At 34.8% G+C, this 121,896-nt stretch overlaps 5 protein-coding genes, 1 non-coding gene and 1 pseudogene across 9 annotated transcripts; 5 read left to right on the plus strand and 2 right to left on the minus strand.

The window, feature by feature from the left end:
• Window positions 1-4,848, minus strand: part of LOC115960597 — a 9,385-nt pseudogene extending 4,537 nt beyond the window's left edge.
• Window positions 4,849-62,293: 57,445 nt separating this feature from the next.
• On the minus strand, window positions 62,294-69,319 carry LOC115974831 (phospholipid hydroperoxide glutathione peroxidase 1, chloroplastic-like). Its single transcript, XM_031095359.1, has 6 exons — window positions 68,941-69,319; window positions 68,184-68,260; window positions 68,001-68,062; window positions 67,023-67,141; window positions 66,770-66,937; window positions 62,294-62,652 (listed from the first exon to the last, which is right to left on the minus strand). The coding sequence occupies exons 1-6, from the start codon at window positions 69,196-69,198 to the stop codon at window positions 62,623-62,625; spliced, it is 714 nt and encodes a 237-aa protein (XP_030951219.1). The 5' UTR covers window positions 69,199-69,319; the 3' UTR covers window positions 62,294-62,622.
• Window positions 64,743-66,763, plus strand: LOC115974830. The gene has a single exon (XM_031095358.1). The coding sequence runs from the start codon at window positions 65,082-65,084 to the stop codon at window positions 65,907-65,909; it is 828 nt and encodes a 275-aa protein (XP_030951218.1). The 5' UTR covers window positions 64,743-65,081; the 3' UTR covers window positions 65,910-66,763.
• A 3,837-nt stretch (window positions 69,320-73,156) lies between the features above and the next one.
• Window positions 73,157-79,528, plus strand: LOC115974832 (eukaryotic translation initiation factor-like). The gene is made up of 9 exons (XM_031095361.1): window positions 73,157-73,556; window positions 75,599-75,670; window positions 75,867-75,962; window positions 76,215-76,397; window positions 76,770-76,867; window positions 77,076-77,163; window positions 77,258-77,608; window positions 77,695-77,937; window positions 78,118-79,528. Exons 1-9 carry the CDS (start codon window positions 73,410-73,412, stop codon window positions 79,129-79,131), a joined length of 2,292 nt encoding a protein of 763 aa, XP_030951221.1. The 5' UTR covers window positions 73,157-73,409; the 3' UTR covers window positions 79,132-79,528.
• Window positions 74,296-74,399, plus strand: LOC115978475. Its single transcript, XR_004088751.1, has one exon. It is a non-coding gene; the product is annotated as a small nucleolar RNA snoR103 (small nucleolar RNA).
• Window positions 79,529-79,632: 104 nt separating the features above from the next.
• On the plus strand, window positions 79,633-81,340 carry LOC115974833 (pentatricopeptide repeat-containing protein At3g29230-like). The gene has a single exon (XM_031095362.1). The coding sequence runs from the start codon at window positions 79,651-79,653 to the stop codon at window positions 81,184-81,186; it is 1,536 nt and encodes a 511-aa protein (XP_030951222.1). The 5' UTR covers window positions 79,633-79,650; the 3' UTR covers window positions 81,187-81,340.
• A 28,426-nt stretch (window positions 81,341-109,766) lies between these two features.
• Window positions 109,767-118,083, plus strand: LOC115974834 (probable protein phosphatase 2C 60). 4 transcript variants are annotated; one of them, XM_031095363.1, is made up of 13 exons: window positions 109,767-110,031; window positions 110,146-110,224; window positions 110,495-110,558; window positions 110,835-110,957; window positions 112,203-112,266; window positions 113,359-113,467; window positions 114,040-114,193; window positions 114,836-114,961; window positions 115,256-115,379; window positions 115,716-115,792; window positions 116,004-116,056; window positions 117,108-117,162; window positions 117,563-118,083. In XM_031095363.1, the coding sequence occupies exons 3-13, from the start codon at window positions 110,535-110,537 to the stop codon at window positions 117,746-117,748; spliced, it is 1,095 nt and encodes a 364-aa protein (XP_030951223.1). In that variant the 5' UTR covers window positions 109,767-110,031; window positions 110,146-110,224; window positions 110,495-110,534; the 3' UTR covers window positions 117,749-118,083. The 4 variants fall into 4 exon arrangements, with proteins under 4 accessions (XP_030951223.1, XP_030951224.1, XP_030951225.1 ...); XM_031095364.1 differs by having other exon boundaries at window positions 109,767-109,965; XM_031095365.1 differs by lacking the exon at window positions 110,495-110,558 and having other exon boundaries at window positions 109,768-110,031; window positions 117,563-118,054.
• Window positions 118,084-121,896: the final 3,813 nt, after the last annotated feature.

Consider the following 121,896-nt stretch of genomic DNA (forward strand, 5'->3'; position numbering starts at 1 on the left):
TTTACTTTAACACAATTTTGGGTTCAAATCCATAATCTACTGATACTAAACTTGTCCTATAAGACTGCTGAAGAGATTAGTGTGGTCGCAATAAGGATTGCGAACGGAACTGTGGATTCAAAGTTATTTGCGGATCAACAACAATTTGGTCCATGCATGGATTAGGGATGGTTCTCCAAGAGGTAATTGTTATGGTCATATTTTATGTAATTGACAAATCCTTTAACAAAATGCACTTTACTTATACTAAGGTAGATCTAAGTTGGGTTTAATACTTCAAGAAATATGTTGTTCAAAGCATATCAAGTGTTTGTATTGAAAGTCATGAACATTGGTCCAAGAAAAAAGTGAAGAAAAGCCATTCATTAAGTCTCGACAAATAGCTCAACAGATGTCTGCTATCGAGACTTAATGTGCAGTTCAATAGATAGTTCAATAGAAGCTTGATCAATCGAGAACTACGATTTTCAGTTTTCCAGATTTGAATTTCAACCCAGGCTTATGGATTTGTTTAGGGTTTCTTTTCTCATAACCCTAGATATATATAAGGCTTATTATAAAAGCCGTCAAACACGAATACAGAGACCAAGAGACTTATTTTCTCTGTGAAAAGCTGCTAAATTTGTACGCTATTGGGTTTTGTAACCAAGTACTTCCAGACCTTCATTATTGATGAAGTGAAGAACTCTGCAGCCAACAACATCTATTTAAGTTGCTGGAGTTAGTCATGTACTAGGATCCGTGCAAAGGGTTAGTTATAGGTTTGAGATTTGTGCATCAAGGGAAAGAAGGCTACTACAAGATCAAGTCCAATTGGGTATTGAGGTGAAGGTTCAACTGTAGGTTGGTATATCAGGATATGTCAAGGTAGTTGGTAAGATTCTTTATACTTGTAAGCACTTGATTGTTGATTAGTAGTGGATTATTGGGAGTGGTGACCTTAAAATCACCTGTTAGGGTTTTTGCCTTATCAGAGGTTTTTCCCACTTGTCAACAAATCACCGTGTCTAATTTATTTTTATACTGCACTTAGTTTATTTGGTGATTTGTCGGTGTCTTCATGATTTGCATGCAATTGAACCTAATTAATCAAATTGGGTAATTGAATTAATTATCCAGGATCAAGCTATCTAACCCAACAATAATCAAAATTCAATGGCTAATGAGTTTGAGCAACCTATGAAGGCACCAACACCAGTGGACTTATCTGTTCAGGATTTGCATATGGTAGAAACAACTGGTGGAGGAGATGGCCATGATGGATAACCGTAGTGGGTTGCTCACAGGTAAGGTAAGGGAAGTTACTACTTTTTCGGGTTTCAAATTTGGAATTTTGAGGAGGTCTTGACGATGATATTCGTAGGGGCAGGAGGCCAAGAGGTTCTCTCTTTCTCAAAGGGGAATCTTCCTAATCCAATTATAATGGTCTCTAATAATTCATCGTGAAAGTGGCAGCGGTTTCAGGAGTTGTTTACGCATCTACTGATAATTGCCCCACTATTTCTATTTCTTCTACTGTAGGCTCTTTTACTATGGGTAAGTCTTTGAGTGGTCCCAAAAAATCTGGGGATAATGGAAACAAAACCTTTCTCATGTCAAGCTAAAAAAAGGTAATTCAAATATAGATAGAGTTGTTCAATTTTTTTTTTTGAAAAACAATTCTATCTTCACCAAGCTAAATAAAAGGGAATTAAACCATAATTTTCCAACTCATTATTTTAAGGTTGTTACCAAATATTGGAAAATGAGATAATTTTCTAAAAACAATGCTTATGTGGCGTTTGGTACGTGGTAATGTATTAAGATTCTCAGGCCTGTTTAAAAATTCTCATGTTTGGTTGCAAATCACGCTAGGGAATCAGAGATGTCAGGGAAATCTGGATTCACCCTTTAAACCCTTTCAGTAGGAATGCGGTCCCTTTAAACTAGGTGGATATCCAAATTCCCAAACTTAAAGGAAATTGTATTATTTATAAATTGAAAATTTTGAACCATTTTTCCTTATCATTTATGCCATTAAGATAAAATATAAAACAAATCGTCAATATCTTTTCCCTGGTCTTTATCTTTTCCCGCCAAAATAACATAAATAGGATAAACAACTCTATTGATATATTCTTTAACAAAGTTCTATTTAGGTTTCACATGTGGAAAAAAAAAGGTTTGAAGGAGACCCTCCATTATTGCCAAGTATTCACTTTTGCTGTTGTGCGTGTGTGGCTCAACAAATTATTAATAGTTTATATTTTGTTTTTCATTATTTATTTAGAGGAAGATTTTTTTAAAGGACATGGTAGTTCATATTCAAATCGAAGGATAAAATGGGAAAAATAAATAATTAATTTAAGATTCCTAGGAATAAACTAAACATTATTATCTCACATTCCTATGAATCTTAAGAGATTCCCAATGAAACCAAACATTGGAATAGCTACATTCCTAAGCATCCAGATTGCAAGAAATTACATTCCTACGAATCTAGATGCCAGGGATAATGTGAATTCCCCCATACCAAACGCTACTTTAGGGAAATGATTCATTTTCTAGAAATTTTATTGTTGTTTATTTCGATGATTTTTTTTTTGGGTGTGTTTTCTTGTGTCTAGTAGTATTTAGAAATAATGGGTTAAAGGAAAATTATCTTTTAACTTCTCTTATTTAACTTGGCACAAAATAGAGTTGTTTTCCATGTCAACCTATCTTAGTGAAAAATAATTCTATTCATGCCAACCTTTATAGCTCTAGTGAAGGAGGTATTGTTCGATTGGCATTAGGATCACCTTCTCTCAGAAGTCCTAACAAGAAAATATAGTTAGAAGTCCCAACAAGCAAATTTAGTGTTTGACGGCTGATGCCTATGAGTCTTTGACAGTCTTAGTTACGAATTCCAATTATAGTTAGTGTCTCCATGATATAGTACTAATCCAAGATGAAATTTCAAACCCAGCTTTGCATCCCAAGGTGGTTGCAGAAGAGACAATGTCTGATGATGGTGACATTAATGTTGTGAAAAAGCAACTGGGTTCTTGCGAAGGACCTAAGAACAGTTTGTTAATTTTGATCATGAAGACCAAAATTATTTTTTTTTCTTTGGATATGTTTGGCGATGTGTTTGATAGGCCAAGAATGTATTGACCTCATATGATAAATTAACCAATTAATTAAGTTAATTAACATGCAATACGCACGGTAGCACAAATAAATCACCAACTAAGTTAAATGCAGCGGAAAATAAATTTGACACAGGTGATTTTTTTATGAATGGGGAAAACCAGTGAGGCAAAACCCCATCGGGTGAATTTAAGGTCACCACTCCTGAGAATCCACTATTATCAAAATAAGCGGTTACAAGTAAAGGAATCCTAGTACCTTATACCAACCTACAGTTGAACCCTTACCCCAATACCCAATTGGATTTGTAATGTAGCGGTAATCTCTCATTTCAATGCACGGCTCCTAGTACGTGACTAACTAATGATGCACGGATCCTAGTACGTGACTAACTCTACAACAACCCTTTGACTATTGTAGTTGATTTGCAATAGCTTCCCATAGAAACACCAATAAGATCTTCAATGTTGGTGCAAGAGATTTTGCTTGGTTACAGAACCCAAAGGCGTACAAGAGATGCAGCAAGAACTCTTTCTTCTATAGGAGGAGGCTAGGGTTTCAAAAAGAAAACCTTATGAAGCTCTCTAGGGTTAGGTGTTTCTTTTTCCACCTCCTTTTAAATAGGAGCTTAATGGGCTCTCCTATTCCAAATAGGTTTACACAAACCTTGGGCTTTCCTAGTCCAATAAGGATTATACAAACCCACAAACCTTGGGTTTTCCTAGTCCTATAAGGATTGTACAAACCCATAAACAAATAGCCTTTTAAAATAAAAACGTTGCTGGCTATAGTCTGGATCCCGTAAGCTCGATAAATTGAGACATGTGTTGAGCTTTAATGAATCTCGACAGATCAAGCTTCTGCCGAGGAGGTCTCGAGACCTATAGATTGCACTTTTCTTGAACTGTTCTTGAGTAATCTTCATGTCTTCAATTTAACCACTTGTAATGATCATCTTGAACCTTCTTAGATTTACCCAAGTAAAAGTAAAGTGCGTTGTGTCAAAGGACATGCCAATTGCATGAAATTATGTCCTTAATAGTGTTGAATAATTTGTGTCCTTGATTGTGTAGGATGGATTTTCTTTGGGAAGTCACAGACCCACCACGAGGTACTAACTCATGAGGTTGAGTCCTTGTTTTAATTGAAGCCTAATTTCATATCAAAATCGACTCTCCATTAATTCCAATAGTTGTAAGACATAGAAATTAGGGACCACACATGATATGATATTGAGTTAGCCTTGGTGTTGGGAAGTTGGATTCATTTTGGGTTGAAATTAAAGTCCATTTTCAAGAAGAAGCTGGATTCGTTTTGGGTTGCAAGCAAGCATGAAGAGAAGCAAAATCTTTCTCACGTCAAGCTAAAAAAAGTTAATTCAAATATAGATGGAGTTGTTTTCTTTTGAAAAACAATTCTATCTCCACCAAGCTAAATAAAGGGAATTAAACGATAATTTTCCAACTAATTTTAAGGTTGTTATCAAATATTGGAAAATGAGATATTTTTTTTAAAATAATTATTTTTGATAAATGATTCATTTTCTAGAAATCTTAATGTTGTTTATTTAGACAGTTTTTCGCGTTATCTTCTGTCTAGTAGTGTCTAGAAATAACGAGTTAAACGAAAATTATCTTTTAACCTCCCTTATTTAACTTGACATGAAATAGAGTTGTTTTCGATGTCAACATACGCTTTGTTTGTTTCAGCAATGATGTTTTCTAGAAAACGAGTCATCTTCTAAAAAGCATTTTCTATAAAACTATCTCATTTTCCAATGTTTGGTAGAAATAGAAACTTTAAATGAATTGAAAAATATCCTCCTAACTTCCCTTATTTAGCTTGCTGTGAGATATAGTTGTTTTCCAAAAAAATTTAATGGAAAACAATCTCTAACAATAAGTCATATTATTTATGTTGATCAAAGATAGTTTTCCTTTAACTCATCTTTTTTTATGCTACCAAACACTGGAAAACACAGAAATCTAACTGTACACATGGTTTTCTATCATGCCACCTAATATATTATAAATAGAAAACCAAAAGATACATGAACCAACAATATCAAACGAATTTTTTTCTTTCTTGTTACGTTTCCACACGTCTTTGACTCATTAAATTCTTTAAAAGCCACTTCTCAATTGAGTTGTTTTCCATACCAACAATATCATTCTTGACAAAGAACTAACAAAAGAAAAAGAAAATGGCATCTCCAATTAGTTGCCTATCAATCTTGGTTATCCCTCTACTAGTCACCTCTCTTTTCTACCATGTTTCTAATGCAGATCGAGGCCTTATTGAAAGCATTTGCAAAAGGGCCACGAACAATTCGTTTTGCTTGTCAGCTTTATTATCAGACCCACAGAGTGGTACAGCTTCTCTATATTTGCTAGGAATTATTACTGTTGATTTGAACTTGAATGTATTCGAAGAAGCTGATAGTCGAATCCTAATTCTTCTTGACTCAGTCAAAGACTCAGTGGATCATTCTCGACTTTTGAATTGCGAAACCAATTTAACTATTGCACACGAGAATTTGAAAGCTGCAAGAAATGCTGCGGGAGGACAATCTTATAAGGAAGAGGAAAATTTACTTTTGAATGTATATTCGTACATTGGACATTGTAAGGCTCGATATTACGACCCCCCAATACGTGTATCACCAATAGAAGATCTCACTTCCAAAATGATAGCCCTATTTGATATTTCCTCTCATATACTTGCAATGATAGATTCATCTTAAGATATTGTCAATATAATCTTATGTGATCTATAATAAAAATAGGTCTGCTAAGGTCCTTGTAACTCAATTGCTACCTCTTAGGGGGTACTATATAAAAAATATAATCAATAAAGACATATTTGTATTAATATTTTTTTGTAATCATCTCTCTTTCCCTCAATCAATATGGTATTATTGCATTATATTCAATACATATTTGTGTTAACATTATTTCAACCGTGGGTCACTTTCAGGTCAGTTTTGGCCTTGAAAACAACAGATTTTGAAGTTTTGATAAACTATAAAGTTTTATATCATTAAGTCCTTTTTCCGTGGCCACTAGAATCAAATCAATCCAATATCGGAGTAAAAAGATATGGCCAAAATACCAAAACTGGTCAAAATATTTCCATGCCAGGATTTTTTCTATCTTTGGCTCAAATGAATCTCTCTTTCCTTTTATGTTTCCACACATCTTTGACTCATTAAATTCTTTAAGGGTCCGTTTGGTTGGAGGGGTGGAAAAGTGGGAGGATAGAAAATTATGGGAGGATGGAAAAGTAGGAGGATAGAAAAGATTTTATTTTCTCTCATTTTTGTTTGGTTGGGAGTGGAAAAGTGGAGGGATGGAAAAAATAAGTTTGAAAATTTACTCATATACCATTGTTAAAGAATGATACCAAATTAAAAAACAAAAAAAAAAAGTGACAAATAACCACACAAAAAAGAGCAATCACCCAAAATTTTTTATAAAAATAAAAAAGTTCCAAAAAAAATCACATCTAGTAAAAATAAAAATAAACTATCATGCATAAGCCCTAAAAAATCAAAAGAAAAAAAATAGAAAAAAAAAGAGGCAATGTTAATGCCCAAGAAAAAAGAAAAAAAAGTGACAACTGGCAACATGATTGCCCAGGAAAAAGAAAAAAAAATGCAACTTAAACTGAGGGTATTTGTGTAAAGTGCATCTTTCAGCACTTTCCCCTCCTCATTTTCCTCCCAAATTGGGAGGATAAAAAAAGGAGGGCTCGGAGGGAAAATTTCCCTCCTATTTTCTGTCTCTCTTGTTTTCTCTCCTCAACCAAACTGTGGAAAATGCCATTTTCAACCCTATTTTCCTCTTCCTATTTTCTATCCTCGTTTTCATCCCAACCAAACATACTAAAAGCCACATCTCAATTGATCTTCACCCTTGGATTCTCTTGGTTTCATGTCTGCATGATTAGCTCGTTAGTTTTAATCTCCTACAAAAGAAATACATGAAATGAGATTATTTTAGAGAAACTAGAAAACTCTCATATTTATGTGTAAATGTGGGAATAAACTCAAAATAAATGTGATAATGCCTACCAAAAGTAAGATAATATTGTACTTTTAAGCTATTATCAGACGGACAAACATTTGTAAGAAATTTGAGGACTACAACTAATATCGTCTTCTCTCACTCTCAATTGCAATAACTGTTGACATAGTACAAGCTACGTATGATTGAATCCCATAAATTCTTAAAAAAACTCACAGATCCAGTGGATAAGGAACAAACTAAGGTTTACTTCTCTAATTATCACGATCCACTACAGAAATTCGAAGGTCCATTCATGGCTTCGATTGCAAGGTCTTATTGGGAAGTGATAGATTAGGTTAGGCATGGAGCGAACAAAGCTATAAATTGTGAAGATATATACCGAAGGATTCCCTTTATATGTGAATCATTGGTAACAGGAGATTAAACTAGCAAAAATTACTTTGATTATCATTGATCCTTTCATTTCAACATAATGTATCTACTTTGTTAGGTAATCCACAATAAAAATGGTTATCAGTTCATATTATTTGTGTATTAGGACTAGGTGATCCAACTGTAAAAGTCCACTGAATTAGTACTTTATAATGGGTTCAAGTTACACCTAGTGTAACTTTGCCAAGGAAATTTTTACAATAAGGGCCAAAAATGCGAGAAAGTGCCAAATCTCCCCTTGGGTTCTTCAAAATTTATTATTTTTGGTGAGTGTCAAGCCCAAAATTCACAATTGTTAGACCATATGTGATTCACTTGTTAGGAACATATGTCACTATTTTATGTAATTGGCTAATCCTTTGACAAAACGCACTTTACTTGTATTTGGGTAGATCTAGGATGTGTTCAATACTTCAAGAAACCTTGTTTCAAGTTCAAGTGTTAAAGCCATGCAAGTCTGTCCGAGAATCAAGTGAGAAAGTACTGAATTTTAAAGCTCGATAGCTGCTTGACACCTCTTCACACTTGGCTTATCTGTCGAGCTCTTCAGTTGCTTCTTATCGCAATCCCGACACCTCTCGATAGCTAGGTCGATTGATCGAGCAAATTTCTGCCCTCGACACCTGCTCGACACCTCCTCGATCGATCAAGAATTACGAAATTCAGATTTTCAGATCTGATTTTTGGCCCATGCTGACATGTATGTGTAGGGTTTCTTTTCTCACAACCCTAGACATATATAAGACTTATTTCAGAGGCCGCCACATAAGAGAATACAAGAATAACATATGCAAAAGGTGACCGGTGCCTTATTCTCTCTGAAAGAAGCTACTGCGTCTTTGCACCTTAAGGTTTTGTAACCAAGTGCTTCTTGATCTTCATTGTTGATGAAGTGAAGAGCTTTGTAGCCAACATCTTCTTCTAGTTGGTGTGTTAGTCACATACTGGGAGTCGTGCATCATTGGTTAGTCACGTACTGGGATCCGTGCAAAAAGGGTGGCGTTCATATATTGAAGAGTTCAGAGGTTTTGAAGCGGTAAAAGGTTTCTGCTGTGAGTTCATCTATGGGGAGTGTAGAGTCTAGGGACAAAGGTTTTGTACTAGATCTGAAACTTCTCTTTATTATAGTGAATTGCTTTTTGGGAAGGTTTTCCCCCAGGTTTTTTTACTGTGAAACTAGTTTGTTTCATTGGTTTTCCTGGGTCATCATATCTTGTCTTATTTATTTTTCCGCTGCATGTTTTTGACACGATATTGATGTTTGTTTGTTTTAACAAGTTTTATTCATAATAAATCTAATTAACAACTTGGGTTTAAAACTTGTTAATTCTAACAACCGCGGTCTAAATTTCCCAACAAGTGGTATCAGAGCGGGTACACTTTAATTGGATTAATTTCTTGAGTGTGATCCTCGACCCCTGTTGTCATGGATCGTGGACAATCTCTTTTGATTCCTCCTTTATTTGATGGAACTAATTATGCGTACTGGAAAGTTCGTATGAAATTTTTTTTGCAGGCTCTAGGTGAACAGGTATGGCAAGCTATTGAAGTTGGCTGGATTAAGCCAAAGGAAGCGCCCGTGGATTGGAATGATGCGAAAATCATAGTGGCAAATTTCAACAGTAGGGCCTTGAATGCTTTGTTTTATGGGGTGACCGATGAGGAATTCAAGAAAATATCATCCACAGAAGTTGCTAAGGAAGCATGGACCATTCTTGAGACCACCTATGAAAGTACCAAGGCAGTAAAGACTGTGAAGTTTCAAAGACTCACTAGTAGTTTTGAAGAAATAAAGACGGAAAAGGATGAGACATTTGATGAGTTCTATGCTAAACTCAAGGATATTGTGAATTCTACTTTCAATCTTGGAGAATCTATTGCGAAATCCAAAATTGTTAGAAAAATCCTTAGGTCCTTACTTGAAAGATTCCATGCCAAGATCACTGCCATTGAGGAAGTGAAGGACATTGATCAACTTCCTTTGATTGAGCTTGTAGGGAACCTTCAAACCTATGAGATGGGATTAGGCTCAATGGGAAAAGGTGGAAAGAGTAAAAACTTGGCTCTTAAGGGTATAGAGGAAGAGATTGAGGACTCTGAAGATGAAGATGAAGATGAAGATGAGGATGAGGATCTAACTTTCATAACTAATGAGATTATCAAGCTTCTTCAATTTAGGAAAAAGGATAAGGGTAAACATCCTAGGAAATCTAACTCCTCAAGGAAGGGTAAGAATGAGAAACCTCTCATCAAATGCCATGAGTGCAAAGGTTTTGGTCATAGGAGGATAGAGTACCCAAACTACCTTACGAAGGAAAAGACCAAGGAGTCAAAAGTTAAAGGATTGGCTGCTACCTGGAGTGATGCTAAGAATGACTCTTCTGATGAGTATGTGGGTGAATGTAGTCACGTTATGGCCTCTGTTGCCTCAACTGATAAGGTGATTGTGGAGAGTGCTACTGACAGTGAGGATTTTTCTGATGATAAAGTACCCAAGAAGATGACCCTTTAGGAAGCCTATGATAAGCTATGCACTGAATTTATAAAATTTGAGAATACTTCTCATCTTTGTAGAAAATAGCTTAATGAGGTAAAAATTGAAAAAACTGATCTGTTAGTCAAACAAGATGAGACTACAAGGTTAATTGAGACTCTTGTTATGGAGAACACCTCATTAGAAGAGAAGGTCAAGAATCTCGAGGTTGAGCTTAGTTAAGCTAGAACTCAAATAGAGAGGATGTCTAGTGCAAAGTTTGATGAGGTATTGAGTGCTCAAAGGCCTAGTTCTGATAAAATTGGCTTAGGATATGCTGTTTCCTCCAGCCCCTCCTCTTCCACGGCTTTTGGATCAAGGACTGTCTTTGTGCCACAATTTGAGATAGGTGATAAAGGTATGAAATCCAAAACTGTTTTGGCTAATTCTAAATCCTTTGTTAGACATCATGTTTGTCACCATTGTGGTGTTTCTGGGCACATTCGTCCTAATTGCTTTAAGTTGTATCCTCATAAGTAATTTTCCAAATGGTCACAAGCTTCCTCTTAAGGACCTACACCTTTGTTTGGAGAATTATTAAAAGCTGTGAGCTTTTTAACTCACTTTTAGGAGAATTTTAATTCTTCTATATCCTTTAGTAGACATACTAGGACACGTGCCTTTTCATCTTCACGGCCAAAGACTCGTGCTGTGTAGGTGAGAAAGGAGCTTCTTAATTATTTTTTTTGTTTGTCCTCTGCTTTAATTCTTTCTATCTAAAGTAGGACTCCCTTTGCTTGATTTCTTATCTGCTTTTGGAATCATGCTTTCATACATATGTACCTTTCTATCATGCCTTCATGCATATGCATATTTCTTTCATGCTTTCATGTTGTTTATCTGTTTTTATTTGGTTGTTTAGTCTTTATTTTGTTTGTTTTTCAAAATAAAAAGAGAAAAATCAGAAAAATACAAAAACAATGTGTGTTTTGTGTACATTGGTACTTGTGTACCTTGGATGGCCATTGAAACAAAGTTCTTTAAACTTTGTGTCTTTTGTAGCTTAGATGAGCATCTTTATGTACAACTAAGCAAGTGAGCTTTGTGGCTCGTGTTTGTGATGAGTAAGATTCAGTAATCTCTTGTACTTAACATTCGTATCACTCTTTTTGACGAGAAGGACTAGAAAATCCTAAGAGAAGGGCATAAATAACCATCTCACCACTGTTACCCGTCAATCATGAAATTACATCTGTATGCTTCGGCATAGCAAAAGTGAGATGTCAATGACATTTGTGTGCTTCAGCATAGTAAAATTGGAAAGTCAAATGCCTAACATAATTGGGTATTTCTTTTTTATCTCTTATATGCCCATGCATGATTTGCTTAAAAAGAAAAATATGCAAAGAAAAATAAAAAGAAAAAAGATCAAAATGTTTTATATACAATTGCAAGCGTGTATTCTAGGAGACGTGGGAGTTATAGGATGTACCTCGAAGGTGATAGTCCCTATCAAACAGTTATGATTGTGTGCGAGTTAAAGTGATTTTCTCATATCTCAAATCGTCATAATTAGTTGATACTTATGCAATCTTGCGATGTTTTTCACACACAATACGCAATATTCTTTACTACTCTTGATACATGTGCAGGTACAATGTGATTTGGCCATCACAAGGTTTTACATGTGTTAATGTATGCTCACTAAACTGTCTTGACTTGTTTTTGAAATATAAAATTGGTTAGACTTGTTTAGTGTGTGTGTGTGTTTTGGGATCTATGTGCATAACATTTTTCTTGTTGAGAGATTTTTTTTTCACATGTTTTGCATCCTTCTATTATCTTGTCATCTGTAGCATCTTGTTTCATTACATTCATGCATTTATATGGATTTCTTGTGCCCCCTTGATCATTTTTATGTCTCTCGGATGAAGTTTTCTAGCTTCTTGTACCCTTTGTCAATCATAACAAAAAGGGGGAGAAATTGTGGAGACTTTATGATTTTTTTTTCTTTTTTCTAAGATTCTACATGTTAAGAGGAGAAATACATGCCTCTGTAAGGGGGAGATGTGTTTCATCTTGATAGGGGGAGTGCTTACCCCCTTCTTCTTGTACACCGGTCTTGTGACCATATTTACATACATTGTACTTTTTCTTCTTTATATGTTGATTTATGTTTCTTTCACCTACCCTTACTTGTGTTATTTCTTTTCTATCTTTATACACATGTTTCTTATATATTGTATGCAATCTATTATTTCTGTTTCACACAAAGATGCCTTGATATGTTTTATTTAAAATGTTTCAGAAATACATGTTGTCAAAGTCTACTTGCCATAAACTCTCTTCTTGCAAAGTTTTTCAAGAGTTTGTGTTATGATAGATTTTATTGTATTCAACAAGTGAATATGAGCTGAGTGATTTATGACTTCTCTCATATATTCATTTGTTTGTTGTGATTTTGTCACGGATTGCCAAAGGGGGAGATTGTTTAGACATATGTGATTCACATTGTTTAGACATATGTGATTCACTTGTTAGGAACATATGTCACTATTTTATGTGATTGGCTAATCCTTTAACAGGACACATTTTACTTGTATTTAGGTAGATTTAGGGTGTGTTTAATACTTCAAGAAACTTTGTTTCAAGTTCAAGTGTTAGAGCCATGCAATTTAGTCCAAGAATCAAGTGAGAAAGTGCTGAATTTTAAAGCTCGATAGCTGCTCGACACCTCTTCACACTTGACTTATCTGTTGAGCTCTTCAGTTGCTTCTTATTGCAATCTTGACACCTCTCGATAGCTAGGTCAATTGATCGAGCAAATTTCTGTCCCCTCGACACCTGCTCGACACCTGCTCGATTGATCGAGAATTACGAAATTCAGATTTCCAGATCTGATTTTTAGCCCATGCTGACATGTATGTGTAGGGTTTCTTTTCTTACAACCCTTGACATATATAAGGCTTATTTTAGAGGCCGTCACATAAGAGAATACAGGGAGAACATATGCAAAAGGTGACCGATGCCTTATTCTCTCTGAAAGAAGCTACTTCGTCTTTGCACCTTAGGGTTTTGTAACCAAGTGCTTCTTGATCTTCATTGTTGATGAAGTGAAGAGCTTTGCAACCAACATCTTCTTCTAGTTGGTGTGTTAGTCACATACTGGGAGCCATGCATCATTGGTTAGTCACGTACTGGGATCCATGCAAAAAGGGTGGCGTTTATATATTGAAGAGTTCAGAGGTTCTGAAGCAGTAAAAGGCTTCTGTTGTGAGTTCATCTATGGGGATTGTAGAGTCTAGGAACAAATGTTTTGTACTAGATCTGAAACTTCTCTTTACTCTAGTGAATTGCTTTTCGGAAAGGTTTCCCCCTAGGTTTTTTAAAGGACATGGTAGTTCATATTCAAATCGAAGGATAAAATGGGAAAAATAAATAATTCATTTAAGATTCTTAGGAATAAACTAAACATTATTATCTCACATTTCTATGAATCTTAAGAGATTCCCAATGAAACCAAACATTGGAATAGCTACATTCCTAAGCATCCAGATTGCAAGAAATTACATTCCTACGAATCTAGATGCCAGGGATAATGTGAATTCCCCCATACCAAACGCTACTTTAGGGAAATGATTCATTTTCTAGAAATTTTATTGTTGTTTATTTCGATGATTTTTTTTTTGGGTGTGTTTTCTTGTGTCTAGTAGTATTTAGAAATAATGGGTTAAAGGAAAATTATCTTTTAACTTCTCTTATTTAACTTGGCACAAAATAGAGTTGTTTTCCATGTCAACCTATCTTAGTGAAAAATAATTCTATTCATGCCAACCTTTATAGCTCTAGTGAAGGAGGTATTGTTCGATTGGCATTAGGATCACCTTCTCTCAGAAGTCCTAACAAGAAAATATAGTTAGAAGTCCCAACAAGCAAATTTAGTGTCTGACGGCTGATGCCTACGAATTCCAATTATAGTTAGTGTCTCCATGATATAGTACTAATCCAAGAGGAAATTTCAAACCGAGCTTTGCATCCCAAGGTGGTTGCAGAAGAGACAATGTCTGATGATGGTGACATTAATGTTGTGAAAAAGCAACTGGGTTCTTGCGAAGGACGCAAGAACAGTTTGTTATGTTTGATCATGAAGACCAAAATTAAAATTTTTTTTTTCTTTGGATATGTTTGGCGATGTGTTTGATAGGCCAAGAATGTATTGACCTCTTATGATAAATTAACCAATTAATTAAGTTAATTAACATGCAATATGCGTAGTAGCACAAATAAATCACCAAGTAAGTTAAATGCAGTGGAGAATAAATTTGACATAGGTGATTTGTTTCAGAATGGGGAAAACCATTGAGGCAAAACCCCATCGGGTGAATTTAAGGTCACCACTCCTAAGAATCCACTATTATCAAAATAAGCGGTTACATATAAAGGAATCCTAGTACCTTATACCAACCTACAGTTGAACCCTTACCCCAATACCCAATTGGACTTGTAATGTAGCGGCAATCTCTCATTTCAATACACGGCTCCTAGTACGTGACTAACTAATGATGCACGGATCCTAGTACGTGACTAACTCCACAACAACCCTTTGATTGTTGTAGTTGATTTGCAATAACTTCACATAGAAACACCAATAAGATCTTCAATGTTGGTGCAAGAGATTTTGCTTGGTTACAGAACCCAAAGGTGTACAAGAGATGCAGCAAGAACTCTTTCTTCTATAGGAGGAGGCTAGGGTTTCAAAAAGAAAACCTTATGAAGCTCTCTAGGGTTAGGTGTTTCTTTTTCCACCTCCTTTTAAATAGGAGCTTAATGGGCTCTCCTATTCCAAATAGGTTTACACAAACCTTGGGCTTTCCTAGTCCAATAAGGATTATACAAACCCACAAACCTTGGGTTTTCCTAGTCCTATAAGGATTATACAAACCCATAAACAAATAGCCTTTTAAAATAAAAACGTTGCTGGCTGTAGTCTAGATCCCGTAAGCTCGATAAATCGAGACATGTGTCGAGCTTTAATGAATCTCGACAGATCAAGCTTCTACCGAGGAGGTCTCGAGACCTATAGATTGCACTTTTCTTGAACACTTCTTGAGTAATCTTCATGTCTTCAATTTAACCACTTGTAATGATCATCTTGAACCTTCTTAGATTTACCCAAATAAAAGTAAAGTGCGTTGTGTCAAAGGAGATGCCAATTGCATAAAATTATGTCCTTAATAGTGTTGAATAATTTGTGTCCTTGATTGTGTAGGATGGATTTTCTTTGGGAAGTCACAGACCCACCACGAGGTACTAACTCATGAGGTTGAGTCCTTGTTTTAATTGAAGCCTAATTTCATATCAAAATCGACTCTCCATTAATTCCAATAGTTGTAAGACATAGAAATTAGGGACCACACATGATATGATATTGAGTTAGCCTTGGTGTTGGGAAGTTGGATTCATTTTGGGTTGGAATTAAAGTCCATTTTCAAGAAGAAGCTGGATTCATTTTGGGTTGCAAGCAAGCATGAAGAGAAGCAAAACCTTGCTCACGTCAAGCTAAAAAAAGTTAATTCAAATATAGATGGAGTTGTTTTCTTTTGAAGAACAATTCTATCTCCACCAAGCTAAATAAAGGGAATTAAACGATAATTTTCCAACTAATTTTAAGGTTGTTATCAAATATTGGAAAATGAGATAGTTTTTTAAAAATAATTATTTTTGATAAATGATTCATTTTCTAGAAATTTTAATGTTGTTTATTTCGACAGTTTTTCGCGTTATCTTCTGTCTAGTAGTATCTAGAAATAATGAGTTAAACGAAAATTATCTTTTAACCTCCCTTATTTAACTTGACATGGAATAGAGTTGTTTTCGATGTCAACATACGCTTTGTTTGTTTCAGCAATGATGTTTTCTAGAAAACGAGTCATCTTCTAAAAAGCATTTTCTATAAAACTATCTCATTTACCAATGTTTGGTAGAAATAGAAACTTTAAATGAACTGAAAAACATCCTCCTAACTTCCCTTATTTAGCTTGCTGTGAGACATCAATCTCTAACAATAAGTCATATTTTTTATGTTGATCAAAGATTGTTTTCCTTTAACTCATCTTTTTTTATGCTACCAAACACTGGAAAACACAAAAATCTATCTGTACACATGGTTTTCTATCGTGCCACCTAATATATTATAAATAGAAAGCCAAAAGATACATGAACCAACAATATCAAACGAATTTTTTTCTTTCCTGTTACGTTTCCACACGTCTTTGACTCATTAAATTCTTTAAAAGCCACTTCTCAATTGAGTTGTTTTCCTTTCCAACAATATCATTCTTGACAAAGAACTAAAAAAAGAAAAAGAAAATGGCATCTCCAATTTGTTGCCTATCAATCTTGGTTATCCCTCTACTAGTCACCTCTCTTTTCTACCATGTTTCTAATGCAGATCGAGCCCTTATTGAAAGCATTTGCAAAAGGGCCACTTAGTTTTGCTTGTCAGCTTTATTATCAGACCCACAGAGTAGTACAGCTTCTCTATATTGGGAAGTGATAGATTAGGTTAGGCATGGAGCTAACAAAGCTATAAATTGTGAAGATATATACCGAAGGATTCCCTTTATATGTGAATCATTGGTAAAAGGAGATTAAACTAGCAAAAATTACTTTGATTATCATTGATCCTTTCATTTCAACATAATGTATCTACTTTGAAAGTTCAAATATGTGTATAAACACCCTTGAACGTTTAGACCCCCAATTTACAAATTACCAATTCAAGCTTTATATCAAACAATTAATGTGCGGAACATGAACAAAAGCTTAATACAAAATTGGTAAACAAACTATGCCAATTAAAATGACATCCACAGTAGAAAATAAAAGGCAAAGATAAAGGGAAGAGAGATGCAAACACAAGGACAACACACGATGTGTCATCGAAGAGGAAACCGAAGCCCTCGGCGTAAAACCTCTCCGCCGCCCTCCAAGCGGTCAATAATCCACTAGAAAATGTAGTTGGGATACATGAACAGCAATAGACCCTCCAAGCCTAATCTACCCGATGTACCTAAGCCCTCCAAGCTTCTTGCTCCAACGAGGTTGCGCCGAACATTTTTCTTTTCTAGCTTACCGGATTCCGCTATAATCCATAGCATCCGCCATCCTTGGCATCTTCTAATGCTTCCCAAAGCTCCAAAAAACACTCAACACTTTAAATGGGTGTGGGTAGTGTTTGGATAGAAATCTCCTCTCAATAGGTATGACAATGAGAGAGGGAATGAGAAGAGACTACAAAGATTTCTCTCTAAGAATGAGTAGCTCTCTCTATTTGGGTGGGTGTTTTGAAGAAACCTCTCTTAGGGTTTTTCTTTCTGAATGGCCACACATATTTTGTGGGAATGAGGGGTATTTATACTGGTGTGAGAATGGAATGCAATGAGTCAGATTTTCCAAAACAGGGTTGGCTGGCGACTTGACCTCGCAACTTGACTTAGTCGCGAGTTCAAGCCACGAGCTACTGAATGGCCAGTCTGGATTTTTGTCCTGTAGTACTCCAGCTGGCATGACTGTTCAGCTCCCCTGCATGCTCTGCACGTGCGCAACTTTTGGCGGCTTGCAAGCTGCGAGCCTCCCGCGAGATCCAACCGCGAGTCCCTGCTTCACTGCACAGTCTTGAGCATTTCTTCACACTCTCTCACACAATACCTTTACATGATTCCCACCTAAATACAGGATTTCTAAGTGCTGTATTACAAGCAAATTTGTCACGGAATAAAGCCGATACATGGTTGATTAAATTTAACCTTACATACTTTGTTAGGTAATCCACAATAAAAATGGTTATCAGCTTATATTATTTGTGTATTAGGACTAGGTGATCCAACTGTAAAAGTCCACTGAATTATAGTACTTTATAATGGGTTCAAGTTACACCTAGTGTAACTTTGCCAATGAAATTTTTACGATAAGGGCCAAAAATGCGAGAAAGTGCCAAATCTCCCCTTGGGTTCTTCAAAATTTATTATTTTTGGTGAGTGTCAAGCCCAAAATTCACAATTGTTAGAACATATATGATTCACTAGTTAGGAACATATGTTACTATTTTATGTAATTGGCTAATCCTTTGACAAAACGCACTTTACTTGTATTTGGTGGATCTAGGATGTGTTCAATACTTCAAGAAACCTTGTTTCAAGTTCAAGAGTTAAAGTCATGCAAGTCTGTCCGAGAATCAAGTGAGAAAGTACTGAATTTTAAAGCTCGATAGCTGCTTGACACCTCTTCACACTTGGCTTATCTGTCGAGCTCTTCAATTGCTTCTTATCGCAATCCTAACACCTTTCGATAGCTAGGTCGATTGATCGAGCAAATTTCTGTCCCCTCGACACCTGCTCGACACCACCTCGATCGATCGAGAATTACGAAATTCAGATTTTCAGATCTGATTTTCGGCCTATGCTGACATGTATGTGGAAGGTTTCTTTTCTCACAACCTTAGACATATATAAGGCTTATTTCAGAAGCTGCCACATAAGAGAATACAAGGATAACATATGCAAAAGGTGACCGGTGCCTTATTCTCTCTGAAAGAAGCTACTGCGTCTTTGCGCCTTAGGGTTTTATAACCAAGTGTTTCTTGATCTTCATTGTTGAAGAAGTGAAGAGCTTTGGAACCAACATCTTCTTCTAGTTGGTGTGTTAGTCACATACTGGGAGTCGTGCATCATTGGTTAGTTACGTACTGGGATCCGTGCAAAAAGGGTGGCGTTCATATATTGAAGAGTTCAGAGGTTCTGAAGCGGTAAAATGTTTCTGCTGTGAGTTCATCTATGGGGAGTGTAGAGTCTAGGGACAAAGGTTTTGTACTAGATCTGAAACTTCTCTTTACTATAGTGAATTGCTTTTTGGGAAGGTTTTCCCCCAGGTTTTTTTCCTGTGAAACTAGTTTGTTTCATTGGTTTTCCTGGGTCATCATATCTTGTCTTATTTATTTTTCCGCTACATGTTTTTGACATGATATTGATGTTTGTTTGTTTTAACAAATTTTATTCATAATAAATCTAATTAACAACTTGGGTTTAAAACTTGTTGATTCTATCAACCGGGGTCTAAATTTTCCAATAAGTGGTATCAGAACGGGTACACTTTAATTGGATTAATTTCTTGAGTGTGATCCTTGACCCCTGTTGTCATGGATCGTGGACAATCTCTTTTGATTCCTCCTTTATTTGATGGAACTAATTATGCGTACTGGAAAGTTCGTATGAAAGTTTTTTTGCAGGCTCTAGGTGAACAGGTATGGCAAGCTATTGAAGTTGGCTGGATTAAGCCAAAGTAAGCGCCCGTGGATTGGAATGATGCAAAAATCATAGTGGCAAATTTCAATAGTAGGGCCTTGAATGCTTTGTTTTATGGGGTGACCAATGAGGAATTCAAGAAAATATCATCCACAGAAGTTGCTAAGGAAGCATGGACCATTCTTGAGACCACCTATGAAAGTACCAAGGCAGTAAAGACTGTGAAGTTTCAAAGACTCACTAGTAGTTTTGAAGAAATAAGGATGGAAGAGGATGATACATTTGATGAGTTCTATGCTAAACTCAAGGATATTGTGAATTCTACTTTCAATCTTGGAGAATCTATTGCGAAATCCAAAATTGTTAGAAAAATCCTTAGGTCCTTACTTGAAAGATTCCATGCCAAGATCATTGCCATTGAGGAAGTGAAGGACATTTATCAACTTCTTTTGATTGAGCTTGTAGGGAACCTTCAAACCTATGAGATGGGGTTAGGCTCAATGGGAAAAGGTGGAAAGAGTCAAAACTTGGCTCTTAAGGGTATAGAGGAAGAGATTGAGGACTCTGAAGATGAAGATGAAAGTGAAGATGAAGATGAAGATGAAGATGAAGATGAGGATAAGGATCTAACTTTCATAACTGATGAGATTATCAAGCTTCTTCAATTTAGGAAAAAGGATAAGGGTAAACCTCCTAGGAAATCTAAATCCTCAAGGAAGGGCAAGAATGAGAAATCCCTCATCAAATGCCATGAGTGCAAAGGTTTTGGTCATAGGAGGATAGAGTGCCCAAACTACCTTATGAAGGAAAAGGCCAAGGAGTCAAAAGATAAAGGGTTGGTTGCTACCTGGAGTGATGCTAAGAATGACTCTTCTGATGAGTATGTGGGTGAATGTAGTCACGTTATGGCCTTTGTTGCCTCAACTGATAAGGTGATTGTGGAGAGTGCTAGTGACAGTGAGGATTTTTCTGATGATGAAGTACCCAAGAAGATGACCCTTTAGGAAGCCTATGATAAGCTATGCACTGAATTTATAAAATCTGAGAATACTTCTCATCTTTGTAGAAAATAGCTTAATGAGGTAAAAACTGAAAAAGCTGATCTGTTAGTCAAACAAGATGAGACTACAAGGTTAGTTGAGACTCTTGTTATGGAGAACACCTCATTAGAAGAGAAGGTCAAGAATCTCGAGGTTGAGCTTAGTTAAGCTAGAACTCAAATAGAGAGGATGTCCAGTGCAAAGTTTGATGAGGTATTGAGTGCTCAAAAGCCTAGTTCTGATAAAATTGGCTTAGGATATGCCGTTTCCTCCAGCCCCTCCTCTTCCACGGCTTTTGGATCAAGGACTGTCTTTGTGCCACAATTTGAGATAGGTGATAAAGGTATGAAATCCAAAACTGTTTTGGCTAATTCTAAATCCTTTGGTAGACATCATGTTTGTCACCATTGTGGTGTTTCTGGACACATTCGTCCTAATTGCTTTAAGTTGTATCCTCATAAGTAATTGTCCAAATGGTCACAGGCTTCCTCTTAAGGACCTACACTTTTGTTTGGAGAGTTATTAAAAGCTGTGAGCTTTTTAACTCACTTTTAGGAAAATTTTAATTCTTCTATATCCTTTAGTAGACATACTAGGACACGTGCCTTTTCATCTTCACGGCCAAAGACTCGTGCTGTGTAGGTGAGAAAGGAGCTTAAGACTTAATTATTTTTTTTGTTTGTCCTTTGCTTTAATTCTTTCTATCTAAAGTAGGACTCCTTTTGCTTGATTTCTTATCTGCTTTTGGAATCATGCTTTCATACATCTGCACCTTTCTATCATGCCTTCATGCATATGCATATTTCTTTCATGCTTTCATGTTGTTTGTCTGTTTTTATTTGGTTGTTTAGTCTTTATTTTGTTTGTTTTTCAAAATAAAAAGAGAAAAATCAGAAAAATACAAAAACAATGTGTGTTTTGTGTACATTGGTACTTGTGTACCTTGGATGGCCATTGAAACAAAGTTCTTTAAACTTTGTGTCTTTTGTAGCTTAGATGAGCATCTCTATGTACAACTAAGCAAGTGAGCTTTGTAGTTCATGTTTGTGATGAGTAAGATTCAGTAATCTCTTGTACTTAACATTCGTATCACTCTTTTTGACGAGAAGGACTAGAAAATCCTAAGAGAAAGGCATAAATAACCATCTCACCACTGTTACCCGCTAATCATGAAATGACATCTATATGCTTCGGCATAGCAAAAGTGAGATGTCAATGACATTTGTGTGCTTCAGCATGGCAAAATTGGAAAGTCAAATGCCTAACATAATTGGGTATTTCTTTTTTATCTCTTATATGCCCATGCATGATTTGCTTAAAAAGAAAAATATGCAAAGAAAAATAAAAAGTAAAAAGGTCAAAATGTTTTATATACGATTGCAAGCGTGTATTCTAGGAGATGTGGGAGTTATAGGATGTACCTCGAAGGTGATAGTCCCCATCAAACAGTTATGATTGTGTGTGAGTTAAAGTGATTTTCTCATATCTCAAATCGTCATAATTAGTTGATACTTATGCAATCTTGCGATGTTTTTCACACACAATACGCAATATTCTTTACTACTCTTGATAGATGTGCAGGTACAATGTGATTTGACCATCACAAGGTTTTACATGTGTTAATGTATGCTCACTAAACTGTCTTGACTTGTTTTTGAAATATAAAATTGGTTAGACTTGTTTAGTGTGTGTGTGTGTTTTGGGATCTATGTGCATAACATTTTTCTTGTTGAGAGATTTTTTTTTTTCACATGTTTTGCATCCTTCTATTATCTTGTCATCTGTAGCATCTTGTTTCATTACATTCATGCATTTATATGGATTTCTTGTGCCCCCTTGATCATTTTTATGTCTCTCGGGTGAAGCTTTCTAGCTTCTTGTACCCTTTGTCAATCATAACAAAAAGGGGCAGAAATTGTGGAGACTTTATGGTTTTTTTTTTTTCTTTTTTCTAAGATTCTACATGTTAGGGGGAGAAATACATGCCTCTGTAAGGGGGAGATGTGTTTCATCTTGATAGGGGGAGTGCTTACCCCCTTCTTCTTGTACACCGGTCTTGTAATACCCCGATTTTATCATCATTATTAATATTATTATTTTAGCTTTGACAAGTGATGTGGATAAACATGTAGTGTCATGATAGGATTATTTACATAGTTAAATTTTGGATATGCTACATGTGAGGTGTAATTTTGTGGCCAACAAAGATTACTACCAAGTAAGAGATGAAACAATAGACTGCACAATTAGGTAACGTGTAGTCCTCATTTATTTTGTTTCAGTTATAGAAAGATTAAGGAATTAAAGCATTATTCTCCTTATCAGTTAAGGAAAAGGCTGAGAGAATAAAAACCTTTTTGGATAACAAGTCTAAGAGTTATTGGAATCCCTTGGAATTCTAGCTTACCTAAATAGGCCAGTAGTTAATAATACCTTAAATTGAGGTTAATTAGGAGCTATAAAATCTTGGAAGGCTCTAGGGTTTCTTCATTATATGCATTAACCAAAAAAAAAGAAAAGAGCATGGACGGCTGGAGGCGCCATCTATAGACTATAGTTAGCGCTCAAAGATTGATCTCTCATCAGGTAATCATTTCCTAGTCTTGGCAGGGGCAAATCTATAGTTTTTTGTTAGAGCTATTGTCATATAGTATTTGGCCTATGATTCAAGATGAATAGAATATCTGTTCAAGTGTATTGCTGCCATGATTAATTCGGTTATTATACTTTAGTGCGTGAAAGATTTGGTATGAAGGACTGGACTAGACTTTGAATACTTTGATTATATTACTAGTTTAGGATTGACCCTAAAGAGAAGGTGGTGTTCAGTAATAACATGAAGTCTTGTAGTTGGTTTAATATGATATTTGATATATTGGTCGATTGTTATAGAATAACTAATAGGTATATTCCGATTAGATGTTTCTACGTATGGGAAATAATTCTGCTTATATTGTGACTCTAGGAAAAAGAGAAGGTTATGGAGGATTATAGTGTTTTTTAGGAAGTAGTTTATGATAATGAATTTTCATGCTTATTGATTAAAGTAATTTTCTGTTTAGAGCTTACGGAAGACTAAAAGTGCTCGGCTGTGTTCGGATATATTAGCAAGAGAGGTAAGTAATTATGCATAATATGCACAAGTTTTGTCCCTTACGTTCTTAGAAGTTAAAAGTTTTCAAAAGTCTTGTATTTCAAACTCGTATTTTCTAAAGTTGTTAAAAGTATTTTTGTATCATTGAAAGAGAAATTTTGACTATTAAATAAAGAGACACTTCGAATTCTAAATAAGTTTTGAATGTCCAAATCCCATTTAAAATATGATTTCTAAACTAAACTATTTTCCGAAAATAATTGAGTTTCAATGTAAATTTTCTAAAAAGGTTCTTGTTCTTTAAGTTTGTTTAAAACCAAGTGACCTCAAGTCATATTCTTGCTTTTCAAAGGGTATTTAAGACGTTTCCTTTAGCAAATTGGGTTTTCAAACTTACTCAAGAATTGTAAAAATATTTATATAAACTCTTCAGTTCATATTCATTTCCTAAGAGAGTCAAGCATCCTTTGATTTATGTTCAATTCGATATTGTGATCTTTGATATGCCTCTGTATTTGGAATAATTGTTAATATCAAGTAAATTATTATATTTTGTATAAACTTTACTTTTGTGATATGTGACTAAAAAATAAGTGTTTTTAGAATTGATCAGATATATCAGATATGTGTAAATCCGCTCACAGGATTGTATGTGAGAATATGTATTGATCCCTCACCAGCAGGGGTTAGATGTTGGTATCCGCTCACAAGATTGTATGTGAGAATATGTGATGTGTATATGTGAAACTGTGCTCTAATCAATTATATGTATGTGTTTTCTAATGATTTTAAGATGTGATTACAATTATATTAAGTGATTCATTATATGTTTTGGAAAAAAATTATTTTTGATATCATTGAATGAGTTGTGAAAAAATCAAGATACTCGTGCCTAGCTTGACTCTATTCCGTTGTGTATTTTGTATAATTACTTACTGGATGTGTGGCTCACCCCATCAATTACAATTTTCAGATTAAAGTTTAGTTGGGGAACAGAACCTTTGGATTGCTTCGTAAGGTGCAAGGTAGAGCGTGGGAGTCTTAGGCGAAGTCAATAATACTCGAAGTCTTAAAAGATTATTAGTTATTTCTTTTTATTTCGCTTTAGATTTCACTGTATTTTGGAGATTATTCTAAATTTGTGGAGTTTGGATTTTTGTAAGAGGTTTTTAAGAGTATTGTTTCTTTGGAGTTTTGATTTATTTAGGATTAATTATTTTTAGTAAATTATATAAGTTCAGCAAGTTAGTCATGTATCTAAATTCATATTCCATGGATTTGAGTTGTGACAGGTCTTGTGACCATGTTTACATACATTGTACTTTTTCTTCTTTATATGTTGATTTATGTTTCTTTCACCTACCCTTACATGTGTTATTTCTTTTCTATCTTTATACACATGTTTCTTATATATTGTATGCAATCTATTATTTCTGTTTCACACAAAGATACCTTGATGTGTTTTATTTAAAATGTTTCAGAAATACAGGTTGTCAAAGTCTACTTGCCATAAACTCTCTTCTTGCAAAGTTTTTCAAGAGTTTGTGTTAGGATAGATTTTATTGTATTCAACAAGTGAATATGAGTTGAGTGATTTATGACTTCTATCATATATTCATTTGTTCGTTGTGGTTTTGTCACGGATTGCCAAAGGGGGAGATTGTTTGGACATATGTGATTCACTTGTTAGGAACATATGTCACTATTTTATGTAATTGGCTAATCCTTTAACAAGATGCACTTTACTTGTATTTAGGTAGATCTAGGATGTGTTTAATACTTCAAGAAACCTTGTTTCAAGTTCAAGTATTAAGCCATGCAAGTCTGTCCAAGAATCAAGTGAGAAAGTGCTGAATTTTAAAGCTCGATAGCTACTCGACACCTCTTCACACTTGACATATCTATTGAGATCTTCAGTTGCTTCTTATCGCAACCTTGACACCTCTCAATAGCTAGGTCAATTGATCGAGCAAATTTCTGTCCCCTCGACACCTACTCGACACCTCCTCGATTGATCGAGAATTACGAAATTCAGATTTCCAGATCTGATTTTTGGCCCATGCTGACATGTATGTGTAGGGTTTCTTTTCTTACAACCCTAGACATATATAAGGCTTATTTCAGAGGCCGTCACATAAGAGAATACAGGGAGAACATATGCAAAAGGTGACCGATGCCTTATTCTCTTCGAAAGAAGCTACTGCGTCTTTATGCCTTAGGTTTTTGTAACCAAGTGCTTCTTGATCTTCATTGTTGATAAAGTGAAGTGCTTTGCAACCAACATCTTCTTCTAGTTGGTGTGTTAGTCACATACTGGGAGCCATGCATCATTGGTTAGTCATGTACTGGGATCCGTGCAAAAAGGGTGGCGTTTATATATTGAAGAGTTCAGAGGTTCTGAAGCAGTAAAAGGCTTCTGTTGTGAGTTCATCTACGGGGATTGTAAAGTCTAGGGACAAATGTTTTGTACTAGATCTGAAACTTCTCTTTACTCAAGTGAATTTCTTTTCGGAAAGGTTTCCCCCTAGGTTTTTTACTATGAAACTAGTTTGTTTAATTGGTTTTCCTAGGTCATCATATCTTGTCTTATTTATTTTTCCGCTGCATGTTTTTGACATGATATTGATGTTTGTTTGTTTTAACAATTTTTATTCATAATAAATCTAATTAACAACTTGGGTTTAAAACTTGTTAATTCTATCAACCGGGGTCTAAATTTCCCAACAGCAATGTATAGAAAACAAAGGCTAATGGTGTTTTAACAAGAGAGAAATCAAAATGCCAATAACAAAAATGCTGAAAAATGACTAGAAACACAGTAGGTTCAAAACTTCAACCTGGAGTTAGCGAGAAAATAAAATTGAGAGAGGTTGTGAGGAAGAGAGGGAATGTTCCCATGTACCAATATTTCCACCCCCAAGCTTCGGAATTGTGAGAAAGTTAGTTGGCATAATGTGCTTTTGCTCTAAAGTTTCAGCTCTAAGGGTAAAACATGGTTGGTTCTTTTTCCTCTAGTTTTGTATCTAAATAGGGGTTCATATATTGAGTTTTAAGGTACTCTAAGTGATTGGTTTTTGGTCAATAGAAGAGGTTTTGAACCCCAAAGTGCTAAGTTGATTTTTGGTTCAGATTTGCTTTAGTTAGGTAAAAGAGTAGCTTACTTTATGCATGTTAGGATATATGTGAATCATGTTAGGAATATATGTCATTTAGAATTGGCTAATCCTATGACAAAACACACTTTACTTGTAATTGGGTAGATCTAGGATGTGTTTAATATTTTAAGGAACAAGAGTTTAAGTCCAAGTGTTAAAGCCATGCAAACCTATCCAAGAAGAAAGTGAAGAAGTGCTGGATTTTAAAGCTTGACAGCTAGCTCAACAGATAGCATCTATCGAGGTTTAAAGGCTTGTTTAGCCCGATGCTCGATAGCTACTCGATAGATAACCTATCTATCGAGATTTACGAAAATCAGTTTTTCAGATTTGATTTCACACTAATCCGTATATACATGTTTAGGCTTTCTTTTCTCAGAACCCTAAACATATATAAGGATTATTTTAAGGGCTGTCACAGCTGATGCAAGTGAGTCTAACTTGATGCAAATGTTTTTCACAAGCATATTGTGACCGAAGACATATGCCCTAGTTCATCTTTCTCTTGAAGAAGCTGTTGCATTTATAAGTTGTAGGGTTTTATAACCAAGAAGTTTCGTGATCTTTATTGTGTTGATGAACTAAAGAACTTTGCAGCCAACAACCTTCTCAAGTTGGTAGTTAGTCACGTATTTGGATCCGTGCATCAATAGATTAGTCACGTACTGGGAGCCATGCATTGAAAAGGAGAGATTGTCTACAAAACAAGTCCAATTGGGTATTGGGGTAAGGGTTCAACTGTAGATTGGTATAAGGTACTGAGATTCCTTTACTTGTAACCACTTGTTGTGATAATAGTGGATTCTCGGGAGTGGTGACCTTAAAATAACCTGGTGGGGTTTTGCCTTAGAGGTTTTCCCCATTCGTAAACAAATCACCGTGTCAACTTTATTTTCTACTGCATATTAACTTAGTTGGTGATTTGTTCGTGCTATCACGCATATTGCATGTTAATTGAATTAATTAATTAACTTGGCTAATTAATTGGTTAATTTATCACAAGGTGTCAATATATTCTTGGCCTATCAATGCATAATTTAGGAAAGATTTGACAAAGCCCCCATTGGCTCCTAATTTTTAGTTGTTTCAGACTCTTGGGAGGCTCACCTAAGTGAGGGCTAGCAGTTGGAGTTGGCCTATGAGAGCCATATATTTTTAAAGGGAAAAATGGGTTCGAGCAAAAACTTTGGGTCCCAGTCACCCAAAGTATAAAAACTCTTTTGGGTTGGAAATTTTAGATACAAGACCTCCTCCATGAGCCCAAGGTGCTACCAGTGTCCCTTACCCACTTGGTAGCACGCATGGTCTGGTCTAATACAAAAGGTCCAAAAGAAACCGACCCAAACCCTCCAAACCATATTTTATCAATTTCTCCCAATATGTCACATGGGATTGGACCATGCTTAAAAGATTAAAATATAATATAATACATGAATTAGGCCCTTAAAGAAGTTGAGCTTGGTTGAATCAGCCTCGTAAAGAATGTGAGGCGAAAATGAGTATTAGCATCAACCCCAATGGTGAAGCCATAAATTTATTTTTTTGGGGGGGCCATGTATAATTTTTTTTTTTTTAGTAATGTACAATACTTCATAACTCAATATGTACTATAAGCAACAACTAAATGCATGTTAATATAGTAGCATATATGGTATATTTTAATCAAACTAATCAAGTACATTTGTAAATTATAATGCCATACGGTATATAATATATTGATGATTATAATAACAAATAATATATTATAAGGAAATCAAAACAAAGCAAATGAAAAATAAAGGAACACAGGAGCACAACATAGGGGTAAGGGGCCTACAGAAGCTTTAAGCTTGTCTTTCACTATTTTTTGTCTAGTCTAGTCACACAGAACTTTTACTTTTTATATTGTAAACACAAAATTGTAGCAGTGGGAAAAGGAAAAGAACTAAAAGGACAAAAGAAGAAGAAGGCAAATGCCAATGTAGACAAAGAGAGAAAGTCACCTATGAGAGCACTAAGAGCAAAATGTTCTGCAAAATGTGTGGGGTACTTGGTGGTGTGGCAAATCAACAAAACTTCTGACCTTTCAATTTTTCTATTGTTGTGGCACAAGTAAGCCCTAGATGTGTTGGGATGAAAATTAGAATTTTTTTCCCTTTTATTTGCTAAGGTAATTGTTAAAATACATACGTGTTCATTTTAAAGATGTTAAATGTTTAATTATTGTAATTTTTTGACATATATATATTTATGAACCGTATTCTATTTAAATGAAGGTTATGTTATATATATATATATATATATATATATATATGTATATTATTGGGTATAAGGGGCCAAAATGATAAGGTTCATTTACAAATTTTCAAATTATTTAGGATAATTCCAAAAAAAATTAATTTTTTTCAAAATTTTTTTTGGGGGGGGGGGGGGGGGGGGGCGCCAAGACCCCCCTCAGTCCTGTTGATCATCCGCCACTGATCAACCCCTCAAGCACGCGTGATGCTTGCAGCATGCGTGTGAGTAGATGTTTCCCATTACCTGAAAATGTTGCAAGTTTGAGAATTAGTCTACCCAAATGCACCATTTTTTTTTTTTTTGGTTGAGAAGATATGGGTCGAGGAAGCCCATTTGTAGAAGTATCATGGCTCATGGAGTCCACTTGTAGAAAGGTCACCGATTGAAGAAACCCAAGAAGAGTTGTGTAGTAACCTACTGAAGTTGTGTTTTGCCAACTTCAAGCTTCATGTCCACGTATCAATTTGGCCGATAGGCTTTCACATATAAGAATTATATTATCTATACTATTATTTAAGGGGCTTCTTGTTTGGACCAGATTTTTTTTGTTCTAAAACACCCCTACATCCTTATGTTTAAGTAGAAACAAAACTAAAGGACAATCCAGTAAAAATATAACCCTAACTTCCACTAAAACATTGCCTAAAAAATAGGGCCACTCCCTTGTTGATTTCAAATTTATTTATCTCAAAATAAAAATTATATATATAAAATAAAAAAAGTTTTTTTTTTTTTTGCTATGACCACTAAAAAAAAAAAAAAAAAAAAAAAACCTCATTGCACGCGCGAAGCGGGTGTGATGAAGCTAGTTCTTATATTACTTTTCTTTAGATAACCTATAGCCTCCACGCCATTTTCCCTTCGTTTTTTATTTTTCTTTAGCTTTGCGTTTGTAATGTTGTATTGCTTTTTCTTTGTCAATGCAGCTTGTTAAAAACTGGGCTGGCTCATTTGTTAACAACTAGGCTGGCTCATTAGAGGCCCAAAGTATAATGTGGACCTAATGGTTCTTGGTCGCATAGGAGTCTGAGTAATACCAAAACAAATGGGTGGCTCGCTCATTCATTAACACTAGTGAGTGGTGGGCCCACTTATGTTCCTCTATTTTAATGCTCTGGTGAAGGAGGTATTGTTCGTTTGGCATTAGGATCACCTTCTCTCAGAAGTCCCAACAAGCAAATATAGTCAGAAGTCCCAACAAGCAAATTTAGTGTCTAACAGCTGATGCCTACGAGTCTTTGACAGTCTCAATTATGAATTCCAATTATAGTTTAGTGTCTCCATGATATATTACAAATCCAAGCTTTGCATCCTAAGGTGGTTGCAGAAGAGACACTGTCTGATGATGGTGACACTAATGTTGTGAAATAGCAACCGGGTTCTTGTGAAGGACCCAAGAACAGTTTGTTATGTTTGATCATGAAGACCAAAATTAAAATTTTTTTTTCTTTGGATATGTTTGGTGATGTGTTGAATAATTTGTGTCCTTGATTGTGTAGGATGGATTTTCTTTGGGAAGTCACAGACCCAGAGCGAGGTACCAACTCATGAGGTTGAGTCCTTGTTTTAATTAAAGCCTAATTTCATGTCAAAATTGACTCCCCATTGATTCCAATAGTTGCAAGACATAGAAATCAGCGTCCACACTTGATATGATATTGAGTTAGCCTTGGAGTTGGGAATAGAATAAGTAATATGCTTGGCTAACAATTCGAGGAAGCACAGTGAAAGCTCGGCTTGGGTCCATATGAGAAGATTATGATGAACGTGAGGCTATCTTGCATCTCTATGTAAATTGGACTGCATCGAGCATGTGCCAATTTATGAGCTGCTTGCTTATTGGCCAATTTGATGATATTGTGTTCGCTAGAAAATATTTCTAATGAAGCCGTAACCATGAGCTAAGCGATATTTCTAGCCGCCTTAGGATAGTGCATTTGAGATGGAATGAAGCGAAGATATCACTTGTCAATGTAGTACAGAGATAAGGCGTAGCCATTATGTGGTTGTCAGCCCCTTATATCGTGTTTTTGAGACAAACATAAATGGAAGTTACAGTCACAAGTAGTTGCTTTGTACTTGTTGTAATGATGAAGAAATAGTTGGTTGAGACACCATTGGGATGGATGTTAACATTAAGACACTTGAAGGTGTTATTGATTGTCCGGCTTTGAAAATAGGGTTCTTGGTTACTATGAAAGGGCAAGAGGGGCGCCCTCAGTGGCTATCCCTCTCTTCGCTCCAAGCATTATGCATTAAAACGTGATGTTTTTAAAGCTGAAGAAGGTAGTCGAGTGTTGAAATGCTTAGGAACTTACACATATGCAAGAAATATCATGTTTAGAGTATTATCATTGCTAGTTTGGCCTTTTTACCATTGTAAAGCATCAAGTGTTGAGACTATTGCATAAGGCATGTTTTCCATAGCTTTGTTACTAGAGAGTGTTGGCGAAATCGAGATTGGTGATTCCATAAATTATCTATTCTTTGATCATGCTTAGAGTACTTGTCGTTTAGTACAAAGATGCTTATGTTTGTGGCAATGCTTAGGCTGCTTGTGGCAATGTTACAAGCATTATTCCTTCTATATAGTTGTCAATGAACTCGATGCTTTGCACGAGCATCAGCTCCGTTTGTTTGAGTGCCAACATTGTTGCCAACCCCTTTTCATGCTAATAGGTATTGTTGAGTGTGTTGCATTATTGTATTACGTAGAATAAGTGTACTTTGGGAGAAACGCCATTGTTGAGCACGTATAATAGTAACTCACTTAGTAAGTCACATATTTTCTTCATTTTTTATAGAGTATAATAGTATATTGAGTGCGTTATACTATGGTTTCTTGTAGGATGACTTCAGTATAGACAATCGTGGTGCCACCATTGGGATTTTCATTCAAAAGTCCAATATGCCAAAGTATCACCTTCTAGGGAGTACAGTACCCACTTAATCTAATCCATTAATTTATTGGTGTTCTAATCTTGACCATTCATTTAATTTCAGTAGATACCAGTTATTAGTAGAACAGGTTACATATATAAACAAAAAAGAAAAAAGAAAAAAAAGAAGAAGAAGCAGAATTTTCTTTTGCACTTGCACGCTTCTTTCTCGTCTTCTAACTCTTCTTCCACACCCTCCTCCCTTCCAAAACAGCTGCTAGAAACCTAAATGGTGACTAAACAAAACCCTTTCTTTCTACGCTTCTTCTCGTCCAAATCAGTCACAATAAACCTAGACGACTACTAAGGAAGACTCACAAAAGAAGAAATTGAGCCTTTCAATTTCGGTCGCTCTCTGGCATTGAATCCGTCAAACAGGTTTCTCTTTCTCTATTTCTCCTAGGGGTGGCAAAGTAAGTACAAACCCATTTGCCTACCCACTCCAATTAACCCAAACCCACCCAATTATTAGTTGGGTTAAATGAGCATCAACCCAATTAGACCCAATAATTATTGGGTTTTAACTAAAAAGCCATTGAACCCCATTGAACCCAAATACAATATACCCAAATTCAACCCAACCCTTTCCAAAAAAAAAAAAAACTAGCCCTCAAACATTTTAGTGTTCCACAGGGTTTTCATTTTCCCTCATTTTCTTGGCCTCCAATCATGTTTTAGTTGGAGAACCAGTAATCTTTTTTCTTTCTTTCTATTGACCATTTGCACTGTTTGGTCTCTGAGAAATGATCTGGTCACCGTTTAGTCGATCGATCATGCTTCAGAGCTTGGTTCCACAATCTCTAGTATCTAACATGAATCCGAAGCACGCAAATCGCGACGACAGCACCAGCGACGAAACCACCACAGCAACGAAGTGTAGAAATCTCTCCGACGAAGCCTTTGTTTCTGGCGAGAAAGCGCTCATCAAAGAACTACACCGCGACTAGAACGAGTCAAGTGCGTCTCCATGGAAAATCTCGACGACGCCACCGATCTCCTCCTCGAAATCGCCAAGCTCTCCTCTCCCTACGCTTCTTCGCCACAGAGAGTAGGCGCGTTCTTCTCTCACGCACTCCTCTGTTTGGTTGCTGAGAAAGTGGAGGTAATGGAAGGAAAATGATGTTTACTTAATTTTAATTTTGGTGTTTTACTGGCATTTGAATAATGAGAGATCTGGATTTCTCATTTTTTTTTTATTTCTCTTCCTATTTTCTCTATCATTTTATCGGCAACCAAAAGCGGAATAGAGGATTTTTTTTTTTTTTTTCTTTTTTTCTTGGCAACCAAACAGTGGACCATTTTCCTACTGCTGAGCTATTAATGTGTTTATAGGCATTTTGGTAATTTTGATAATTGGGTAATTGGGTGGATTGGGGTTTACTCATTATAATTGGGTTGGGTTGAGTTTGAGTTAGAAGCAATTAGTTAAATGGGTTTTAATGGGTGAATGAGTTTTATATACCCAACCCAATTATGCCCACCCCAAATCTACCCATTTGACACCTTAATTTCTCCTATTATAATTCTCGATTTTAGTCTACTTGATAAAAGTCTGATTTTGGGCGAAGAAAGTAACGAGCGAATTTGTGGTTACCTGAATATTTATTTTTTTCTATACCCAATATTGAAGAAATCTGATATTTGCTTTACTCTGCTTGATAAAGAATTTGTGGTTACTTGGTCTATTCACAAGATATTTGCTTTACTTTATTTAATTAATTGAACTAGGTAGGTGTGTATCTTAAGTTATATGGCCTCAATTGTATAGTTTGTGGCTATATGGATAATGTGCTACTGGTTTCATACCTTTTAATTAATATACATATAAATTATCTAGATCTACTGTAATCAGTATAACTAAGCTGCCTGAATTTTGTTTAACAATTAGTAGTTTAAACCCTACGCAGAGGTTAGGTTGAGACTAAGTCAAAGTAAGAAGGAAAGACAATAGAGGTTTACAATTCTCTGCATATTTTATATGCAATTAACTAGTTGTTCACTTTCAGTAAGTGCCTACATTCAATGTCTGTTGTATTTCAAATATATTAGATTGTGCAGTTTATTACTCTTACAGATCCTTATTTACTACTGTTTATGATCCACATTTTCCAAACTTGGTTCCTCTAAAATATCCATTTCTTTTACACTACGTTCCGGTTTTGTTTCACCTTTTAATTGTAGTTCCTCCATATCTTAATTTTTTAGAATCCAATTCTTCAAGTATATTTCTACAATTTCTGTCATCTTATATTGAGATTTAACATGTTTCCCACTTTTAGTTCCTACCCCATCTCCATTTTTTCTAGTGAATTTATATACGTGTAGATTTGGACAACTTTACTACCATAAAGAGGAACCAAAAATATAACACCTTTAATTCCTTTGTCTTTTTGTGATCCTTTTTCTTTCGTTTAGCCTTGGATTTTCCCTGTCCTTGTCTTGCCCCACCTCCTCCTTTGTGAGTACCCTTCTTGTCACTAAGATCAAGTGCTAACAACAACACTTCTGTTGCAGCCTTAGACCTCTCTTCAACATCTTTGTAAGCCAAATCCTCTAGGCGTGCCTATAAAAAAATAATACTACTCTAAAAACATTAAATCATAGAAAGGAAAGAAGGTAACTATATAGAATTTTCATCAAAACTGCGAGGAGAATCCAACACAAACCTACATTAATGACTTCAGCAGGGGCACCATAATTGATCGGTAGTCATAAGCAGTTACTGAATCAATTTTCTTCCCTGTCTGCTGCATAGCAATAGAAGTTGTCCTGATTATAGCATCAAATTTGTAAAGCTGCCACAACAAACATACTAAGATTCAATCATCCTATAGAATATAACATTTCATCAAGCAACATATTTAATATATTACAACAAAAAACTTGGAAAATTTCACATGATCAAAAATTTGGCTATAAAAATTTGCTGAAGTTGGTTTGTGAACTACCCTCATCTAGCTTGAAGAAGTTCTACATATTATTCGATTTCACACAAATTTTTTTTCAAATTCTACAAGACTTGTGAGTGAATTCAGTGTGATTTTTTGAATGATTGAGGAACAATATGCTTGTGAAGCCTTGTACTCTCAAATTTTGTTTTTATAGTTCTTATATCATAAGTAATGAGAAGAGAAAATTAGTTTCTTGATGTTGAATTTGTAATTCTGAAGGGTGAGGAAAGGGATCCAGCAAAAACATTTCTTGTTTGCATGCTTCACTCTTGCTAGAATTGCTTGTAATTGTTATATTTCTTCCATGCCTAAGTGGGAAAAGGGAAAATGTCTTTGCAAACATAATAGGTGAATGGCACAGCTACCTTTATAGGATTGGTTGCAACATGGTTATCAATGTGTGGTTCTCTATGTGATCTAATACCTTTGCATCTGGTTTAGTTCTAGCCACCAAAAATTAGTTCTAATCTATTGCTATTGGTTGTTGTCATTTTAATTTAATTTCTTTTAACAGTTTTCATATTTCAGTCATGATTGCGGCATGTATGTTATTAAACACATGTATACACATATTTTCAACAACAATTTACATTTTTTGGTAATATATTTCTTGAAAGTAAATTTTCTAGTTGTCACATAATTTGTTTAAACCACTTCTTTATCAATAGTGTCTAATTTTTGTAGGAGAATTGGTCGAAACGTTTGCGATACAAGTTGGCATCAAATTTAGTGCTTTCAACGGAGAAGGAACAATGTTCCAAAATTATAGAAAATGCTTCAACAGAAACGGAACAACAATCCAAAATTATAGAAAATGCTAAAAAAAATTCCACCACATGATTATTTTTGATCACCCAAATGACAGTGATTTGTATAAAATGATGAATGAGAGATTTTTTATGCTTTAGTGAATTTTTTTTTTTTCAATGGATAAATGAGAGGTTTTTTATGATTTAGTGAATTCTCTTATACGTAGAAAAAATGACTTCTCATGTAAGATAATCTTTTTGCATGAATGTGCATGATTGTCCATAATATCTAGATCAATTATGAATGTCCTCTCCATTGATAATAATTATGATGGAACAATAAAATTTATTTTTAGTTATATGATAAATTCATAATTTGCAAGTCCAAGTTGTTACCAATAGCAAATTATTAGTTTTTTATGATGACAAATTTTTAGTCATTATCTTGTCAATTGGGTTACCAATGGCTTTTTCATTATCTCAAGTAATTATTTGTGGTACTAAATATATTAGTTAAGACAAACCTCCCACACACATGCATAAATACATGCATGTGTGTGTATACTAGATAGTTTTTTTTTACAAATAACTTGTCATCTTTTATATTACAATAAGTATACAACAAAATACAACAATTAAATGACAAAAGAAAATTTTAAAAGTTCCACCGAGACTTTTAGGGGCGGAAAGCAAGTACAGTGGCTATATAAAATTTTTATTGTTATTTTGGTCTTACAAATAAAGGTTTCAAGGTCATTTTAGTCTTTTTTTTTTTTTGGTTTCGATGGCATCAAGGTTATTTTGTTTCTAAGGGTATTTTGGTAAATTTTGAGGGTTTTGGGGGGTATTTTGGTCATTTTTTTAGGTTTCAAGGACATTTCGGTCAGTTTTTTAGTTTCAAGTACATTATAGACATTTTTTTAGATCCTAAAGGTATTTTAGTCACTTTTTAGGTTACAAGGTCATTTTAGTCATTTTTTAGATTTCAAGGTCATTTTAGTCATTTTTAGGTTCTAAGAGTATTTCGGTCACTTTCTAGGTTTGATAGGCCAAAATCGAATTGACCCATTGTGATAAATTAACCAATTAATTTAACCAAGTGAATAAATTAAGTTAATTAACATGCAAATGTGTGGTAGCACAAACAAATCACCAATAAACTAATTATGCAGCGGAAAATAAATAACACGATGATTTGTTTATGAATGAGGAAAATCTAACGGTAAAAACCCCATCGGGTGATTTTCAGGTCATCATTCCCGAAACTCCACTATTATCACAAAAAGCGGTTACAAGAAAAGGAATCCAAAGTACCTTACTAACCTACAATTGAACCCTTACTCCAATACCCAATTGGACTAGTTCTATAGTGACAGTTTCCCCTTTTGATGCACGGCTCCCAAGTACGTGACTAACCAATTGCGCGGATCCCAGTATGCGACTTCAATCACCAACTAAGAAGGTTGTTGGCTGCAAAGTTTTTTAATTCATCCACACGATGAAGATCAAGAAGATACTTGGTCACAAAACCCTACGGTGCACATATATAGCAACTTCTTCAAGAGAAAGAGGTGAACTAGGGTAAGAACTTCGTCTTCGGTCACAACTTGCTTGAACAGAGTTTGCCAAATGCTTGTGCAACTTGTGAACTCTTTGACGACCCTTAAAACAATCATTTTATATGTCTAAAGTTAGAATAAAAGAAGGCCCAAAGACACATTCACGGATTCCAAGAAAAACAGATCAGAAATTTTGTTTTTGTAAACCTCGACAGATCGAAGCTGTCGAGCATCTGTCGAGCTAGCTGTCGAGCCACGGGGCTGAAATAGCTTCTTAAACCTTGACACATGCTAGCTGTCGAGCTTTAGTAACTCTGCACTTTCAGCTTGTTTTCTTGGACAGACTTGAAGGTTTCAACACTTGATCTTGAAACATGGTTTCTTGAAGTATTTAAACACATCATAAATCTACCCAAATACAAGTAAAGTGTGTTTTGTCAAAGGATAAGCCAATTGTTAGGATTAGTGCCCTTAAATCCTATTGTTTGATGCTATATGTAATATTATGTATGACATTATGTATGACATGATGTATGACTTAATATTGTAATTAATAAAACTGTTTTATTATTATTTGAAATAATGGTAACATGAATATTCGGACATTACCATATAGTCCATGAGATGCATAGTATGTGGTTTATGTGAAAAGTCACAAAAGATATAAATCACAAGTTCTTTGTAAACTCAAAATATAGTTCGTAGTCGGTGATGAAATTAGGCGTTTCATCTGCAAAGACTATAACATATCAACTAAGATGATTTATCTTGATCATGGAAGTGGTGAATTCTAGTTGATATGTTGATATGTTTTAAGAGTTAAGACATATTGAACTGGACCGTTATGAGATTTATTATTCTCGTAATGACTGTCAATTGAATAATAAATCTCACGAATTATATTAACATGAACTCTTAATCCTGAGAGAATAATGGACCTGATGATGAGATGTAGGTTGCTTTGATATATCAGGAGTGAGATCTAAAGTTACGATCAAAACCTCAGTATGTTGAACAGCCACATTTAGTGTTGATGGAACATATATTCTCAAGATAGAATTCATAGTCTCTTAATGGAGATATAAAATATTCACTTGAGATAAGTTTAATGGGTTTAGTTATTCAAAGAGTTAGGCTTAACCACTTTAGTAAGAAATTACTAAAGTATATATTTATGAAATTGGATTTCATAAATATATGGTGAATAACTTAAAAGGATTAAACTGGGTACTCAAGGATTGAGATGTAGTAATTTACAAAATGGCAGTCTACATTTATGATTTTGTATTACTACAAATATTTTATGAAGGGGTTGCATGTACAATAAAGTCTTGGGATATGATTTATAGATAAGACCTATAGTGCAACTATATTTATATAGTGGTATTAAATATAGTTAATGATAACTTTGGACTTGTCAAGAGTTGACAGAAAAGTCCAAGGCCCAATGGAGCTAGTGTCTTATTGGTCCCTTTTAGTCCCACTCCAAGCCACATACTAGAGCTCAATTGGAAAGGCCTAAAAGGCTAGTCCAATTAGATAATCAGTTATAAAGAGAGAAACATACAGATTTTTAAGAATGAACAACTTGTATGAAATGGTGTATGTGAGTGTTGGACACTCTCTAATTCTCTCTTGAACAAATTCATATTACTGATTGAGAGACCACACATCTTGGGCGTTAGTGGAATTGGAGTGAAGATTAAAAGTATTTCCAAGTATTTACAATCTTTGTTTTGAAATTCAACAGACCAAGGTACACTCTCTTGTTCTCATATTATGAAATTTACATAGCACATGTTATCAATTTCGAATGAAGTAGATCCGTTAATTTTCCGCTGCGCATATGCATATTTCCATCACCAATTACATAAAATAGTGACATATGTTCCTAACAAGTGAATCTCATATGTCCTAACAAGGTTTAGGGTCATTTCCGTCATTTCAGTCATTTTATAGGTTCTAAGTATATTTTGGTCGTTTTTTATGTTCTAAAGATATCCTAGTATTTTTTGAGAGTTTTGGGGGTATTTTGGTCACATGTGATGTTAGTACTACCCAATGTGAACAATAAACAGTCAAATGTGAGAAAACAAATAAGGGAACCATTGAATGTGATAAAAGTATGGTCACATGTGATGTCAGTACTATCCATTTTGATGTCGATACTGCCCAATGTGATGATGGTACTATGCATTGTGAGACTGGTACCATCAAATATGAGAAAAAAAAAAAGGAATCACCTAATGTGATAAAATAACTGTCAAATGTGATGTTGGAATTGCACAATATGAGAATAGAACCGTCAAATGTAAGAAAAAAGTAAGGGAACCACCAAATGTGAGAAAGAACTGTCACATGTGATGTTGGAACTGCACAATGTGAGGATGTAATCGTCAAATGTGAGAAAAAAAAGTAGGGGAACCACCAAATGTGAGAAAAAAACAGTCACATGTGATGTTGGAACTGCACAATGTGAGGATGAAACCGTCAAATGTGAGAAAAAAGTAAGAGAACCACCAAATGTGAGAAAAGAACTGTCACATGTGATGTTGGAACTACATAATGTGAGGATGGAACTGTCAAATATGAAAAAAAAAGTAAGGGAACCACCAAATGTGACAAAAGAACTGTCACACGTGATGTTGGAACTGTACAATGTGAGGATGGAACAGTCAAATGTGAGAAAAAAAGTAATGGAACCACCAAATGTGACAAAAGAATTGTCACATGTGATGTTGGAACTGCACAATGTGAGGATAGAACTTTCAAATGTGAGAAAAAAGTAACCTGGTATAGCAGGTTACTTACTAGTGGGTACCGTACCCCCCTTTTTTTTAGGGGGGGTACCATAGAATTACCCTTGGTACGTGTTAATGTGTTAAGATTCTCAAGAATATTTAAAGATTCCCATGTTTGGTTACAAATCACGCCAGGGAATCAGATGTTAGGGGAAACTGGATTCACCCTTTAAACCCCTCTCAGTAAGAATACAGATTCCCTTTAAACCAGGTGGATATCTAGATTCCCAAGCTTAAAGGAAAATGTATTTTTTATAAACTGACAATTTTGACCATTTTTCCTTATCATTTAAGCAATTAAGATAAAATATAAAACAAATCATCACTATTTTTTCCCTTGTCTTTATCTTTTCTCACCAAAACAACATAAATAGGATAGACAACTCTATTGATATATTCTTTAACAAAGTTCTATTTAGGTTTCACGTGTGGGAAAAAAAAAGTTTGAAGAGGACCCTCCATTATTACCAGGTATTCACTTTTGCTGTTATGTGTGTATTGCTCAACAAATTATTAATAGTTTATATTTTGTTTTTCATTATTTATTTAGAGGAATTTTTTTTTTAAAGGACTTGGTAGTTCATACTCAAATTGAAGGATAAAATGGGAAAAATAAATAATTCATTTAAGATTCCTGGAAATAAACCAAATATTATTATCTCACATTCCTATGAATCTTAAGATATTCCCAATGAAACCAAACATAGGAATAGCTACATTCTTAGGCATCCAGATTACAAGGAATTACATTCCTATAAATTTAGATGTCAGGGGTAATGTGGATCCCCTCGTACCAAACGCCACATTAGAGAAATGATTCATTTTCCAAAAGTTTTATTGTAGTTTATTTCGATGATTTTTTTTTTTTTCTTGTGTCTAGTAGTATTTAGAAATAATGGATCGAAGGAAAATTATCTTTTAACTTCTCTTATTTAACTTGGCACGAAATAGAGTTGTTTTCCATGTCAACCTATCTTAGTGAAAAATAATTCTATTCATGTCAACCTTTATAGCTCTAGTGAAGGAGGTATTGTTCGTTTGGCATTAAGATCACCTTCTCTCAAATGTCCTAACAAGCAGATATAGTCAGAAGTCCCAACAAGCAAATTTAGTGTCTAATGGTTGATGCCTATGAGTCTCTGACAGTCTCAATTATGAATTCCAATTATAGTTAGTGTCACCTTGATATATTACTAATCCAAGAGGAAATTTCAAACCAAGCTTTGCATCCCAAGGTGGTTGTAGAAGAGACAATGTTTGATGATGGTGACACCAATGTTGTGAAAGAGCAATTGGGTTCTTGCAAAGGACCCAAGAACAATTTGTTATGTTTTATCATGAAGACCAAATTTTTTTTTTTTTGCTTTGGATATGTTCGGCGATGTATTGAATAATTTGTGCCCTTGATTGTGTAGGATGGATTTTCTTTGGGAAGTCATAGACCCACCACGAGGTACTAACTCATGAGGTTGAGTCCTTGTTTTATTGAAGCCTAATTTCATATCAAAATCGACTCCCCATTAATTCCAATAGTTGTAAGACATAGAAATTAGGGACCACACATGATATGATATTGAGTTAGCCTTGGTGTTGGTAAGTTGGATTGTTAGGACATATGTGATTTAATGTTAGGAACATATGTTAATATAGAATTGGCTAATCATTTGACAAAACGCACTTTACTTATAATTGGGTAGATCTAGGATGTGTTTAATGCTTTAAGGAACAAAGTTTCAAGATTAAGTGTTAAAGCCATGCAAGTCTATTCAAGAAACAAGTGAAGAAGTGCTGGATTTTAAAACTCAACAGTTAGCTCGACAGATAAGCTATCTATCGAGGTTTATGAAATTCAGTTTTTCAGAGCTGATTTCAATCCAATCCGTAAATACATGTTTGGGCTTTCTTTTCTTACAACCTTAAACATATATAAGGATTATTTTAAGGGCCGTCAAAGGTGGCACAAGTGTGAAGCAAAGTTGTGTTCATGCAAATTGTGACCGGAGACAGAATTTGTCCTAGTTCATCTTTCTCTTAAAGAAGCTGTTGTGTTTGTACATCGTAGGGTTTTGTAACCAAGGAGCTTTGTGATTTTCATCGTATGATGAACTGAAGAACTTCATAGCCAACATCTTTCTCAAGTTGGTGAGTAAACTGTGTACTGGGATCCGCACATCGAATTGGTTAGTCATGTACTAGGAGTCGTGCATTACAAGGAGAGATTGTTACTACAGAACAAGTCCAATTGGGTATTGGGGTAAGGATTCAACTGTAGGTTGGTATAAGGTACTGAGATTCCTTTACTTGTAACCATTTGTTATAATAATAGTGAATTCTTGAGAGTGGTAACCTTAAAATCACCCGGTGGGGTTTTTACCATGTAGGTTTTCCCTATTCGTAAACAAATCACCATGTTAATTTAATTTCCGCTGCATTTAGTTATTTGGTGATTTGTTTGTGCTACCACGCTTATTGCATGCAAATTGAATTAATTAATTAACATCGCTAATTAATTGGTTAATTCATCACAAGAGGTCAATACTTTCTTGGCCTATCAAGTGGTATCAGAACAGGCACACTCTGATTAGGTTTTAATCTTTGCTGTGTAATCCATTGACCCCTGTTTTCATGGCTGCAACCGGCTTGAAGAGATCTTTGTTTTCAAATACATCTTGTTTTTCTAATCTCTACTTGTTTGAGTGTATAAGAAAATGCAAGTCTGAAAGTTATTTGAATGCTATTATGATGACTATTGGAAAAGATCTTAGCTTGACAAAGAAGAAACTAGATTGTCTCAGAATGAAAATGTGCAAAGGAGTTCGTCTAAAAAGAGTGAAAGTTAAAGGCTTTGTTAAAAAAAGGCAGATGAGAGAAAACGCCATTTCCATTGATCTGTTGTCTAAGCACGAAGTGTGCTTCATGATGAAGTCCGCATTTAAGGTTATGAACATGTGTGTGTGGTACCTTGACAGTGGCTGCTCAAGACACATGACTAGAAATTGATCTCTCTTCAAGGTTTTCAAGTCTAAGAAAGGTGGTAATATCACTTTTGGTGGTGGGAGCAAATCACAAATTAAAGGAAAGGGAATCATCTCTCTACTTGGACTGCCAAACATTGCAAATGTGCTATATGTAGAAGGTCTGAAAGTGAACTTGCTAAGCATAAGTCAGATATGTGATCAAGACTTCATGGTACTATTCTCAAAAGGAAAATGTCTTGTCATGGATGAGCCTAGGAAGAAACTCATAAGTGGTGTTCGCATACTAGACAATTGTTATAGTTTGGTTCCTGATGCCAATATTGTGTGCAATAGCATTCGTTTACCAAATGAAGATCTATGGCACCAAAGGATGGGACATGCTAGTTACAAACATCTTTCAATAGTATCTAAGCATGAGTTAGTCTTAGGGATACTAAAACTCAGTAGAGTGAACAATGTGATGTGTGGACCATGTCAGCTTGGAAAACAGACGAAAGTTAAACATCTGGGCACTCAAACATCTACTTCATCCAGACCATTGGAGCTACTGCATCTGGATCTCATTGGTCCAACCAGAACCGAGTCTCTTAGTGGGAAGAGATACATCATGTTTGTGGTAGATGACTGTAAGGTTGAATTTAATCAACCATTTTATTGGCTTTATTCCGTGCCAATTTGCTTGTAATTCAACACTTAGAAACCCTGTATTTAGGTGGGAATCATGTAAGGGTAGTGTGTGAGAGAGTGTGAAGAAATGCTCAAGACTGTGCATTGAAGTAGGGACTCGCGACTGGATCTCGCAGGTGGCTCGCGATTGGCAAGCCGCCAAATGATGCACACGAGTGAATCATGCAGAGAAGCTGAACCGTCATGCAGCTGTAGCACTATAGGACAAAAAGTCTAAACTGGCCATTCAATTAGCTTGCAGCTTGAACTCGCGACTCAGTCAAGTCGCGAGGCCAAGTTGCTAGCTAGCTCTGTTTTGAAAAACTGACTCTTCGCATTCCATTCTCACACAAGTATAAATACCCCTTATACCCACGAAATGTAGAGAGCTTCTAGAGAGAATTTTGAGAGAGAAACCCTAGAGAAAAACAAGATTAACTCATCCACAATCTTTATATAGTGACTCTTCAAATTTCTCAACTCTCACCCTCTCCATTGTTACATCCTTGAGAGGTACATTAGCCAAAACCTTTTCTCACCATACCCATATCTGTGAGAAGGCTTTTTGGTGCTTGGAAAGCAGTTAGAAAGGGACCAATTGATATTGGTTGATGCTATGGGCTATAGTGGAATCCGATAAGCTAGAGAAGACAAAGGTTCGGCGTAATCTCGTTGGAGTAAGAGCTTAGAGGGCTTAGATACACTGCGTAGATTAGGCTTGTAAGGTCTTCTGCTGTTCATGTATATCCCAACTTGATTCTCTAGTGGATTATTTACTGCTTGGAGGGCGGCGGAGAGGTTTTACACCTAGAATTTCGGTTTCCTCTTCAATAACACATCGCTATATTGTCTTTGTGTTTGCATCTCTCTTCCCTTAATCTTTGCCATTTAATTTATGCTGTGGTTATGATTTTATTTGGTTTAGATTATTTTATCAATTGTGTGTTTAGCTTATGTTCATATTCCACACATACATTGTTTGATAATAAGCTTGAATTGGTAATTTGTAAATTGGGGGTCTAAATGTTCAAGATATTTTACACACTATTTGAACATTCAATGACTTCACTAGGTACACTTGGGTCATCCTTCTACGATCCAAGTCTGAAGCTCCTGAGCACATTGAAGCCTTGTGCACAAAATTGCAGAATGAGAAGAGCCTGAAGATTGATTGAATTCAAAGTGATCATGGTAAAGAATTTGAGAACTCATACATGGAGTCCTTTTGCACGAGATCAGGTATATCTCAAGAATTCTCTGCTCCTATTACTCCTCAGCAGAATGGTATAATAGAAAGAAAGAACAGGGTTATTCAAGAGATGGCTAGAGCCATGTTGCATAACAATGGTGTGGCTAGAAACTTGTAGGGAGAAGCTGTTAACACTGCTTGTCATACGGTTAATAGGGTATATTTTAGACCCGGTACCAAAAAGACTCCATATGAGTTATAGAAGGGAAGGAAGCCAAATGTTAAGTATTTCAAAATTTTTGAAAGTACTTGTTTCATTCTCAAGGATAGAGAGAATGTGAGAAAATTTTACTCCCGAAGCGATGAAGGAATATTTCTGGGATACTCCTCTACAAGCAAGGCTTACCAGGTATACAACAAAAGAACCAATAAGGTAATGGAAACTATGAATGTTGTTATCGATGAATCTTCAAAATTTGGTTCTGAGAAATTTAGTGAGGAAATCCCTAAAGAAATTCTTCCTTCCGAGCCCAAGGAAGTTCAAGAAATTATTAAACAAGAGCCCGCAACTCTAAGTACTCCCGGTACTCCAAGTGTTGTAGAAGATTCAGTAGACATATCTACTTCATCTGATTCTAAATCCCATAAAGAGAAATGACCTTCCTCAAGGATCAAATTGAATCATCCTCCTGAAATTATTGTGGGAAACATGAATGAACTTACACTAATGAAGCGTACAATTGATAAATGTATTGCTAACTTTGTGTCTTATTCTTGTTATTTTTCACAAATTGAACCCACTAAAGTTGAGAAAGCTCTTTAGGATGAAAGCTAGGTTGAAGCAATACACAATGAACTGCTTCAGTTTCAAAGGAATGATGTCTGGATACTAGTACCTAAATCGGAGGGTGAGCACATCATTGGCACAAAGTGGATATTTCGCAATAAGACTGATGATGAGGGTAATGTGATCCGCAACAAGGCTCGTTTTGTAGCTCAAGGATACTTTCAGATGGAAGGAGTAGACTATGATGAGACATTTGCTCCAATAGCCCGTATGGAGTCCATTAGAATTCTCCTAGCCCTAGCATGCCACTTGAAGTTCAAGTTTTACCAAATGGACGTAAAGATTGCCTTCTTAAATGGATTCCTTAAGGAATATGTCTATGTGGCTCAACTAAAAGAATTCAATGACCCACACTTTCCAGATCATGTATTGTACCTCAAAAAGGCACTTTATGGTTTAAAGCAAGCCCCCAAAGCTTGGTATGATCGGTTCACACAATATTTGGTGTCATATGGGTTCACAAGAGGAAAAGCTGATCAAACTCTCTTCATCAAAAGGGAAGAAGGTAAGCTGATAGTTGCTCAAGTCTATGTTGATGATATCATCTTTGGGTTGACAAATGATGAACTTGCTTATAGTTTCTCAAAGCTCATGCAGGCCAAGTTCGAGATGAGCATGATTGGAGAGCTGACTCACTTCCTTGGGTTACAGATTTGTCAGCAAAAGTCAGGTATATTCATATCTCAATCTAAATATGCTAAGAACTTTGTGAAAAAGTTTGGTTTGGAATCTGCTAGTTCTGTTAGAACTTCTTTGAGCCCAAATGTTAAACTCACTGTTAATTTGTTAGGTAAGAATCTTGATACATCTCTATATAGAAGCATAATAGGTAGTCTTCTTTACCGTATTGCTAGTAGACCTGACATTAGTTACAGTGTATGAGTGTGTGCTAGATATCAGGTTAATCCCAAAGAGTCTCATATGATTGCTTTGAAAAGAATCATAAAGTATGTCAAAACAACTGCCGATTTTGGTGTATGGTATAGCAAAGACACAAATGATGTCTTAGCTGGGTACTCTGACGCAGACTGGGCTGGGAATGCTAATGATAGAAAGAGTACTTCAGGGGGTTGTTTCTATGTGGGTAATAATCTTATCTCCTGGATGAGCAAAAAGAAGAATTCCATCACATTATCCATTGCAAAGGCTAGGTACATCGCTGTTGGTAGTTGTTGCACCCAACTTCTATGGATGCAAAAACTCCTCCATGATTACGGTATTTGTCAAAAGCATCTCACTATCTACTGTGACAATACCAGTGCCATCAATATCCATAAGAACCCGATTCAAAATTCTCGAACTAAACACATAGAGATTTGACATCACTTCATTCGGGAGCTTGTCAAAGATGGTACTCTTACTCTTGAGTTCATTCACACTGATGATCAGAAGGCTGATTTGTTAACCAAACCTCTTGATAGCAAACGGTTTGAATTCCTTCGCCAAAACATTAGTGTTATCTCCAAGGATTAATCTCCTCTTCTCCTTCTTCTTCCTCATGCATTTGCATCTAGTTTTATGCATTGCTTTGCTTAACATGTTTTTGTTTGTTTATTTTTCAGTTTTATTTTATCTTGCCTTTCATAAAAATAAAAATAAAATTGAAAAATCAGAAAAATACAAAAACAGTGTGTGTATGTGTACATTGGTACTTGTGTACCTTGGATGACCATTGAAACAAAGTTTTCTAAACTTTGTATCATTTGTAGCTTAGATGAGCATCTCTATGTACAACTAAGCAAGTGAGCTTTGTGGCTCATGTTTATGATGAGTAAGATTAAGTAATCTCTTGTACTTAACACTCGTATCACTCTTTTTGATGAGAATGACTAAAAAATCCCAAGAGAAAGGCATAAATAACCATCTCACCACTATTGCCCACCAATCATGAAATGACATTTGTATGCTTCGGCATGGCAAAAGTGGAATGTCAAATGCTTAACATAATTGGATATTTTTTTTCTATCTCTTATAGGCTCATGCATGGTTTGCTCAAAAGAAAAATATGCAAAGAAAAATAAAATGCAAAAAGAATCAAAATGCTTTATATATGATTGCAAGCATGTATTCTAGGAGATGTGGGAGTTATAGGATGTACCTAAAAGGTGATAGTCCCCATCAAACAATTATGATTGTGTGTGAGTTAAAGTGATTTTCTCACATCTCAAATAGTCATAACATGTAGACACTTATGCAATCTTGCGATGTTTTTCACACGCAATATTCTTTGCTACTTTTGATACATGTGTAGGTACAATGTGATTTGGCCATCACAAGGAATACATGTGTTAATGTATGCTCACTAAATTGTCTTAACTTGTTTTTGAAATAGAAAATTGGTTAGACTTGTTTAGTGTGTGTGTGTGTGTGTGTGTGTTTTGGATCTATGTGCTTGACATTTTTTCTTGTTGAGAGATAATTTTGAGAGCTTAAAATGTTGTTTGGATCTTTGGTTGTATAGCATGCTTAATTGCATTCATGTCTGTGTTTTTCCTTTCTTGAAAAACTGTTTTTAAGCAATCTCGACAGCTGCTGGACACCTCTCGAAAGCTAGGCTATCTATTAAGCCCTTTCAGCTTCTTTTTATTGCATTCTCGATAGCTTGTCAACAGCTACTTGATCCATCGAGAAACTTTCTGGATGCTAGCTAGATGTTCGATAGCTTCTCGATCCATCGAGATCCTTTTAATGTGGACACCTTTCGACAGATCCTTGATAGCAATTTCACGCGTTTTAAATCTCGACACCTCTCGATCTGTCGAGCTTTATGATTTTCTATATATACCGTTTAACGCGATTTTCTCTCATTCTCCCCAATCTCTCTCAATAGATCCTGTCTCTTCACCTCCCAAAACCTTTCTCTTTCACTCTAAACTTCTTTCCCAAGTGATTTTCGGCCTAGATCTTGTTCTTCTTCACTGGTAAGGGTCCTTAATCCTTCATTCTTCATACATTTCATGCATTAGACCTAGGTTTTTGGGTTTTTGAGATCCTTCATTCTTCATGCATTTCATGCATTAGACCTAGGTTTTTGGGTTTTTGAAATTTTTTTGGGGTTTTTCGAAATGATGAAGTTTTGGTGAAATTTTTGGGATAGGTTTTGTGTAAATGATCCTAAATGTTCATGCATTGCATCACATTTGCATTTTAACTATATGTTCATGCATTTTAGATGTGTGATTACTATGTTAAATTGTTGTGTGCTAGTAGGTTTGGATTGAGCTAAGCCCATGATGTTTTTAAGTTTGCATGTCACATGTTCATGCACTTTCATGCATATGTACATTCAATTCTTTATATTCTTTTATATTGATTTGTTTGGTGCTTTTCTGCGTGTCTCTCTCTCTCTCTTTCTTGCATTAGTCTACTCTATGGCACCTAAACGCAAATCCACTCTGTCCCAGAACCCTCTTCATTTTGAGGCATCCACTTCTTCTGACTCCACTCCTTCTCACGTACGGTTCTGTGATGATAAAGCCCAGAAGGACTTTTCGGAGAACTTTTCTCGATGAGGCATTCATTTGGAACGCCAAGTCATCCTATCGGATTTTTTCGATACTGACCTTCCCACTGTCATCTATAGGCAAGGTTGGAAGTCACTGTGTAGCATCCCGGTCACCTGTCCTTTCGTGATCATACAAGAGTTTTACTCCAACATGCACGGATTCGACACTTCTATACCTCATTTTGTCACTCGCATTCGAGGTACGCGCATTGTAGTTACTCCGGATATTGTATCCGAGGTACTACATGTTCCTAGGGTAGCACATCCTGACTACCCTAGCTGCAATCGTCTGAGGACTGTGTCCAAAGACGAACTCTCGTCTCTATTTTGTAAGACACCCTCATCTTGGGGTGACCGTCAAAACACCCCTTGCTCGGGCTTTGGAAAAGGTTCGAGATTCCTTAACATGGTGATGACATTCATTCTTCATCCTTTGTCTCATTATAACTCTATTATAGAGCCTCGTGCTCGATTTTTGTTATCCCTCTTAGAGGACATTTTTATTAACTTCCCTTCTCATTTTATTTTATCCCTTATAGATGTTTATAGGGATACGGTGACTCGTGATAAGCTCATTTTTCCTTCCGCTATCACGAGGTTTTTTCGCCATTTTTCTGTATCCTTTCCAGCTTAGACCAAGGCGGCCCTGGATCGAGACGGTGACTCCTCCAGCTTCTACTGCTCCATCCACCTCTGCTCCTTCATCTTCTATGGGTGAAGTGACTCTCAAGGCCATCATGGCACAACTTGTGCACATGGATGCTCGCCTTGACACACTCAGTGATGAGTTATGTCAAGTGAACACCTGTGTTGGTCGTATTGCATGATGACAGGTTGCTATGGGTTCAGAGGATGAATGTGATGATGGCTCCAGCAGTGATGATGCTGATGAGGACGATGATGTTAGCTCGCCCAGCGATGACGAGATGTCTACTTGATGTACTTACCCTTTGTCACTCGTGACAAAAAGGGGCAGTAGTTTTGATATGAGAGTAGTCATATACATAGGGGGAGAGTTAGCATAGGAGATTTTTGTGATAAGGGGAGTGTCTATGAAGGATGTAGTGAGGTTTTTATGTATTTTCTTTTCTTTCTTTTACATTTACCTCATGTATATTGGTCTTTGACCATTTGACATACATTGTACTTACATTTGGTTTATATCTACTAATGTATGTTATTTACCTATCTTTACATGTGTTGTTTCTTTTCTCTCTTTATGCACATAATTCTTATATATTGTATGCAATCTATTATTTCTATTTCACACTAAGATATCGTGATGAGCTTTGTTTAAAGTGTTTCAAAAATACAAGTTGTGAAAGTCTTCTTGCCATAAACTCTCTTCTTGCAAAGTTTTTCAAGAGTTTGTGTTAGGATAGATTTTATTGTATTCAACAAATGAGTATAAGTTGAGTGATTTATAATTTCTCTCATATGTTTATTTGTTTGTTGTGGTTTTGTCACGGATTGCCAAAGGGGGAAATTGTTAGGATATATGTGATTTAATATTAGGAACATATGTCAATATAGAATTGGCTAATCCTTTGACAAAACGTACTTTACTTGTAATTGGGTAGATCTAGGATGTATTTGATGCTTCAAGGAATAAGGTTTCAAGATTAAGTGTTAAAGCAATACAAGTCTGTCCAAGAAACAAGTGAAGAAGTGCTGGATTTTAAAACTCGACAGCTAGTATCTATCGAGATTTTAAAAGTTGCTGAAGCTCGATGCTCGACAGCTAGCTCGACAGATAAGCTATCTATCGAGGTTTATGAAATTCAGTTTTTCAGAGCTGATTTCAATCCAATCCATGAATACATGTTTGGGCTTTCTTTTCTCACAACCCTAAATATATATAAGGATTGTTTTAAGGGTCATTAAAGGTGGGGCAAATGTGAAGCAAAGTTGTGTTCATGCAAATTGTGATCGGAAATAGAATTTTCCCTAGTTCATCTTTCTTTTGAAGAAGCTACTGTGTTTGTACACCGTAGGGTTTTGTAACCAAGGAGTTTTGTGATCTTCATCGTGTGATGAACTGAAGAACTTTGTAGCCAACATCTTTCTCAAGTTGGTGAGTAAGCCGTGTACTGGGATTTGCGCATCGAATTGATTAGTCACTTACTGGGAGCCGTGCATTACAATGAGAGATTGTCACTACAAAATAAGTCCAATTGGGTATTGGGGTAAGGGTTCAACTATAGGTTGGTATAAGCTACTGAGATTCCTTTACTCGTAACCACTTGTTGTGATAATAATGAATTCTCGGGAGTGGTGACCTTAAAATCACTCGGTGTGGTTTTTGCCGTGTAGGTTTTCCTCATTCATAAACAAATCACCATGTCAATTTAATTTCCACAGTATTTAGTTATTTGGTGATTTGTTTGTGCTATCACGCTTATTGCATGCAAATTAAATTAATTAATTAACTTGGCTAATTAATTGATTAATTCATCATATGGGGTCAATACTTTCTTAGCCTATGAGGATTCATTTTGGGTTGCAATTAAAGTCCATTTTCAAGAAGAAGTTGGATTCATTTTGGGTTGCAAGCAAGCATGAAGAGAAGCAAAACCTTTTTCACTTCAAGCTAAAAAAAGTTAATTCAAATATAGATAGAGTTGTTTTCTTTTGAAAAACAATTATATCTCCACCAAGCTAAATAAAGGGAAACTCATTTTAAGGTTGTTATCAAATATTGGAAAATGAGATAATTTTTTAAAAATAATGCTTTTTGATAAATGATTCATTTTCTAGAAATTTTAATGTTGTTTATTTCGACGGCTTTTCGTGTTATCTTTTGTCTAGTAGTATCTAGACATAATGGGCCAAACGAAAATTATCTTTTAACTTCCCTTATTTAACTTGGCATGAAATAGAGTTGTTTTCCATGTTAACATACGCTCTGTTTGTTTCAGCAATGATGTTTTCTAAAAAACGAGTCATTTTCTAAAAATCATTTTCTATAAAACTATTTCAATTTCCAATGCTTGGTAGAAACTTTAAATGAATTGAAAAACATCCTCTTAACTTCCCTTATTTAGCTTGCTATGAAATATAGTTGCTTTCCAAAAATATTTAATGGAAAACAATCTCTAACAATAAGTCATACTTTTTATGTTGATCAAAGATAGTTTTCCTTTAACTCATCTATTTTTATGCTATCAAACACTGGAAAACACAGAAATCTATCTGTACACATGGTTTTCTATCGTGCCAACCTAATATATTATAAATAGAAAACCAAAAGATACATGAACTAACAATATCAAACGAATTTTTCTCTTTCCTTTTATGTTTCGACACGTCTTTGACTCATTAAATTCTTTAAAAGCCACTTCTCAATTGATCTTCACCCTTGGGTCATTAAGGGCCAAAAATGCGAGAAAGTGCCAAATCTCCCCTTGGGTTCTTCAGAATTTATTATTTCTAGAGAGTTTCAAGCCCAAAATTCATGATGCATGTATAGCAAACAAAGGCTAATGGTGCTTTAACAAGGGAGAAATCAAAATGCCAATAACAAAAATGCTGAAAAATGACTAGAAACACAATAGGTTCAAAACTTCAACCAGGAATTAGCGAGAAAATGAAATTGAGAGAGCTTGTGAGGAAAAGAGGGAATGTTCCCATGTACCCATATTTCCACCCCCAAACTTCGAAATTGTGAGAATGTTAGCTGGCATAAAGTGCTTTTACTCTAAAGTTTCAGCTCTAAGGGTAAAACATGGTTGGTTCTTTTTTCCTCCAGTTTTGAATCTAAATAGGGGTTTATATATTGAGTTTTAAGGTACTCTAAGTGATTTGTTTTTGGTCAATAGAAGAGGTTTTGAACCCCAAAGTGCTAAGTTGATTTTTGGTTCAGATTTGCTTTAGTTAGGTAAAATGGTAGCTTACTTTATGCATAATTTAGGAAAGATCTGACTAAGCCCCTATTGGCTCCTAATTTTTAGTTGTTTCAAACTCTTGGGAGGCTCACTTAAGTGAGGGCTAGCAGTTGGAGTTGGCCTATGAGAGCCATATATTTTTAAAGGAAAAAATGGGTTCGGGCAAAAACTTTAGGTCACAGTCACCTAGAGCATAAAAGCTCTTTTGGGGTGGAAATTTTAGATACAAGGCCTCCTTCATGAGCTCGAGGTGCTACCAGTGTCTCTTACCCACTTGGTAGCACGCATGGTCTGGGCTAATGCAAAAGGTCCAAAAAAAACCAACCTATACCCTCCAAACCACATTTTATCAATTTCTCCCAATATGTCACATGGGATTGGACCATGCTTAAAAGATTAAAATATAATATAATACATGAATTGGGCCCTCAAAGAAGTCGAGATTGGTTGAATCAAGCCTGTAAAGAATGTGAGGTGAAAATGAGAATTAACATCAACCCCAATGGTGAAGCCAGAAATTTATCTTTGGAGGGGCCATGTATAAAATATTTTTTGAGTAATTTACAATACTTCATAACTCAATATGTACTATAAGCAACAACTAAATGCATGTTAATATAGTAGAATATATGGTATATTTTAATCAAACTAATCAAGTACATTTGTAAATTATAATGCCATACGGTATATAATATATTATTTATTATAATAACAAATAATATATTATAAGGAAATCAAAACAAAGCAAATGAAATATAAAGGAAAACAAGAGCACTACATAGGGGTGAAGGGCCCACAGAAGGTTTAAGCTTGTCTTTCACTATTTTTTGTCTTGTCTAGTCACACAGAACTTTTATTTTTTATATTGTAAACACAAAATTGTAGTAGTGCGAAAAGGAAAAGAACTAAACGGACAAAAGAAGAAGAAGGCCAATGCCAACGAAGACAGAGAGAGACAATCACCTGTGAGAGCACTAAGAGCAAAATTTTCTGCAAAATGTGTAGGGGACTTGGTGGTGCAGCGAATCAACAAAACTTCTGACCTTTCACCTTTCAATTTTTCTATTGTTGTAGCACAAGTAAGCCCTAGATGTGTTGGGATGAAAATTAGATTTTTTTTTCCCTTTCATTTGCTGAGGTAATTGTTAAAATACCCACGTGTTCATTTTAAAGATGTTAAATGTTTAATTATTGTAATTTTTTGACATATATATTTATGAATTGTATTCTATTTAAATGAATGTTATGTTTATTTTTAGACTTTCTTAAATATATATATATATATATTATTGGGTATGGGGGGCCAAAATGATAAGGTTCATTTAAAAAATTTCAAATTATTTAGGATAATTCCAAAAAAAAATTAATTTTTTTTCAAAATTTTGTGGGGGGGGGGGGGTGCGCCAAGGCCCCCCTCAGTCCTACTGATCATCTGCCACTGCTTAACCCCTCGAGCATGCATGATGCTTGCAGCATGTGTGTGAGTAGATGTTTCCCATTACTTGAATATGTTGCAAGTTTGAGAATAAGTTTACCCAAATGCTCTATTTTTTTTTTTTTTTGGTTGAGAAGATATGGGTCAAGGAAGCCCATTTGTAGAAGTATCATGACTCGTGGAGTCCACCTGTAGAAATGTCACCGATTGAAGAAACCCAAGAAGAGTTGTGTAGTAACCAACTGAAGTTGTGTTTTGCCAGCTTCAAGCTTCATGTCCATGTATCAATTCAACCGATAGGCTTTCACATATAAGAATTATATTATCTATACTACTATTTAAAGGGTTTCACCTGTTTGAATCGGGTTTTTTTTTTTTTGTTCTAAAATACCCCTACATCCCTATGTTTAAGTAGAAACAAAACTAAAGGACAATCCGGTAAAAATACAACCCTAACTTCCACTAAAACATTGCTTAAAAAATAGGGTCACTCTCTTGTTGATTTTTAAATTTATTTATCAACTTTTAAATTAGATTCTCAAAATAAAAATTATATATATAAAATAAAATAAAAGCATAGTTTTTTTTTTTTTTTTGCTACGACCACTAAAAAAAAAAAAAAAGTCTCATTGCACGTGCGAAGCGCGTACGATGAAACTAGTTCTTATATTACTTTTCTTTAGATAACTTATAGCCTCCACGCCATTTTCCCTTCATTTTTTATTTTTCTTTAGGTTTGCATTTGTAATTTTGTATAGCCTTTTCTTTGTCAATGCAGCTTGTTAAAAATTGGGCTGGCTCATTTGTTAACAACTAGGCTGGCTCATTAGAGGCCTATAGCATAATGTGGACCTAATGGTTCTTGGATGCGTAGAAGTCTGAATAATACCAAAACAAATGGGTGGCTCGCTCATTTGTTAACACTAGTAAGTGGTGGGCCCACTTATGTTCCTCTACTTTATAGCTCTGGTGAAGGAAGTATTGTTCATTTGGCATTAGGATCAGCTTCTCTCAGAAGTCCCAACAAGCAAATATAGTCAGAACTCAGAAGTCCTAACAAGTAAATTTAGTGTCTGACGACTGATGCCTATGAGTCTTTGACAGTCTCAATTACGAATTCCAATTATAGTTTAGTGTCTCCACGATATATTACTAATCCAAGCTTTGCATCTCTAGGTGGTTGCAGAAGAGACAATATCTGATGGTGACACTAATGTTGTGAAAGAGCAACCAGGCTCTTGTGAAGGACCCAAGAACAGTTTGTTATGTTTGATCATGAAGACCAAAATTAAAAATTTTTTTCTTTGGATATGTTTGGCGATGTGTTGAATAATTTGTGTCCTTGATTGTGTAGGCTGGATTTTCTTTGGGAAGTCACAGACCCAAAGCAAGGTACCAACTCATGAGGTTGAGTCCTTGTTTTAATTGAAGCCTAATTTCATGTCAAAATCAACTCCCCATTGATTCCAATAGTTGCAAGATATAGAAATCAGCGACCACACCTGATATGATATTGAGTTAGCCTTGGTGTTGGGAATAGAATAAGTAATATGCTTGGCTAACAATTCGAGGAAGCAAAGTGAAAGCTCGGCTTGGGTCCATATGAGAAGAATATGATTAACGAGAGGCTATCTTGCATCTCTATGTAAATTGGACTGCATCGAGCATGTGTCAATTTAGGAGCTGCTTGCTTATTGGCCAATTTGATGATATTGTGTTAGCTAGAAAATATTTCTGATGAAGCCGTAACCATGAGCGCTAAGCGATATTTCTGGCCGGCTCAGGATAGTGCATTTGAGATGGAATGAAGTGAAGATATCACTTGTCAATGTAGTATAGAGATAAGGCGTAGCCACTATGTGGGCTATCAACCCCTTATATCGTGGTTTTGAGAAAAATGTAAATGGAAGTTAGGGTCACAAGTAGTTGCTTTGTGCTTGTTGTAATGATGAAGAAATAGTTGGTTGAGACACCATTGGGATGGGTGTTAACATTAAGACACATGAAGGTGTTATTGATTGTGCGGGATTGAAAACAGGGTTGTTGGTGACTACGAAAGGGTAGGAGGGGCGCACTCAGCAGCTTTCCCTCTCTTCGCTCCAAGCATTATGCATTAAAACGTGATATTTTTAAAGCTGAAAAGGGTAGTCGAGTGTTGAAAGGCTTAGGAACTTACACATATGCAAGAAATATCATGTTTAGAGTATTATCATTGCTTGTTTGGCCTCTTCACCATTGTAAAGCATCAAGTGTTGAGACTATTGCATAAGGCATGTTTTCCATAGCTTTGTTACTAGAGAGTGTTGGCGAAGCCGAGATTGGTGATTCCATAAAGCATCTATTCTTTGATCATGCTTAGAGTACTTCTCGTTCAGTACAAAGATGCTTATGTTTGTGGCAATGCTTAGGCTGCTTGTGGCAATATTACAGGCATTATTCCTTCTATATAATTGTCGATGAACTCGATGCTTTGCACAGGCATCAGCTCCATTTGTTTGAGTGCCAACATTACTGCCAACCCCTTTTCATGCCAATAGGGATTGTTGAGTGCGTTGCATTGTCGTATTACGTAGAATAAGTGTACTTTGGGAGATACGCCATTGCTGAGCGCGTATAATATTATATCACTTAGTAAGTCACATATTTTCTTCATTTTTTATAGAGTATAATAGTATACTGAGTGCGTTATACTATGGTTTCTTGTAGGATGACTTTGGTATAGACAATTGCGGTGCCGCCATTGGGATTTTCATTCAAAAGTCCAATCTCATTGCCAAAGCATCACCTTCTAAGGTTGAAGTTAATGCAAACAACAACATAAAGTTGCAATAGATGGTACCATGGCTATCATTAGTAACTTTGAACCCTTTTTGGTCCATTTCTTGTTGGCGTCGAACATTTGATGAACTTGCCATCTTGCTGTTTGTGGTTACTTTAACTTTCTCTATTGAGAGACAACATTTGATTAAGCTATAGATTGTGAAGATATATACTGAAGGAGTCCCTCTATATGTGAATCATCGGTAACAGAAGAGAATCATAAACTGATTAAGCTAGCAAAAATTACTTTGATTATCATTGATCCTCTCATTTCAACATAATGTATTTGCTTAGTCAAGTAATCCACAATATAAATGGTTATCAATTCATATTAGTTGTGCATTATGACTATGAGATCCATCCGTACAAATTCCCAAAACTATAGTACTTTTTAATGGGTTCAAGTTACACCTAGTGTAACTTTAAGGTATGTTACACCAAAATTTTTTTAAGTGAAAAATCTACTGTTGAATTATATTATCTTCGTATATTCTCTATGCTTGCCAAATTTTAAGATGATCAAAGATCAATAACTATGTCATCAATCAATCATTTAAATTCAAGATTTTTATAATTTAAAATAATGCATAAAATATGAATTTATTGATTGAATGGTATATAACATCTGATTGACATGAAAATTGACATGCATATTAAGAACAAATAGAACATGTAATCCAATGATGAGATTTCTCAAATATGAATTCAATAACATATTATTGGGTTGTGTAAGATTTCTTAAAATTACACCAAGTTGAATTAAAGATCTAAATTAAAGCAATTTTTACTAATAAAACAGCAAAAAATTGGGGTTGGGATAGGAAAGGAAGAAACCAACTCTGTAAATTTTAAGTATATCACCAATAACTCGTAGAGAAAATACAACTATGAGATGAACAACTAATCTAGATATCTATTCTCATACATTCTTTTGCCTGATTCAACAGAAAATGCATGCATGCCTTTGCAGCTCTATGTTCATGCCGCGAGGAGCCTTTAGATATCCTTCTAAAATAATTTATACAATGAATCAGAGAAGCATACAACAATTCCTTCTAGTGCTCTTTACATATGATAGGACACACACTCATTAGCTAAAACTAAACAATTGATTTGAAGTTTCCATGCCAATTAGTCTCAGAAACACAAAAAAACATTTATATACACATGCCATCACATGATACCAATTATTCATTGGCCTTTGCATCTTAAAATCTCACATAGTATCATTGATATGTCACAAAAGAACAAAAGGTTTCAATTTTAGAACTAGTTCTACTTAAGGGTGCTGCTTTGATAACTATGTCAGTGAATTAACTGCCTTTAGCATCAAAACAAACTCCACACCCCCCCCCCCCCAAAAAAACCAAACCCAAAAAAAAAAAAAAAAAAAAAAAAAAAAAAAAAAGAAAGAAGAAGAAGAAAATAAATCAATGGCAAGTAACACACACCTCCACTGCCTTGTCAATACATGGATCTAGTGAGGCTTTAAAGTTCAACTTGCGTCTTTTGAAAATCATATTTTTTTGGTTAGAGATAGAAACTTGGAGCTTGAATTCTGAGATAGATCAATTGCAAGTGAGTGTTTCAAATGAAATAGCTTTGGATATTATTGCAAGTCTTGATCTTTTTTGAGTCCCCCTTTCTTTTTCATTTCTTTTGTTTCTTGAATTTGTTGAAACCTTGAGAACTCGAGTTAGTTGTAATGTGTTATATGGGATACTACCTTGGAAACATATTCTCCTGTATTTCACTTTTGTAGATAGCTCACTTATGTATAGAGTAGCTCTTATTTAGTGGTATTTCTTGAAACTTTGAGCTTGTGCTGTCATGGTTAGTAGATACAATTTGTATTTTGTACAAAGAAACACATATATGATGTCTCAAAATATAATTTGGAATTTTGGAATGAAAAGAATGATTTGTACCTCAATGATGTGAATTGTTTGTATGGTGTACCATGTGAATAGATTTGCATCTATACTTAATAGGCTTTAAGCACGTTTTGCTTGTGATTGAGTAGCATAGTTTTGAAAACTCATGATCGCATCACCACATGAGAATGACTCGCCTATGTATTGATGAGTTGTGTACATCATTTTGAGAACGACTTGTTTCAACAAGATGTGAATACTTTGTCAATTTGGATATCTTGCCTTGACTAGTTTAGTGTATACTTGGAAGTGACTTTTGTTTGATATGTCATTACATTTGCTTGGGCAAGTTAGTAGACACGTGGTTGCTACGTTATTGCGGACAGGTATTGGTGCAATTGTACATCTTGCCGTTTGTGCACCGTTTTTTCAGCGCTCTATTGATGGGCATATTTTAGTTTCGCAAACAACTCGTATATATTGAAACTTGCCTTGCCGCTTGGTAGTAGACTTATACTTGACATGTGTTAGGTTGCTATTTCATTAGTTTCAACAAGCCCCCACATATGGGCTGTGTTGCAAGTCATGGTGCACTTGTGTGTCACCATTTTATAGAGGCTAATTGCGTTCTCATAGACAGCGGCTTGTATTGAGATCAAATTTTGAAGATATCACATTCTTTCATATAGCGACTTATAGAATGCACAGTTTTGGCATTTTCTTGAGGAGGAGTTTTATCCTCGCGTATTACGAATTATCATGTGGCAATGAGGTATGGATTTGTTGTGACGACTTTCCCATATTTTGAGGGATGGTTTTGCGACAACTTTCCCATATTTTGAGGGATGGTTATGTCCACGCATATAGTGGATCATCATACTTGAACTATAAGAAAATTTTGGCTTTTCCTACCTTGTTGGGGGTGTTTCACCCTTGCAGGTAGGGATTTTGCCACGTATGAATAATATGACATCTTGTTAGCTTCCTAATCATTTGGTAGGGCTTGCCTTTGAGGATGCATTGGCTTTCCTACCTTGTCGAGGGCTAGTTGTGCCTCACAAGTAGGGGTATTGCCATAATGAAACGTATTATTGGCTTCCTAACCATTTGATAAGGCTTACCATTGTGGGAGTATGTGATTGACTTTCCTTAACTTATTAAGAGTATTTTCACTCTTGTGCAGAGGCATTGCCATAAGAATAAATTATAGGTTTTCCATTGGGAGAAAGCATTGGCTTGCCCTACCTTATTGAAGGCATTGCACCTTCGCATGTAAGGTTCTCACCATATTTGGATAATAAGATAGTTCGTAGGCTTCTTAATGTTTCATAGTGCTTGACTCTGAAAATTGGTATGAGCGAGATATATTGTTGTCACTTATGATCTTCTGCGAGATGCCAAAACACCGACTGATATACTCCTTGATGGAGTTGCCTATAGCCATTCCCATTGCTTTCTTGAGTGGAGTTTCTTCCGCCCACTTATTAAATTACTTAGTGGCAGCAAAGTCCCAAATGTATTCGTTCAAGGGCGAATGGATAGGTTCGATGAGATTAAGCCTCAAAGTGCGGAACGCTTTAGACTTTACCTCACTCGTGGCCAGAGATAGTTTGAAATATCTTGGAGAGGATCTCTAGGCTTAGTAACATAAGGGCTTAAGTGAGGAATGGTGGGAGTCACTAACTTAGGCCTAGCTAGCAACTCAAAATAGGCCAAGGTTCCATCTGATAGGCCCATATCTTTAGTAGGTCCCTTGATTTGCTGCACCTTATCACATGACAAATTATTGACCACACCTGCCTTGATGATCCCCAAAAACTCAACACCATAATCAGGATGAATATCAAGTGATTGAAGGGATGATTTTTCAACCACCACATTATCACCACATGGATTCTTGCCCACTAGATTATCAAATTTCTGAAGATCACGATCAATTTCCTGCAACTTAGCCAAAAAAGGATCACCACCTTCAAACTAGCCCGAATTTTTCACTCCAAAATTTGATTCAAAAACGTGGACTTCCCAACAAAGTATCTCCTTTAGACACAGAAGCATAAGCTGGAATTTGGCCTCCATTAAGGAATGACTCAATATAAGGAGTGCACTTGGAGGAAACTTGATCCCAACCAACTATTGGGTTAGTACCCGATACTGAAGATTGATTGGGAGAGATAATCTTCCTCATTAGTGGCTCCATCATGAGTATCCATTGCCATATTTGGATGATTCACCTCCGGGGGAGTGTGGCCAACATCCTCCGCTCTCAAGGTTGAGCCACCACCTTTCTCGACTGTCTTCCTCCTTAAAAACTGTCAATTTTATCGTAATAACTAGGGACAAAAACTATAGGTTTGTTATAGGATCTTTATAGGGACGCATGTAAACTTTGCCCATATTGTCTCTGGTCAGGAGACAGGGTACCTTTGCTTTGAATCTATAGCACATAATCATTATCATCATGGTCTAGGCAACTACACCAATAACAAATATTAGGCAGTCGTTCATACTTGAAACTAACCCAAACCTTGTTCCCATTCTCCAAAGTCACCACACGACCTCGGCATAGAGGCAAGGAAACATCCAGAGTAACCCTGCATAAAACTACCTCCCTCCTTATTAGCACATCCCGTGGATCAACACACTAGCTCAATAGTATCACAAATACTTTCAGCAACAGTCAGGATTACTGAAAACAAACAAAACAATGTGGTCCTCAAGACTACGAATCTTAAAGCCATTGGTTGATCGCCAAAGCTGCCTAAAAGTTCTAGCCACCACATCCATGTTTAAGACATGTTTCGTGAACAACTTGACAGCTATAATAAACTCAAAAGAATGAAATTGATTTCTAAGGGTGAAGCCTACACCTTCTCTTTCGTTGAGAGAAAAGTTGCTCTAGTTGAGAGAAAGGTTGCTCTAGTTTTTTGTTAAGTTCTCCATGAAAGAAAAAATAAAAAACTACTGTTTCCCAATAAAACCATGAAGAAAGAACCCATAAGCTCAAGAGACATGCTTGTTAAGCTCAAGAGACATGCTTGTTGCCTCTGGAGGACTAAACACCTTCAAGATAAATGGGACAAAACAATTCTACAGCCTAAGAGAAGATGGTTGAAAACCACTCTTTCATAGAAACTAAGAGACAAACACTTGTTAGTTTATTATTTGTTCATAACATACTACATCTATGAAACTGTACTAAGTTTTATTCAACTTTTAATTTCACTTTTCAGCCTCACAAATAAGGCAAGTTAATACAAACCCCAAGAGAGTCACTTGCTGTAGATTTAAATTAAATCAATTTTTACTAATAACACAGTAGAAAATTAGGGGTCGGGAAAGGAAAGGAAGAAACCAACTCTGTAAATTGTAAGTGTACATATATATATCACCAATAACTCACAGAAAATACAACTATTAGATGAACGACTAATCCAGATATCTACATATTCCCATACATTCTTTTGCCCTTGATTCAGCAGATAATGCATGCATGCCTTTGCAACTCTATGTTCATGCCGCGAGGAGCCTTTGGATATCCTTCTGAAATAATTTATGCAATGAATCAGAGAAGCATACAACAATTCCTTCCAGTGCTCTTTACATATGACAAGATACACACTCATTATCAAAAACTAAACAATTGATCTGAAGTTTCCATGCCAATTAGTCTCAGAAACACAAAAAGACCTTTATGTACACATGCCATCACATGATACCAATGATTCATTGGCCTTTGTATCTTAAACTCTCACATAGTACCATTGATATGTCACAAAAGAACGAAAGGTTTCAATTTCAGAACTGATTCTACCTAAGGGTGCTGCTTTGATAACTATGTAAGTGAATTAACTACCCTTAGCATCAAAACAAACTCCCCCCCCCCCCCCCCCCCCCAAAACAAAACAAAAAAAAAGAAAAAAAGTAGAGGAAATTAAATCAATGGCGAGTAACGGCCTTATTAAATGTAAACTAACCAGAGAGTTTTGTAGTGGCTTAAATCTCAATCTTGGTTGACTACATAAATTATAAAGTTCTGAATAATGTGTACTTATGGATTGAAGGTTATTAATACTTCGAAACTTATACCTGGTAAACAACAATTCTAGCAGAAGTCAACAATTCATACCAGATCCCAAAAGGTTCATCCATTTACTAAAAGTCAACTTGGAGGAGTGAAATGCCATCAATAATCATATATTTTGAATGGATTGCAGTGAAGAGCAAATGTAAACACCTGACCATCATATTAGGGGTATGAAACCTTAATATATACTAGAATACTAATAAAATTTCCTCAACCAGTAAATTTGGGAAACCATTAGATGCATTTGAAACATGTTATGTAACGCAGGAGCATAACCAAAAGTTATCTTAATATTTCATTTTATATTTTTAGTGGATAATTTCAGATTGTAACGTAGTTATTTGTTTAGTTTGGATTGGTATTTGAGTTTGGTTAGGATTAGTAGTTTATCATTATCATTTGTTTAGGATTATTGGATTAGTATTTAAGATTGTTTAGGATTATCAAATTAGTATTTGAAATTGTTTATGATTTGTTTAAGAGAGTTTATCCTTATCTTTGTGATTCTTGGAAGCTACATATAAAGTTTCAGATGATTTCTTTTGTAGGACAGACTATTATTATTATTATTATTGAGATTATTTGCAGAGATTGCATCTTATTTGTTTGGTGGTGATTCCAAACATCTTAGGTGGGAAGCCTAAGGTTCTTCAATAGGACTAATCTAGGTGAGAAGCCTAGGTTGTCCTACATCAACTTGGTATCAGAGCCCAACCCGATCACCCCTTTCAGCAACCCAAAATCACAACTGACAACCCACTGCCATACTCACCACCAGAAAACAAAAAAAAAAAAAAAATTCAGATCCACAACTTCAACCTAACAGATTAAGAACAAGAGAGTTGAAAGCCAACACCATGCCGCCGATCCCACCAATGGAATGACACCATTGCACAACCCACTGCTGAAACACTGCCCGCCGCCATGCCACTTCACGAAGCGTTGCGATCTGACTCAACAGCTGTGATCTCCACCTTCGAGTGCCGCTGATAGTCATCGCCGACAAGCCCATGCCGCCTCTTTGCCGTCAACTCCAGCGATGTTTTGTGATTGCTCCGCCGCTTCTTCTCTTTTAGTTTTCCTTTGTTTCTAGTTTCTTTTAGGTCTCGTTTGGGATGAGGGAATGGAATAGAATAAAAAGGAATGAAAAGAATAATGTTAGAATATTCTTTCATTCCCTTATTTGGGAGTTTAAGTGGGAGGGAATGGAATGAGTAGGAGGGAACACTCATTCCTCTCTATTCCCTTAAAACCTCAAATTTTCATTCCCCCCGAAATTGGGAGAAATGAGAGGAAATGAAATTAGATTTAATGATTTTTTTAACTAAAACTCTCAAAATACTCTTATATATTCAACCATTTATTTTAAAATAAGGGTCTAATAGTAATATTGTCATAAAATAATTCCATTACATTCCCTCCATGTTGCTCTCAAACAAAATTACTTACATTCTATTCATTTTCATTTATTTCCATTCCTTTATTTTAAAACATCCAATAAGGTTACTTAATTCCATTCCATTCCATTCATTTTCCTTACTTAAATACATTCCATTCCATTCCATTCTTTTCTATTCCCTTATGATCATTCCATTTCATTCCCTTATGAACTCCCAAACAGAGCCTTAGTTTCAGTGTTAAATGTTTCAGTTTGACATGTTACTGTTTGACACTAGCAAATTTTAGTTTTACATTGTCGTCTTTCTTTATTGTATTTCAAAAAAAAAAAAAGTCAAAAGACAGAAAAGTTCCAGCAGACACTAGAGTTCAATTACAAGTCACGCTTATCAAGCCCCACATAATGATCAGTACAGAGCACCAGCCAAAGCCCAGATTACCAAGCCCATGTTCATTTCAGATTGTTGAAAGTCCATTCCAGTGAATCATGGTAATCTCAGAAGCACCAATATTTGATGGACGTCCAAATCCATGGACCTTCATTAATTGGTTAGATGAGATGGATCAATTCTTTGATCAAATATGTTTGCCAGATGCTAATAAGGTTAGGTTTGCCAGGTTGAAATTGAGAAGTAGAGCTAGAGACTTTTGGCGTAGTATTGAGAATAATCTCAAAGGAAGGAGCAAGCTTGCCATAACTGATTGGAATGAAATCAAACAAATACTTAGAGAGAAATATGTTCCCCAATGCTATCAAGAGAATTATCAACATCAATCCTCTCCTGGGACTTTTCTACACCATAGAGACAGTATTCAGCAAGGAAACACCTCATCCTTCCATCAAGAACTCACTGCCATAGCTCAAGACTTAAGAAAAATAATGGTTTTGCTAGACTCTTCTACTCAGAAAAAGGATGCTCAGGTTCCACCAAAGACTAATGTTGAAATAGAGATACAAGTGCTAATAGATGATGTTTCAACATTCATGCAGCAAGAAGAACCTATTATAGAGTCTACACAAGAAGAGAAATTTCAACAAGTGAGCGAAGATTTAGAGGGTGCACTTGATGTGGAGGTTGATTTTGATGAAAGTGGTATTGAGCCCTTCATGATCCATAAGGTTGAGAAACATCTACAGGTTGTTGAAGTCCAAAAGGTTGATACTATGATTCAAGATAAAATTGTGCCTGTTCAACACATTGATTTTGTATTTCCAAAGGAGTTCTATGGTGTCATGGAATTGAAGGTTATTCTACTCTCAGTGCTTCGTAGGGTGATTTCTGATCTGAAGGAAGTATTAAGCACCAAGTCTTAATTCTTCATCACTACAAAACTTGAGGTCGAGTTTTCTTAAACCAGGGGAGTATAATGCAGGAGCATAACCAAAAGTTATTTCAATATTTCATTTTATATTTTCAGTGGATAATTTCATATTGTAACGTAGTTATTTGTTTAGTTTGGATTGGTATTTGAGTTTGGTTAGGATTAGTAGTTTATCATTATCATTTGTTTAGGATTATTGGATTAGTATTTGAGATTGTTTAAGATTATCAGATTAGTATTTGAAATTTTTTATGATTTGTTTAGGAGAGTTTATCCTTATCTTTGTGATTCCTGGAAGCTGCATATAAAGCTCCAGATGATTTCTTTCGTAGGACAGACTATTATTATTATTGAGATTATTTGCAGAGATTGCATCTTACTTGTTTGGTGGTGATTCCAAACACCTTAGGTGAGAAGCCTAAGATTCTTTGGTAGGACTAATCTAGGTGGGAAGCCTAGGTTGTCCTACATCATTATGTTTTTAAATTTAGTAACACTCTTTTTCAAAGCTCTAAGTGTTAATAAGCAGGTGATCTAAAAAAGATGGTAGCTCTCATGTTAACCTCCAAACATGACCTAGTTTGAAAATTTTTCATTTTATATATCTCCTTTTTTTTTCTTTTTTTCATTTTTTCTGATAAGCCATTTTATATTTCCTTCTTGTATTATGAAAGTGTGTCATTTGGCCATATCTCCAAAGAAATTACACTAGTTTTTTTAACAGTCAGGAGTCTTGGTATGTTTCAAATACGCTAAACAGATTCATCACCATTGTTATTTCAACCGGTATATAAATAACAAGGAACTTCCAAAACTTCTGAACCGAATGCAAAGAAAAAGGGAAAACAATACCTCAATTTGAAAAGGTGATGTTGTTGGTGGGTATCTTTCAACAACTTTACCATTTTTGTCCACCAAGAACTTTTCAAAATTCCACTTTATAAGATCACCTAAAAACCCTCCAGCACTCGATTTCAGGAACTGGTAAACTGGAGCTGTACTTGGCCCATTGACATCAACCTGTTGTGCACAATTTATGGTATCTGAGTACTGCTCTCTGCACATTATGTTATATATATAGAGAAGAACAATGCATTTGACACACCTTATCAAAAATTGGGAATTCTGCTTTAAACCTTGTACAAGCAAACTGCTTGATTTCTGGGTTTGATCCAGGTTCTTGCCCACCAAACTGATTGCAAGGGAAAGCTAGAATCTCCAATCCTGCAATGAGAAAACAATTTAGGAGTACTATATTTATGAGAAAAACAATTTCTTCCTTAAAAATTTTCCAAGTGTGTCAAAGAAAAGATCAATAGGATTTATCAATAATCAACACAAAATCTTTTTTTTTTCTTCTGGAACTTCTCATTTGCATTACATCGAAATGACTTATGTTGTCCTAAGTTTGAATAAAACGATGATTGATCAGATATACCCGAAAGATATCATAGATTTGCAGGACCAATAAAATTTATCACAACTATCATCTCGTAGTTGTGGACCATGTGTTGGCTGTGTATGAGATATATAGTAGCAATATTATGATGAATATATAGTTCATGCCTCGCAGTACATGTACCAAAATGCAGCAATGGAACAGGGAGGGTTGATGCCACGATGACTTGATAGCATATTTTTATGACAACTCGATACAGAAATACAACCCAACATGTTTAACTGAACTCCACATACATGAACATTAAAGGTAAACATAGTTGACAGCCACTGAAAACTTGCTTGATTTTGTTATACTAAAATATGCACCTGGATGTTAAGGATTAATAAAAATAAATGCCTACAAATACTAGGAGACTTTATCAATGTTGTCCTGTTTATACTTGAAACTTTAGAGTTTCTTCCATCTTCAATTTGATTGCTATGAATATGGAGAAAAAAAGAAGAAACTTAAAATTTATGGGCGTCTTTGGATACATACTCAGGAAGACATTTTCTGATAAGTTAAACATAAACAGCCAGACACATCAATTATGGTTCAATTGGGTGTAAGTACCAATTTTTCAAAGATCTTTACAATAATTATAAATACATCGGGGAACTATCTCCAATTGCCATTGTATACCTTGAGTTTTGTACTTCTCATATATATGAGACAGTTCTGAGTAATTTCCAGTCGTCAAACCACTGTGATTAAAAAAAAAACCAGTTATATCACAAATTGGAATGACTGACATAGAGACAGGGATTTTCAATAGTTTAAACAAAAGAATTTCAAAGCTGCAAATCATCAATTAGGCGTGCATACCATTTTGAAGCAACATTGACAATCAAGAGAACCTTTCCCTTAAACTTGCTAAGAGAAACATCCTTCCCATCGATATCCTGCATCAACAACCTCCATGCATAAGCACGATATACTATTTTACACGTTCTTCCCGAAATTCAATTGTCCTAAATTTTTTTGAAGATATAAGCAGTCCCCATGGGAGAGAGATAGAGCAGCCTATGAGTCTTATAATTGTAAGTCCAAGCTAAAGTTCACAACACTATTTTCCTTTCTAAACAAACAACATTAGAAACCACATGTACATATTCTTTTTTAAATCAATAAAGAAATTAGCAATGTAATGACAATTGAATTCACTTCAAGTCATTGATACCAATTCACATATACACCCATCCAAAACAACTAGACTTTTTTGCCTAAAAAACACACACACCAACTACTAGACTTTCGTTTCTCAGCGAGCCAGCTATAAAGTGGCTATTTCTTCCTTACTTGTCCAAGTGCACTAATTCAAACATTTAGATATTTTCCTTTTGTCACATCTAATTAAATGCTTGAAACTCCTATATACACACACCCATTCAATTACATGGCATAAATACTCTCAAATGCTTGTAATTCATTCAACACCCAATACCCATAAGCCAGAACTCAAAAACATCAAAGAAGAGTCCAAATTCAAACAATAACCATAATTTAAAACTACAAAGAAAGAAAAAAGTGAAAGGGAACAAACAAAAAATGAGTTCTTTATTGTTCCTCAAAACACTTTTACTTTGACATTGAAATCATAGATAGTCTTCTCTGTAGCGGCTCTGGCGTTGACTGAGAAAGAACGAGAATTGAGAAGAAACCCAGGAAAAGTTGAGGATTGCAAGGAGAACCCATGTTGAGAAATGGCTGATTTGGAGGACCGAAATGAGGTTTTGATGGATGGGATCGATAAGGCAATTGAAGTCCATTTTGGAGAAGTTGGAATCATTTTGGGTTGCAAGCAAGCATGAAGAGAAGCAGAGAAAGGCATGGAAGCCATTTTTTGTCTGTTTGTTTTGGTTTGGAACTTTGGCTTTGGAGTTCGGAGTTGCACAACGTAATCAATCAAGGAGCTTGCTAGTTAGTTGAATGTAAATCGTGGACTCCAGAGTCCCGTAGCTACTTCAGTGGAGCTTGTGCTTACACGTGGTATTTTATATGTCATCTCCCACACGGGTCACATTGTATAAACAAAATTCGAAGCAATCTAAAATTTGATGGTTGACTAAGACATTTGCAGCCAATCTTACTTCCATAAAAAATGGACTAGTATTTTATTCTACTGATAAAAAATACGGTTATTAAAAGCGAATATTTTAAGTTGAAACTCTATAAAAACAATTATGAGTAATGTTATATATACTAACTTTTTCACAATTTTTTTATAACCAACTTGATATAGTTTTAGCATTTTTCTAATAATTATTAGAAAGCAAAAGTATGAAGTTAGTGGTAGGTCTATGTTAGAATTATTAAGAATTTTTCATATCAGTAGTTTATGAGAATGTTGTAAAATAATTTGTGTATGTAGCATTACTCAAATTTTATTTATCTTATTAATTGGGAAGATAATATGTAAAATTCAATTATCTAAATGTCCATAAATTTAAGATTTTATTATAACTAAAATTATATTATTAATTAAAGTGAGTTTGGGTTAGGGGTTAGCGCAACTAGTAAAGTTTATTATTATAGAATAAGAGACTAAAATTCAATCTTCACTTATACTAAAAATCAATTGATGCTGATGAGTGACGATAAAGAGTAATGCAAATGATAAAATACAATTTTCTTTTAAAGTTTGAGATTGTTTTAATTTTTGTCCTTTACAATTCAACATTTTCATTTTGCCCTATATGTTTAATTTGTTTTCATATTGACCATTGCATTGTTTGATCTTGTTTTCATATTTGTCCTTTATGTTTCAAAATTTTCATTTTCATGTAGGATCAAACTAATTACTGAATCAAATATAAAGGGTTAAACATAAAATTGAATCATACATGCAAAATGAAAATTTTGAAATATAAAGGCCAAAAATGAAAACAAAGTCAGACATAAAGGGCCAAATAGAAAACTAAATAAAACATGAAAGGCCAAAATGAAATTTTGAAAACATAAAAGGCCAAAACAAAAATAACTCCAAAATTTAAGGACCAAAAATGTATTTTAGTCTAACTATGAAATTAGATTATCATATTTTTGGTTAGTGTAAATTTTATTAATGTTGTTAGATCATTAACAACTACGTCAAATTTCTTTTCTTTTCTTTTTTTGAAAAATAATTACAACATGCTACTAACCGTGCAGCTAGAACATTTTCCCCTCTAGACCCCCAAACATTTTGTGCATAAGGAGGTGCCAATTCAGCTACAAGGCCTTTGACAACTACGTCAAATTTCAAGAGATCTAAAACTATGATGAATTTCACATGTACGTCAACACATGATTAAATAACTATGAGACTTAGCTTGATTCCTTGCTTCAATTTTCTCAATTTACACATAATTATCTATAGGAATCGTTTCTCTCTCTTGACTCTCTTTAATATATACTTTATATTCAATCACTATAATGAGAAAAACTAAAGATATTTTTTATAGGTATAGAGAGAAAACTAAATTATTTGTTCAATTTATCTCTACTTGCCCATCAAAGTAAGAATTACTTAAGAAATTACTTCTCTATTAACCAATAGTCAAGGATATGTAATTAAGTCCTTATCAAATATCTAACTTCACATTTACATTATCAAACAGAAGTGAATAAAATTCTCTATAAAAAAAAAAAAGAAAAGAAAAAAAGAAGTGAATACTATTTTGAAGCAACATGACCACCTTATCATTATTACTACTGAATGTTTCATGTATAAACATGGGTTACAATCTCATTTTGTTAATGTTTAAGTCTTTGGTTGGTGTCTACAAAGAGTAAAATTCAAAGGGAGAACCAATATAATGGCCATAATAATGGAAACAGGAAAGGCAAAGCGATGGAAGATTGGCAAACATTGATTATTGTGGTAGGCACATATAGATAGATGAGTACATTTAGGGGGGGGGGGGGGGGGATTGGATTTGTGGCGAAGTCTAGAAAAGGCCTAAGAATTTTTGTTCGCAGTATTAGTTGCAGTATTGTGATAGTAAGAAAAATATTAAGTTCCTATTTGTGAGGGAGGTTATGAATCAAGCAAGAAAGATGGGTTTGCAAAAATTAGATTTTGTTAATCACTTCAAAGGAAATTGAGGGCCTAATTACTTGTAGTTTCTAATCTGTGGCAATGTGTAACTATATTGTAGGACATAGGAGATATGGGCATAAAGGGGTGAGAACATGTGTTTTCGTTATTCTAAAAATTTCTAAGGCATGTTTGGTAGATTCTAAGAGCATCTCTAGCAATGTAGTCAAATTTTCACATTATTTGGAGAGCAAACATTTTTACCTACTTACTTTTCAAATACATTTTTCAACCGACTCTTTATTTTTTCTCTATATCCCATTTTAAATATTATTACTTCATTAATTTTTTAATATTTAATCTTAAATATGTTTTTCTTTCTAATATCTCCCCACAAACCCGATTTCTTCCCAAACCAAACTCTACCTATAGTCCCACACAAACTTGAGAGAAAGAGAGAGGAAATCAATCGACAGCATGCTTCCATTGCCACTATCGTCCTTGCCTTCTGTTGTTGTGCTCATCCACCCTCCAAGATTGTTGCTCCACAACTTCTCCACACAACTCCACTACCTAGATCAAAATTCTCCCCTCCACTCTAATGGCCTTCCTCCCATCCCCCTCTTTCTTTTTATTATTTTTTTTTTTTTGCCTTAAGCCCAACTCAAAAGAAAAATGGAAGGTCACCGTTTTGTTATGAGAAAAGTTTTAGAGAGAGAGAGAGAGAGGGAGAGAAGTTAAGGTGCACAAAGAAATTATTTTTCAGGGGAAACCCTATAGCGCTTGGCCTAGCGCCAATTGATGAGATAGTGAGGGACTGACAAAGAATTGACCAAGCTAAGGTCGGTAGTCGAGAGTTGTTAGTGCCTTTGGGGAATCCGCTACCGTATGCTATTTGGCGTCTGAATAAGTTTCAAGAGAATCCTCAGAAGGAATGATGATTCCTTGGGATTCTAACGAAAATGGAAATGCATGTAAATTGGTGAAACAATAATGATTAAAATCCCATTAAAGAAATACTATAAAAGTGGAAGGAAAACAGGGAAGAGGGGGATTTTTTTTTGGCTATTGGAGAAAACAAGAGGAAAAACATAGGGAGGAGAGGGAGAAACACAAAAGGAAGGGATTGTGAGCAACAAGAGAGGAAGAATAACTGTGAGAAGGTGAGGTTTATAGGTTTAGAGGTTATAAAAAAAAGATACATCTTGGACTATCTAGTTGTTGCTTGGAGTCCTACCCATAAGATTGCTAGAAAACCCACAAATAAATAAATTGGGAGCCCAAATCCTTCGCTTAGTCACCTAGTCACAGAAGGTTTAAGGTCCACAATAGTAATGTAATATTTATTTCTATGGTATCTCAAAAAAAAGAAGTCATTTTGTAATTTTTTAATGTTTTATTACATGGAATAGTAATTTCTTATGAATAGCTATTATTTAAAATGTAAAATAATAATTTTTTTTAAAGGGGTTGTAAATTTGTAATAATTATTTATTAGTAAGTGTAAGAATATCTAAAATTAATATAATTTCAAATATACAAACTTTTGATATGCTAATAGTAATTATATATATATTTTTTTAAAATCAGAAAAATACCTATTTCTCTCATAGAAATTATACCCTAAAGTTTGTGAAGTTTTCCTTTGAATCTTACGTCTTAAAGTTTCATAATTTTAATTTTACCGCATGATGTTATATTTTGTTATTAGTTGATCTAATAAAATAACTCTACCTAATTTTCATTATGTAACATGTTATCATTTGATTGGACGAACTGAAAACCGGCAATAAAAAGGATTTTTCCTGTAGCAAAAGTGTCTTTCTTCCTCCTCATTGCAGCTGGATTGTGAGAGTGAGAGAGAGAGAGAGAGAGAGATAAGCAGACCCCAAAAAAGAAAAAAGCTCTCTCTATCTTTTACAAATAATAATAATAATAATAATATCTTTATCTCTCTCTCAATCGGACGGCTATAATTATCTCATCCTCTTCCTGTGTCCCCCTTCCAGAAAACGTTTCGAAGTCACGGAGTTATGCAGGCGGATCAGACGGTGATAAGCTTGAGACCAGGCGGCGGCGGCGGCGGTCTACGTGGCACCAGATTCCTCCTCCCTCGCTTCGACTCTTCTTCTTCTTTTTCCTCTGATGTTCAGTCTCTCCGTCTCGCTCCCACACTCAAGGTCCCCTCCCTCCTCTCCAAAACCCTAACTTTTTACATACACTACACACACTTGCTCTTTTTTCACATCTATGTTTGATTTTATATATATATACGTGGATTCATGCATTGTTTCATTTTACAGATCCGAGGTTATGATTTTTTTTTTCGTTGTTTAAGGTGTCACAAAATCTGAGACCAGTTTCAAATTTTATGGGTTTTTTTTTTTTTGTCAGATCCAGAAAGTAATTCAGTGTTTTATGTTTAGTGTTGTTTTGATGTAGTGTGTAGTCAGACTCAGAGGTTGTCTTGTCTCTGTTATATTGAATTAAGTAATGGAGTTGTAGCAATTACCTTAGCTAAACCTTAAACCTCTCAAATTCAAATTCATTTCACTTTGATTTCGAATTATTAATCACGTTTTTTTAAAAAAAAAAAAAATTACTTATTAATGTCTTGTTACATTTGAAATCTCTAAGATTGGGCCTAATTTTGACGCTTTTTTTTTTTTCTTTTCATTATTTATTTTATACCTCAGATTGTAGTGTATTGTGATTTGAAATTTCTCTTATTCATCAAAAAAAGTGTATTGTGATTTCAATGTAAAACTTTTTCCCAACATATTTCACAATTGCCAAGGTGACAAGTTGTGAATGGTAGATGATATTGTGATGTATGTTACTCATAAAACATAGCAAATCATGGATTCTTTAAATTATATGCAATTTTAAAATTCGGTTGTCCCAATTCTTAGCTGGGCACTCAAGTGTGTGTACCTGCTGTAAATATGGACAAACAGCGATATGTGGGTTTAGGTGGGCATGCAATGAGCAAATCATGCCCATGAAGAAACTACATTACATGGAGAGTTTCAGGCATCATTAAGAACACTAAAGTACTAAGCATAATACGCACATAATCTTCCCAAAATTGTAGTTGATTTTTAGATCTTTATTTTCTTAAATCTTAATACAATTTATGTTGATAGAATTACTTACCAAGAGTTGTAGATTCTTCAGTGTTATGAGTCTAAAGGGGTAGAATAATTGAGCTATTCCAGTATGAGGGCTGTTTTGAAATATCCATTCAGTTTGGTCCAATGAATATTGCTAGAATAAATGATAGTTTACTGTTTACCTTTGTAGTGCCATGATTGGTCATACTTAATTGGGCAAAATTTGTAAAATAATATTACTTTAATAATTATTATTTAAATTGGCACTGTTTTGAAACTATTTGGGGATCAGTTTTTTCACTTAAAATATAGTGGAGTCATCTTAATCATGAAATTGTGTTCCAAAACACAATTAAAAAGTAAAAAGCTAGGTCCCCAAATAACTTCAAAACAATGCCAATATAAATAATTAATATTAAAACTATATTATTTTGCAAATTTTGCCTACATATGTGGAATTTTACAATGAATTAGTATGGGTGCATTCTTTTAGTCTTGCATTTTACAAGATTGTTATTATTGATTCTTGAGGAAAGTTGCTTTCTGGAATGAAATAATCATGCAAGTCAAATTTGGTACTTGACAGCATAATCTATTTGTTATTGTATATTAAGCCTGTCTTCTAGCTTTACTTGATTTTTACTTGTCAATAGTCAGAACTTATCTTTGTATGTTCAGATTTGGAGTTATACTGGACTTCTGGTTAAAATCTGCAATTATCTATTTATTTTTCATGAAATGTGAATAAAGGATGTTTTATCTTCCAGTTTGTGTGCAATTAGATGAGTCACTTGTATGCCTATTGAAGTGGCTCTCTATACTGATGCTCTGTTCTGTTCCAAACTTGTATTTTTAAAGCTTAGATGTGATTTACATCTTGTATACATCCTGTGTACTTGATGTTCATTTTTCTTCTAATGCAACTTATTACTTATCAAAATAAAGTTCCAGATTTTCCATAGGGTTATAATAAACTTTCATGCCATTTTCACTCTTTGTTTGTTTGCCTGTATGTATGTTTTTTCTGGCATATTGCTATATGATGAGTCATTAGAAAACTGCATGGTCTACATAATGACTTTGAATTGCTGTGTTGTAACTTGTAATAGAGTGGAGAGTTGCAGTTTGAAGATCGTGATCATGTCCGGTACACCCGAGACCAACTGTTGCAGCTTAGGGAGGTACTTGTCACAATGATTATCCTAGTAGTTTCTGTAACTTCAATTAGCAGAAGACAAAAATTTGGTAAATTCTTTTAATGTGTTACTTTATAGGAAACTCAGCTGCTGACCATCATGTATGACTAACAGTCATTAAGGTTTTCCAGTGGATTTGATGGTACTTGTATGTAATTATTACATCTTACTTCTTGCCTAGGTTGCTGCTATCCCTGAAGATATTTTGAAGATTAAACAAGAAATTGAAGCTGAGTTAGCTGGCGAGGATCAAACTTGGGTTCATTCAGATGCCAATGTGAGTTTAGCAAAAAATTTCTGATATCATTATAGTTTGTTTTATTAGTTCTTTACTTCTTTATGGTTGGAAAAATTGTCTGTATGGACCGTCATTTCTGTTGCAGAGAAAAATGTACACCTTCTTATTTTTTTAAAACAAGTTTGCTTGTGTGTTGGACTTATTTTTTGTGATATTTCACTATTTTGTCTCCTTTCTTTATTCATAGCTGTTGGGAACTATAATATTTATTTATTCTTTAATCTTCTTTAGTTGCAACCTCAATCCCAAAGTCGTTATTCTGAGTCAGACAACCGTGACTGGCGTGGCCGTTCTGCTCAGCTCCCTGCCTCTGGAGAGGAGAGACCCTGGGAAGCAATTCGAGATAATAAGGAATATTCTAACCAATTTGAGTTAAGGCCACAGGAATTGAACAATGGCCAGTATATCCAAGGGGTAACTTCTTACATATTCTTCTTCTTCTTCTTTTGTTTGCTCTATAGCAGAGAAATGTGTTTGTGTGACTGTGTTCCTTTTCCTGATCTTCTGATAATAACCTATGGAGTATGGACATGAGCTACTTCTTTATGTGGAATATTACTTCATCAATTTTGCTAAATTTGTGATGGGGGCCCAATGATATGGGATATTGGATATCCAAGATTGATAGTGTAGAATCAAGCTCTATTATTTGGTCCCATCTTAACCCTTTTTTTTTTTGTTTTTTATGTTTTGTGGAGTCCTTGAAGTGAAGTTGAATTTTAAACTTAGTTTTATCTTAATACTTGACTTTCAGTTAGCATCATTCTGACCTCTTGTGCTAATCAGGCTGGACCTGCTCCTACCCTAGTCAAGGCTGAAGTGCCATGGTCTGTTCAAAGAGGGACTCTCTCTGAGAAAGAACGTGTCTTGAAGACTGTGAAAGGGTAATTGATCCTCTAGTCACCATACTAGTCATATGCTTCTATGATTTATGACATTATCTTAAAATTGTTGCAAGGAAGTAAATATGGGTTATTTGCTTGAATTCTCCAATTAGTGGAAATTGTTCATGTGTAATTTTTTGGAACTGCTTGAAATGCTATATGGATGTGTCATGACATTTTTTTTTTGCATTTATGTATTCTTTTTCAGTATACTGAACAAATTGACCCCAGAGAAGTTTGATGTTCTGAAGGGTCAGCTGATTGACTCTGGAATTACTACCCCAGACATTTTAAAGGTTCTAATTGAACAAGTCTAAAATTCTTTCATTTGCGAAGTTATTTGTCATTTTATACAGTTTAATGAATTTGAGGGTTACATTTATATTGCAGGATGTCATCTCTCTGATATTTGATAAGGCTGTGCTGGAGCCCACATTTTGTCCCATGTATGCTCTTTTATGTTATGACCTTAATGAGAAGCTTCCTCCATTCCCATCTGATGAGCCTGGTGGGAAAGATATCACTTTTAAGCGAGTGCTCTTGAATAATTGCCAGGAGGCGTTTGAAGGTGCTGACAGCCTGAGGGCAGAAATCAGGCAGATGGCAGCCCCCGAGCAAGAAATGGAACGCAGGGATAAAGAACGGTTGATTAAGCTGCGAACTCTAGGAAACATACGCCTTATCGGGGAGCTTTTGAAGCAGAGGATGGTGCCTGAAAAGATAGTCCACCATATTGTTCAGGTCCTTTTGGAGTTCTTTCATTTGGTATTGCCTTTTTCTTACTGCAATTGGAATGCTTCCTAAAAGCATTGTTGTGCGTTGTATAGGAGCTTTTGGGACAAGAAGGTAAAACATGCCCAGCAGAGGAGAATGTTGAGGCAATATGTCAATTTTTTAACACCATTGGCAAGCAGCTGGATGAGAGCCCAAAATCTCGGCGGGTCAATGATAATTATTTCGGCAGGTTGAAGGAGCTGACAACAAACCCTCAACTTCTTCCACGATTAAGGTTCATGGTCCGTGATGTTCTTGATTTGAGGGCTAACAACTGGATCCCCAGACGTGAAGAGGTTAATTTTCCATTTCTTGTCAACACAATTTCTTCTCTTCTTCCTTTTTTTTTTTGGTGGTGGTGGGGGTTGAAGCGAGGGCTTGTTTCCAGCATGTTGCTGATGCGAGCATTTTCAATTTATTTTTTATGTTTAAGATTTTAATTTTTAATTTTCCTTATAATTTCTCTAATTTGGCAGGTGAAAGCCAAAACCATCACCGAAATCCATTCGGAGGCAGAGAAGAATCTAGGGTTGCGTCCTGGTGCTACTGCATTCATGAGAAATGGCCGTAATACAGGGGCACTTGGGGGTATGAGCCCTGTAGATTTCCCCCCTAACAGACCGGGTTCTGGGGGTATAATGCCTGGAATGCCTGGGCTTGATACTTACAATTGGGAGGTTCCTCGATCCCGATCAATGCCAAGGTCTAATGGTTCTGCTCCGATCCAGTCTGCCAGACACGTTCAGCCGCCTTTGATCGGCAAAACACCCACCCTCAATTCAAAGTTTTTACCACAAGGTAGTGGTGGTATTGTTGCTGGTAAAACAAGTGCCTTGTTGCAGGGTGGTGGTACACCTGTCGAACCAAGTTCTCTTTCAGGAATCAAACCTGTTACTCAAAACCCTAAGCCTGTAACTCCTGCTGCTGCATCAGTGGTACCTTCTCCTGAGAAGCCAATGGCTCCTGCTACAGGATCAATTCCTGTCAATTTTCATAGGAAAACTGTTTCCCTTTTGGAGGAATATTTCAGTGTTCGAATGCTTGATGAAGCACTACAATGTGTGGAGGAGCTAAAAACCCCTGCTTATCACTCTGAGGTTGTTAAAGAAGCAATTTCCCTTGCACTAGAAAAGAGCCCACCATGTGTGGAACCCATCATAAAGCTTCTTGAGTACTTGCTCAATAAAAATGTCTTAACTGCTAGAGATATAGGAACTGGATGCCTTCTTTATGGCTCAATGCTGGATGACATTGGCATTGATTTGCCAAAAGCACCAAATAACTTTGGCGAGGTTCTTGGGCAGTTGGTTCTGGCTGGGGGTTTAGACTTCAAGGTTATAAAGGAAGTTCTGAAGAAGGTGGAAGACGATAGCTTTCAGACAGTGATCTTTGGTGCTGCTATGAGAATCATTACTTCAAGCCCTTCTGGGCAACAGGTGGTGGCAGTGCAGGGAGCTGATATTCAGGATTGTGAGAGTTTGCTCCCTTGATTCAATTCAGTTTTACATGGTCGTCATGGGAAGCTGCCCAGCATTTTGTGAATTGCAGAATGCAGATATTGAAGAGTAGCTAATTTTGCTTTGCATACTTTTTTTTTGAAAAAATTTCTACCCCTATCATTAAATTAGGGAACTGAAATTTTATTGAGTTGTATATTTTTTTGGGGTTCCATGATGAGTTTGTTTATTAAGTGAGAAACAAAATACCTTTGTATTTTGCTCGAGATCTGGCTAATTCTTTTGTTGGATGTTCGAGATAAACAGCGTCATATGTGACCCAGTTGCATTAAATTTTGAATTCATATGTACCAAGTACTTTCTTTTTGTAACTGGCCACTTTGTCAGACCCAAATTTTCTCTATGGATGACGAAGACAGTTTTGTCTTTAGCTTCAATAAACGTCCACCTTATCTTTTGAGAATCTTTTATAGTATTGTTTGAGGATTTTCTTTCACACTTGCCATATTAAAAAGCTTTCATGGTTTTTGACATTGTAAAGGTTAACTTTTAATGGCTCTCTTGGCCTACGACTTCATTTGCCTGTCACCAGTGCTTGGTGACTCACGAAGTTGGAATAAGAATATTAAAAAGCAAGTGCTCAAGGGTAATGTAGAGAAAGCAATTCTAACATATATAAATATGCAGGAACTTGGTTACCAAGCTGATAACTATACGTTTCCCATTTTACTGAAGGCAGCTGGGAATCATTCTAGTTCTTGTATTGGGTTTGCACTCCACGGTTTGACGATAAAAACGGGATTCTGTGGTCATGCTTTTGTCCAAACTGCCTTACTAAACATGTATTCATCTCTTGGTTTCATTGATGATGCCTGTAAAGTGTTTGAGAAGATGCCTGTGAAAGATGTGGTTGCTTGGAATTCAATGTTAGATGCATACACGTCTAGTGGCCGGATGGATAATGCAACAGAACTTTTTGATTCGATGCCTTTGAAGGACCTTTCATCTTTCAATATCATGGTCTCCGGTTATGGAAGTGTAGGAAGAATAATACCTGCTAGAAGTATCTTTGATAAAATTCCTACCAAAGATACCGTCTCTTGGAACTCAATAATACTGGCATATACTAATGCCGGAGATATGGTTGAAGCACAAAAATTATTCAACGAGATGCCAGCAAAAGATGTCATAACATGGAATACAATGGTAAGAGGCTACATACACAATCAACTTTATGCCGTGGCTGCTGATTTGTTTGAAGAAATGCAGGCTGCAAATGTAAAGCCTGATTTTCTAACGATGACTAGTGTTTTGTCTGCCTGTGCTCATCTGGGGTCACTTGAAAGAGGCACTAAAGCACACATTTATGCTAAAAATCAGTGTCTTGACTCAAGTCCTCATGTCACAACAGCATTAATAGTCATGTATGCCAAGTGTGGAAGCATACTGAACGCCTTAGAGGTATTCTATAAGTCCCAATTTAAAGATATTTACTGTTGGAATGCCACAATTTCTGCACTCTCTCTGCACGGCTATGGATCTGCTGCTCTTGAACTTTTTGACAAAATGGTAGAGAGCTGCATAATGCCTGATGACATTACCTTCATTGCCCTGCTTAGTGCCTGTAGCCATGCAGGCTTGGTGGAAGATGGATGCAAATTATTCAATAGCATGGAAAAGGCCTTTGGAATCACTCCCAAGAGAGAGCATTATGGGTGCATGGTTGATCTTCTGGGTAGAGCCAAGCTTCTTAACCAAGCATTTCAACTCATACAAGCCATGCCATTTGAACCGGGGCAGTCCATCTTGGGTGCTTTGCTTAGTGCCTGTGTCATTAATCGTGACCTTGACACCGGAGAGAAAGTAATGAAGCTATATTTTGACAGTACTAGTCAATTAAGTGATGGGGAGTTTATGATGTTTGCTAACTTGTATGCATCATGTGGTAAATGGGAGGAAGCTAAGATGTGGAGAGAAAAGATGAATGACTTGGGCATTGCTAAGACGGCTGGGTGCAGTATTGTCGAGCTTAATGGGAGATTTCACCAGTTTTTGGCTGGGGAAATTGGCATTGACTTAAAGCCTTGAACGGGGCACATGTGCTGTAGCTGCAATAGTAATGAATTTTGTGCTAATGGAGTATAGATATATTACTTATTGTTACTTGTATTGATTTATGTGGTCCATTGGGTTGAACTGTGAGAGCTTTATTTGTTTGTATTGACATGATTTTCAACGATTAGGTATCTACTTAAGATCTTTTTATTAAAACCTTGAGAGGGGAATCACCATAATATATAAGTAGGGAGGTTGGTCAATTGGTCAAATGCATGTAGCGTCCTTATTAGAACAGCCTTTTTTTTTATTTATCATTTTGCTGTGAAAATTTAGAGATGGGAAGATTTACCGTAGAGAAAACACTAGGATAAAGTTAATTATGAAGAGGAAGTTTACCAGGACTGTCAAAGGGTGTGTACTAGAAAAGTAGATGTAGAAGTTTCAAAGTTCTTTAAGCAGAAAACGTTAAAAGGTTTGACAATTTTGTTATAAAGAGTTTAAGGAATCTTAAAAAACTGAAAACAACTTTAATACTAAAATTGAAATTATAGCTCTACAATTCAGACTGTTAACACTTTATAAATCTGTCCATTTGTCATTGTTGGAGGTAGAGTTTTATGTAGAATGTTTTTGCAATAAGCTTTATTTATTTATTTTTTTTGCTGAATGCAATAAGCTTTAAAGTTCTCGATGCGTAAAGCATGAACAATAAATTATTGTTTAAAGGCTCAAAATTACGACTTTAGTCTTAAAACTATTTACAACCAACTTTCAAGATCCCCTAAAAACTCTATAGTGAACTTATTAAAAAAAGAAAAGAAATTTTGGCAATTTTAACTAAAAGAACTTTAAGCCTTTTAAAACACGATTGCATCCTTCCAAAAGAAAAACCAAACAAACTCATATATATAAGTGTTATACTAATAAAGATCTATCGTTATTGTTCTACTTACTTCCTACTAGGGTTGTCCATATCCAACCGAACCCAATGAAATTGTCCGACTTGAATCCATCTGATCCAAATTTTGACCGATTTGATCATTATGGCATTTGACGGAGGTTCTGTGAGATGAAAATCCGACAAAGTTGGTTTGAATCTTGGTTTTGGAATTTTTTTTTTTTTTTTTTCCCATTTGGCCTTAAATTTTTAACAATATCGTTAGTGGTGATTTTTGCAAAACAATGTGGAAAAATAGTGTCTCGAGTTTCTAAAACTCAAGTTTCATGATAGAACTTACAGACCTGGCAAACATAAATTATCCACGTGGAATCCACATAGAACTCGAGTTTATAATACTCAAGTTCCTTTGTTTTTCAGTTTTGCGTTCTCCTCTGTTTTTCAGTTTTGCTTCTCTGTGTTTTAGATATGCGTTCTCAACTCCAAATCTCTGTTCAAATCGTTTTGCGTTCTTCGGATCAGCGTTTTCCAGTTCAGATTATTCTGGGTTCTCCACTCCAAATCTCTGTTTTTCTTCTTCAAATATGTGTTTTTCAGATCGTATTTTTCAAATCGTGTCTTCTTCTTCCTTCAGATCTGGTTCTTCAATTCTTCAGATCTTCATTTACTTCTCGAGTCTAAGAAACTCAAGTTCTTTGTGGATAAATTACTCCATCTCAGCACTAGAACTCGAGTCTTTGAGGCTCGATTTTGTCACCGAACTCAAGTTTTAAAGACTCGAGATGCTAGTTTCCTAAATGATTTCAAAACCTTGCTAACTAACAATATTCTCTCCCAAAATTATGCTAGCCTGCAAATTACCTCCTTGGTTTTGGCTTCTCTTAACCTGTTGAAGCCGATCCAACCGATATCCCCCTCTTCCTTCCTTTTCCATCAAATTCTTTGTCCAAATCTGGCAGGGATCTTGAGAACTCTAACCAGATATGGAGGAGATCTTGAGATCACCAACTAGATTTGGTAGAGATTTGGATATCTTCGACTAGATCAAGCAGAGATCTTGAGTTCTTTGACAAGATCCAACAAAGATCTCTTCACGTTGTTTACTGACTTCGATTGACATTCAACAATTGCCTATTAAGACTCAAGCTGTTTGAATTACCGTTCCTTCCAAGTCGACAATGGGTTCCATTCTTCCCCAATCGAAGTGATTGGTTTGAGTCTGAATTGAGCACAAACCATGAAACCAAACCTAGAACAACTAGTGGACACCCATACTTCCTAGTTCCTACAATATTGTCAAATTGGAGTGTCATTATTCAATATTTAACTTTGTGAAGTCATCTTTTATTTATTTACTAGTATTATTTCCGTGCGATGCATGGCGTTGATGAAGATTTATATGTAAGCTACTTTTTTAAATAATTAATTAAATAAGTAAATAGTTTTAATAAAAAAAATTGCATTAAATTCTTATTGTTTAGAGTTTGGACTTTAACTTAAATGGGTGCTTATTGTTTTGCTTCTTTTTAATGAACTTCCTTTGGCATAATATCTTGTACGTAAATTCAAAAGCAAAAAACAATAAGTAAGATGAATTCATTAGATTAAAACATAAGCATAAGTTGCATCTTGGGGGAAAAAAAGTGAAAAAAATACAACATGAGGTGCATTGTGTGGGATTTAATTATAGGAATAACTTTAATGGTTAAATTAAACAATTGTTTAAATATTATCCCTTAATTTGAGGAAATATATCATAATAAATAATATAAAATTAATTTATTAATTAGTTATTCTTAAAATGTTGATAATAGACTTTTAGTCAGAACAAAAGTCAAAAAGTGTTTTTTTCTTTTTCTTTTTTAGAAAGAAAACATGGGTTGTTGTTTGGAGTTTAAGTTTAGAATTTTTTATAATAGACTTTTAGTTTGAATAGAATTTAACTTTGTTGAAATATTTAAGTTTAGAAAATTTTGATAATAGACTTTTAGTTTAAATAAAATTTAAATTTACTGAAGTTTAAATGATAAAGTTTTAACTAAATTAAATAATTGTTAAATATTATCCCTTAATTTGAGGTAATGTATCCTAACAAATAATATGAAATTAATTTACAAAATAGTGAGAGTAGCCACTTGGTGCAACCACAGCCTCTAAGTCCAATTTTCATTGTATAGTACAGTATATGATTATTTGTTCCTAAAATGTTGATAATAGTCTTTTAGTTGGTGTAGAAGTTAAAAGGTGGTTTTTTTTTTTTTTTTAATATATATATATAAGAAAGAAAATGTGTGTTGTTGTTTGGGATTTAAGTTTAGATTTTTTTTATTTTTTATTTTAATAATAGACTTTTAGTTTGAATAGAATTTATATTTGTTGAAATATTCAAGTTTAGAAATTTTTAATAATAGACTTTTAATTTGAATAAAATTTAAATTTATTGAAGTTTAAATGATAGAGTTTTATCTAAATTAAAAAATTGTTAAATATTATCCCTTAATTTGAAGAAATATATCATAACAAATAATATAAAACTAATTTACTAATTAATTGTTCTTAAAATATTGATAATAGACTTTTAGTTAGAGTAGAAGTCAAAACATTTTTTTTTTTTTTTTTTTTTTTTTTTTTTTTTTTTTTAAAGAAAGAAAACATGGGTTGTTGTTTGAGATTTAAGTTTAGAATTTTTTATGATAGACTTTTAGTTTGAATAGAATTTAAATTTGTTAAAATTTAAATCATAAAGTTTTACCTAAATTAAACAGTTGTTAAATATTATCCCTTAATTTGAGGAAATATATCCTAACAAATATTATAAAATTAATTTATTAATTAGTGAGATTAGCCATTTGGTGCAATCACGACTTCTAAGTCCGACTTTTACCTATACTATCTATAAGAGTATTCCCTTCTTTGGACTAGACTTTTATGTGGTTCAGAAATACCCATAAATCATGTGTTTAATAAGGAAAAAACTTGAGAACAACCCGGTAAAAATATATCTCAAACTCCACTTAAAATGCCTACAAAATAGAACACTCCTACTAATCCATGTCTTCAAAAAAAAAAAAAAACTTATGTTAAATTAAAAATAAAATAAAAAAATTCTCAATCCACTTTGTATATTTCCTTCCAAGCCATGTTCCAACTTTTTTTTTTTTTTTTTTTACTTTACTAAGACTCACCAATTTCTTTTATTTAATTTTTAGGTTGTGTCATAATCTAAAAATTGAGATGAATGGAAAATTACGACACTAGACCAAAAACAAAAAAACCTCATCACACGTGTAAAGCACATGTGATGAGGCTATATAATTTGTTACACCACCATCCAATAACTTGTTATTGAATTCATATTTTGAAAATCTCACTGTTGAATTACATGCCTTATATGTTTTTAACATTCATTCTAATTTTCATGTCAATTGGATGTTATAAATTACTATTCGATCCATAAACTTATCTTTTATGCATTATTTTAAATTACAAAAACTTGAATTTAAACAATTGATTAATGACATGATTATTATTTTTTGATCACCTTGAAATTTTGCAAACATGGAGAATATATGAAGACAATGTAACCTAACAGTGAATTTGTCAAAATTCGCATCCAATAAAAAAAAATTGAGTGGTATAATATTACTTAAAATTACACCAAGTGTAATTCTATAACATTGAATGATATATATGTCTTTATTCAACTTGAATGGGAAGATCACTTTGGGAGTAGTCTCAGAGTATATGAAAAGAAACATCCATTTCCTGGTCTCCTTATTGATTTTGATGATGGTTCATATTTCACTGATGAAGATTCAGACGATGGGAAGAGAGGGAAGCACAGTAATGTTGTAAAGAAAAGGAAGCACAGTAATATTATAAAGAAAATAATGTACGTAACTTGAAAGTAAATAACTTGAAAGTAAGAACAATAAATAGTTTGAAAGTAAGAACAATTATAAGGCGGTAGAACCAGCCAAGTATATATGAAAATAACTCAAAGTAAATGAGAACAATAGTTCAAAGTAAATGAAAGCAATTTAGAACCGTCTGGTATGGCAGTAATCCGTCTAAGGTGGCGGTAGCAACAAGTAAAGTAATGAGCATAAAACTAAAAATACTTGTTATTGAAAGTAGGATAAACACTTACAGTAGTAGTAGTGAATACAAGATCTCAACAGTACAAGTTAACAGTTACAAAGCTTGAACTAGTCCTAGTTACAAAGTTTGTAGGATTACAAAGTTTTTAGTGAACAAGGATGAACAAGGTAGTAGTAGAAATAGGGTGAGTTCTCTCTCTAAGAAGGCTAGTTCTAAGGGAAGAGAAATCAGAACTAAAACTTGACTTAAAAAACTCCTTAAACATAAGGGACAACCCCCCTTAAATAGGCAAAATTCGGAGTGAACAGTATCATGAACAGTAACAGATGAATAGTGACAGTGAATAGTGACAGGTGAATAGTGACTGAATAGTAAAATAGAATTTTTCTTCTCTTTTTGACCTAAGATTGTGGGGAATCTTCAAGATTGTATGAATCCTCCGTAGAGATCAGCAATAGGATTATAAGTTTAGGGACAAGTTCTCATTATTGGTGTCCTTTAGTGACAAAAGAAACCAATAAGAAAGAAACCAATAAAAGGAACTAATAAGCATGCTCTTCCATTGTCTTCACATGAACACTAGTCTTTGGGAACCTTTGAAAGCATCCTATTGGTGGGAAACAAGCTTCCAACAGTAGTAAATATTGAAGCATTGGCCATTGTGCAGGCCAGACAAATACAAGAATCAAAATCCTCTGCAAAATCCGAAGTATCATGAAACAGTTCCAGATTTTCAGCAACATATCCGTCAAGGACAATGAAATATTTTGGCTTTTGTGCAAGCCAAACAAATAAAGTAGTATCAGTCTTGTAACAGTAATGACTTCATCAATCAGTAGAGGGAGCATTAGATGGATAACCATCAAAAGGATCAAAAGGGCCTTGTGGAGAATCACATTCATGCTCATGGTAAATAGCATATTTATTACAGAATCTGCAATATAAAATTGGCTCAAACTTTGGAGTTTTCCCTGGAATGAGAAGACTTTTTAGATTAGGATGATCTTCTGTTTATAGGTGAATAAGGGCATCAGCATAGGGTTTGGGACCAAAAACAGCAATTCTATCTGTGCTTCCTATGAAATGATAGTTTTTCCATAGATTTTGAGCAACTTCACGAATTTGATTATTAAAATAATTTCTCTAGCAATTTGCAAGATCAAAAGGATCTTTAAAGGATAATTGAGAATTTCCCTCAAACCATGGCCCTTGGTGAGTGTAACCATTAATGAGAATGAGATGCTTTGAGGGTTTAACATTCATCTAGTTATTTCTTTCCCATTTTGGCAGAGTGCTCCAGCATCTAATAGTAACAAAAGATCTAGTGGAAGAGCTTTCAAACCCTTTAATAGCATTCTGAATGATCTGTGGAAGTTGACTGGCCTGTTTATGGCTTGTTAACTTTACGAACCTAATAAAGCCATATTCGAACATTTGGGAAAACCAGCTAGAATTAGGATCTTCATCTTCACCATCATCTGAATCTTCATCAATGAAATATGAACCATCATCAAAATCAATAAGGAGACTAGGAAATGGATGTTTCTTTTCATATACTCTGAGACTACTCCCAAAGTGATCTTCCCATTCAAGCTGAATAAAGATATTATCACCTTCGTCTAATTCATTAGGGTTAGGAATAGTGGCAGTAACAAGTTTCCTGAAATACTTGGACCATAGGTCAAAAGACCTAAACATAGCCTTGCTATCCAGAATTCGAGATTGTAAATCTGAAGGCAAGTTGGCAACAACACTTCTTAACATGGATTGGGTCTTAAGACTCAATCTAGCATAATCAGTGCCCATTATAGTCTCTTTATCCATCGAATGGATTTCCTCTTTGCCAAAGAGTTGACTAGTGTAGGCTTTAAGACGGCTCACAAGAGCCTCATTTTTTGTAACAAGGTTATTTTCTGGAACAAAGTCAATATTTGAAGTAAGGTCTTTTTCTGGAATAAGGTTACCATAATGGCTCATATAAACCTCATTTTGAGTAGCAAGGTTAACAAGGTGGATTTCAAGGGCTCTAAGGGTTTTTTGGAAAACATTAAGGTGGTTTTTGGTAAAAGCAAACTGAAGGTTATCAAGAATGAATTTAATAGAATCTGGTAATTCTGAATAGGTTCCATTGTGGAATTGTAAATTTTGTGACAAAACTTCCTGTAAAGCTATTAGTATTTCACCATTAGAGTATGTCACCTCTGTCGGGACATCTCCTTGAAGGGATGTTGATCCACTGGGTTTTACCCCAGAAGATGCGCCTTCATGCCTTTTAAAAGGTTGTCCCGCTGGGAACCCTTTGTTTTGAGAATAGTCCTGTGCAGGAGCTTTTCCCTTGTGTTTCTTTTTCATAATAATCCACTTACTAATGGTATAAATATGAATACTATCCCACTTATTAGTGGTATTTATCCACGCATTATTGTCCGATTCCTGCAAAAAATCATTGATAATGTTAGGATAATGGATAGTATTTAACATTTTGGTACTATGAAAATTACCTTTAAAATCATCAGTGAAATATTGGTAAGAATTCATCACTAGTTCTTGAATAAGTTCATTCATGGGAGAATTTTTCTTATAAGATAGATTATCAATATCAATTTCAAACTTTGAAGCAAATTTGAATTTTACTTTCTGTCCAAATGGATCAGTAGTAATTCCATCATGTTCAACAAGAAAGGGATACAAAGCATTAATAAATGGCAGACCAAGAATCACTTTATCAATCATATTTTTGACAAGAACAAAAGGAATCTTGAAACAAACATTATCATGGTACACATGAGTATTATTCAATTCATACTTAATTTTCATTTGAGAACCATTAGCAGAAACCAATCTTTCAGTAGATTTCTCGAAATATTTTGAAGGAATTAATCCTTCTTGGATACAGTTCATATCTGCACCAGAATCAATCATAACAATAACAGTGAAATGATAATCAGGAGAAACAGCAATTTTAACTTTTGTAAACCATTTTGGAGGAAGTAATTTATTAACAAAAGCAAGTTGAGGATTAGTGAAAGTATCAAGAGTACCTTTATCAGAAAGAAGAGCTTGTTGACTGGATTCATCTCTATCATTGTGCTCATTTTGTTTATTTTGTTCATTACCGGATTTATTAAGATCTTTATCAATTTTTAACATTATCAATTCTTGTTTAAGATTGTTGTTTTCACTTTTCATGCTTTTAAATTCATGTTTTAATTCATTTATCTCTTGTTTAACAATATGAATTTCATGTTGAAGATCATTAACAGTTAGTTCTTTAGATTTCTTTTTATTAAATCTTTCCAAAGTTTCTTCAAAGCTTATAGTAGATTTTGGTTTTTTACCAGTTTCATCTCTTATCAAATTTTTCTTAAACCTATCCAAATATTCTTTCTGGAGTTCAGGGTTTTGAATTTGATTTATTAGTTGAATTATTAATTTTTCATCTTCTTCACTCTTGGTGAGAGCATTAATAGTTTTTATAATATTGCAACAAGAATCTCTACAACCAATTTTAATATTAGGAGAATCAGAAGAATCATCAGCAGATTGATAGCAGGAATCAGATGAAGAAGAAAAATCATCTTCCAAAGAATCAGACAAGTTGTTTGATTCAAGAATTCTAAATAATTCTTCTTGCTCTTTATCATCAATATTTAGCATGTTAAATTTTTTTTTTTAACTTACTAGGTTTTTCCTTACAATCTTTGCTGAAGTGTCCAAGTTTACCACAGTTAAAACATTTACCTTTACTTGATCTCTGTTTAACCTGTTTTTTAGAAACATTTTCTTCTTAGCATAGAAATCATTAGGTTTAACAAGGTTATTTCTGTATTTTTTTTTATATTTTTTATGGCTTTTATCATGTTTTTTACTTTTTTGCCTAGAAGGAGCAATAGGAGGCAAACCATATTGTTCACAGAAATTTCCCATTTCATATTTAGCTTTTCTTTTATTTTTTAATTGGTGTTTTAGCAATTTGTCATCATTACACTTATTAATACCAAGTTTTTTAATAGTACTGAAAATATCACCATAGGTTAAATTATCATAATCAACAGAATCATTTTTACCCATTAATTCTTGTTTTACCTTATGAGCAAAGATAGGAGGCAGACTGTCAATAAACTTTTCTTTCCAATAAGGCTTATGACAATCTTTCCGGAGCATCACTCTGGAAGTAAAAACATCTTGATACCATCTGTAATCAGACATAGTTGGACAACCCAAATTATTTAAATAATCATGAGATGAAATATTGGATGGAGTACCAACAAAGTGTTTGAGAATAGTATAGATCAAGGTATTGACACCATCAAGAATACCACGACCAATACTTTCGTCAAAAATAGGCAAACCTTCATCATTCTTTTTAAGAACATGTTTAATAGACTCTCTAGATTCTTCAGTGATGTATGAATCCCACCATCCACGAAGAGTATCAGAAAAACTAGTAACAAGCAAGTTAACAATTTCAGGTTGATCAAGATTATGATTATTTTGATAAGCAATTCCAACCATAGACATGTGACTCATTTTATTAATGATTTCCTGTTCAAACAAACCATCAATATTCCATTCATAAAGCTTATCAGCAGAAACAGAAAACTGTGTTTGAAAAGATCTCTCTTCAAACTGCATATCAGGAGGAGTAGGTTTTGAATACCAGTTTTTTGTAAAAGACATGGGTTTGGAATTTCCAACAAATCTTTTAATTTCTGGGAAATCATCATCAAAGATTCTTTTTGCAGGAACAGAAGAAACAGTATCAGAATCTGTATTTTCTTCAAAAACAATTTCTTTTTTGGAAATAGTTCGAGCAGTTGGAGTACTTATAGAAGTACCCTCAGTTTTAACTTTTAAATCAGAAAGCATTTTTTCAACAATTTCAAGAGACTTGGACTGAGAGGTTTTAAACATAACTTTTTCTCTTTGACTGGGTAAATCAATCAAAGGTTTCTCAGTTTTAACAGGAACAGAAACAGATTTTTCATAAACAGGTTTTTCAACAATTTTTTTCTTCAATACGGTCAAGCTGTTGACCAATAATATGCAAAGATTGATTAGTAAAATTGTTTTGTTCAATAAGACTAACAATATGAGTTTGATCATCAGCAATTTTGAAAGGAGAGGCCTTCACTTCTTCTTTTGTCACTTCATCTTTCTTAGTAGTTATTAAAATTGAGTCAAGAGGAGGATGACTAGACCTAATAATGGTTTTATCAGTTTTAACAAAATTTGATTTCTTTATCACATTTAAATGTTGTTTTGAAATCTCATCTTCTAAAACATAATGGTTTTAAAGAAAATCAAAAAACAAAATATGTTTTTTCAATTGATTCATCTTTTCCAACCATTTTCTTTTAACACGGTCTTTTTCAGACTAAGCAAAATTATTTTGGAAATATTTTCTTTTGGTTCTGTTTGTTGCAAGCATAAACTCATTGTACAGAGAATCCCAATCAATTTCAAAATCATCATTTAAAACAGTCAAAACTCTTAATTGATTTTGGTAAACAGGAGGATTTTCAATAGGGGGAGAATCAAAGTCAGATGGAGTAACAGAAACAGAGTCTTCCTCATCTTCATTAGCAGTTCTACTGAATGAAATTTCAGGTTTAGTAGAATAGTAAACAGAGCTAACTTGAGACTTATCACTTGAAATACCTTTTAGCTTTAAATCAGAGGATGTTTCCAAATTCTTTTTCAAAAAATCATTGATCTCTCGATCTCTTTTTGAAATGCTTTCAGATCCAGCAAAGGAATGTCTTTCTTCATTGATCCTCAAAGGTGGATTGTTTTGAAAACTTATTTTAACAGTACCATCAAGATATTGTTGAATATGGGTGAGATCAAGTTCATCAAAAATGGGTTTAGCAGGAGGAATTTCTTGTTCTAACAACCAATCATTAGGGAGTTTAACATCTTGCCATTGAATCATTTTTGGAACTTGAATTTTAGCATTAGGAGTTGAACATTGAATTAACACGGTTTTACCCAAAGGTTCTCTAGGAATCATAGCACAAGGATTCATTTGAGTACCCATTAGTTTATAATAAATGCGATAGATCAAAGCAAAAGGCTTACTACCTTCTTCCATGTGATAACCAAATGAAGCAATATTCAATGTCAATGCTTTAACAATATTAGGATCATCCAAAGCAAGAGTAAGATCAGAATAACAGTTAAAATAAACAGGACCATCATACATAGAAGCAGTAATCATACCAAGAATGCTATCTTTGAAAATCTTAAATCTAGCATCTCTTAAACACATGAGAACAGAAGCATTAATACCCTTTCGGGTAAGTGGTTTAATAGCAACTTGAACCATACCAATATGCAAATAATTGAATTTTTAAGCAGCAAGGAAGTCATTAATATTCTTTTTAGTGAACAAACAACACTTTTCATGAACTCTCGAAATAGAGAAAATTTGTTCAATAGTTCTAGCTTTGTAAGCAGAATGAAAAGTGCTTTCAACAAAACTAGTTTTATAAATAGTTTTAGTATCAACTTTAGGAATAGTCCAATTACGAAAATCAGGGATCAACTCATTATCATCAATAGTGTGATCTTCTTCATTTACAATATCAGGAGGACAACTAGTCCTGGAGCTGATAGAGGAGTTGGATCTCCACAACCTATCCATACTATCCTAGGTTCAACACTCAGTTATCATGTTTTTCTCACAACCGTTGCATTTCGTAACACATACCCTAACCAACCTTATATATATATATTTTAATCTAGCCATATATATATTTTAATCTGGCAAAGAGGCTAGTACTTCAGACAAGGAATTATAGAATTACCAAAGTCAAAAGAACAAAGACCATTAGAGCATCCGCACTGGGCATGCTAAATGGCATATGTAGGAGTTTTTTACCATTTTCACACAAAAACCAAGCTCCATCCGAACTTCTAAAAATCAACTATTGCAATTTTTTTTGCAATAATGCTACAGTGCAATTCTACCTTTAGAATTGCACTGTAGCACATTTCTAAAACAAAAACTAATATTTTATTGTGTCAATTCCTCTCTCTATCTCACATCTCTCTCTTCGTCTCTCAATCTTTGATTCTCTCTCTCCTTTAAGTCCTCACTCACTCCCTCTCTTCAGACTCAAAACTCCATAGCCACCACACCATGGCCTGACCCACTGTCACCGGCCATGGCAAACCACCACCCACTCATTATTTCTCTTTTCTCTCTCATTGTAGATCAATGTGGTGGCGTGGAGATCGGCGTTTGGCGCAGAGATCGGTGTTTAGGTGTGGTGTGGAGATCGGCATTGGGCTGTGGGTTTGCCATGGGTTTTGTTTGGGTTTGCCATGGGTTCGGATTAGCGTGGGTGATCGGTGTTTGGGTGTGGTGCGGAGATCAGCGTTGGGCTGTGGGTTTGCCGTGGGTTTTGTTTGGGTTTGTCGTGTTTGGATTTCTGTAGGTGGTTTTTGGACGGTGATTTCTGCTGAGTTTGGTTTCAGTGGAAGAGAGGTAAAAATTGGAGAGAAGAGAGAGATGGGAGAGAATAGATATAGTTTTGGAATATATTATTTTAATGAGTAGAATAGGAAAATAAAAGTTGGGATATTGGAAGTGTTGAAAAATGATATAGTATAAATGATAAAATGAGTTTTGAGATGATAAAATAGAATTTTTTGTAAATACCAAATGCGAACGATCTTAAACAAGGAATTAAAGAATTATCGTTGAGTGAAACATCTATCTTCAAGTCCATGGACATTGTCCTTACTATTTCTTTGGGAATTGTGAATTGTGACTAATTTACTCTTCCCAAATGAACCAAGACAAGAATTTGGAGCTAAACTAAACTATCAAAAGCCAAGCCAAGGTACAAATGAACCTAGGCCTATGTTGTTACTTGTTACTCCACCTCCACTAGATACTTCATCCCAAGAAGGGAAAGAAAAATAAAGTTTTGAAGGAAATATTTAATGAAGGATTTTGACAGCTTAGAAAGATTATGTCTTGTTTGGTACAGCTCCATAACCAATATAGATCTGAAGAGAAGAAAAAAAAAAATGTCCACACAAAAAAGAGGAATATTAATTTTTGAGTACTTCTGGTGACTCATACATTATGTGTTAGATAATGACCATTTGCTTGTCGCTTTTACATAGATTTGTTATTTTTTCTTCACCACTTACAGTCTGTCACGTGAATAATTGCTGTACAAGTTATGTCATTTTACATAGTTTAGAATTTTTCATAATATACCTTTCAATACTCAGAAATTTGTAATTAAAAAAGAAAAGAAAGTAGAAAGTATCAATAGAGAGACAAAGAGATCATGTACAGGTTACTCAAGAGTCAAGAGTGGGTTGCACTAATGATTGATGATATAAATCTGATGGTTTGATGGGCATTATTTTTGATAGGGGACAGGTCAATTTGCTTAAGCGATTGGCACACAGATCTCCAATTTTTTAATTAAGCTTTTCTAACAGAATTCAAGTATCTGATTGATCTTTCTCTATACACCTTTCATTATAAAATTGCTTCTAAAGATTTGGTTCAATGTACAAGATGATTTCATGCTCCTTTGACTGTAAATATTGAACCCACACGCTTATACACACACATAGAGGGAGAAAGATTCCTTGCTAAAGAATTAGGTACTTTCCAATTGTTTTATCATAATCTTCACTCATATATTATAAACTAACAAGTTGTATTAAAAAAACTAACAAGCTGTAATGTATAATACCAACACAAAGTAGATCTTATCCTTATTGAACCAAAGTTAAACTTTAACGCCAACTTTTTTTACCCATTATAGAAAAGCAATAGTTAAATATAATTTTCCAATTACTTTAAGGCCTAATAAGGTTGTCCCTAGGATTAAACTATTCTTTCTATACTCTCATGGCCTTAAATGAAAGCTATCCAAAAACAACCATTCTTATCGCTACCATCATCTCCAAGAAGAAATGTGTGTATACCAACTATACCCGCCTACCAAAGTTGAAAATCCCAACCGAAATTTATTGTAGAAAAAAGTGTAGAAAAATGAAAAACCATTTTGGCATTTATGGATTCCTTCAAAATTCACAATGCTTTGGTCTTTGTTTTAAAAAAAATAATAGTACTATATTGCTACATTATCAATCTTCTATCATTACTTTCTTATATTATCCTTTTTTTTTAATAGATTAAACTTTTATTATAAGAGGATTAGATTGTTTAAGAGTTCTTAGAAAACTCCATGCACTACAGTTTTTTTAATCGTAACGGCACTAATAGAATGCATGACTTAGATGCTTCCACGTCACTCACATTTAAAAAGTAATATTGAAGAAGTGGTAACCAAAAATCATCTTATTTTCTTCTAAAAAAAAAAAAAAAAAACCCTCTTATTTTGACTATATTTAGAGAAATGATTTTGTACACCTATGTTACACCATCTTTCATATAAATGTGATTTTTTATGTAGACTGTAGTAAAAGAGTATTGATTCTATTGAATAATAATAATTTTTAAAAATTTTTTTAGAAAGAGGATAGAATGGGGATAGAATTTTGTTAGTCAAATTTTGTCTTACCTTGTCGCTGAGTGTGTATGGATATATTTATTTAATTTATATAATCTTCTTAATTTTTTTTTTGGATAAGATAATCTTCTTAATTTATACATATTCTATTATCATCAATAAATCTCTCTCTCTTCTTAATTTAGTGCTAATATCACATTCTTAGGGAAGACAATATGCCTCCATCACAATCGTCCCTATTCCTGCCTTGCACTGGTTCTTGTGCCGTCTTAATAAGGTAAGGATAGGGCATTCATGGTTCGCCCCACCCTGTGATGTTGAAATTCTTAACTATGTTTATTATTTATTGAGGCTATCTACAAAATTCTATCATTGTTGAAATTCTCTCCTAATTTTTCTTAATTTCCAAGTCCATACTCAAATTACAAAATCTTTAATTTGCAAGCAACATGGTAATCAAGATTAATTTGCAATGTCCATCCTATCATTCAAAATTAGTTTTAAATTCAACAAATTAGTGGGAACATTAATATGTCAAAATTAATTGATTACTTCTCATTATATGCAAATCAACCCACTAATTTGTTAATTTTAATATTGATTTTAGATCATGGGGTTCGCACTGCAAATTAATTTGAAACAGAAGGCTGAACACAATTTTATTTTATTTATTTATTTATTTTTTTTTTAAGTTAGGGTGAACATTAGTACATTATCACTAATGATCCCATAATTCCATATAAAAGCTATAATTAATTCAACACATCAAATTTTCTCAAAAAAAAAAAAAAAATCAACACTTCAACATCATTGCACACCATTGATATGATGATCACTCCATAAGTATAAGTACTTGTGGGGTGTGGTGGGGGACAAGAGTTGGAGTTCAAATCTCTAAGAGGGAGTTTTCACATACATATATACTTAGATTAAGTTAAAATAGAATTTCTATCTTGTATATATAAAAAATAATAATAATAATAAATCTTCAACTCTCTAACATTTAAACTAAAAATGGGAAATGAGAAAGATGTAAAGTGTCACTATAAGTTCCTTTAATAATGAGGATTCCATAGACAAGGACGATGGCAAGGAGAATTTTTTTTTTTTTTTTTTTTTTTTTTTTTTTTCATTTAACAATTACAACAAGAAGGGTGGGGAATCAAATCCTAATTCTCCTCGTGAATAATAGCAAGTAATGCTACTGATCGAGAGCTACAGAACACTTGACTTCAATTACAGTTTGATCTCATTAAAAAATTTTACTAGAAATTTGGGATTATAATGTATAACACAAGTTATAAGAGTTTGATTCTCATAATAATTTCTTGCTAATGTAAAGATGATTAGAAGAAACAACAAACATCAAAACATACAATAGGAGATATTAATGAAACTAGAGGGGAAAATCATGCAAGTCTAAGGAGGTGGGGTTGGCAGTTTTAGAATGTTTGTAACACATTATTATGCATTAAGCACGTGCGATCCATCCATTTCACACTCACCCTTTGGAATAAGGGAGCTTTATGTCTTAGAGTTTCTCAAGAAATCCAAAAGATCTAACTAGAATATTTTTTTTATATAATTTTATATACATATTTCCAACTACAAGCTTGCCATGGCCAGCACATTATAATCTTCATTCATTCTTTCATTTTATTTATTTTTTCAGTTGATTTGATTATAGTTTAAGAAATGAATTTGGGACTTTTACATACCTAACATTTGGATTTGGTAATGATTGTCAACCAAACTGAATTTTTTTTTATAAGCATGCATGTTACCCGTGTGTGCTTGCAATATTTTGCTTTGTCACATAAATATTTATTGCAATCTTCTTAAGGACTACTTGAACCTTTAATATACAATACACTCAGTGGAGATAGGGCAAGAATCCTACAATTGGGAGGTCATATTAGAAAGGAATAAGTTGTATATGACTCAGGATTTGAAGGCTACATCTTATACTTTAATACATAAATATTTGGAGACTCGTTAATTTGTATATATATATATATATATATATATTTTTTTTTTTTTTTTAAAGAATAAGCTTTGAATGTAAGGCCTATTTTTAAAAGCATTTCACCAAAGTAGCTCCGTGACTCCGTCCATGCAAACCCACCTACTACATCTACATGTTCACAAAATATTAGCGAAAAGTACATGATGATACATTGATAATTAAGATTTTTCCCTACTCAACAATTTATTATAATTCCCTTTTTTTTTTTTTGGTTTTGTTTTGTTTTATTTTTTTTTATTTATTTATTTACAGCAGTGTATGTTGACTCTCCAATTAAAAGGGTTTCGCAAAATTTTTCATAGCATGGTGAGTCTAGATAAATACCAATAAACTTATCAAATCAGCTTTTGTAAAAAAATGTTGTAAAAATTATTGGGTATGCAATATTACTCTTTTAACTCCCTAGACCTTAAGGTTTGAAACTCGGATGCCATGTACTCCCTGGAATAAATCCATGTAATACAAATTTACTAATACCTCACAATCTCTTCTTGCTTGTGCTGGTACTTTGGTCCAAAAGCTAATAAAAGTTATTTATGGGATCATTTAATTGCATGTTGGAGGAGGACCCTCGGTATTAAATGAAATTTAAGTCTGTATCTTTTTTCTTTTTGACAATTTTTCTCAACCTTTTTAGGTGAAGGAGATATTTTGATGCATTCTAAATGTTAACTGCTAGACAGAGACATTTATAAATAAGTAAATAAAAATCTTGGCCAAAACCAAACGTCAAGAGTCACTTAGGACTTAGGGTTTCATTGATCCATTTGTCTCTCTTCATGTTTCATACCAACCTTTGTTGTTGTTGTTTTTTTCAACGAAAATAGGAATAGCTAGAAAATAAGAAATAGGCTTCAACATAAAGAGAGGAAATTTAACACCTATAGTGAATATAGTAATTTTGAAAGAGAGAATAAAATAATTTTATAGTTTTAATTAATCGCAAGTTGTAATCATCTAAACTCTAGAACAATTATTGAACTAGAGAATTATGGATACTTATTTTTTCCATCTTAATTTCACTATGATTTAGACATTCAACTACCTTTGTAAACATGAAGACTGAAGGAAAAAATTGGCTTTTGCCCATTTCAAAAAAACAATCCATCATTTTGCCCTCTTTCTCAAATTAATTAGAGAAATGCCCCTCTTTTGAAACTCGATTTTCTCAAAATTGAGTTAAGCCCTATAGTGACGTTTTTAAGGATCCTATAGTGACGTTTTAAGGACCTATAGTGGCGTTTTGTAATCCGATTTTCATGAAGTCAAGTTATAGGAAAAAAAAAAAATTGCATATAACTCGACTTCATGGAGATTGGATTACAAAACGTCACTATAGGTCCTTAAAACGTCATTATAGACTCCTTAAAATGTCACTATAGGACTCCAGAAATTTTTTTTTTTTTATAACTCGATTTTGAGAAAATCGAATTTCAAAATAGGGGCATTTCCCTAATTAGTTTGGGAAATAGGACAAAATGCTAGATTTTTTTTTTTGAAAGAGGCATTTGCCCATTTTCTCCGAAGACTGAACATACGTAAAGTATTGTAATGTTATTCACCGAAAAAAGAATCGTGAAATGTTTTTAACTTAATTTTGTGTTTGTTTAAGTTTTAAAAAGGGTTTCTATAATTCTATTCTCTTCTTTTTCACCCATTTTTCTGATGACTAATTGTTAGTGCACATTTCTTGTTACACACAAATAATGAAATATACATAAGTTTGTTTTTCAAGTCACATTTTCAGTTTTAAAAAAAACTTGTATGTACTTTGTGTGTAATAACTAGAGCAGTGTGTAATAAACATTGTCTTTCTCTGATATAGGGAGCCAACAATCTTGCCATATGTGAACACTTTGTCTCTATACTTACGAGATTGGATCCGTTTTCTAAGATCCACATTGCTCCACCTATACTCCAAATGTGTGAATATGATGTCCCAGTCTTACACTAGCATTTAGGAATGTGTCACTGGGGGAAGTACTTTGCCTTCAAAATTTTATACTCAAAAGTGATTTTGTTCATTAATTTGGAGTAGCCACCAAACCTGTTTAGCTGGTTATATTTTATACTCAAAAGTGATTTTGTTCATTAATTTGGAGTAGCCACCAAACCTGTTTAGCTGGTAATATTTGGTACTCAAAAGTGACTTTGTTCATTTTGGAGTAGCCACCAAACTTGTAGTTTAGCTAGTAATATTTGGTCAAAAGTCTCAGAATCTTTGAACCCTAAGCCACTCCATTCTTTCTTTCAACATAATCTTTCCCAGCTCACCCAATGGATTCCTCGATCTCCAGCATTCCCCACCAAAATCTACCTATCATATATGGCATTAGTCTCCTTGATTGCATATTGACACCAATAGTGATTTTCAAAAAAAGACACCAATAGTTTGAATACACTTTTGACATATGTGGAGATGGTTTGGACCACTCCTTTTACAAAAATTTCTCTCCCTGCTTTACTCAATAATTTTCTCTATTTCCATTGCTTTTATAGCTGGTCACTGCTATTAACATCTTTTTCTTTTTTCTTTTTTTTTTCTTTTTTTTATATTTTGCTTATGCAATTTGCTCTTTATAAATCATAAAAATTCTTTCTTATAAAACGATTTAAATTTTTTTTTTTTTTGTGAGTATAAAGGAGTTAATAGCAGTGATAAATATGATATCACTGCCATTAATTAACTCCTTTTTTAAACCCTTTTTTTTTTTTTTTTTTGAGTTTTAAAACAAATTCTTTCTTAAACTTTAACAAATGTAATACAATATCATATTCTTTACACTTTGGGTTTGGTCAATGAGTGTCAAAGTGTATTGGACATTGGTTAATTTTGAGCTTTATTGCAATCGAACTTTTTTTTCTAGGGAGTCGCACAACTTTTAGTTAAATAATTATTTGTTTTTTAGATTTTGGATTTTTTTTTTTGGCTACTTTCCAATACAACATAACCCAGTCAATAATTTATATCCTTAATGATTGCAGTTGAGCACCTTATACCATTTTCCTAATACCTTTTTTTGTTTTTTGGGTAGAAACATTTTCCTAATAATTTATATATGGTGTCTGTTGACTTTACCTTTGTATGACATGTACAACTTGTAACCTTTGTGTTGCCTTGTTATTAGACTGTGATATGCTAAAATAGACAGTTATAATTAATACTCCAGTCTTTCTATCTGAAATCATTAAATTGTTTTTTTCCCAGCGTATAACAAATGAGGACGTAGGAATTGAATCCAGATTCTTCCTATTAAAAAATTATGAAATTGTCTTTACACGTTGAGATGTATTAATAAAGGGATTTTGTTAGAACACATTAACTAACCATTTTTTAAAAAAAATTTCTCGAGAATTAAAAAAGTATTGATAGTTTTTTTAATTTTCGAGAAAATATTTTCAAAAATAAATAGCTTAATATGTGCCTTTAGCCAGACCCTTAATAAAGATATTAAATTCTTTAAAGACTTGGTTTAATAAAGACTTATTTTAAACCAAAAGTTATAAGGACTTAGTTTACACCCTCCAATAAGGACATATCACATCATCATATTACTAAAATATAAATACATCTAACCAGACAAGATAATACACCATATTTTAGATTTTAACTTTTAAGTAAAAAATTTATATGATGTTATTAGATGCGGTAGAATGCATTAAGTTTTAAGTAAAAAATTGATATAACAATATCTTATTGGATGGTGTAAAACCAATATTTTACTAAATTTTGGTAAGCCACGTATTTGATTTCACCCCGCATGATGAATTAAAATCGGTTTACTAAATTTTGGTATGTGACAATATCTTATTGGATGGTGTAAAATATTAGTTTTACACCCCATCTTTACCAAATTCGGACTCATTAATAAATGGTGGTTATTTATTAATAAATTCATAATGAATTCAAATCGTCTATACCATTTTTTTTTTTTAATATTTTCCTTTATACTCCACTAATTTTGGTATGTTACGTATTTGATTTTTTTTTATTAATTTGATAGTTATAACGGAAATGGGAAATTTGAACTCAAGATGTATCTATTGTAAACATACAAAAGTACCAACTAATTGAATTACAGCTTTAATCATTTTATAAGGAAAATAAAAGCAACACATGAGAATACATTGGGTTGTGAACACCTGTTAATATAGTCCCGTCATAATGTTTGTAATGTCATCTCTTTTGTTTTATTCTTCTTCTATCACTTTGACGGGTCTTTTATTACAATCACGTACAAATTAAGTTGGCACTAATTGCACAAAGCTTGATAAATTTGGAGCAGACAAGCTTACATTAATGAAAGATGAGTCATCCTTTTGTCACTTGGCACACGGATAAGGTTACATACTTAAGATGGGAGAGATGGTCCAATCCTTGAATTGCTTAATGTGGATTGAAATATCATTATCCAAGAAAGATGAGTCAAATCCTTGAATTGCTTAATGTGGATTGAAATAACATAATCCAATCAAATGTGTCTCAATACAGAGTTAATTATTAAACATGTTTGGTCTGGAATGCCCCAGACTCAGTTATCGGAGAAATGATACATGTTGATTGCAATTTGCTATCACTATCTTAATTACTTACACGTCGTTTTTATGTTGCTTGCTGCCGACACTGTGATCATATCACTATCAAGCGAGAAGTGAGTATCACCTAACTACGACATCTCCCATTGAAGAGCATGTCATACAAGCTCCTCACTCCTATCATATCGATCGTCTTAATGATCTTTCTTGAACTAGCAAAATCGTTTCTTTGTAGACTGAATGAGAATTGAATTCTTTGTTACAAACCGCTTCCATCGTACTAGCATTAATAATGTTTACTAGTATGTAATTTTATGCATATATACAAATATAATTAAAAATATTTGTAATTAATACACACATGTATATATAATATATATGTTTCTATCAAATTAGTAGCAGATGGTACATATTCATAGTATTACATAAAAGACTTATCAATCTAAGTTATTTTAGTTAAATGGCTCATAAAAGTAAAATGATTTAAATTCTCCATTCTTTTAATTATATATATAGAGTTAGATTTATGATTAGGTTTCTGATAGTTTATTTATATTGAACTTCTCATTTTTTTATACTGAATTAACTCACTTAGTATAAAAATTAAAAAATTTAGATGGGACACACAGCGCAAAATTAGATTCTAATTGAATTTTCTCTTTGTTAAAAAAAAAAAAAAATTTTGCCAAAAAAATTAAATACGGAGGTCCTTAGGCCGCGTGTTTTAAACGCGGCCATAGCCCCAGCCCCAAAAATACGGCTACAGCTCAAAAAAATGCAACCTCAGAACCCTTCTATGGTCTCGCATTTAAAACGTGACTTTAAGTTTTCCTTCAGGCTGCGTTTTTAGAAAACGCAACTTTAGTCTATCTTGGGCCACGTTTTTTATAGCTGCGGCCTAAAAAAACGCGGCCCAAGGCCCCCGCGTTTTTTAGTGTATATAGTCATCGTATTGTGATTGAGGCATAATATTGTACAAAATAAATCTAATAATACAATTTTATTAGAAAAATTGTTACTATAAGTTAATATATTATGATTTATGCACTACACAAATCATAGGAATGATAAATTTATATAAAATAATTATCACACCACTCACATTTATTTTATTTTTACTTGTTAAAACTTATACTAGTTAGAATATTCATATTTTATGAGCTAAAATAGCATTTCAACCCAAATATGTCTAATAAATATAAAAGAAAACCTACATTGGATTATCAATTTGTTGGCCAAAATGATATTTAGCTACTTTGCTTCTCCAAAAATTGGTTACATTGTATCTTAGCCAAACCATTTCTTTCTTTTCCTTTCATTGTACCTGATACTCTCTCTCTCTCTCTCTCTCTCTCTCTCTCTCTCTCTCTCTCTCTCTCTCTCTCTCTCTCTCTCTCTCTCTCTCTCTCAAGATAGAGACACATAGAGAATCATAGCGCATTCAAAGAATTAAAGCTTTGTCACTAGGTTTTTGAGTTGGTATTTCAGTCTACTTGCGAGAGAGGGGTAGATCATATAGATTACAATTTATTACGTGAATGGCGGATTTATATCTATTTGTGTGTTTCTATATATTTATATTTATTGGAATTTGTGTAGTGCATCTTTCATTTTTTATCGCATTTTATAATGATTTGTAATTAAAAAAAAAAAAGTAGGAAATAATATTTGATGAGGTGCAAACTCGTCAGTTACAGTAGGCAGATGGAACTCCCTGTTAGCACTTGGTTCTCTCCAAGAAAGGTGGTCACCGGTGTGGTGCTTGCCACAACGTCTCTGATGCCAAAGTTAGAACAATCAAGCAATTCGCAGAATTAGAAAGTAAGAAGTATATTTTTAGAATCTTAGAATCCGTACCTCTTGCTGCAAATGTGAGAGCTTTATATATGTGAGCCTGACTGCTAGACGTTGGAGTGTAAATGCTCCTATTTCATAACGCCTCTAACCCAATTATGGGGCCTTTATTAGACTCCAACGGTCTGCTCTGCTGGTTTTGTAACTGCCCAGATTACTTGTTGGCACCATTGAATGACTTTCCTTTCCTCGTCGTTGATGGCTTGCTCGTCATCAAGGGGTCACCTCGTCTCTACGTTGACCTCGTCAAGGTAACTTGTTCTCGTCAATCCCATCAATTGCCCCCCAGGTTCTGTGGTCGTCAGTGACATGTCATGAGGGCCACAGAAGGTGAAAAGTTTCTTCCCTTGAGTTGTTTGTGACACTTGGGGTTTTGTTTCGAAATTAATGAGAGATGGCGGCGCGGTATGGAACGTGGCCACGTGGCATATGCTGATTAAGGGTATTAATGGTGTGACCCTTGGGTTTCTCGCTGCTTTTCAGTTTCCTTGGGTTTTTGGGTTTAAAAAACTTTTCTTTTCCTTCACTCTGGTTTTTCTTTCCCTTCCTACTCCGAGCGTTTGTCCCTTTTGTTTCGTTTCTGCCACCATTCCGATCTCATTCCGGTGACTTTGACCTTGCTCCGGCGACAAATTTCTCCGGCCTCAACTCTTCTTCTTTTCAAGGTACGCTATTTCTTCGATTTCTCAGATTATTTTCTTTATGAACTCTTTATAAATTCCTGATTTTTCCTTTGTCTTTTACTTTTGCTGTTTTTGTGTTTGGGCGTTTAGGATTGGGTACCTTTTTCATGGTTAGTTCTTCTGAGGTTTGGGTAGCTTGCCCCTCAGTTTCTTTCTTTTTTGCTCGCTTAGGGGCGGCTTTGGGTGTCTCCAGGGACTTTTTTCCTTTGATTGGAGACTATCTTTTTGAAGGTAGTGGGTTGAGTGTGGTTCTAGGGGAGCTATCTCCAATTTTAGGCCGGTCATTGGCTTGGTTTGAGAGAGAGACGAGGAGAATGTCGGAAGTGAGATCTAGTGAGTTAGACACCGGGTTGTCGTCTAGCGGCGGCCCGATCGAAGGTGATACAGCCGTTTCTACCCCTCGTCAGGTCAGGGCTTTTTATGCTCTCAATGAAGAGTGTGGGCTGGACGCTGATATAGTGGCCAGGTTTAAGGATAGGTTCCAGTTCCCTACACGGGTCCGGGTTCGTCGGCCTGGTCCTGAGGATCGGGCTTGCCATTTCTTCCCAGGTGAAGTGTGCTTCTACGAGGCTGCTTGTACCTCTGGGCTTAGGCTACCCGTCCATCCCTTGGTGATGGAGCTATTGGATTACTTTGGCATTGCCCTCGGGCAGCTCATGCCGAACTCCTGGAAGATAGTCATTAATTGTATGGAGATTTGGCTGGCCGCCAACGAGGATATGATCAAAGTGAGTGAGCTCGTCCATATCTATCATTTGAAAGAATCAAAAGAGTACGGGTATTACGAACTAGTCCCTTGGACGAGGAGGACTAGAATCATTAAGGGTCTAGCCTCGTCATTCAGGTACTGGAAGTCCCGTTTCGTTTTCGTGTCAGGGGATGACTTTGAGACCTCTTCCAGCGAGGCTTGGGGTGATATCCCAAGGTTACTTCGTCGGTGGGGAACCCCAAATTTAGGTGCGTCTATGTTCCTTCTCGTCTGTTTATTTTTAGTCTTGCATGTTTGGTCGTCATTAACCACTTATTCATTTCCTTTTGCAGTTAAAAGGCGTCCGAAGTTGAAGAGCAAATACCAGGAACATCTTCAAAAGGCAATCGAATATTCCAAGTCGATTGAGAGTTGGGACGACCTCCTTGACCCACGGACACTTGCTTTCTACTGCTTGGGCCCGGATCCATCTCCCTACGTTTTGCGCAGCATCAGCATCGAGGAGAAGAAGAGTAAGTGTTTGCTTCGTCCATACCAACCTTTGATCGCGTACTTTTGGATTTCTTAACTCTTTTTTTTTTTTTTTTTTTTTTTTTTTTTTTGTAGAGATGACTACCAAATTCAACAAGGACATGTACGCCAAGATGAGAGCCAAGAAGGACGAACCCTTGGCTAGTATTGGCAAGAAAGTGGTTCGTGTGACGGGGAAGGGTCCTTCCGCCGTTGCTTCCGTGGATGCTACTCCAATCGTCCCGGGGGTAGATGGTGCCCGAGTAGCTTCGCCTGCCACCTCTGTCGAGGAAATCCCTACTCCGTCATCAAAGAGGCCGAGGCTGTCAGCCAAGGACAAAGAGAAGGAGAGAATGGGCTCGTCCATCTTTGATGACGAGGGTGTGGCTGTAGAGCGGGCACATAACATTGTGAAAGCTGAGGACCTTAAGGTCTTTTCTGGGGTACCTGTCAACGTGGTCGCAAGTCAGCACGTCCACAAGATTGTGCAGGTAAGGCTGTTCATACATTTTTCCTTGGTCTCTTCTTCCAAATTTTTTTTTTACTGACGTTCTTATCTTGCTTCGTCAGGTGTTGGGGGAGAGCCTTCATCTGGCTTCTAAGTGTCTTACTCAAGAGGTTAAGGTGGCTTCTTTGACCTCTAGGATGGAGGCTCTGGAGAAGGAGAACTCAACTTTGAAGAAGGACCTTATACAGTCGATGGACGAGTCTGCTACCTTGAAGGAGAAGGTCAAGGCTCTAAATTCTCCTCGATGCTGATGCTGCGCAAAACGTAGGGAGACGGATCCGGGCCCAAGCAGTAGAAAGCAAGTGTCCGTGGGTTAAGGAGGTCGTCCCAACTCTCAATCGACTTGGAATATTCGATTGCCTTTTGAAGACGTTCCTGGTATTTGCTCTTCAACTTGGGACGCCTTTTAACTGCAAAAGGAAATGAATAAGTGGTTAATGACGACCAAACATGCAAGACAAAAAATAAACAGACGAGAAGGAACATAGACGCACCTAAATTTGGGGTTCCCCACCGACGAAGTAACCTTGGGATATCACCCCAAGCCTCGCTGGAAGGGGTCTCAAAGTCATCCCCTGACATGAAAACGAAACGGGACTTCCAGTACCTGAATGACGAGGCTAGACCCTTAATGATTCTAGTCCTCCTCGTCCAAGGGACTAGTTCGTAATACCCGTACTCTTTTGATTCTTTCAAACGATAGATATGGACGAGCTCACTCACTTTGATCATATCCTCGTTGGCGGCCAGCCAAATCTCCATACAATTAATGACTATCCTCCAGGAGTTCGGCATGAGCTGCCCGAGGGCAATGCCAAAGTAATCCAATAGCTCCATCACCAAGGGATGGACGGGTAACCTAAGCCCAGAGGTAAAAGCAGCCTCGTAGAAGCACATTTCACCTAGGAAGAAATGGCAAGCCCGATCCTTAGGACCAGGCCGACGAACCCGGACCCGCGTAGGGAATTGAAACCTATCCTTAAACCTGGCCACTGTATCAGCATCCAGCCCACACTCTTCATTGAGAGCATAAAAAGCCCTGACCTAACGAGGGGTAGAAACGGCTGTATCACCCTCGATCGGGCCGCCGCTAGACGACAACCCGGTGTCTAACTCACTAGATCTCACTTCCGACATTCTCCTCGTCTCTCTCTCAAACCAAGCCAATGACCGGCCTAAAATTGGAGATAGCTCCCCTAGAACCACACTCAACCCACTACCTTCAAAAAGATAGTCCCCAATCAAAGGAAAAAAGTCCCCGGAGACACCCAAAGCCGCCCCTAAGCGAGCAGAAAAGAAAGAAACTGAGGGGCAAGCTACCCAAACCTCAGAAGAACTAACCATGAAAAAGGTACCCAATCCTAAACGCCCAAACACAAAAACAGCAAAAGTAAAAGACAAAGGAAAAATCAGGAATTTATAAAGAGTTCATGAAGAAAATAATCTGAGAAATCGAAGAAATAGCGTACCTTGAAAAGAAGAAGAGTCGAGGCCGGAGAAATTTGTCGCCGGAGCAAGGTCAAAGTCACCGGAATGAGATCGGAATGGTGGCAGAAACGAAACAAAAGGGACAAACGCTCGGAGTAGGAAGGGAAAGAAAAACCAGAGTGAAGGAAAAGAAAAGTTTTTTAAACCCAAAAACCCAAGGAAACTGAAAAGCAGCGGGAAACCCAAGGGTCACACCATTAATACCCTCAATCAGCATATGCCACGTGGCCACGTTCCATACCACGCCGCCATCTCTCATTAATTTCGAAACAAAACCCCAAGCATCACAAACAACTCAAGGGAAGAAACTTTTCACCTTCTGTGGCCCTCATGACATGTCACTGACGACCACAGAACCTGGGGGGCAATTGATGGGATTGATGAGAACAAGTTACCTTGACGAGGTCAACGTAGAGACGAGGTGTTTAAATAGAATAGAGAAATAAATTAATAGTTGGGTTTGTGGATTGATTAGGTTAAAAAAGAAAAAGAAAAAAAAGGAGCAATGCAATAGACTTGTTTTAATAGGTCCATTGCACTGGAGACATTGGACCCAAGCTGTCTCAGCCCAAAAAAAAAAAAAACTACTTAGCACCAAATTTGCCTAAAATGTAGGCAAATATTTCCCACATGGATGTGAACGTTCTTACTTCTTAGAATTATAAACATGATAAGGTTCAAGTGATATCGTGCTAATGCAGTGATAATGATATATATATTTTTGATAAAGATTAATGCTTCTAATTTAAATAGAGAGTGTGTTAATTTTTAGGAAAAAAGTTTCTTTGGTGGTTTTTTTTTTTTTTAATTTTGTTGAATTACAGTTTTAACCCCATTTTTATTTTTTAAGAATAAAGATTATCTAATTAAATTAGGGATACTTTTGACATTTTTTGAAGCTATAACTAACTTTCTAAATTCTCTTAATATATAGAGATTATAGAGATAAAAAGGGACAAAAGAAATAGATAAGTCTATCTCTTCTTCTTCTTCTTTTTTTTCTTTTTTCTTTTTCTCAAAAAAAGTCTTTCTTTTTTAAGGTAGAAACAGAGAAGTCTTGATAAAGAAAAAGTAAAAACATGGGGGTGAGTGGAATATGGGAGAGATAGGAGAGTTAAAGATATGGAATAATAGTAGTTTTTTAATAGTAGAAGTTTTTTATTTTTCAAAATAAAAAAGAGGAGATCTGGAAAAAAAAAGAAAAAAGAAAAAAAAAACCATGAGATTAGAGTAAGGATAAAGGAAAAAAGAAAAGAAAAAAAAGTAAAAACGCGGCGTGAGTGGAATGCGGAAGAGATACGAGAGTTGAGTTTGAAAAACCAAATGTAAAAGTGATTCTATTTATAGGAAATTTGAGATATATTTTTACGAAAATGTCCTATTTAAACCTAACTCATAGACTACAAAATTAAAGACCCCAAACAAGAAACTTTTCAATAATAATATAGATAAATGAAAACAATCTTATCAATTTGCAATATCACCGATTATTAGGTGAGAGTGCACTGACAAAGGATAAAACTGAAAGACAAAAGAGTCAAAAAAATTAACACGGGGAGTTGGAAAAACTGGAGGTTTTTTACGCGGTTGATCATGTCACATACGGGCTAGCCCAGTTCAAGCTTGGGAATTATTGAGCTTCTGCTGTCTCCATAGTAAAGAGTTAGGAGACAGAGTCTGACAATGAGAGAGTGTGTGTGTGTATAATAAACTAATCTGATTATAAACAGTGATACGCAAAAGAGAGAAAAAAAAAATATTAAAAAAAAACAACAACATCATTTTAGTATTACTACTTCCAAAGAAAGTTAGACGAGGATGAAATTTTAGAGAGAGAAAAAGAAAGAAAAAGAGAGAGTGTGTGTAAGTGTTTGGAAAAAAACACTGGCCACACCACAACACATTACATTCACATTCACATTCACATTCACATTCAGCACAATAGTCCATCAACAGTCACTGGAATCTCCCTGACTTCAAATAAAAAGTCCCCTCTCTTTTCTCTCTCTCGCTGTGTCTATTTTTCTCTATTCAATTTGTTGTTTTTTGCCCTGTTGAGTTTCTCTCTCTCTTTCTCTTTCTCTTTCTCTTTCTTAAAAATATCTTCATGTGTGTCTCTTTGGTTCGTTCTTTCTCTCACCCATTTCCTCAAATTTTCTTCTTATAGATTTCATTCATTCCGGGAGGGTTTTTGAGGCTTCTAATCTCCAACCCTTTACAGACAGCCCCAATCGGGCGTTTTGCGAGTAAGCCCACACCTCTACTTTTTTTTCCCCTGTTGTTGTGTTTCAATGGAGGTTTATAATTAATCTAGACACAAATTTGGCATCTGGGTCTTTCATATTTTATGCTTTGGTGTTGTTTTTTCATAATTAGATCTTGAATGAACATGTGGGATTGCTTCAACCTTTTATTTAGATACAGATTTTTCTTTTTCTTTTTTTAAGTTTGTTTTGTGGGTCTTGAATGTCTATGAGCCTTTTCAAATGATGGCTAATTCTTGTTTTGGACCTTAGATCGTTGCTAAATTGGTTTGCATGATGTGGGCATGTTGTAATGGTTTTTGATCTCACAATTCAGGTTTGATCTATTAATAACTTAATCTTAATTCTTATATGTTTAATTTATTTTAATTACCAGAAAGTGACAAGCTGTTATTTAGCCTTTGTCTAGTGCAGATTCTTTCTGTATACAGTCTCAATTAGGATTCTGAATTTTGTTTGAACTTTTATTATATTATATTTTTAATTTTTACATTTTGTATATTCGGTGGGGGTGTTTTATTGGCATGCTTTTATTCCAATTTTTAACTAATAGTTACTTATCATAAACAGAAGCTATGGTTTATGGTTTCAGGTAAATATGGGTATATACCTCAGCACTCCCAAAACTGAAAAGTTCTCTGATGATGGTGAGAATGATAGGCTTAGGTATGGTTTATCATCAATGCAAGGTTGGCGCGCAACCATGGAAGATGCTGTGAGTAATTTAATGAAAGCTTTGCTCTTTCTAAATTACTACATAAATCCTGTTTTATTACAGATTAACTACTTCTTTCCTTGTTTCTATATCTGGTTTATGTGATATAAGTGGAATTGGGTTAACTATAAAGTGATTGGGCATGAAAATATACTGCACTGTATTATCCACTATTAATTGTAATCTCCATTATCCAGGTGTGATAGAAAATATCAATACAATATCCATTATCTCCTCCTCTGTATACGTTTTTTCTCTTCTCAAATTTTGTTATCCCAAATTTGGGATCTGCCACATGATTGTCACTGAGAAAGGGGAGAGCAGGGGGTTGGATATGGGGGATAGGGGGTCGGACACATCCTCGTCATAAAAGTCAATGAGCCCCAAATGATAGAGGAAGCAAATGTACTCAAAAATTCCAAATTTGGAATTTTAAACATCTGTAAGATTAAGAGGGTAGATTTTAGGATACGTTTGTGCCTTTTCTTTTGTTCATCATTTTAACAAGCAAGACCAGTACCTGAAAATGGTGAATGTTTGAAGTTTTTGAAATGGGCTATGATTGAGAAAATTCTGGCATCTTTTTAATTATCATTTTCTGTTTTAAAATAATTTTGGTGACAAATTTTTTATGTGCATTATCTTTCATGAGGTAGTTGCAGCTGTAAAATTTGTACTTTTTCAACTAGGCTAATTGCTATACAATCTGTTTAGTTTTCATCCTGATTGCAGAGTAATGGACTCATTTGTTTTATATTTGGTAACATATTGCACATCAGCCTGAATCTTTCCCCTATACATGTTTCTTTACCTCTCCCAGATTCTGCAGAAGCGAGAGCCTTATGCATTGCATATGGCCGTTTTAAGATGTCAACTGTTGTCATGAGAAATTTGTGGTGTGCATGTCAGATACTTGGATTTACATTTCGATTGTGAGTGTGTTTGTTACATGTGTATACACACACAGACACACCCATATTGTTTATGTATATTTTTGAGGGCTTTAAGTTTATTGGATGCAGTATACCTGTATCAGTAATGTTTTGTTGTTATTGCTTCATATCTGTTGATAATTTTTGAGGTAGCTTCTATAGGAATACAGAAATAAATATTGATCTTTGTGACTTGTGATATTCACATTATCTGGACTTATTTGATTTATCTGTTGACTTAACTTTATTATTATTATTATTATTATAGATTTACCATTAACCTGTTGGTTAATATGATTATTATTTTTGTTAGCATGCTGCGTTCCCTGATCTTGATCCATCCACTTCATTCTTTGGTGTTTATGATGGCCATGGAGGTAAGAATTGGCAAGTTCAAGTACTTGAATCTATGATAGATGGCTGATTCTACTAATGTAATAGGGACTTGTATGTTTGGCATCATAGTCAATTTATATTTGTGTTACTTTCCAGTTATTAGTTATGCTGTTATTGGGAATAGTATAATTTGATTAATTAATCCACAAGTGGTTGATTACATTACAATTTGAAGGTGATTTCATCAGATCTGATCTGCCTTTCTTCAGTTTCCTTTTCGGAATTCTAAATTGTATTTTCTTAATTGGAGGATTGACTGAACTTTTGTTGTATGCATTAATCATGCAGATTGGTTGCTATGATGCAAATTTATGTATAATTTTAAACATAATATATTTGGTTTTTTGGTGCTATTCTCAACTGGTTGCTACTGGTTTCATTATGTGTGGTTAGTTATGGTTTGTTGTTTCTAGTTTCAATCTCAAAATCTTAGAACTGTGAAAAATTGAGCTCTTTTTTTTCTCTTTTTATCAACTTTGATTTAGCTTCAAATATATGTGCATGCTTTTGCTTTTCCAGTGAAGGGCAAGAAATTGTTTATTTAGCAGTTCGTTTGTATGTAAGATTTCTTGCAGTATCCATCTTTAGGCTTTGTCCATTATAAATATATTTTCTGAAGCTGTTTGAGAGCTCATATCTGGGTCAGCAAAGCAAAGGAACTAACACTGCTAGTCTGTCTGTATGTAATTTATATAATCATTTTGAGTCTATAGGTGAAAATGAAAAGATGTGTGGTGCTTAGAATAGAGTCTCATCCCAGTGTCCAGAGCAGCAGGGCTTGATTCTACCAAATGGCATGGATTTTAGGTCGCCTCAAGGTTCAACACGTAATAAATATAATTCTTATATCTAGAAGGATGAAATTCTTGTTTGTTGTGCTTCTCAAGATTATAGATTATTAGCCTTGAGGAAAACTGATGTTCCATGATTCAAGCTTTAGATTCTTGGGTGCTTGGGCATTTCTATTTGTTATGCTTTTATCCTTCCAATTTGCTTCCTGTTAGCAATTATCTTATCTTTGTGTAATAGTAATTAAGATAATTGTACTCATGTAAAATCCAATGGCATTTCAGGTAAGGTGGTTGCAAAGTTCTGTGCCAAGTATCTTCATCAACAGATGCTTAGGAATGAAGCATATTCAGCTGGAGACATAGGAACTTCTGTTCAGAAAGCATTTTTCAGGTTAAATAATTTAGTTTTTTGAATTTTAGGTTCCTTTTCATCATTTCCTGGTGATTATTGTTACATATATAATAATTGTCTATAGTGGTCATATAATCTGCTGTTGTGCTTCATAATGTCATACCCAAAACTGTGCTCCTGATTTTTTTATATAAGTAATTGGTTTTGCAAATGCATCATTAGAAGTTTGGTAGCATAATATATATATATATATATATATATTTAAATACTGTGCATGTATGCCTGCCTGCTTTTATGCGCACATCTGTGTATGTACTGTCAATGAGTCTCACAATCTCAGTTTGTGAACTCCTGACTTAAATAATTTAGACTCATCTCAATTTTTGGATTTAACATCAGATAAGTGTAATTTTATGACTTGAATACCTAAATACTTTCTTGTATGTAATTAAGTTTGTGTGTGAGATATAGAATATAACAAGCTCATTATTTAGGCTCTTTACCAATGGCTTTCAACTTTTTTATGGGTTTATAGCTCCATTGTCATGCTGCTACCTTTGCACTCATGGTCTCATTTTGTGGTTCCAATTATTACTATTTGGGTTATGCAGAATGGATGAAATGATGCGTGGACAGAGGGGTTGGAGGGAGTTAGCTGTTTTGGGCGATAAAATAAACAAGTTTACTGGCATGATAGAAGGGTTGATTTGGTCTCCAAGGGGCAGTGATAGTAATGACCATGTTGATGAGTGGGCTTTTGAGGAGGTAGGTGCAAGAATTTCTGCAGTCAGCATTGATCTGGTTGATCTATTTTTTGCTTTTATCTTATTCATATTTACATCACTCAGTAAATGGAGCTCATTCCCATTTCACATTTAGGTGTGACCTTCTGTATACATGCTCGACCTTTTTTATTTATTTATTTATTTTTAATGAAACTTAATTGTTGACTGCATTTCCATTTCACATCTAGGTGTGACAAATTCTGTATACATGCTTGTGTGTATGCATACTACATGCACAAATGCTCTCATCTACAAACATATAATTGCTTATGTGGTACTCATGAGGTGAAATCGAATTTGTAATGCGATATATGATATTCCTGTATTACATCTATCAATTTGTTCATCATTTGATACCTAGGGATGCAGAGTATTTCATTTGTTCTTTCATTTAATTTTGAGGATGAATTTTTTTTTTTTTGTTTTTTGGAAATTCTTAGTAGCAATCATCTTAATCATAAAAGTGCGGTCATCTTTGTAAATGGGTATATAGGATATATGTATAAAAGACAGATGACGTATGGGGCCAATGTATAATGTGGTTCTTTTGGTGTACGGAATTTGAGAAAAAGTAATTAATTTGGCTATATCTTCTTTGTGTTTTAAACACACTTTTTACCAGGGGCCTCATTCTGATTTCGCTGGACCAACTTCTGGGAGCACGGCTTGTGTTGCCATTATTAGAAACTACCAACTTATTGTTGCAAATGCTGGTGATTCTCGTTGTGTGATATCTAGGAAGGGTCAGGTAATTTTATAATTTACAGGAGTTCTTCAGCATGTTTGTTGCTGATTATTATAAAACATTATTATTAGCCATGGATGTTTAAAGACATCTTCTAATTTGAACTATAACAAGTATACAAAGATTATATCAAAATTATTAGACAATGATAATATGCTAAAAACTGGAGCAGATCCCAAAAAAAAGTAAATAAAATGTAAGAAGTTCTCTATTCAGAATTTTAATTCCTTGTTCTTATTATGGCTTCTGATTCTCTCTCTCTCTCTCTCACTGGGACCTGTGGCTTCTCTTTTTCAGGCATACAATCTGTCTAGGGATCACAAACCTGATCTTGAGGTTGAGAAGGATAGGATTTTAAAGGCTGGTGGTTTTATACATGCAGGACGAGTCAATGGCAGTTTAAATCTTGCTAGAGCTATAGGTATCTTATCAACATGCATGTGAACCTCTAAAAGCAAGCTTTTGAAACTTTAAGTCGATCTTTTGATATTTTGCTTTAAGCTGCTGGCCTGTGCTCATACCTTAAGCTGAAGTGAAAGTCTTAAACTTTTGGACATGGTCTGTGGAGCTTCTTCAGTAGAGGCAGTTAGATACCACTAGTACAAGCCCAGTGCTATCTTTTCTTCAAATTGAATATACATGCATATATACGCACACATGTATATATATGTATGGGTCATAACATGCGTTTCTAGAGAGAGAGTGGGGGATGTGTTTTATGAAGTTTACAGACTGATGTAGTTTCCATTTACTGCAGGTGACATGGAATTCAAGCAGAATAAATATTTGCCTGCTGAAAAGCAAATTGTAACTGCCAATCCGGATATAAACACTGTATGTATATCCTGTCATAAGTTGATGACATTTTTAATTACATTTTGTGTTTTTCTTTGCAATATGGTCACTTTGGAGATCAAATCTCCAACATTTGTACATGTTTTGCATTATTGCTTTAGCATCTCTCTTATTTTAATTTATTTTATTTTTCCCAAGATTGAAACTTCTTAAACATTGGTATTCAATTGATTATTATTTTTTTCTCAAGGTTGAGCTTTGTGACGATGATGATTTTATCGTGTTAGCATGTGATGGTATCTGGTAAGCATCTTATGGTTTCCCTTCCAGATTTGGTTTTGAAGTTTGTCAAATCTTTTAAGGAAGTTGGGCTCACTAAGCCAATGTATTTTATACGTGCTTCCAAATTATTAAGACGTTAGCTACTAATAATGAATTTAAGCTCCTCTTGTTTGAAACAGAACCTCTTGAAATGGAATTTCATTTAATGAGGTGTATGTTATTGCAATTGTGATTTTGATATGCTAGATTTATGTCATTGTGGCTGTGTAAGTAGTTGGTACACACTCTTGTTGCATTATATTTGTTACACTACAGGAAAACATGCATAGCTAGCCCAATGGAGACAAAATGTCAATCTAGGTATGACAGAAATTATTTTCTTCTCTCTATAGCTATATAATGAGAAATCATGGACATTATACAAGGTGGGTAGGGAGAGAGAGAGAGAGAGAGAGAGAGTCTTTGTGATTTTGGAAAGTTTTAAATTGTCGTCAAAAGAGTATTAACGTTTGATGATATTGTTATGACTTGTAAGGTTTCTTGAACCATAACTACCGTTGCCTTTGGCCAAAATTTATTCCAAGTGATCAGACACCCAAAAAAAAAAAATTTTCTTTCTTTTGCTGAGAGACAAAGATTAATGTTGGTGGATTGTAGGTTGCATTTTACAAAATTTTACATTATAATTGAATCCCTCTAAGTGGATGTTTAGATGGGAGCAAAACATAATATAGGATACAATAAGGAAGAGAATTAAGCTAGGTGCATTATATAAATGTAGATTTTCAATATCTTTTACGAATAATGGTTGCTGGAAAATTTCTAATTCCATGCTATTGATTGACCAGTATTATAGTATATTAAAATTCTTTTTATTATCCTTAACTTAGTTTCCACCTTGCTCTAATTTTTAGTTCTCTTAGTGAGGCTTTTTTTTAAAAGAAAATCATTTTTATATATATATATATATATATATATATTGTATCTGTTGATTTTATTTTAATAACTTGGTTGCTTTCAGTTTATACAAATTTTAATTTATGATGTTTACTGTCCTGTTAATTCCTTACAGGGATTGCATGTCAAGCCAGCAACTGGTAGATTTTGTTCATGAACAACTACGCATGGTGAGTGCATAGGTCTCCTCTCTTTTTAAAAACTTGACAATGCATTTTGATTAATATTCAGCAAGTCTTACCAAGAATAAATAAATAAATAGAGTGAGGGATAATGACCTATCAATGCATGAATGTTAAGCTAATACTGAGTTAAAAATTTGAGATCACAAATATTCGGTTTCAAAGAAATTGTGAGAAGAAACAGCAGTTCAGTTTTGTCTGTGCTTTGGTTATGGTAAGAATTTTAAGTACTGACCTGCCATTCAAGTGGTGCCTGAATAAAATGTTGCTCAACATCTGATTAAGGAATTCTATATATATATTTGGCTAGTTGATCCAATGGGACTATATATGCCTTACAATTGTAATATTTCGGCCTGTTTGACGCTGAAAACTGTAACTCATGCAGGAAAAAAAGCTGTCTGTGGTGTGTGAGAGAGTACTTGATAGGTGTTTGGCACCATCAACAGCTGGTGGTGAGGGATGCGACAACATGACCATGGTCTTGGTGCAGTTCAAGAAACCCATTCAGTCCCCTCCATCTGTGGATGGGCAATCCTCACCGTCCAAAACAGCTGACCCTGAATCAAAGTAGCTGCAGCAGTCTATCCACATATCAGATCCTATACTGCATAACTCTCATTGGAAGAAGAAATTATGAGAATCCCCTACGTTCTTGATATTGAGTCCTTGGATCTGTAACTGTAGATGGCTCTGTAAGAAATTGGAAGGATCAAATATTAAGAGAATTCGTTTTTGGCTGTGTGTTTAGGTTTGAGAATTCAACAATATCACTACTTAAAATAACATGTACAGTTTATTAACAACCGCATCTCTGAACGGCATCTATGCATATATTTCAATGATGCTATACAAGCCAGCTGCTTATGATTCAGCTTGATATGAGCAAGGAAAAAATGGCATTACTAATGTGTGATTTTCTTTCCAGTTTATAGTCACACACACCTTTTAGTTCATCTCCCACTATGCACACCCAGTAGGAGAAAGATGGTTGAGGTTGCTTTGGCTGGACAATGCTAGTTGCACACAATTGCAACTATACATGCATAGCTGTTGTGTACTCTAATTTTCTTTTAATAATTATTTCATGAATAGAGTATATGCATTCTTTCTATCATAGTGTGTGGATTTCACAATCGAATAGGATATACTCTCGTTTTCTTTTTTTTCTCCCATCTCACATGTGACAATGTTGCAAATACTCATCCTAAAAAGAAAAAGGAGAATGATTATCATTCAATTTGCAAGCTTCTACTTTTTTCAAGTAATTACTCATTTGGAAATTGCTTTTTATTTTTGTTGGGCTTTTTAGCCGTCCAAAAGTTTGTTTTGTAATGTATCAAGAACTGGAGGATAAATGTAGTATAGCATCTTTGGTTTTTATCTTTTTAGGGGTTCTTATATTATGATCAAAATGAAAATTTAGGGCTTTGAAAATTATAGATCCTATTTGATAAGATAGTAATATGGTTGTTTTTCTTTAGGAAAGCTAGGATGAATGTACAAGGAATATTAATATGGTTTTGAAATTGATTTGTATCTTTATCAACAGGCAGGGCCAAGGTTTCTCAAGCGGATGCAAACTCTTAACTAGATATATATATACCTGGATTTGTATTTCTTTATATGAAAAAGAAAATTCTATTTCAAATCAATAACTCATTACAATTGATTTTGACAAGTTTCACATTCTAAACTATCTTCCAAGTCAACTTCAACTTGATGTCACTTAAAAAATAATTTCGTTGAGTATTGAGGTTTCTAGTTTCTTATTTGATGTCAACTTCCCTTGAGAAACTTCTTTCCTTCTCTCTTGTGTGCGTTTGTTTCTCCAAAAAAAAAAAAAAAAAAAAAAACTTATTCATAACTTATTCAAAAATAAGAATTTAATAAATTTCAAATACTTCTCTGTCTCTGGTTAGGTTAAATTGATAGGTATTATGTGGAGGGGGTTTAGGGACAACATTTGAATAACAAAGGATCACTTTTTGTTTGGGAGAAGGGAGGGACCACATAGTATACCTACTATAAGTTCTAAAAATTATAATAAGTTCTAATTTTTTAAATATATTCTCATATATTTACAATACCGAATATGTACATGTTTCTTTTGGATCATTTTTTTCTTCTTCTTAAAATTGAGTTAAGTGAGCATAAAAAAAAGGAAATAAAAAACCCTGTAAATAGCATAATTATGTTATTATATTGGGATAGTTTATCAAAAACCAATTAATTATTTAATATGACTAGTATATGTGTTTTTTTTTTTTTTTTTTTTTTTTTCAATTTTTGGTAGTATTTTCAAGAAAAATAACAATAATATTATTTATTGTCTAATGTAATAATAATTTAAAATGATTTGGTTTTTGCTTATATAAAATCAAATATACATACTGTAAGGACACGATTTGTAACGACCCATAATAATGTTGGGTTCGCACGTAAAAATGTCCAAACAATATCACTTATAGAGCGTGGGTTTGAAAGGCTAGGCCTTGGTCACAAGACGGTGGCTTTCTGTGGTGTTCATACATAATTTAAATCGTGTTCGCCTTAGGAGTCTTTCTCCTAGAGGCGGGCTAGGAGGCTCTGGTTTTTGGCCATTTTTCCCAGCCCCTTTCCTCGGGTTACTTACTTTTCCTTTTATACTAGCTTGTATCCTTTATCCAACGTCCACGTGTGGGGTTCGATTTTCCAAGACGGATACTTGTCCCATCAGCCCATACCCAGAATGGTTGGGGGTGGTTATAAAAGCTGAAAAGTATGGTTCTGTCAGGTGCAGAGTATTGAATGGCAGTAAGGGCAGCTTTCCCATTGTCCTTGGTCATTATACTATCCAGCGTACCCTTCTCTATTGACCTAGATATTTTAGATTTTTTTCTCAAACTATTCCTATACCGTTTTTGCCCTTCCTTCCAGAGAGACCTCGGATATGCCGAGGATAAAATCATCCTCGGCTGTATCTCAAGACTATTTGGGCTTTTATTACCTATCCTCGGCTATAACCTTCCTCGGCTCGGGCCTTGGGCCCCAACGTAAAAATGGGCCAGGGCCACAAATTAGTGGACCCCACAATAACCCCTCAAAATCCTGTTGTCCGACCTCTTGGTCGGAGAGAAGGGTTTTGGTAATACCATGCCTTTATTGCGGTCTGCTTAGATCTATCCTTCATCAATGTGGGTGTCTCTTCATCTATCCAGGAAACATACCGAACTATGAGACATTCCTTTGTATTCATTCATGATGCGTTCCTGCCGCTTCATTATCCGAAACACGCCTTTAATGATTTCCCTTTACGAGACCATTCAAATTCGACGGTTTATTGACGGCGTGGGAAAGTGGAGCGGGCATATTCTCGTTTACAAATTTTCTTGGAAATTTGGATAGATTAAATGCCTCCTATTTTGCCCTTCATATAAGAAGGAAAGCAAGAGGTTACCTCCCTTACTCAGTAACTTTCCAATCCTTTTAAAGTTCGAAAACCCTTAGCCTCCCCCAGAGTTTCCCTTATCTGCTTGCTTACACCTTGAATTGTGATACGTCCAAGTTAGGAGCGGGAATGAAGAGACCATACCTTTCCCAGAAATGCTACGTTCTTATGAAGCTCAAAATAGCTCGGTCAGGGCAGGGATGGCAAAGACTCAAGATACTTCTCATCCTCCTTTCAGCCAAAATCCGAAGCAGGGGCTCGTCGCGTCAAAATTTCGGTGCAACTGAGCTGGGGTCACCCATTATCAGTACCAGCCGCTCTCTTATGAGCATAGCTAACATGGCACCAGCGTGTTAGGAGTCAAGACTGACGCAGGGACAAAGTATCTCTGCTTCTTCCTCTCTTCCTTCACTGGTGCCTCCTTTTGCCTCTCTTTCTTCTTCTTTCCACCACCAGATCCATCCTGGTGCTTTTCCTTCTTCCTCTTCTTCTCCTCTCCCACCAAAGAATGTCCTCCTCTCAATATGGATGCTACTGGAGCAGAACTTGGAAAGACTTGGGAGCAGAGCTTAAAAAGATTTCTGGCTGTTTGCTTGTTTTGTTGTTGTTGTTGTTGTTGTTGTTTTTTTTTTTTTTTTTTTTTTTTTTTTTTTTTTATTGTTTTTGAAACTCGTTTTCTATATAGGCTTGTTCAAGCCCTTCATTGTACACTGTAATACCTCTTTATATTAATAAAAGTCGTCATTACTTTATTTCGTATATTCTATCTCTTCTCTTTGAAATGGTTATGCCGTGAATAGACGTACTATTCTGTGACTTCTTTTTTATTTCTATACTCTGAACGATGCTTAGGGCCAAAATCTCAGTTAATAAAAAGATCTTGCTCTGTGCTTATTGAAACTATCTGACTTAATAATACCGAATCCAACAAATGATACTTAGGGCTGAAACCCTTATTAAGAAGAGAAGGAAAAGATATTATAATGAGCTTATTAGGGCTGTCTAGCATAATAACGCCGACCTAAGAAAATAATACTTAGGGTTGAAATCCTTTACTTAAGAAAAAAGACGTTATTATGAACTTATTAGAGGTATCGTGTACGATAAGACCGACCTGAAAATGGGTTGTATACCCCAAATTTGAACGAGGAGATGGCTGAATGCTCGATGCCATGCAGGAAATAATCATCCGAGGATATATAACCTAAAAAATGTACAGCCCCTGTAGGTTGTTGAGCAATAAGGTGTTTCGCCATCTTCCTAACAACTTTCATAGCCTTAACCTTTCCTGG

This window comes from Quercus lobata, chromosome 2, assembly GCF_001633185.2.
Source record: "Quercus lobata isolate SW786 chromosome 2, ValleyOak3.0 Primary Assembly, whole genome shotgun sequence".
Lineage (NCBI taxonomy): Eukaryota > Viridiplantae > Streptophyta > Magnoliopsida > Fagales > Fagaceae > Quercus > Quercus lobata.

Excerpts from the sequence above, each read along its gene's own strand:
- LOC115974834 (XM_031095363.1), top strand. The coding sequence starts at position 110,535 with ATGGTTTTTGATCTCACAATTCAG. Across the intron at positions 112,267-113,358 it reads TGTTTATGATGGCCATGGAG|GTAAGGTGGTTGCAAAGTTC; the intron begins GTAAGAATTGGC and ends ATGGCATTTCAG. Across the intron at positions 113,468-114,039 it reads GTTCAGAAAGCATTTTTCAG|AATGGATGAAATGATGCGTG; the intron begins GTTAAATAATTT and ends TGGGTTATGCAG.
- LOC115974832 (XM_031095361.1), top strand. The coding sequence starts at position 73,410 with ATGCAGGCGGATCAGACGGTGATAAGCTTGAGACCAGGCGGCGGCGGC. Across the intron at positions 73,557-75,598 it reads GTCTCGCTCCCACACTCAAG|AGTGGAGAGTTGCAGTTTGA; the intron begins GTCCCCTCCCTC and ends AACTTGTAATAG. Across the intron at positions 75,671-75,866 it reads AACTGTTGCAGCTTAGGGAG|GTTGCTGCTATCCCTGAAGA; the intron begins GTACTTGTCACA and ends CTTCTTGCCTAG.
- LOC115974833 (XM_031095362.1), top strand. The coding sequence starts at position 79,651 with ATGGCTCTCTTGGCCTACGACTTCATTTGCCTGTCACCAGTGCTTGGT.
- LOC115974830 (XM_031095358.1), top strand. The coding sequence starts at position 65,082 with ATGGTAATCTCAGAAGCACCAATATTTGATGGACGTCCAAATCCATGG.
- LOC115974831 (XM_031095359.1), bottom strand. The coding sequence starts at position 69,198 with ATGGCTTCCATGCCTTTCTCTGCTTCTCTTCATGCTTGCTTGCAACCC. Across the intron at positions 68,063-68,183 it reads GTCAATGTTGCTTCAAAATG|TGGTTTGACGACTGGAAATT; the intron begins GTATGCACGCCT and ends TTTTAATCACAG. Across the intron at positions 67,142-68,000 it reads TGAGAAGTACAAAACTCAAG|GATTGGAGATTCTAGCTTTC; the intron begins GTATACAATGGC and ends TTCTCATTGCAG.